The 144,179-nt window shown below is 46.2% G+C and overlaps 2 protein-coding genes across 2 annotated transcripts in view; one reads left to right on the forward strand and one right to left on the reverse strand.

The window, feature by feature from the left end:
* The window catches only part of C1GALT1C1 (C1GALT1 specific chaperone 1), a 4,928-nt gene extending 2,485 nt beyond the window's left edge, over positions 1 to 2,443 (reverse strand). Inside the window, exon 1 of the mRNA XM_088478206.1 lies at positions 2,276 to 2,443. The gene's annotated coding sequence lies outside the window, so the exon portion shown is untranslated. The remainder of the gene's footprint in view (positions 1 to 2,275) is intronic.
* Positions 2,444 to 43,336: 40,893 nt separating this feature from the next.
* On the forward strand, positions 43,337 to 105,345 carry LAS1L (LAS1 like ribosome biogenesis factor). Its single transcript, XM_088478209.1, has 13 exons — positions 43,337 to 43,559; positions 54,396 to 54,521; positions 64,717 to 64,786; positions 66,149 to 66,230; positions 66,642 to 66,803; positions 83,571 to 83,617; positions 87,631 to 87,737; positions 89,312 to 89,400; positions 92,991 to 93,197; positions 94,252 to 94,399; positions 94,540 to 94,898; positions 102,879 to 103,029; positions 104,995 to 105,345. The coding sequence occupies exons 1-13, from the start codon at positions 43,429 to 43,431 to the stop codon at positions 105,080 to 105,082; spliced, it is 1,767 nt and encodes a 588-aa protein (XP_088334335.1). The 5' UTR covers positions 43,337 to 43,428; the 3' UTR covers positions 105,083 to 105,345.
* The last annotated feature ends 38,834 nt before the right edge of the window (positions 105,346 to 144,179 follow it).

A 144,179-nucleotide genomic window follows, 5' to 3' on the forward strand; every position in this document is an offset into this window, starting at 1 on the left:
AGGCAATACACAGGCTAGCAATAGATCTAATGACGGAGTGTATTCAGGAATGAGGGCATCTTTTTCTCCCCTTTGTTACCTATATCAAGTGTACTTCCAATAGACAACCAACGCCCCTCAGGTTAAAAATAACTGCAGCCTCCAGCAGCGGAAGGGACAAACACAGCAAAAAGAAGATAAACCTGTTCCACAGAATAAGTGTTTTATTTTTCCAACTTGGTATACAGACCTACATATAACTGTATATAAAAGATTTTGTGGTGGGAAAGGAAACAAACATTTTCTACTTCAAGAGAAATGCTGTCTTTTGCAACCATTAACCCCACACATAATATCATATACCGCTGTTATTTCTGATACAATATACCACCATTTTAAATGTGGTTTGTTATTTTGAAAAATGTATTAGGTAAATTCCTGAGAGGAGCACAAAATACACATAAGAGTCTGGTTGTCAGGAGCAATAGACAAACAACTTATAGTACAACATATGTTGCCTTGTATCTAATAGTTAGGATATTGCGTTACTGAAAATGAGCACATACTTTAGCGAGGCTAATCTTTGTTTTAGATGGTGACCAAAGCATAAATGTACACTTTAAAGGACCCTAAATGACAAAGGTCCCAAAACAAATTAGTGTGGTATAACTGGCAAACAGGGGACCCCAATTATGAGTTTCTATCCACTTGTGCTGCATGTAAGAAAGTGGGGTCTATGCATTAATAAGCGCGGTCCTGCAGGTTACAGCCCCGGCTTTTTGGAAGAGTCTCACATTTGTAAAAGACTCCTCTGGGAAATCTGACACTGTACATGCACAGTGTCAGATCTGTAACCGGACGCAGGCTGTGATGCTTTGCTGTTCAGAGTTCTGCACATAGTTAGCCTTTTATAGGAGATTTCTGTGAGGTCTCCTGTATTAGTACAGTGCAGTGATACATAGAATTATGCAAAAACTACAGTTTCTGCATAAGTTTATGAAAAACCGGCTTCATAAATAGGCCCCAGCCTATCTGGTATGCAAGATTATCAAGTAGGACAACATCATCCTTGTTAGCAAAAAAAAAAAAAAAAAAAAAAAGAAGAAGGCTATGGTTTAAAAGATCAACTGTTGAGCTGGGCAGGAGATATTACACACACACTACGATTGTCACAATGAGAATTCTACACAGATCAACCCAAATACAAAAAGTAGTGATATAATAATAATAATATAGTAGGGTATGCAAAACAGGTTGGGTATGGGATGCCAGCACTCAGGGTCCCAGCGGTCAGAATCCAAACGCCGGTATCCAGACAGGGTTAGGATACAGATACCTGTTGGTCAGTATCCTAACACAGCCTAAACCTAACCCTCCCCCTAGTGCAGTGGTTTCCAAACTGTGCGCCGTGGCACCCTAGATTTCCTCTGGACACTTGCAGGTGTGCCTCAGGTTGGTGGTCCAGCACCAAATCAGATTTTTTGTAGTCAATGTAGTGTAAATATGTGGACAAACAGAAGCTCCACCATCACATAACTGACCCTAAGGATGACAGGTAAGCACAATTTACTTCACTACATTTTCTTCTGAATTCCACTATGAAACATTTTTGGCTTAGGGGTGCCGTGAAAACAGTGCTGATACACTAGGGCGCCGTGATTGAAAAAAAGTTTGGGAACCACTGCCCTAATGCCTAACCCACCCCCCAATCCCACTACTTACCATCAGGATGCCAGTGCCAGGATTCTAACAGGTGTCAGGATTCTGGCGCTGGCATTCTAAGCGCTGGAATTCTAAACGCCAGCATCCCGCACACCAGGATTATGACCGCATCCCTGCAAAACAGCCCCTTTCCATAAACCTTAACCCAGAAACTATATAGGAGATCAGACACATTGTTCACAAGTCTATTCTAGATAGACTGACTGGTGGATTTTTTTTTTTTTTTAATTAAAACTGAAAATTTAACACACAAAGTGCAAAAAAAGAAAGAGGTAAAGTATTCATTCAGCAGCAGGATCACCAGTCACCCAAAAGCTGTTGGATACACATTGCAAGAGCGGTAGTGGATAGATCCCCTGGTAGCAGGCACAGGGGCACTGAGCACAATTAGAAGTGAATGGCACTCACATAGAATAATTAGTGCACCAGGCAGGCTCCCAGTGCTTGTGACGTAGCCTGATGTAACTAACCCCTAACTAAGATATTTAATACTCTATTTAAAAAACAATCGGTAGAGGAACGATCCTAAAGCCACATTATAACTCCGACCCCCCCCCCCCAGCCTGCTGCTCACCGTCCTCCTGCTCCCGCAGCCGAGACTGTTTGGAGATCAGCTGCCAGATCCAACGTCCCCTGTCTCTACGGTCTGGAGCTGCCGGATTTTGTACTTCCGCCTTTTCACGCAGGTGATATTTGGTCACGTGTCCTGTAGTGACGTGTCTCTGTGCTGCCTAACCCGCAAGTTGTGGGCGCCATGTTTGGTCCTGGCACATGCATTTGTTTGTTTCTTGTATTATCGCTGCATGAGTCCGTTACACTCTTTCTTTCTCTCCTTTTGGGGCCCATATATCATTAACTATTTGCGACATATTCTCCGAAAAACGTTTTCGGGGGATATCCGCAAATATTTAGTATCCCTGCAATGTAGTATAGAAATGTGGTACCCGGTTACCCCTAATGCTAGAAAGGGTCACCTCACAGTTTTTTTTTTTTTATAATTATAAAATTGTAGGGCCCTGTGGATGTGCTGCAGGCCTGGTATTTTTTTTTTTTTTTTAATATATACATATTGGGCAGTTAGGTTGGTCCCCATTAAATCCTGTGGCAGCAGGTAAATTAACTCTGACTGTCATCCTGACTGTTGCTGAGCCTGTGCTGACGGCAGAATACCCCTGTTCCCACCAGCAACACCCTTCAGCCTGGGAAAATCCCCTTTGTTCATTGGAGGTCAGGGATGTAGGGCAGAAGAGTTTGGGGCTGTCATCCCTGGGGGCCGAGATCCAGTGAAAAGCAGAGGCGGACTCTGTGGCTGCTGGTCATATAAAAAAAAAGGCCAGCAGCTGAAGAGAGGGGTCTTCACACATGGGAATAAAGCAGTGCAGCAAGGCTGCTATGTAGCTGTGACTAGAGCATACTGGCCCACCCTCCCAATTCGGCCAGGAGCCTCCCGAAAATAGAGTGCCGCTCCCGGCCCCCCGGATAGACAGACGAGCCTCCCAGCCCCCGGCGACCCACCCCCCTCGGTTCCATGATAAACTCCGGCAGCAGAGGGACCAGTGGCAGTTACTCAATTCTCACTGAATTGCGTCATCGTGGCCCCACCCCCTGCTAAACATTGTCGTTAACCCCCTTTTGCCACGAACCCCCCACCCCTATTGTGAAAGACCGACAGCTCTCTCCCGGAAAGAGGGAGCTAAAAGTCGGTAAGTATGGACTAGTCATGTGTTACCTCTCAGGGCAAGCGGTGGGGGTGTCCCATCTAGTGAATGTGTGCATCCGGAGCAGAACTCGCAGGAAGTCATTGGCTGTGGCAGAGGTCGGAGTGCTACTGCAGTGAAAGCATCCCGGTGCGAACAGCCGACGCAAAGACCCTGCGACAATGGTGTAACTAGGGTATTTGGTGCTCAAGACAAGATGAATAATGGAGCCCACACCTATGTGTGCGCGCCGTAGGCGTGTGCTCCGAAATATGGGCATTGTCAAATGCCACACACCCTTTTCTCGTCACTCTTGGAACATCCCTTTCCATTCCATATGCACCTTAATGCCCCAAGTAGTAGTGCCCCTCTTGCAATGCCCACTGTAGTAGTGCCCCTTATGCAATGTCCCCAGTAGCATTTATCCCATGTAGTAGTGCCCTTTATACAGTGCTCCCAGTAGTGCCCTTATACAGTGCCCCTATACAGTGCCCCCAGTAGTGCACCCTTATACAGAGCCCCCTATGCAGTGCCCCCTGTAGTGGTCCCCCTTATGCAGGCCCCCAGTAGTGCCCTTTATACAGTGCCCCCAGTAGTGCTCCTCCCTATTCAGTTCCCCCGGCCAGTAGTGCATAACACACACACATACATACACAAAACACTGACTTACCTGAGTCCCCGCTCCTGCAGTCATGGCGTCTCTTCCATCGCCCACTGCAGGAGCTGGAAGGCGGAGCTCATGACTGAGCTCCAGCCCAGCTCTGGCTGGTGGTGAAGCAGCAAATGAGAGTCTGACTCTCATTGGCTGCTGAAACACACACATCGCTGCAGGGTAGTACTACCCAGCGCTGGTGGCTGTGTGTGTTTGTTAGTGTAGTGTGTACCGCACTACACTGACTAACTAGGGCAGACCTCTACAATGGCCAGTGCCCCATGATTCCTACTGCTAGAACAACGGTTAACATACCTTTAACTACAATATTAAACAAGATGGCTGCTGCCTTAGACACGCACTTATTTACTTTAGAGGGAGAGGGAAGGCCTTATCCTGTCTAGGCTTGAGGCCATTCGACAAATACGGTCTTTGGCAACTCACAACTATACTAATACTGAATATCATCTTAAACATTTCTATACACTCTTAATTGCAATAAAAGTAATAGTGAAATACATAAGCATGCAAATATTCGTGAATTGCTGAAGAGACATGTACATCCACATATCTCTGTGTTATCATGGCTAAACAGGGTAATCCGGAAATGCTGTAACAGTTGCTGAAAACTCAGGTGCAGGCTGGAGTAGGTAATTGTGAATCTACAGGTTCAGGAAGGAATCGGTAGGTTTGGGAACTTCAGGTTCAGGGAGGAGTGGGTAGGTAGAAGGAACAGGACTTGATCCACAGCAGGAAGCAAGGCAGGGTAGCATGGTGCAGGTTTGCAGGGAACCAGGGACCAAAAAGGCGCTAGGGCAAGCACCGGAGCACAAGACTAAGGTCAGGAGCGCAGGAACTCTCTCATAGCAGACGCTGTGAAACACGTTGCACTGGCCACTACAGGGAGCTCTAAACCCACTTAAGTACCCAGCAGCAGAGCGTGAGTGGCTGGAGAGATCACCTGACGCATCAGGATAGGCCCACTATGTCACATGACCTGAGGCAAGACGGCCGCTCCCATGTACCTGTGATGCCAAGACTGCGCTAGACTTACCCTTGCCAGGATGGCCCAAAGCTGGCAGAGCCCCGCACACACCCAATGCCAGTCTCCACACGCCAGTTCCCTCCCTGGAAGGACCGCACCACAGCGCCCCCAACGGTAAGGACCACAACCTCCACGCCACAAAACCCTGGTCGTAACACTACAACACCGTGGAGAACCCTGCACTTGTGTTATTATGCATCTTTCAGGTTACTTCTAAACACAAGAGTAATCTAATATATATACATATATTATATATATATATATATATATATATATATATATATATATATATATATAAATTAATCCACAGACTTCAGGAAGTGCAAATGACTTTCAATTTAAGAGCCATTATAAATTCCTCATTATCACCATAACTATCAATATAAAATACTTACACTCACACATAAAGCTTTTAACCAAACCACACCAACATACATCTCATCACTTATCTCAAAACATCTTCCAACCCAACATCTCCACTCTGCAGAAGATCTGAGTCTCTCATTCCCACGCATTACTTGTTCCCATGCACGGTTACAGGATTTTTGGGGGGCTGCACCCACCCTGTGGAATGCCCTCCCATGCACAATAAGACTCTCCACTAGTTTCCAAACATTCAAGCATTCTCTGAAAACTCACCTCTTCAGACAAGCTTATCAAATTCCAGGACCGCCCACATAACCTTTTATAGCTTCCCTATCTAACTCCCTTCTTATAGTAAACACCTATCATATCTTCTCTTTCTTCAATTTAACATCCTCCTAACCCTAGGCCAAGTTTCCAGTGTGTTTAAGTATAGCCTCGACTTTTCCATGATCCATTGAAAATCCCTGGGACGCGATGGTATACCCCAGAAAAGAATCCTGAGTGATGTCAAATTCACATTTTTCCAACTTGGAACAGTTGGTTCTCCCGCAATATTTGGAGCACCTGACATACCTGGTGATGATGTTGATCCAGTGAATGAGAGTAAAAAAAAAAAAATGAGGATGTCGTCCAGATATACGACCACGAACACCCCAAAAACTCCAGAAGAAAGTCATTTATCAGGACCTGAAAAACATTTGGGGCATTGGATAAGTCAAACGGCATGACTAGATACTCGTAGTGTCCGGAGTGAGTACTGAAGGCCGTTTTCCACTCATATCCACTCTTGATTCGAATCAGGTTGTATGCCCCTCGGAGGTCAATCTTGGAGAAGACATTAGCCTGACACAGTTGATTAAACAGTACCGGAATGAGAGGTAACGCATATGAATTTTTTACTGTAATGTTGTTGATTCCTCTGTAGTTAATACAGGGATAAAGAGATCCATCCTTCTTACCCACGAAGAAAAAAAAAAACACAGCTCCCAATGGTAATTTTGAGGATTGGATGAATCCTTTAGCCAAGGCATCCTCAATGTACTGTATCATAGCTTTGTCCTCCGGTATAGAACGAGAATACAACCGGCCTTTGGGTAATTTGGCGTCTGGAATCAAATAGATCTTACGATTGTGCCATCAATGTGGAGGAAGAACAGCCTCAAATTTTTTGGAGAAAATAGTGTAATCCTGGTACTGAAGTGGAATGGCTAGAGATGTCTCAGCAACCGTAGCAAGTACGGACCGAACAGGCATGGTCAAACAACGACAGGTCTGACTCCATATGATTATCTCACCAGATTGCCATTCAATCACGGGATTATATTCCCTAAACCATGGAAAACCAAGAACGACTGGAGCCAAGGGACAATGAAGGAGATAAAAAGAAAGTCTCAGAGTGTAAGGAACCCACCGATAAACGGAGAGGTGTCTTAAACTTCGCATGACCTGATGAAATCAAACCTCCGTCTAGACCACAAATACGAATTTCTTGTTCCAAGGGGACAGCTGGTACTCCGAGTGCGAAAGAAAAGAAATCCATAAAATTGCTTGCTGCCCCGCTATCCAGGAAGGCTGACATAGACAAAGTGGAATTAGCGAGCTGGATGACAAAAATAGAAATTTTGGAGGAAATGGACGCCAGGCCTAAGTGTAAATCCTCCCGAACACAAAGGCCTTGTCTTTTACTGGTCTGAGCGGACAGTTATTCACCGTGTGCCCCTTGTCAGCGCAGTACATACAGAGGCCAAGAGACAGTCTTCTGCATCTCTCTACTGACGATAGGCGAGAGGCGCCAATCTGCATAGGTTCTTCTGTGACAGAGGATGGAACCCAAGCAGGAGAATGAGGCGATCTGATGGGAAGATCTTGTTCACGTTTGCGTTCCCAGTACCACCAGTCAATCCTAATGGCTTGTTGCATGAGGTCATCCAAGGACTCAGAAGATGAATGTTGGACAAGGATGTTCTTGATGACCTCAGAAAGACCAAGACAATATTGGCTACATAAAGCCGGGTCGTTCCAACCGGAGTCAATTGCCCATCTGTGGAACTCCAATGTGTAATCCTCTGTTGCCTTCTGGCCCTGTTTGAGAGCACATAAATTTGGACTCGGCCAAAGCAGCACGGTCTGGGTAGTCATACAATAGGCCCAAGGCCGTAGAGAAATCCTCCACTGACTGTAATGCCGTGTGAGTAGAAGGCAGTCCGAAGGCCCAAGTCTGTGGGTCCCCCTGAAGGAGAGAGATTACCAGTCCAAATTTTTGCAACGGTGTCCCTGAAGAGGCTGGACGAAGTCAGAAATAGAGCTTGTAACTTTCACGAAAGTTTAAAAACTGTCGGCGATCCCCAGAAAACAGATCTAGAACCTAAGATGAATTTACCAGATGAGGAGCACAGGAGAACGGTTCTCTTTAACTCGTATAGTGAGTTCCTGGACTTTCTGGGTAAGAGTTTGGATCTGGGCTGCAAGCATCTGAGCAAGATTCTGTCCCTGCTCCATGACAGCAGAAGTTATAAGTCCGACACGACTCTTTCTGTATCTATATCCTATTGTACCAACTATGTTAAGAATTCCAATGCCTATTCCATGTGAGACCACAAGAAGCCAGCTAGCGAGATCTTCCACCAGTAACAACCGCCCATTGTACCCTTATAACTAGGATACGTTCACCGGTACTTAGGTGGCCGCCTGTACTTATGCTCGAGGTAGTAGCGGCTCACATGGAGATACGAGGGATTTCAATAGGTAAAAATGTACAGTTAGGACTGACACAGTGCAGATAGTGCAGCAATAGTCGTTAGAGTACTGTTTGGATTTTCATTGACTTGGGAGCCGATGTTGCGGCTATAGCCATGAGAGTACAGTTTGGTTTTGAAGAACAGATGGCAGTACGGGGGCTGCTTGGTGCAGTTGGAAGCCGTATGGAGATAGCTGAGCAGATGGCAGCACAGGGGCTGCTTGATGCGGCTAGGACACTGAATGAGGATAGCTGAACAGAAGGCAGCCCGGAGGCTGCTAGGTGCGGGTAGGAAGCCGAATAGGTGTTCATATCAACAGGAGAACAGGAACAACCTGACTATGCAGCCAGGCCGAGGGAACTCACAGACACTCTATAGTCGGCAAAGCTGCAATTGTCCAGTGAGTATAAATAGGCTGAAGTCCCAATCAGGTTTGCACTTGTGGAATACACATCACTTCCTGAGCTGTGCCGATCACCTAACAACGGGGCGAACTGGAGTAACCCTGTCCTGCCTGGGCATACTGTCAGAAAGTGTCAAGTACTGACCGTGACTTGTAACACATCTATTTTCTAAAAAGCTTATCTTGGGGCCCTTCTTTTTCTTTGTCTGTGCTGATCAGTGAAGATTCAAAAGAAATTTAATTATCACTGGACACAATTCATGGGAACATGAATTATGCAAATTTGATCATAAATGCACATAAGTCATACTGTAATCATTAATGTGTTGTGATGTTTGTAGGAAATATTTAATTGAGACTATTTGCTTCACTTATTAAGTAGTGATGAGCTGCTTTACGTACACTCTAATGTCAAAAAGTGTTTACTTTAAATCAGGTGTGGGGAACTTTTCTTCTGCCGAGGGCCATTCTGATATATATATAACATTATTCGCAGGCCCGGTGCAGGCCATGCTCCCTGGGGTGCCCTGGAGAGGGGGACCCTTTATGGGGCGGTCCACAACTCCCCAGGGATCCACGGCTTGGGCTGACTAGCCACCAGGGGTGATGCTAGGGGTGACCCTACACATTGTTTTCCCCCTGTATTTCCTGAACCAGGACCGGCTCAGAACCTAGTGCTGGTTGCTCTTAATACAGGGGACCCCTACGTCATTTGTCCCCTGTATTTAACACAACCAGTACTTGATCGGGGATGGTTGTTCCTTTTGGGGTGGGGGGGGCGGCATGCTTCTTTTTTCTTTAAATATACTTTTATTCATGTGTAGGGGTCTTAAGAAGCAGTTCAGGGCTGGGGCTATCAGCGCCAGTGAACCTGTCTACCACTGCTGAACCTGTGACCTGCCACTGCTCCCACACTGCTGCCCCTGTGCACTGCCCCACTGCCCTGCATGCCTGCAGCCTGCCCCCTCAGCAGTCTATCCCTGTGCACCTCTGAAACATCTCCTGTGTGCTGTCCCCTCCACCACCAGCGCTAGTGTACCATTTGGTTGCCCTTCTCCCCTGCAGGTGGCCAGGTTTGCTACTCCCATCCCTGATGGTTAATAAATTATAAAAACGAAATGAAATTCCATAGACAAAAAACCTTATGGTTTCACATGTCCCATTAAGGCTTCTTAGACATGATCTGAAATTACACAAAACCTACTGAATTTGTGCCACTCAAACTTAAAAAAACAATGAAATTCTGATCATTAAGGCTGACGCCTTAATGGACGTGTTCCTTGCGCAATACAGATATGGTATGCCATCACACCCTGTGGTTAACGCAGATTCAGCACTCACAGAGTGAGATTGCTGTCACTCACAAAATGGTGGAGCTGCTAATTCACAGACTTGTGTGCTCATTGGAATACACAGTGGAAGAACACAGGTATTTTATAACAAACTTCATAATCATATCATAAGGTTATAGTGTAGCAGGCTAACAGCAGTGTTCAGAATATAAATCTATACACAGTTATCCTGCTCGGCTCTGCTCAGTGCTCACCAGTGCCACCCTTACACACAGACAGCACAGCAGTGCTCAGTGCTGCTGGCCTCAGCGTCCGTATGGACTGGGTCCTCTCGGGGCGGCTCCTCTTAATGCAGAGGGAGAGACAGGCGCTCTCATTCCCGCCAGGAGACCTGTGTCAGGTTTGGATTATTTTTTGAACCCGGGGTGGATGCAGGAGAAGAAACTGGAACAGGTTTGCAGTATTGAAATGCAGCAGGGTTACTAGGACTATTATCATTTATGAAATGGTGATGGATATATAAACTGGCAGAAATAAACAAGCCCAAGTGATATGTGGCTGAAAACAAATGTCTGGCAGGAAAACAAAGTCCAATTAGTGAGGCTGGAAACAGGTGTCAGGCAGAGAAAACAAAGTCCAATGTAGGTGTGACTGAGGAACAGAGGGCCTGATTCAGAGCCGCTCGTATGCGGCCGCTCGTTTGCTCCGAGCGATGTTCGCACATCTGCGCATGTGTATGGGTTTTAGTACGCATGCGCGAACCAGTCAGTGCGGTCGAAAATCATGTGCTCGCAAAATAGCGAATGCCTGCTAATTTGAGTGACCGAATGAGGCGTTTGTGGGCGGTAACAGGGGAAGGTGCTTGTGAACGGGGAGTGGAGATCCGAACGCAGGCGTGCCAAACGGTCAAAACGGGCATTTTAAGGGTGTGCATAATTAACAAAGCAGCGTCATTGACCACGTCACTTGGTTGTCTTTTAGCCTGAACTGCTCGCATGATTGCGGTAGGAAAATCCAACCACAAGCACTGCGAGCATTTCAAACGCCTTTCGATGTACTCGATTAATCAAATAAATAGCGGAGATGACGTAGGATGCGAGCTGCCAGGGGGCGTTTTTTCCAAAATAGTGAGCGCATGTTTCGTTCACTCGTTCAGACATAGAGGAGTCAACAGACCGCAAAGAGCGAGTGCTTAATTTAAATAGCCAGCCCCTTTTTATGAACGAGCATCCGCAAATAGCGTCCGGCTCTGAATCAGGTCCAGAGGTCTGAAGTACTGGAGTGGGTTCTGAGTCCTGAGAGCTGGAGGGTTCACAAACCATGGGGTGAGTAACGGGGTATAGCAGGGTAGATGCAGGTATCCGGGAACAGCCTGTGATGGAGACAGAGAAGGAGACTGAGCACTGTTGGGACTGCAAATATCACACCGAGCTAAGGAGCACCGAGAACGCACACAGCTTGCGCTGTGTATACGTTGCACTGGCAACTAGAGGGCATGCTGAACACCCTTAAGTACCATGGGAAAGTGCACGATAGGCTGCTGAGAGTAAACACAAGATGCTCCAACCTGATTGGCTTATTCAGGACACATGCCCAAAACCAAGATGGTGGCGCCCAGCAATTCCCAGCGTGGCAGCACTGCCTAATACGCTCGCAATCGGCCGATTGTTACGTTCTGTGTATGCATCGCAGCGCGTGTGCACAAACCGCCCACTGCAATTGGGATTGCGACCCATCGCAGAGTGATTGACAGGAAGAGGCGTTTGTGGGTGGTGACGGGGGTGTGGTCGGCGAAACGCAGGTGTGCCAGTGCGTTTGAACGCCGTTGCATGGGCGTGCATAAATTATCCACTGCAATGCCGTACGCAGCCTGATAGCATGTGATGAAATTATCAATTTCTGAGTAAGGTCAGAGTTTGTGCAAGTGTATGTGAGGATGTGATGGTACCGATGTTTTCAAAGTCTTGCTAAGTATTACGAATGTGTGTAAGGTAAAGTGGGCGTCCTTATGTAGTGCTGTGGCTGCATTGCGATTGCAATGATTAGCATACTATCGCAGTTGAACTGCGTGCGTAATCGCTATTGCATTTGCAGTTGCATTCCGTAATGAATTAGGCCCATAGACACAATTATGAGATATTAAAGTGCCTTCACCATCAAAAATCTGCCCTCCCAGCACCTCATCAATAAATTCATCTCATACTGTTAAATGACAATCCCTTACCATTAGATTATTAGATCACACACCCCCATCGATATTACTATACGAGCCCTCCTTCTCCACCTTTCTTTCTACACTACACACACATCCACCTCCATACATTCTCCCTCCTGCTGGTTCTCTCCACCACGTATCCCCTCCCCCGAGGCCTGGTTCTCTCCAATTACAAGATCTGTGAAATTTATAGCAAACAAATACAGCTATATATAGACTGTACAGCACTACACAACACAACCTGGGCAAACATACATTTACACACTTTAGACAGGGCCTCGCTAATTCACTTGGTGGTGGTGGGGAAACTTGGGCTATCTTTTTTTGGGGGGTTATCACAACATCCAGTTGTCCAGTTACACTAGGGGCCTAATATTTAGCTGTGTCACACTTCATGATATAAAGATGCTGCATACTATTTTTGTGTGTGCAGACAGCACTCGTAGTGGTTTAAGATTATTCTTGGTCCTAAGCTGAAAGCTCAAAATGGGCAATGAATGACTCCAGACCTATTTCGTGCTTGTTACGATGACTCAAAATAAATGTGCACTGTAATAAAAATACTAAGTGCAACACAATTTGTTTGCTTTAACTTATCCACAGGACCTCTGCTTGTTACCATTTTTTTCTACACTACCTGTTCCTATTGTAAGTTTGTAACCACCTTTTTATTTTCAGATTTCTGGACTAAACCCAAATGGGTAACAAGTAACAACCCTATCCGTTAGGAATATTAGTTACAGTGTAAACCACTCCTTCTCTTTCCATTCCAACACTGGATATCTGTACCCCTCCATATTTTCCAAGACCACTGAAATATTCCCATGATTTCTACATCTCTGTAATAGCTTTACCAATCCCAGTCTACTGTAATTACCCTAGTGCTGCACTCCCCCATCACACTGTAAGGCCCCCATCTCTCCCAAGTGAATACAATGTTTACACTGCTCACTGGCACGAATGGTGTCTGTGAGTTACCTGTCTCAGGTGATGAGTGGGATTCAACGGAGACCGGCATGACTGGAACCACAGATGACATAGATAGCTCTATTGCAAGATTTATGTAGCAGTGAGAACTGCCTTTGATGATGAATGACAGGAACTTGGAGGAACCGGACTGGCACCGGCAGGAAGACTTGTTGAGTTGAACTGGTGAACTTGGAACTTGACTCTGGACTGGAATAACGTGACAATGGCTGAAGGGAAACCATGAGTGCTGAGACAAGGGCTAAACAGGGTAATCCGGAAATGCTGTGACAAAGGCTGGAACTCAGGTGCAGGCTGGATTGGGTTCAGGAAGGAATGGGTAGGTCTGGGAATTTTAGGTTCAGGGAGGGAGTAGGTAGGTAAAAGGAGCAGGAGTTGATCCACAGCAGGAAGCAAGGCAGGGTGACACGATGCAGGTTTACAGGGTGCCAGGGACCAACCAGGATATATATACCCTGGGTCTGGCTGCAATTGGTGGATATGGACAGGTGGTCTGGCAGTAGCATTCTGAATGGTGGAAGGCATAACATGCATAGGGAGTATTCATCTCTGCAGCACTGAGTCAGAACTACACCTGTGATTCCAATCAGGGCTAGCAGTGTTCACAGACAGGGAAGGACCCAGGTGAAATAATCACTGTGGAAGGAATGCATAGAGAAGTGCTGCAGCAGCATGATCAGAATAGATCCTCCAGGCAAATTACACATACAGACCCATGGAGACAGCTGGCAGTGGTAAGTCAACAGGCAAAAGGTGAAAACTAGACAGGTTCGTGACACTCACAGAACAGTTATATCCTCATCTAGTCATCCCTACCCGCTGTATGCCACCTCCCTACACTGCGCAAATCCCACTGTAAAATCCTCAAATTCCACAAAAATATCCCCACCTCTCAATGCCCACTAATATCCCAATCTATTAAACCTACTAGAAAAATCCCACAGTTATTTCCAGTCCATCCCATTCAAGCCACCTTTACAGTGGGATAATACCTGCACCCCTCCACACCACCGTAATAACCTCACTTCTTTCAACCCCTCCACTCCCCCACACCACTGTAATAACTCCACCCCTCCCAGCCCAGTATAATATGTGCACCCCTCTCAGCCCAATATAATATCAGCAGCCCTCATAGCCCAGTATAATGTCTGCACCCCTCCCAGCCTAGTATAATCCATGGCGTAACTAGGGGGGGCTCGAGCAGGGCATGTGCCCTGGGTGCCGTGGCAGGCCCAGCAGAGGGGGGTGCCGCAGCCAGGGCAGTGTATCCGGAAGTTGACATTATACAAGTAACGTCTGCCAGCAATGTAGCGTCCTGCTCTGTGAGTCCCGGGCCGGAATCTCCTCTCTGCGTCTGATCACATTTCCTCTCCTGCAGTCATAGTCACAAATACAAATTACCTGTCACTTCATCCTTTGCAGTCAGACAGCTTCCCTTTTACGAGGGAAGATTGACATCTAACTATATCATACTACTTCACATTCTTAATATTCTAAAATACAGTAGTCGTTAGGATTTGAACATAGAACCTTCACGCTTTGCAGTCAGTCACCTTACCAATGGAGCCACCTGCTACTATAGTGAAAGCCTGTGAATTCTAACTATGTCAAGCTACTACACATTCTTATTAATCTAAAATACAGTCATACCTGGGATTCAAACTGGAATGGAAAGGAATGTTCCCAGAGTGCCGAGAGTGGTCACACCCCTTGTGGCATGTGACCACGCCAATTTTTTTTCCACGCATGCCGGTGGTGCCATATTTCAGCTTGCCCTGGGCACCAAATAACCTAGTTACACCACTGCCACCCCTCCAAGCCTAGTATAATTCCTGCACCCCTCCACACCCCCAGACCACTGTAATAACCCCACCCTCCCAGCATATTTGCACTCCTCTAAGCCCAATATAATATCAGCACCCATCCTAGTCCAGTATAATGTCCGCACCCCTCCACACTAGTGTAATAACCCCACCCCTCCCAGCCTAGTATAATCCCACTCCCCCAGACCACTCTATTAACCCCACCCCTCCCAGCCCAGTATAATGCCTGCAACCCTCCACACCACCGACCACTGTAATTACCTCACTCCTCTCAGCCCAGTGTAATGCCCACACCCCTCCACTCTCCCACACCGCTGTATTAAGCCCACCCCTCACAGCCCAGTATCATATTTGCACACCTCTAAGCCCAATATAATATCAGCACCCCGCCTAGTCCAGTACAATGTTTGCGCCCCTCCAGACCACACTATAATAACCCCACCCCTGCAAGCCTAGTATAATCCCGCAACCCTCCACACCCCAAACCACTGTAATAATTCCAACCCTCCGAGCATAGTATTATTCCCACACCCCCAGACCACTGTATTAACCCCACCCTTCCCAGCCTAGTATAATGCGTGCAACCCTCCACACCCCCAGACCACTATAATAACCCCATCCCTTCCAGTCCAGTATAATATTTGCATCCCTCTCAACCCAATATAATATCAGCACCCCTCCTAGCCCAGTATAATGTCCGCACCCCTCTACACTCCCCAAATACTGTAATATAACCAACTGCAAAAAATACAATATTTCAAAATATATGAGGGGAACTGTCAGGCTACATTCAATTAAATGTTTTTATTCATATTGAGTGTCTCCCAATTCATATTGAGATTCTCCTTATTGCTCTTTACCAGTCATAACCGGAAAGTCCTGTTTTGCAAGGATTTACTGTATGCATTGGAGTACTGTACTACATATTCATTAACTGATAGCAGCAGTCTTGACTTGTGCATTGTATGACAGTCACAGAATCATCGCAGATAGGACAGAACTAACTTTTAGGTGTTTGCTATGCCACTTAGGGGGGAATTCATTTAGCCGCAGTACTTTACAGCCAGCTAATTGCTCCCCCGGGCCAATTCAATTAGGCCCCAAAATTCGGAACTCATTGGGGACATGACCAAATTGCGGGAGCTGTGGTCGTGCCCCCTTAGAAAAAAACTGGCCATGCTGAGGAGGGCTCTGTGAGCACCTCAGCCAAGGGCAGATCCGGGGGAGGGGGGGCATGATCAGTGCAACACCAAACCCCCCCCTGTGCAGCGGCAGCTCAGCACAGGGTAGCATGTGCTGGGCTGTTGACATGAGGCTGGCACCATCAGAGATTTTTTTTTCACCAGCCCGGAGGCAGGTGAAACAAAACACCCGATAAGTGTCGTTTTTTGCGGCCATGATCGCGAAAACACATGGATCCGGAAACTTATGCCGGATCCTATGTGCTTTCACTCGACAAACGGGAATTTTTTGTGCAACATAAACGGAGGGTAATTGAATTGCCTGAAAAAAAGAATTGCAGTAAAGTTCTGTTTTTACCGCACGAAAAATTATCGTGGCCAATTGAATTCCCCCCTTAGTATGCCAGGTCTGTCCTTCCTGTGTGTAACTCATCTGATGTGCGCCTTCTGCTCGGCTCCTCCCAATCACTGACGCTGTGTGTTATTAATTTATATCTATGGAATATGAAGACTCGGTAAAGAGTGACATTGAGGATCCAGGCCAGAAGCCAGCGCAGTGCGTAGCTGGTTAAGGTATATTTTGAGGGTGGACAGTCAGCGGAGGCGCCTTTGCACAGTAAAGGGCGGGGCTGAGTCAGTGATCAGTCTGACTCTGGATGAAAGTCTGATCAGACCACTATGAAGGGAATTCAAGTAGCCACTTCTGGAGATTATGGGGTCTATTTATCAAGCAGTGAAAAGTGTGGAGCAGTGAATCAGTGGAGAAGTTGCCCATAGCAACCAATCAGTTTTCAAGTAGCATTTATCAAGTATAGTCTATAAAATAATCGGTAGGAGCTGATTAGTTGCTATGGGCAACTTCTCCACTGGTCCACGTCTCCACACTTTTCACTGCTTGATAAATAGACCACTATGAGTGCATAGATGTAAGTGTTTGCAGTGTCACGTGGGAGGTTTGTGTATATTCTGGAAATGTGTTTTTATCCATACACAGCAGGAGTTTTTGTACATTTTGGGCCATAATAATAGTCACAGGCAATGCTGACGCTCACCGAGTCTAGAGATTATTTGCTACTGCAGGTGTGTTCAAATGCCTAAACACTGTTACAGCGTTTCTATTACACAGTGTATACGCACAGAGGCACAGTTGTGATTCAGACTCGCAGTGTCAGAAAAGGGATTGGAAATGTGCTTGGTGGTGACTGTGAGGTGACTATTTTGGCTGTATCACCAGAGATGGTGCTGGTGAGCAGCAGATTCTGTGTGTGGCAGGAGAGATCCACCCACACAGAGTACAAAAGCATTGTGGGATGATGTGTAATGGCTCCCATATGACCAGAACCCAGGTGAGGCTGCTGGTGGACACAGTCAGACAGTCCAGGTGGGGCTGCCGTGTGAGTGAAGCAGACCAGGTGGTCAGGATCATACCTGCAAGGAGGCAGGCAGATCCATATACCTCTGGCACTGTCCTTGTGAGAGGCGGCAGCCAACAAGCTGAGAAAACTATACAAGGCCAGGAGGCCAGTGTCTAGTCCTGCATGTGGCAGGAAGGACCACAAATCTCAGAGACTGTGAGAGACTTTCATGCAGATTAGCTGCTTCTATAGAGAGGGTTCAAGAAGTGAGCTAGTGCCCTAAGAAAGGGCTAGGTTGTTTATTATTTTATTTCTGTTTCCTGATTTCCATGCTGAAGTAAAGCACAATTTTCATTTGTTTTACTGGAATGCCATGTGTGGACTCTAATTCTGCATCTAATCACTGCACCACTAACACCAATCTACCAAGCTAATATGTCACGGCTACAGACACTTGAGACTCCTGGGAAGAGTCAGGTTTGCTAGGTAGTATGAACTGAGGTGGTTTTAGGAATGACCTTTTCATGAAATATCACTAGCACGAAATAAATTCAAGAACAAAAACTGTACGGCACAGTTCCACATTAAATCTCAACAACACAAAGTTCATGACATGCACTAACAGGTGCAGGGGTATGCCCCTGTGAGAAACAAAGTTCGAAGTACACACTGAACTGGTGTGGGGTGAAACCCCGAGTCCAACACGAGGCTAGGGCCTCAGGATAGAATGGAGGTCAATAACAGGGTTGAGCCCTGTAGCGTGACTGAGGTCCGGAACAGGGTTGAGCCCTGAGATGTAACAAGATCCGGAACGAGGTTAAGCCCTGAGACGTAATGAAGATCCGGAACAGGGTTGAGCCCTGAGACGTGATGAGGGTAAGTATACTGACTTTAAACCTCTATACGCTCCTGTCTATACCTTCTATAACCTGCCTATACCTTCTAAAATTGACACTATTTGCGCACGCAGTCATACAGTAAAATAAAAGCCTTCAGACCTTGAAAATGTGTTTCCAAAGCACAAAGTATATTATTCAACATAAAAACAGTAGGTTACACGCTGTGATCTAAAGACAATTTAGCGCAAAGAAATTATACAGACCCAAGGTACAGTTATACATACGCACGCACACTGGGACCAGTTACCGGCATCCATAAGAAACCTCCATCAACAGCATCAGCATGAAGACTCCAGATTGGAGTCTGTAAGCACATTTATACCCTTACAGGGATAAGCAATAAAATAGAAAAGTTTGGCATGGTTTCATTGGTTCCCAGTGGGGGTGCATCTGTTACAGGATATTTAACAGGTTGATTCAAATGGACACAGGTCAGCCTCCGACATCCTATTGTCTCCTCTATTCCCCCCTGCATGCAAATCTAAGCTGTTAATTTTACAAAGTACATTTTAGTGTTTTAACTCTCTACTGTTCATAAGTTGAGAATGCAGGTTGCGATCTTCTCACCGATGATACCGGAAAGCTGTTGAGAAAGAGTCGATCAGTACAACACCAAACACTGTTTGCTTATCATGTACTAAACCTTAGATACCAAATAATCTTTTATTTCACAACATTAACAATAAATGAATAAACCCTGGATATTACATTTTGAAGCTATGGAACCTTTTACGTGAGTGTGCAGTGTGTAAGTATTATGGGTTTGGGAAAAGACACTAGTTAACTTGTGGCAGATGCGTATGCATGAAGCTAATAAACAGCGTTCACATGCAGGATATCATGCATTCGCTAATGTGCATTATGTTAACAGCACAACTGTGCGTAATGTGCGGTGTTTATGCATGTGAGTCTATTTATGATGGATTTAATATATATATATATATATATATATATATATATATGACTACAATTAAATATGTTAATGGACAGGAGCAAAGCGAGGAGGCTGGAAAATCCACACAAAAAAAATAAAAAAATAGAAAAAATCTAATAACAAGGTGCAGTGTCATGTGTGTCCCCGGGCAGACTCCCTGGAGAAAACCATGACACCTGTATAAAATAAAAAAAACATGATCAAGTGACTTATCACATAAGGCTAATTACCATAAGTGTACCACATGTTACAGGTGACCAATATAAAAATCCTAGATATTAACCACCCCCTATTTAGGGTCTCTCTAATGACAAAATGGCCATAACATCATGATAAATAGCATTATATAATAAAATTATAAAAAACAATGTAAACCCAAGTTGTCATTTAAGCCCCGAGGATGTAAGGTGCCAAGGCTAAATATCCAGTGTGCCTCACACTGTAGTAGCCTGTGTGAACGATCACTCCCTCTACGTAAGGGCGGAACATGATCTATTAGAATGTAGCGAAGGGTAGATATATTGTGGCCAGCCTGTGAAAAGTGTCTGGCCACCGGCTGGTCACTAGTCCCCAAACTAATAGCCGCCCGTATAGCAGAGCGGTGCAACGCTATGCGGTCCCTCAAAGTCCTATCTGTCTTCCCTACGTAGCCAAGGCCGCAGGGACAAGTAATGAGGTAAACCACATATTTTGTGGTGCAGCTCAATCTGTATCTTATGCTAGAACGTTTGCCGCTCAGAGGATTCGCAAAAGAGTCACCTGTTAACAAATACCTGCAGGTTAAACAGTTGAGGCATTTGAAACAACCATTTTTTTTGCCTTAGAAAATGTCCACTCTCATTTTTGTTTCTACCACTGCCAATATCGGTTTTCACAACCCAATCATAAATGTTTTTACCACGTGTATAACATGACATGATCATCGTAGCTACAAGATTCAAATCAGGGTCATTCTGTAAAATAGGCCAGTGTTTTTTTGATACTGAATCAATCATAGGGCTAAGGGTGTTATAATGATTAACCCAAGGGATACGTTTGCTTTGTTGCAAGGTTAAATTAGGACCCAAAAGAACATCATGAGACACAGACATGGCCCTATGTTTAGAATTCAATAGAGAATCTCTATCATACCCACGTGCCAGAAATTTGTCAATCATCTCATCAATTGCATTATTAAGTTTACATATAACATCAAATGCGACTGTTACCTTTCTTGATGTAGAAATTTGTCACCAGAATGGGAAAATCAGTACATCCCTTTACAGTAAACCGACTGATAGAAATTCATTACTACATGTAGATAGCTTCCATCCGAAATCTCTCAAGTTCGGTTTGCCGTACTCAATTTTTACGTGCCATACGCATTTGTAATAACATTGAGGTAGCTGGCGTAAAAATTTATGAGATGATTGACAAATTTCTGGCACGTGGGTATGATAGAGATTCTCTATTGAATGCTAAACATAGGGCCATGTCTGTGTCTCATGATGTTCTTTTGGGTCCTAAGTTAACCTTGCAACAAAGTAAACGTATCCCTTGGGTTAATCATTATAACACCTTTAGCCCTATGATTGATTCAGTATCAAAAAAACACTGGCCTATTTTACAGAATGACCCTGATTTGAATCTTGTAGATACGATGATCATGTCATGTTATACACGTGGTAAAAACATTTATGATTGGGTTGTGAAAACCGATATTTGCAGTGGTAGAAACAAAAATGAGAATGAACATTTTCTAAGGCAAAAAAATGGTTGTTTCAAATGCCTCAACTGTTTAACCTGCAGGTATTTGTTAACAGGTGACTCTTTTGCGAATCCTCTGGGCGGCAAACGTTATAGCATAAGCTACACCTGTCCACATGTGGGGTCTCTCCATTTACATGCAAAAACACCCACAGTTCCTGGTGTATTGTCTTTTCTAATTACTTTTCTCAGGAAGCTGTTTTTTTCTAGTTGTTTTGGTATTTTTCTATGCAAGGTTGTACCCAGAATGGGCTTGTCATGGTATCTAAAAGGATTACCAAAAACATTGCCTCCTGTACTTAGCTCGTGAGTTGTAACTTAAAATGGCGCTTGACGGCCATTCGCAAAATGGCGTCATGCAGATTCTTATTTTTAAGATGGAGTCTGGTTTCCATTCGCAAGATGGCGTTACTCCATGCAAATTTTCCACTGATTCTGTCTCAGCCACTTATCCAAGGGTCCTGAACATGGTTGAGCCCTGAGACGTGATGAGGGACCGGTACGTGGTCGAGCCCTGAGACGTGATGAGGGTCCGGAGCTTGGGTTGAGCCCTGAGACGTGGTGGAGATCCAGAACAGGGTTGAGCCCTGCGGTAGGAAGAAGATCCGGAACAGGGTTGAACCCTGTGGCAGAATGAAGGTCCGGAGCAGGGTTGAGCCCTGCGGCGTAATGAAGGTCTGGGGCAGGGTTGAGCCCTGCGGTGTAATGGGGTTCCGGTAAGGATAGACTAACGGTGCAGTTGACAACTGTAGAAAAAATAACCACAGTGTCTGTATGAGTCAATAATAACAAGTAAACCAAATGGTGTAGCGTAGAATGGAATAGTAGTAATAGAGCAGGATAACAATGGAAAGACAATGGCAATGCTGAGCTCTGTAGTGCAGCTGATAACCTGTATCAGAACTTGAACCGGAACACGAGCAGGAATGTAGCGAGGTCCACAGCATACACCAGACACAGCGGGGATCTGGCAGGAGTCCAAGGAAAACCCGAAAGTAACGTTGCACAGACAATGAGGCATAGTTAGTAACAGGCTTTATACTAGAGGTCTGTGTTCCATAGGAAGTTCAGAACATGTGACCCAAATAGAATCAGGTTTGGAATAATAAGCAATTAAGGAATCCAACAACCTGATGACACCTAAGAAACAGATGATCACTTTAACTCTCTGCACACAGCATGTGATGAACGCCAGCAACCAGGATAGATCCTCCAATGACCACAATGGAACTTCGGCAAGTGTAGCTTATCTTTATGTACTGAAATAGTCAAAGTCCTGACATAATAACCCAAGTTATCACACTATTCAGATGCACGGAGATGGTCTGTCTTATGGATGTGTTATGGGAGTGTTGCAGGCTTGCTGCTGAAGTGGTTGTGTACACAGACGCTTAATTATTCACATAGGAGGCCATAGACAGATGGAAAATCTGCACCTACTATAGGGCTGGTGCAAGTTTCAATGGTGCAATGGATGGTGGCGTCTAAAGGTGCACCGAGCGGTATTACAGCATCTATATACATTCAAAGTGGGTGTCTGTCCATGTACATTCAGCTACACAGATGTACACCAGGGGAAGGGCTGATACTAGCATTAGCATATGGTCGCAGGCGCAACTACGGCAAAAGACACTAAATCAGTTGTAGTAGCGTGCAACACAGAATAAGGCCACTTTATATATGGGGTAAAATGCTAGTTCTCAGTTAAGGATACTCATAGACAGCAAGCAATCTATTGGTGGCTGGGTGTGGTATGGTGCTGATGGGCTTTAAGCATACAAGCCAACTCTCCCCGATTGTCAGGGAGACTTCCTGAATTAGTAGCAATCTCCCTGACTCCCTGAATAGTCTATCAATCTCCCTGATTGCACCATACCCCCATTATGAAGCTGTTATATTTTTTTAACAAATGAACAGATATACAGTAATTTCCCTGAATTGGTTATAAGGCTCATAGATTATCCCCAGGGCCGGCGCTACCCGCACAGCAGATCCTGCACTGCCGGGAGGCACAAGGCTGGAGAGGCGCTCTCCCTGTCAGTTCTTGCTGCTGAGTCAGTTGTTGCTGCTGCCGATTGCAGCTGCACCTATCATACAGTATAACAGGCAACGGCACCCTACTGTAGAAGTGCGGCTGTTCGTAGGCTGGGCCGGAGGCAGAGTACCCCCCCTCAGGCCAGTACAATGTAGCTTCAAGTGAGGGGTGAAGGATCTGTGACCGATGGCCGGGTGACCGTACTTTTTTTACATCCTGGGTCCTCTTTACAGCTGCCAGCGCCTGCTCAGTCTGTGGTTCTTCCCCTCCTTGCCTGAGACCCGAGTCTCCACCCCCTCCTATCCTCTACCTGGTCACTACCCTGGTCTCTGACTGAATTATACTGAATCTCCTGTCCCTTCACCTGGAGTCTCCGCCCCCTCCTATCCACTACCCTGTCTGTCACCACTATGACTAGGGCCGTATCTATAATGTGTGCGGGGAATATGGGGCGGGGGGGCCCGCACCGCACACCCTGCACACATAATACTACTTACCTCTCCGGAGTCCCACATCGGCGCGGGAGTCCGTTGCTGTAAAACGACTGGAAAAAGGCAGCGGTGGCCATTTTCCCATCGTTTGCGCAGTACAGGGAAAATGGCCGCCGCACCCATTTTCCTGGTGACCTGTGCATACACTATAGACTCTGGGTGCACTCTAGTGCCCAGAGTCTATAACTCCGGCGCTGGCCACGCACAGCTCAGTGCACTGCCGGCCGCCGGGAAGAGAGGAGGGGGCCCATGTCGGAGACTGCACATGGGCCCCCTCCTCTCTAGAAATGCCCCTGACTCTGACTCTGTTCTATTCAATCTATTCACCTCCTGTCCTAGTCAAGTCCCCACCCCCTCATCTAACCTGTCTGACTATTCTAATCTACTCCCTCCTGGCTAAGACCACGCCCCTTGCCTGAGACCCAGCCCTCTCATACACCCTGTTTGACTTCTAACCTACTCCCTCCTGTCCCTTGCCAAGACCCCACTCCTGGCCCTGAGTCTCCTCCCCTTTCCTAGTCTATCTTGTCTCAGTCTGAATTATTTTCCTGTACCCTGGCCTAGGGATGGCCATTAATGGTGTAACCATTGATGGTAAAATAGCAAGTAACCATCGATGGTTACAAACTTTTCACTGGATGACCATAAATGGTTTTATCAACCGATGGTCATCCCTGTCTTTTGACTGACTGGCCCATAGGCCAATCAGAACATGGGGGTGGGATTTGCAGTGCCATGGGGCGGAGCTATGCTCCATGTCCTGACACTTGGTAAAAAAACAAAAAAACATTCGGTTATGCTTTTACATCAATGGAGGGAAACCATCTGGTTCTCCCCCATCAATGTAATAAACATTCAACATCGGCCATAAACCATCGATGATTTTAATCATCAATGGTCGATGGCTATCCCTACCCTGGCCTGGAGCTCCGCAGGGACCAGACACATACTCCTTCTGGTATGTGCTAGTGGAGGTGTGAACATGTTTAAATGTTATGGGGAGGGGTGTATTTGTTTTTACTTGGGGGGGGCAGTTAATACTGTCACTGCTACCCTCTCTACTTTATCTGGCGGTCACTGTTACGCTCTATGCATTACATAGCGGTCACTGCTATGCTTTCTACTTTATCTGGCGGTCACTGTTACGCTCTATGCATTACCTAGCGGTCACTGCTATGCTTTCTACTTTATCTGGCGATCACTGTTATGCTTTATGCATTATCTGGCGGTCACTGTTACGCTTTATGCATCATCTGTCGGTCACTGCAATGTTCCCTGCATTATCTGGTGGTCACTGCGATGTTCTCTGCATTATATGGTGGCCACTGCGATGTTCCCTGTATTATCTGACAGTCACTTCATTAAAAATGCTACTTTATTTGCTGCAAAATGCTAAATGGTTTCTGTCATGTTGGTAGATGGAATAATAATGCAGCTGTCATTATGTTATATTTTGTATGTGTTACTGATACAAATGTTCCTGGTAGTTTGTGTTACTGTAGGTAGCAGCCATTCCACCAGGTGCAGAGTAGGTGGAGGTCATGTTCTTATAGAAGATACAAATGGAGACTATCCCCCCTTTACCGATTTGCAACCTATTTTACTGATAATGAAAGAAGCTTTCTAGGGGTGTAAGTGGAGGTCTATAAGCCCCAGTAAAACTCTACTAGACTGGCCACCAAACACCCTGCTCCCACATTTTTATTACCAATGTTACCTAAATGTCCTCCTGTATTGTTTTGATACATTTATTCTAAGTATTTTTATTTGGTAATCTAGACACCATGGGCAACAAATATGTAATTGGTAGGAAAGGCTGCAATGTGGTAATATAATTAGATCACATGACTGAAAGCGCGTGTCACATGATTTGCTTAAATTCTGCGCTAGAATGACGCCCCATTAACATCTGAGCCCCTGTTACATGTGTATAATGGGCACTACTACTGTGGCATTATGTGTATAAGGGGCACTACTGTGTATTGTAACATGAATAAGGGGCACTACTGTGTGTCATAACGTGAATAAGGGGCACTACTGTGTGTCATAACGTGAATAAGGGGCACTACTGTGTGTCATAACGTGAATAAGGGATACCACTATGTGGTGTAATGTGAATCGGGTACTACGTGCGGTGTAATGTGAATAAGTTTGAGCTACTGTGTAGCCTAATTTGAATTGGGGGTCCTCAGGGGCGTATCTATGATGGGTGCAGGGTGCACAAGGGCACACCCTGCACCCATATTATTTAATACTTACCTCTCCGAGGTCCCGCGTCAGGTGTCTCAGCCCTGCACAAAAAGCTGTAAAATGGTCACCGTAGCCATTTTCCCAGCGATTTGCGCATGCGCAGTAGACTCTGGGCACACTCTAGTGCCCAGAGTCTACTGATGCTGCGGTCGGCAGTGAGACTTGTCAGTCTGCTGCCGGCCACTGGGGAGAGAGGAGGGGGCCCCTGACGGGGAATGAACACGGGCCCCCTCCTCTCTTAAAATGCCCCTGGGGGTCCTTATGTCTTGTCAAGCCCCTTACTCGTGAGACCACACCTCGTTGGGGCACACTGTCCCTTTATAGAATATGGGTGGGAGGGCGCAAATTTATAATTTGCACGGAACACCCTAGCACCTGCCCTGATCATCCCTATAACTACATGCATTTTCTGAAAAGTATCAGTGTGTTTTCAGCAACATGTAAATCTTAATAAGTGCTTTGGGGCTCATTTACATTTGGATGTAAATCAGTTTTATAACACGCTGGATGTAGCAGTACATGCCCACTTTACTGCCGCGTTCATAAGTGTTGATTTCACACTCTCGCTGAACTGCTTTATCAAAACTAGGCAAGTATGGCTTTATAAAAAAAATATATATATATTAACGCACTGGGACATACATGCAATCAATATGAATATAACATATTTTAATAGTAAGCAAAAAAAAAAGTAATAAATGAATACCATAGAAATATTATAATCACAAAGAATCAATAATAAACGCCAAAAAAAATGTGATAATAATGATAGTGATATTGAAACTAAAAACTGGTAAATAAATGATGGTTCGTGATGAAATTGAAATGTTCAGAATAAAAGTCAGAGAGTACTGTGTCCCGAATGCATAATAAGATCTTATTGAATAGATAAGAGAAAGTGCACAAGCAACAACTGTATCCAAGAAATAATAATAAAACAATAGTACTTGCAAGTATGTAACAGTGTATCCACTGCTTCCTGATGAATGGATCTGTGCTGCTCGCCGAAAACCGCAAGCAACGGAAGGGAGATATGTATCCACGTGGACATGAGCCGCTGGATCTCACTGCGTCAGTATAACTCTCCACCAGGCTCCACAAAGCAGGATAAATGTAGAATACCTCAGTGGTTGAATGACCGGCGTGTGGGGTGTAGGCGTCCGGCTATAATGCGGCTTGGAGGTTCCCTATCCGGCTCCACAAGTGAGTGGCTGCAACACTGGGTGTTTCGGCACTTGCAACTTGATGATGGGAGCATTCTCACCACGTGTATGGGTGATAGCGCGGCCGTGACTTTCAAAGAATATCCCTCGCAAGAGAGCAGGAAAAGCAGTTCAACTAGTACTCCGGTACATCAGCACATCTCAGACCGTGGGCAGCAATGCTTTTCGTCCCTATCCTGGGACTTTTTCAAGCTTAATGCCCATGGTACAAATCCCTCTCTTTAAATAGGGGCGGTAATAAATCCAATTAATCCCTAATTGGAATCAACATATCCTAATTGTATCCAAATTAGAGAGTCAGAGACAGAATCCTTTGTTAAGTATTATTATATAAATTCTCATGGTCATTTATAATACACAGTAATATCCATAGGATGTACAAGGTACATGTATACATGTATGTGCATAAACATATATACACATACATGCATATATACATATGCGCACATAGCAGTAAGAGTTATAAAACATATATAGCATTCAATACAATACCCGGTGAATAAGAATAAAATTGATTAATAAACATTACTAGATAAATCTCATTAAGGAGCATCAATCAACATCTAGGATATCTAAAATATACCATTGATAATACCTATCTCTATAACTAGTCCAAATTAATATCCAAAAAATACTAAATTTAATATACAAGAAAAAATTATATACAGTAAATCAGTGAATTTAATAAAATAAATAATGACTGAGATAATGAATCCTTTGCCTTTTGATAGGACACAAAGTGGCGGAGGGCAATCCCTGCTGAAGAGAGACTGATGGCTACCCTGAGGTACCTGGCTACAGGAAGGTCACTGGAACACCTGAAGTTTGGGACCCTCCTCTCCCCTCAGTTCTTGGGCGTCATCATTACAGAGATCTGCAAGGCTATTGTTAAGTGCTGTAGTACCAGTATTGCAAGGTTAGAAAAAAAACACACTACACATTTGTTTCTTGTAAAAGAAAAAAAGTTTTTTTTTTCTTTTTTTAAACTCTTTATATAACTGTGTTGACAGCCAATAAGGCTGCATTAACAAGACTGTGCCAACAACACTGCACTGTATTAAATAACATTTTATTTGTGTATGTTTTGTTATTTTAACTATGTTGTCAGCCAATAAGGCTGCATAAACAAGACTGTGCCAACAACACTGCACAGTATTATATAACATTTTATTTGTTGTTTTTTTTAACTGTGTGTTGTCAGCCAATAAGGCTGCATAAACAAAACTGTGCCAACAACACTGCACAGTATTAAATAACATTTTTTTTTTTAATATATAAATTTTACATTATGTATATAAAATGTAGAAAACAACATTATCACCAAATTTTATCCATCTCTATAGGTAGGCTGCTGTAAGTTATACGGTGGGTCAGATGCCAGTTTGAACAGGCCAATACACACATGGCACAAGTACAGATTGTGGCCCTGGCTTCCATCAATCTGTACTTACGCCATGTGTGTAGTGACCGTGTCCAAACAGCATCATCACCACCGTGGCACAAGTACAGATTGTGGCCCAGGCTTCCATCAATCTGTACTTGCGCCATGTGTGTAGTGACCTTGTCCAAACAGCGTAATCACCACCGTATACCGTACGGCAGCACCTATTGGGAGTGATAACATTTGGTGGTAGTACAGGCAACAATAATAAAAAAAATACCTAAAAATTACGAGTAATGGGGCAAATCTTCCTCTGCCTCCAGCAGAGCACTATAAATGGTCTGGCTTGTGGGTGGGGTACTGGGTGGGGGAGTAACCTCCCACTGGGCTGGGGGGGGGCCTCACATATGCGGTTGTGGCAGGCAAATATAGAAGTGGGTCTGCAATGTAAGTTGAGGCATGTAAATTGCTATTGAGTGACCTATTAATAGCTCATACACGAGCCTGTGGAAATTTTTTGGGTCATCCATTTTTTGCATTCTACTGTTAATATGCGCTATGAAATCGTCGGTCATCCAGCGGTTTCGGAAGGATGCATTCAGCTTTTTGCAGAAATATGTCCTCCTGTTCTGAGTACTGCTGCTGCTTTTTCCCGTTTTTTTTTTCTTTCGTTGGGGAGGTGCGGAACATGATGGAGGGGTTGACTGCTTGTTGGCACTGGGGACGAATTTTCCACCTCGCTGTCCGCGATTAAACTTAGGTCCAGCATGGAGGACATATCAGGCTCTTGGGTGGGACTCTATATAGGAAAAAAAATGGAGAAAAAATATTATAGTCATGTTTTAACCCATTTTTTTACTATTTTTCTAGTTTCCAAACACTGTGAAGCATCCTCTGCTGCTCCTCTACCTCCTCACAGTAATACATGAGGAGTCCTGGCTCAAGCTACCCAGGTTTATTCACACCTCCCAAGTCTCCTCTTCAGCCTCCCACATCTGTTCCAGCCCAAACCAACCCTCAGACATGACAGTTTGTACTGGCCCTATGGATCCAGCCGAGAATTGGGCACAAGCTCCTGGGTTTACAACTGGTCTTGTTGCTCACCTAGAACACCAAGAGGCGGTACAGTTCCCCCAAGAACTGACTAACTGGCTGGATAATATCCAATCCACTCTGAGAGGCTCAGGAGCTGCCACTTCATCCATTCTGATTTCTCAAGTTCCAATCTCCTTAGTGGCACCTCGTCTGCACATTCCTACTCCTGCAAAATTTGATGGGAACCCCAGAAATTGCAGGGGGTTTCTAAATCAATGTGAAATACAGTTTGATATCTTCCTATTATCTGGATCTGCCTTAGACCCTGCTTCACCCATATGGGAAAGATCGGATCCCATCCTAACATCTTACAAGGTATTCGTCACGGCATTCTGCCGAATCTTCGACGAGCCTATGAGAGTGTCATCTGCACCTTCAGACCTTCTATGGCTATGCCAGGGTACAAATTCTGTAGGCCAGTATCTGGTGCAGTTTCAAATACTGGCATCAGAATTCTCTTGGAATGATGGAGCAATTTATGCAGCCTTCTGGAACGGCTTATCCAACAAAATTAAAGATGTTCTTGTTACTCGTGATCTCCCGTACAAGTTAGATGACTTGATCTCCTTGTGCACCAAGTTGGACTTTCGTTTTAAAAAATGTGCTATTGAGAGAGGAAGATTCATTCATCCTAATCCTCAAGCGACAGTCTTGCCTCAGTCAGTTTCTCCTCCCAAAGAGGAACCGGTGCAAATCAACCGTATCTCAGGAAGAATGCAGAAGGCAATAGTCTGAGAATATATAAATCAAACATCAGTGGAGCGCTTTTTCCTCATAAGGGATCTCAGTGATTACACAGCAGCTGACATATAGAGGAAACTGCCAAATACCTCTTCACCAAAATAGAACTAAACAAAAATGTATATGTCTGCGCTTGTGTACACAAATTAATCAAATGGATAATTGATAAAATATGACATTTATTTAAACATGTAAACTAGAACTGCAGTTCCTGAATAAAAATAAAATTGAGCAAAATACAATGGGACAAGGTATTAATGCATAAAATACATATGGTATGCTAATATTCATGTATATAGATGTCCATAAAGAGCATTTGAAAATCAGTGAATAAATTTGGACCCCTAGTTGTGGAAGGGGGAAAAAAAAGGGGGAAAAAAAGGTGTCAGCGGAGTGTCTGTGAATGTAAAGCACTCACCGCTTCCCCGTTGGCTACCTGAGGGGAATGCCAAGTAAGTCCCATAGAGCTTCTAATTAGGGGTGAGCGGGTTCGGATTTCTGAAATCCGAACCCCCCCGAGCCCCCCCGATCCGAGTCCGATCCGAGTCAGGCTCGACTTTTCCCGCCTGACTCGGATTCTGAAATCGAGGCAAAACGTCATCTTCCCGCCTTCCGAGTCTCGCGGGTTTTGGATCCTATATAAGGTACCCACGTCGGCGCCATTTTCTCACTCGGCTGTGGACAGTGAAGAGGGAGGGTGGGAGTTAGGGCTGTGTAGTGTAGTGTAGTGTAGTGCTGCTGTTGTCCACTACTTCAAAGTCCATAGGGGCTGGCTGTGTTGTGCTGTGCTGCTGTTGTTAATAGGGGCTGTGTCCACTACTTCAAAGTCCATAGGGGCTGGCTGGACTGTGTTGTGCAGTCAGTTCTCCATAGGGGCTGTGTCCACTCCAAAGTCCTGTGCAGTGTCCCAGTCCTAAAGAGGTGCTGTAGTGTTGTCCAGGGGGTGCTCTGTCCATCAGGGGTGCTCCCCCCAAGTGCTAAAAATATAATATATTTTCTGTGTTTGTGAATTGTGTGCGCAGTAGCCGCACGTGCATCAACAAAGTAGTGCCAAGCGTGCGCCTGTGTCATAAGTAAAGGGCCGGCTGGCTTGACCGTTAAAGGGTGCTGTAACCCCCGAAAGTACACTCCAGTCCAAACCAAAAAAAAATTATTTTCTGTGTTTGTGAATTGTGTGCGCAGTAGCCGCACGTGCATCAACAAAGTAGTGCCAAGCGTGCGCCTGTGTCATAAGTAAAGGGCCAGCTGGCTTGACCGTTAAGGGTGCTGTAACCCCCGAAAGTACACTCCAGTCCAAACCAAAAAAAAAATTATTTTCTGTGTTTGTGAATTGTGTGCGCAGTAGCCGCACGTGCATCAACAAAGTAGTGCCAAGCGTGCGCCTGTGTCATAAGTAAAGGGCCGGCTGGCTTGACCGTTAAGGGTGCTGTAACCCCCGAAAGTACACTCCAGTCCAAACCAAAAAAAAAATTATTTTCTGTGTTTGTGAATTGTGTGCGCAGTAGCCGCACGTGCATCAACACAGTAGTGCCAAGCGTGCGCCTGTGTCATAAGTAAAGGGCCGGCTGGCTTGACCGTTAAGGGTGCTGTAACCCCCGAAAGTACACTCCAGTCCAAACCAAAAAAAAAATTATTTTCTGTGTTTGTGAATTGTGTGCGCAGTAGCCGCACGTGCATCAACAAAGTAGTGGCAAGCGTGCGCCTGTGTCATAAGTAAAGGGCCGGCTGGCTTGACCGTTAAAGGGTGCTGTAACCCCCGAAAGTACACTCCAGTCCAAACCAAAAAAAAATTATTTTCTGTGTTTGTGAATTGTGTGCGCAGTAGCCGCACGTGCATCAACAAAGTAGTGCCAAGCGTGCGCCTGTGTCATAAGTAAAGGGCCGGCTGGCTTGACCGTTAAAGGGTGCTGTAACCCCCAAAGTACACTCCAGTCCAAACCAAAAAAAAAATTATTTTCTGTGTTTGTGAATTGTGTGCGCAGTAGCCGCACGTGCATCAACAAAGTAGTGCCAAGCGTGCGCCTGTGTCATAAGTAAAGGGCCGGCTGGCTTGACCGTTAAAGGGTGCTGTAACCCCCGAAAGTACACTCCAGTCCAAACCAAAAAAAAATTATTTTCTGTGTTTGTGAATTGTGTGCGCAGTAGCCGCACGTGCATCAACAAAGTAGTGCCAAGCGTGCGCCTGTGTCATAAGTAAAGGGCCGGCTGGCTTGACCGTTAAGGGTGCTGTAACCCCCGAAAGTACACTCCAGTCCAAACCAAAAAAAAAATTATTTTCTGTGTTTGTGAATTGTGTGCGCAGTAGCCGCACGTGCATCAACAAAGTAGTGCCAAGCGTGCGCCTGTGTCATAAGTAAAGGGCCGGCTGGCTTGACCGTTAAAGGGTGCTGTAACCCCCAAAAGTACACTCCAGTCCAAACCAAAAAAAAATTATTTTCTGTGTTTGTGAATTGTGTGCGCAGTAGCCGCACGTGCATCAACAAAGTAGTGCCAAGCGTGCGCCTGTGTCATAAGTAAAGGGCCGGCTGGCTTGACCGTTAAGGGTGCTGTAACCCCCGAAAGTACACTCCAGTCCAAACCAAAAAAAAAATTATTTTCTGTGTTTGTGAATTGTGTGCGCAGTAGCCGCACGTGCATCAACAAAGTAGTGCCAAGCGTGCGCCTGTGTCATAAGTAAAGGGCCGGCTGGCTTGACCGTTAAAGGGTGCTGTAACCCCCGAAAGTACACTCCAGTCCAAACCAAAAAAAAATTATTTTCTGTGTTTGTGAATTGTGTGCGCAGTAGCCGCACGTGCATCAACAAAGTAGTGCCAAGCGTGCGCCTGTGTCATAAGTAAAGGGCCGGCTGGCTTGACCGTTAAAGGGTGCTGTAACCCACAAAGTACACTCCAGTCCAAACCCAAAAAAAAATTATTTTCTGTGTTTAGCCGCACGTATATATCAAATCGATATAACATAAATGGAGGACCAAACTTTCTCCGATAAAAATAAAATAGAGAAAGATCAAGAACCACTTCCTCCTAGTGCTGAAGCTGCTGCCACTAGTCATGACATAGACGATAACATGCCATCAACGTCGTCTGCCAAGGCCGATGCCCAATGTCATAGTAGAGGGCACATACAATCCCAAATGGCAAAGTTCAGGAAAATGACCTTGAAAAAGACATTTAAATCAGCTGAAGAGAAACGTAAACTTGCCAATATGCCATTTACGACACGGAGTGGCAAGGAACGGCTAAGGTCGATCCCTAGTATGTTCATGACTAGTGGTTCAGCTTCACAAGACGATGGAAGCCCTCCTCCCACTAAAAAAATCAAAAGAGTTAAGCTGGCAAAAGCACAGCGAAGAACTGTGCTTTCTAAGAAGATATCACAAATCCCCAAGGAGAGTCCAAGTGTGGTGGTGGTTGCGATGCCTGACCTTCCCAGCACTGGACGGGAAGAGGTGGCTCTTTCCACCATTTGCACGCCCCCTGCAAGTGCTGAAAGGAGCACCCACAGTCCACTTGCTGATATGCAAATTGAAGATGTCACTGTTGAAGTACAACAGGATGAGGATACTGGTGTAGCTGGCGCTGAGGAGGAAGTTGGCGAGGAGGATTCTGATGGTGATGTGGTTTGTTTAAATCAGGCTCCGGGGGAGACAGTTGTTGTCCGTGGGATGAAAAAGCCCATCACGGTCATGCCTGGGCAGAAGACCAAACATTCCACCTCTTTGGTCTGGCAATATTTCTATCCAAATCCGGACAACAACTGTCTTGCCATATGTACCATATGTAAAGGTGAAATAAGTAGGGGTAGGGACGTCAACCACCTAGGAACATCCTCCCTTATACGGCACCTGCAGCGCGTTCATAAAAAGTTACTGTCAAGTTCAGAAACTTTGGCTAAGACCGTAAGCAGTCCAGGGACACCTAAATCCCGTTGTCCTGTTGTATCCAAGCGCCTGCAAACCACACCGTCAACTCCCTCCTCGTCAATTTCCTCCTTAGTTAGGATCGGAAGTAGTCCTGCAGGCCATGTCACTGGCATGACTGACTCTCCTATCCGGGATTCCTCCGGAGGATCCTGCATTGCTACGCCTACTGCTGCCGCTGCTGCTGTTGCTGCTGCTGGGAGTCGTTCATCATCCCAGAGAGGAAGTAGGAACACCACTACTTTTACTAAACAATTGACCCTCCAACAGTCCTTAGCGAGGAGGATGAAGTACGACAGCAGTCATCCTGAAGCAAAACGTATAACTGAGGCCTTGACTGCTATGTTGGTGTTAGACGTGCGTCCGGTATCCGCCATTAGTGCAGTGGGATTTAGACAATTGATGGAGGTAGTGTGTCCCCGGTTCCAAATCCCGTCTAGATTCCACTTCACTAGGCAGGCGATACCGAGACTGTACAGAAACGTCAGAAAAAGTGTCCTCAGTGTCCTGAAAAATGCCGTTGTACACAATGTCCACTTAACCACGGACATGTGGACAAGTGGAACAGGGCAGACTAAGGACTATATGACTGTGACAGCCCACTGGGTAGATGTATCACCTTACGCAGCAACAGCAGCAGTGTCACCAGTAGCAGCATCTCAGAAATGCCAGCTCGTTACAAGGCAGGCTACGCTGTGTATCACCGGTTTCAGTAAGAGGCACAACGCCGACAACCTCTTAGAGAAACTGAGGGAAATCATCGCCCAGTGGCTTACCCCACTTAGACTCTCCTGGGGATTTGTGATATCTGACAACGCCACCAATATTGTGCGGGCATTACATCTGGGCAAATTCCAGCACGTCCCATGTTTTGCTCACACAATAAACTTGGTGGTGCAGAATTTTCTGAAAAGCGACAGGGGCGTGCAGGAGACGCTTTGGGTGGCCCGAAAAATTTCTGGCCACTTTCGCCATTCAGCGACTGCGTGCCGAAGACTGGAGCGCCAGCAAACACTCTTGAACCTGCCCCGCCATCACCTGAAGCAAGAGGTTGTGACGCGGTGGAACTCAACCCTCTATATGCTTCAGAGGATGGAGGAGCAGCAAAAGGCCATACAAGCCTATACATCCACCTATGACATAGGCAAAGGAGGGGGTATGCACCTGACTCAAGCGCAGTGGAGAATGATTTCCGTGTTGTGCAAGGTTCTCCAGCCCTTCGAACTTGCCACACGTGAAGTCAGTTCAGACACTGCCAGCTTGAGTCAGGTCATTCCCCTCATCAGGCTTTTGCAGAAGCAGCTGGAGAAAGTGAAGGAGGAGCTAAGACGGAGCGATTCCGCTCGGCATGTGGGACTTGTGGATGAAGCCCTTCATTCGCTTTGCCAGGATTCCAGGGTGGTCAATCTGTTGAAATCAGACCACTACGTTTTGGCCACCGTGCTCGATCCTAGGTTTAAAGCCTATGTGGTGTCTCTCTTTCCGGCCGACACAAGCCTGCAGAGGTGCAAAGACCTGCTGGTGAACACACTGTCAGCTGAAGCGGAACGTGACACGTCAACGGCTCCTTCTTCATTTTCTCCTGCAACTGGGGCTGCCAGGAAAAAACTTAGGTATCCTAAGCAACCCGCTGGCGGTGATGCAGGGCAGGCAGGACCAAGTTTGGACATCTGGTCCGGACTGAAGGACCTGGCAACAATTTCTGACATGTCTACTGTCACTGCATATGATACTGTCACCATTGACAGAATGGTGGAGGATTACATCGGTGACAGCATCCAAGTAGGCATGGCAGACAGTCCATACCTGTACTGGCAGGAAAAAGAGGCAATTTGGAGGCCCCTGTACAAACTGGCTCTATTTTACCTGAGTTGCCCCCCCTCCAGTGTGTACTCCGAAAGAGTGTTTAGTGCAGCCGGGAACCTTGTCAGCGAAAGGCGTAGGAGGTTGCTTCCACAGAATGTGGAGAAGATGATGTTCATCAAAATGAATTATCAGCTCTTCCAGGGAGACCAGCCTCCAGAAGGTACAGAGGGACCTGTGGTGGTGGATTCAAGTGGGGACGAGTTAATACTTTGTGAGGATGAGGATGTACACACTGAAGAGGGTGAGGAATCGGTGGATGAGGAGGATGAGGATGACATCTTGCCTCCATAGAGCCAGTTTGTGCAGGGACACATTAATTGCCAGCTTGTTTTGTGGGGGCCCAAACGAACCAATCATTTCAGCCACAGTTGTGTGGCAGACCCTGGCGCTGAAATGATTGGTTTGTTAAAGTGTGCATGTCCTGTTTATACAACATAAGGGTGGGTGGGAGGGCCCAAGGACAATTCCATCTTGCACCTCTTTTTTTTCTTTGCATTATGTACAGTTTGGGGCCTAGTTTTTCAAACTGCCATCCTGTCTGCCACTGCAGTTTCACGCCTAGATGGGTCACGTGTTTGTGCCGCCCACTCGTGTCGCTTAGCATAGTCATCCAGCTACCTCGGTGCAACGTTTTGGACATAAAAACACTATTGTGAGGTGTGAGGTGTTCAGAATAGACTGGAAATGAGTGGAAATTAAGGTTATTGAGGTTAATAATAGCATAGGAGCAGAAAAACCTACAAATTCTGTGATTTTAGCTGTTTTTATGCTTTTTTTAAAAAAAATACAGATCCAAAACACAAAACCCAGAACCCAAAACACGGAAGGGTGGTTTTGGCAAAACCAATCCAGATCCAAAACACGAAGAAAGATCCAGATCCAAAAGCAAAACACAAAACACGAAAAGTGGCCGGTGCACACCCCTACTTCTAATAGATGTATGAAGCAGCTGATAAAAAGTAGCAATATGTTACTCCAATAAAGGGACTGTAATCTACAACTGCATTGCTTCCTGGACAAAATTGGAGACCGCATCAGCTTTTCATCATGTATTACTGTGAGGAGGTAGAGGAGCAGCAGGGGATGCTTCACGGTGTTTGGAAACTAGAAAAATAGTAAAAAAATGGGTTAAAACATGACTATAATATTTTTTCTCCATTTTTTTTCCTATATAGAGGCCCACCCAAGAGCCTGATATGTCCTCCATGCTGGACCTAAGTTTAATCGCGGACAGCGAGGTGGAAAATTCGTCCCCAGTGCCAACAAGGGACTGTAATCTACAACTGCATTTGTTCCTGGACAAAATTTGAGACCGCATCAGCTTTTCATTAAGCCTCCAGCAGCCACTATCAGCAGCCCCACCGCACTATCCATCTCCTGTAATAGGAGCCTGCCGGAGCAGACGGATTTCCAGGGTGCCTGTGCTGACGGCGTGTGGCACTGCACGTATATACAGATTGGAGTGCAGCAGCACGTGTCCCCCATTGCAGCGGACAACGCGGATCCAACCACCGGAGCTCCTTGTCCCATTGAGGAATCGATCCACGGCAAGTAGCCATCCCTTTATTGGAGTAACATATTGCTACTTTTTATCAGCTGCTTCATACATCTATTAGAAGCTCTATGGGACTTACTTGGCATTCCCCTCAGGTAGCCAACGGGGAAGCAGTGAGTGCTTTACATTCACAGACACTCCGCTGACAACTTTTTTTCCCCCTTTTTTTTCCCCCTTCCACAACTGGGGGTCCAAATTTATTCATTGATTTTCAAATGCTCTTTATGGACATCTATATACATGAATATTATCATACCATATGTATTTTATGCATTAATACCTTGTCCCATTGTATTTTGCTGAGTTTTATTTTTATTCAGTAACTGCAGTTCTAGTTTACATGTTTAAATAAATGTCATATTTTATCAATTATCCATTTGATTAATTTGTGTACAATAGTCTGAGAATATCTGTCTGTACTGTGCTGCTCCTTCTCATCAGCTCAACAATTGTCCCAAGCATCCGGGATACTCCCGCTCCTAACTCGGCAAGAAGAGGCTAAGGACCTCATTCAGAGTCGCTCGTAAGCAGCAGTACGCTCGTTCCGAGCGATGTTCACCCATCTGCGCATGCGTACGGTTTATAATACGCATGCGCGAACCAGTCAGTGCGGCCGAAAATCGTTTGTTCGCTATATAGCGAATGCCTGCTATTTTGAGTGACAGGATGAGGCATATGTGGGTGGTAACAGGGGAAGGTGCTTGAAAACGGGGAGTGAAAATCAGAACGCAGGCGTGCTTAAAGGTCAAAACGGGCGTTTTATGGGTGTGCATAATTAATACAGCGTCATTGACCACGTCACTTGGTTGTTTTATAGTCAAAACTGCTCGCAATATAGTGGTAGGAAAAACCAGCCACAAGAATAGCGAGCAGTTCATACGCTGTTCGATGTACTCGATTAATCTAATAAATAGCGGACATGACGGATGCGAGCGGCCAGGGGGCGTATTTTTCAAATAAACGACCGCATGTTTTGTTCGCTCGTTCAGACATAGAGGCGTCAACAGACCGCAAAGAGCGAACGGTTCATTTGAATAGCCACCCCCTTTTTCTGAACGAGCGAGCGCTAATAGCGTCCGGCTCTGAATCAGGCCCAAAGTTAGGAGTGGTTCATTCCTCTCCAAAGAAAACAGATTGCATTCTCTCAGGTTCTCTTCAAGTGGCCAAGCCTTCAAGCAAGTCTCTGCGCTGTTGGATTTAGACGCAGCTGGTAACTTCACATTTGAATTGGTCCAGTGATGGGCATTACCAACCGAGAGTCTTCTACATCCTATTTACCTCACAGCTGTTAATGGAAGCCTCATCCTAGGGGGTACAATTACATTTCAGACTCAACCGCTGCGAGTCAAGATTGGTGCTCTGCACTTTGAAGTTTTCTTGTCATGCCCAGGGCCTCTCATTCCATAGTTCTGGGCTTGCCATGCTTCCGTCTGCATAATCCTCAAATTGACTGGAGAACCTCACAAATTACTGCTTGGGGATCTTCCTGCTTCAGTTCTTGCCTCCAAAAAGTTCTTCAAGTATGCTCTGCAGTACCGTCTCATCCTGATGCTCCATCCACCTGATGTTTTCAGTAAAGCTGGTGTCTCCTCACCGTGAATGGGATTGTCCAATTGAATTAATCCCTGGGAAATCTCCTCCCAGAGAGTGAACTTATCCACTATCACTCCCAGAAACAAAGGCCATGACTGACTATATCCAAGAGAATTTGGAAAAAGGGTTCATCTGACCTTCCACCTCTCCCGCTGGTGCAGGCTTCTCTTTCGTCAAAAAAAAGGATGGAGGTCTGCGCCCCTGCATTGACTACAGAGTACTGAATGACATCACCATTAAAAACCGCTATCCTCCCCCTTTGATCATAGAGCTTTTTGACCGAGTCAGTAGAGCCATCACCTGTATCAAATTGGACTTGCGAGGAGCATATAATCTCATACAAATTCAGGAAGGAGACGAGTGGAAGACCGCATTTAACACCCGCAACAGTCACTACGAGTACCTCGTTATGCCATTCGGTCTTAGCAATCTTTATCGTCCATACGTGCCCGCGCATTGCAGGTCGTTAAAGGCACTGAAAAATGCATGATATGAACGATAACGATATGATCGATATCGTTTTTGTTCATATCATGCATTTTTATCGTAACATGTATACGCACCATAAAATACAAGATTGCAGCAAAATTATACAGTATATAAGAACTGGAACACATGGAATCTCCTAAATCTAAGATTGCGCTATTGTTAAACTAAATAAACCAATGTAATCATGGGTCCCTTTTTTGCCATGAATATTGCAATATTTTTTCAAATGTGGGTAAGGTATCTCACAGGTATGTCTCAGAGGATAATACCCACAGTAGTAATCGCATATCATTGCTATATATACAAAATAAAGGCAACTCACAGGTATGTCTCAGAGAATAATACCCAAAATAGTAATCACATGTCATTACTATACACATAATATAAAGGAAACTGTGTAGGTGAATACATTGGTTGAATGAGTAAAACAAACAGCTGGTGCCCAATTGCTAGCAGCAAAACATACAGGCACAATGACAGATGTGTCCATTAGCATAGCATCTTCCATTACTCCATCATCATTCACTTCTCTTTCACCATGGTCTTGCTACATCACCACGAAGCCCTGCACCCTCCCTTTTCTCCAAGTCACCTCTCCTCTCCTCCGCCCATACGACACTAAGGGCCCATTTATCAAAGATCATTTGAGGTAAATTCCCCGAAAACACCTATTTTCGGGGGTTTACCTCAAATACTTAGTATCTGACGAATGTATGAAGGAGGGATTGCAGCAGGTATCTCCGATACCTGCTGCAATCCCTCCATTGCCGCCGGCAGCCGCCTCCCCCATAGGTTTCTATGGGGGATGCGATGCTGCCAAATGTATCAATATCGGGAATGCTTCGCATTCCCGATATTGACCCCAGCAGCTAACGCCATCTGCAGATAGCGTTAGCCGCTGTGTCCTATGGGCGCTTACCGCATTTGAGCCGGCGGAGGGATCTTCCAGATCCCTCCGCCGGCAATGGGCGCCGCTCATGTGCAGTCCGCGGGACTGCGCATGCGCAGCAGCCCGAAATGCGCTCCGGCCACATCGCAGGGACGGGCTCTTTTCGGAGCCCCTCTCCGTGCATGTGCAGGGTCATACATTCGGCCAGTATGATCGCATTTTGCAATGCGATCATGGGCGGTACTGCATGCCCTGATCGCATTGCAAAATGCGATCCTTAATAAATGGGCCCCTAAACCTCCACCTTGCCCATAATGTGCTGTCATCCTTCCTCATTGAGAAGCCCACCACATACCCACACTCTCCTCATCCCCCTGCTCCAAATCAGTCTCACCTCCTCACTACATCAACCCTAATAATCTCATTCTCCTCTCTCCTATACCCTCTGGAAAGCCATGACAGCTTCATCTCCAGCTCCCCGAATCTTCTTGCCATCACCAAATACTGGATTTACCCATCTGACACCAGTTCTCCTGCAGCCAGGCCCGCTGAGAGCCGCGGCGGGCCCGGGTAATAGGGGGCGTGGCCTAATAACAGGAGGTGTGGCCATGCCCCCTTCCCCCCAAAAAATAAAGATTTGCAGAGCCACTAAGCGGCGCTGCGCGCTGGGGAGGGGGGCGCTCTGAGCCCCCTCAGCCCTGCTCAAAGCCAGGGGGGCTGCGATCAGTGTGATCGCTCCCCCCCACAGGCATAGGAGACTGCTGTGGCTGCTGCTCAGCAGCCACGAGCAGTGTCCACTGCAGCTCAGCACACGCTGTGTGCTGGGCTGCTGTGAGGGAGGGGGAGCGGCGCCGGACCCGGGCCCCCGCCGGGCCCCTCAGGAAGCCCGGGCCCCGGTAATCTGTACCCGCCCCCCCCCTCTCGGCGCAGCTATCTCCTTTGGGGGCCTCACATTCTCTCACACACCCTGGCCTGAGGGTTGCCATGGTGGTGTTGGGGTCTGTCTATGCTCTAGTCGCTCCTACCAACTCTTGCCTTCTGAACCCTCCACATGGTTGCCGATATTCTGGCTGCCCCTTCCGGGAGGGAGCAGCCGGATCGGCATGGCATGGGGGCGTGACCAGCACAAGGGGGAGGGGCCGGACAGCTTACTGTCATTTGTGGGCGGAGCGGGGGGCAGGGCCATGCGATCACATCATTTAGGACCTGCCCCCGCAACACAATGCCAATATTACAGGCATTGCGAAGCAGGGGGCGGGGCCAAAATGAAGCGATTCATCATGAATCGCATCACCGCCCCCCCACTGCAGGGGTTTCTCAGGTTACTTCGGGAGGGGTGCCGGGAGTGGCACCCAATTTTCTGGATGGCCCCCGGACGAATCGGGAGGGTAGGAAAGCAAGACCCTCCCTTTCATTCTTTCCATTCGAGGCTCATGCTATTCGCCTCTTCTAACCTGTTCATTTTCGAGTGGCTGCTTTTTTTGTCCCCTTGGCCTTTGCTCCATATTCCTTGATAACTTTGCTTTCTAGCTCCTAATCTTCAAATGGGCTCTTACACCCATTTCTTCCTCAAAGCTTTCCAGCGCTCATTCTAACCCACTACTCCATGCTCCTTCCCCACTATCTTGCCCATCGGTGTCACCCCTGTTTGTCTGCCCCTCCTCTTTAGAATGTAAGCTCTCACTAGGGGAAACAGTCGGGAAGCTGACGGATGGAATCCAGACCGCCGGATTCCCGACTGTCTAATCCCGGCAAGTGTCTAATGACAGGCGTCGAAACCCCGGCGCCTTTCAGACCTACAACGGGAGCGCGACACCCGGCTTACTGATCGAAGGTAAGCCGGGCGCGGACAGCTGTGGGGGGGGGGAGGGTTAGGTTTAGTGCTCCTGGGGGGGACTTAGGGTTAGGCACCCCCCCGGGAGGTTAGGGTTAGGCTAGGGGAAGGGAGGGTTAGGGTTATGCACACCCCGGGGGGATGTTAGGCACCCCCCGGGGGAATTAGGTTTAGGCGGCGGGGAAGGAGGGGTTAGGTTTAGGCACTTAGAGGGGGGATTAGGGTTATGCGGCCGGCGGTAAATCATACCGATCCCCTCACTAGCAGGGCCTCATCCCTCACATGCTTCTCCTTGTCTTACTTATACTTTCATTTACTCCTAACTCCTCACAATGGCACCTAACACTTGGTTGCTGAAATCCTGCTACTTATTTGTGCTATGCAGCAATGTTTATAAACCATGTCCTTGTCCTGCATTGTTTGTACTGTTAATAACCGTTTTTCTTGTGTACTCATTTGTTTATGTACTTTGTAAGGCGCTGCGGAACCCTTGTAGCACCATATAAAGTACAATAATGATAATAAAGAATACATACATGTTGCCAGTCATCGACTGTCAATGTGTATATATGTGGATTTAATGTACAAATAAAGTGTAATTTTACCACTAACAAATTTAATTTGATTTGATTAATAAAACAGAGAAAGTAGCATCACATTAATTACTATAGGAATGACAATGCAGTTTTGATAATTATATTAAGGTAATGTTGTACTTAAATGCAAATCATTAGATTCCAAATAATGGTACAATGACAGCATAGCCTTGCTGTTTGTATAATAGTTAGGCACATTTTGGGCTTATGTGAAAGATTTCTTCTGACAATCAGGAGAGCACTGAGCAATGAGTAAAAAGTTGCGGATAGTTCCACTTCAGTAGATGTACCCTGACGCTATGAGTAAAAGGCGCAGCTGCGGCTAGGAACTAGACATTCCCTCTCTTGTTCCTGATCGGCGGTGTTAGAGGTTGCATTTTACTAGAACAAAGGCGATCGCTGATTGGCTGAAGCCCGATCTGTACCGGCGCTGCCTGGAGATGGCGGGCACCCGGTTGGTAGTGGCCTGGGTCAGCAAAGCGGAGTGGGAGCAGGTCCTGGAGTATCTGTACAGCCGGGACTGCAAGCTGCAGAGGAACGCGCTGCACCAGATCTCGGCCTGGAAGAGCAGGTGACGCACAGAGTGGGATATGGCTCTGATTTGCTGGTGCTGTGAAGGGTTATGGCTGTCATATTAAAGCGATGTATCGGGGCTGTGATGGGATATAGCTGTCACGTGTCAGGGCATTTTCGGTAGCTGTTATGTGGGTTAGGTCTAGAATATGGAGCTGCAAAGGATGTCACACCTACGTGACCCGCGATCAAAGGGGAAGGGGCAAGGATCAGAACGGGGCCAAAAGTGTGCACTTGTGGGCTCGCTACAAATGTATTCCCCCCTCTATGCCCATGTGGATGGTAACGCTGGAGCGGTCCGGTGCTCCTGCAGTGGTCACGTGGTTGCAACGGGATGCAGCCAGGAAGCTGACGGTCGAAATGCCGACCGCCGGCTTCCCGACTGTCAAATCCCGCAGGGTACTAATGTCAGGCATCGAAATCCCAACGCCTGTCAATATACCTATGCCGGGAGCCTGACGCCCGGCATACCGAACGAAGGTAAGCTGGGCGGTGGGTGCGGACACCGGGGGGAAGGGTTAGGCTAGGGGCTCCAGGGGGGGCTTAGGTTTAGTCACCCCCCTGGGAGGCTTAGGTTCAGGCTGCGGGGAAGGGGGGGGTTAGGTTTAGGCACCCCTAGGGGAGTGTTAGGGGGGGGGAGAGGGTTAGTAATAGTTAAAAAACGTACCTGCCGGGATCTTCTGTTGCCGTTCTTCGAACCGATCCCGTTTTCATACCGATCCCGGTTGCAGCGTCAGTGAGGTCTTTTCTCCATGTAGGCTCTTGCAGCAACCCTGTTATGTGCCGGCCAGGGCTCTGAGGGCATGTGGCTGTCACGATACGGCCGGGCTCTGAGGGCATGTGGCTGTGAGGGCGCGTAGCTGTCACAAGCCGGGGCATGTGGTTCTTATATGCTTGGGGCTCCCTGTTCTGCACTCATATACTGTAGCTTTCTGCCAAATATTCGGTGAAGGGCATTAGAGAATTAATATTTTAGGGGTTTATTAATAATTGCAGCCTGCCTCTGAAAATAAAGATACCTTATCGCTGCAGTTCGCGGCAATGAGGAACCTTTATTCGCCGGAATGTATGATCTTAGTGTGTGAGGGCATGTGCCGTAACTGTGAGGGCATATTGTGGTCATGTGCCGACCAGGGCTCTGAGGGCATGTGGCTGTCGCGTGCCAGGGCTGTGAGGGTGCGTGGCTGTCACGTGAGTGTGACGGCATGTGGCTCTTATGTCCTGGGGCTCCCTGTGCTGTACTTATCTAGCTCTATGCTAAACGTTGATAAAGGGCACTAGGGAATTAACATTTTGGGGATGTATTTATTAATAATTGCGCTCTGCCCCTATAAATAAAGATCCTTTATTGCGATCACTTTATGTTCTGGTTCAGGCCTCCATTACTTTGCTGAGCCTGCGATGACGTCTAACAGCATCGGGGAGGGATCCGAACCAGAAACTTGTGGAATATAGCCCAATAGGCTACAGTGGCTTATGCGTTAGCTGTTGGAGCCAAGCTCTAGAATGCTTTGCAAAACTTGGTAAATCCAACATTTTAGCAGCCCCCATAAAAAAACTATGCGGTTGGAAATCAAGGGACTGCAGCACATATTGAAGATTTTTGCCACAGTTCATTATTGTTGCATTCAGAGGATCCTTAATGTTTGCGAGAACCCCCTGAAAAATCTGCAAAAATTCTTTAATAAATATGGCTGTATGTACTGTGGCTGTATAAATACTGCAGAAATGTAGATGGCAATATAAGGAGTGCAGAGACGATGCAAAATTAAGTCGTTTTTTTGGTCTTATTCTGGCAAATGGCTATAAACCTACAGCATTCATGGTCCTCATATAATTGAAAAAAAAAGGTTATTTGCAGTTGCACTAAAACGAGCAAGACAATAAGTGTGTGACTTCTGTGATAATATAGCCATATAATACTGTTTTCATGTGTTTTAAATGCTACAGTGGTCCACTGATTGCCAGTTATGTTGGTGACTGAAAATCATTTTACTTTACGTAGCTATTTGTCTGTTTATAAGTAATTGCTTGAGTTATAGTTTGCCAACATTTGTACCAACCTATAACTTAAGGAGCATACACACACAATGATTTTTTTGAACGATTATCGATAACGATATCGCTTATCGTTCAATCGTTAAAAAAATCGTTTACTTTCTGAGTTAAAACAATGAACGATTATCATTCATGCACGTTCACGTTTTTCATTAAGGGAATATGCAAAAATCGTTTGTAGTTCAAAAAAATCGTTCATTACACTTTAAAAATCTGACAGAAAATCGTTCATAACAAAATCATTGTGTGTGTGTATATGCAGCTTTAATGGTACAATGGTTAGCACTGCTGCCTCACAATGATGGGGATCATAGTTTCAGTTTTGACAAGGTTTTATCCCACATTCCAAAGAAATACTGGTTTGGCCTCTGTAGTGTGTGTCTAGGGGATGCAGTTAAGACAGCTGGGATGCCATCTGCTGGAACCGGAATCCCGATTGCCGACAGCACACCAGCACTGGAGTCCTGACATGACTGGGGATGTCGGTAGATTGTAACCACCGGGGGAGGTTAGACACTAAGGGGGGAGGGTTAGGTTTAGGCACTTACCGGGAGGGTTAGGGTGCAGGGTAGGGAAGGTTAGTATGAGGGTGCAGGACAGGAGGGTTAGGGGGTAAATAGGACAGGGAAACATTACTCACCGTTCTCCTGTCAGGATTTGAACCATCTGGATCGCAGTGTACTGACAGCCGGCATCCTGTCCATCGGTATTTCATACCGATTCCCTCTCTAGTACGATATTTAGTTTGGAAACTGCTTAGATGCATGGACTGATGTTAATTAAATATTTTCTGTAATGTTTAGGTGCTATATAAATAACAACAACAACAATAATAATAATGCATCCATAATCCTTGCTATAGTTTCTTGCTCCTACATCTCAGTAAATTTTTGGCGTTTATGAAAACGTCTCCATGTGACTTCTCCAGATAGTTGCAGGGACATTTGCGTATGTTGGCTGGATATGGTGAGTTGCCATTATTTCTGCTTATGCTTCTTTACATCAATGTTAATCTCTGTCATCCATGGGGGGGGGTGGGCGGGTGGACACTGGAACAGAGGGTATAGGTGGAGCTGGCACAAGCTAACTGTTTAGCCAGATCCAACATGGCCTGGGAAAGGTTGGATGCCCACGCTCGCTCCCTCAGGTGGTCCACTACAAGGGAAACAGTTCGCTGTGCCCCCATGGAGCACCACACACAAAAGCCTCTTGTGTTCGATTTACATAGATATACTGTGTGTGGAGGAAGGGGGAGAGAGAGAATTTTTAGTTATATAAATCGGGTAAATATTTGTAGAAACTACACAAAAGGACCTAACTAAATTAGAATGTTATAAGCCAGTGGTTCTCAAACTGGGCCTGATTCAGACCCGTTCGCAAGCAGCTGCTCACTTGTACGCGGCCGATGTTATGCATTTGCGTATGCATCGCAGTGCGCGAACTAGTTTGAGCGATCGGGAAGTGCTCGCCCGCCCAGCAAAGACAGCCAGGTGGAATGAGTGACAGGAGAGGCCTTTTTTTGGATGGTAACAGGGATAGGCCAGTAGTAACGGGGGAGTGGAGGTGCGAACGCATGCATGCCTGAGTGTTTCAATGCAGTTTCAGAGGCATGCATAATTAACAGGCAGTGTCAGAGAACATATCACCAGGTTGATTTTTACACAGAACTGCTCGCAGTGCTTGCGGTAGGGTACTGTCATTCACAAGCGCTGTGGTCTGTTCCGATGGTTCCCGATGCACCGATGGTTGTATATACTTCCCGGAGATGACGTTCGCTAGTGGATGGCTAAAGACAGGCTGGTGGGCGTCTATGAACACAAAGTGATCGCTCGCCCAGACATAGTGGGCGTGCTTATGTCTTCCCGTGCGATCGCCTGCCTTGACGTCACTTAGCTGAATTTGCATATGCTGGGAGTGTGTTGCCGCATCTAGCGAACGGGTCTGAATCAGGCCCTCTGTCCTCAGTACCCCACACAGTTCACATTTTTTAAGTCACCCAGTAGCTGCACAGGTGTATTCATTATTCACTGATACATTTTAAAAGATCCTTCGGTGGAGCTAAAGATTTCACTTACAATTCTGTGAGGAGATCTGGAAAACATGCACTGTTTGGGGTCCTGAGGACCAAGTTTGAGAACCTGTGGTATAGGTTATCTAACATATATTCATTCAACAGCAAACGCAAAGGAGAAAATGCAAGTTCTCAATAAAATAGTATATGTCAATTCCAACTACACTAGCACACTGATGGTGAAATGGGGAAGCAAAACTAATATCTGACACCGGCTGTGTGAGGCAGAGGTAGTATCCCTCTCTGAGGCAGCTGTACAGCAATAGTAAAATGGCTGACCAGCGTCTGTAAGGAGAGAGGGAGCCTTTGGCGGGTAGCCTAGGAATGGGAATGCTCCAAAGGTTGGGGGAGGAGGTAATCGGGCGAGTGCTTCTCCCCCATGGCTGTCTCCAAGTACTTGCTGCCGTTATAAACTGCGTCCTCATTCCAAATGATGTTCCTGTTGGTCCTCTGAGCCATCCTCTCCCGCTTAGTGTCCCAGCTACCCACGTGCAGGGAGTCACTGACTAGCAGCCGGAGCAGAGGAAAGCAGGTATATCTCAGGGCCTGGCCGATGTCACCATAGAAAGCAACTGGCTGTTGCAGGCAGGGGGTGGGGTATAGGGGAGGTGGAGTATGCGCTGCTTCATATATTAACTCTTTGGTGCCAAGACTTCAGCTCCACCTATACCCACAGTTAGTGTCCCCCATGGACTCCGAGAAAAGGATTTAACAGGTAAGAACCAAAATCACATTTCTTCTTTGGGTTCCATAGGGTCCACAGAAATTACCTTGGGATGTAGCTGGAGTGATCCAGGCACCAAACAGTCAACAAGCTTTAGCTCCCAGGATTCACTGGGCCCTCCTCCATACATACCCCGCCCCTAGCTACAGGAAGTCAGTTTTTTGCTGTTGGTGCAGGAGCACCATGCGTCAGTGGGACTGCAGGAACAGTCCCCAAACATATTTTTTCTTTTTTTTTTTTCTTTGAGTGACAGCGCGTTGCTGATGGAGGAGAGACCTGAAGCAGCTTAGCATCTATATAGACGCTCGTGCCGCCGCACCGTCTTCCCCCGCCGGGCCGCAACTCGAGTGTCAGGCTAGTACTTTCGGCGGGCCTAACCAGCCCAGGACTGCAACCGGAAAATATCGGGGATGGCATGTAAGGGGTTCCCTGTGGCCGCTGACGGCGGGGACCGGGTGTAGCAGTCCGTGCCTCTGGCGGTAAGAGACCTGTCGGAGGACGCTGTTGTGCAGGGCCATGTGGAAACTGTCTCCGGCACTAGACCACCGGGACATGAGGAATCCTGACAGCCAGGGGCTTGATGGAGGCCATGTCAGTGTGCCCGGTGGATCCATACAACATGAGGGGAGGTACGCTATCCCCTGGCGGCCCCTCCCCCGACATGGATACTTGTTCAGTTGTAAGACTTCCCGCCTCCTGGTTGCTCCTCCCAGCCTCCCTCTATATGAGTCGGCCTGAGACCACTCTCAGGTGCTCTCGGTGGCTAGGTTCTCAGGAGGCTGGCTTGGTCTCCCATTATACCTCTCTCTACGGTGTTCAGGTCATACAGAGCTCAGTATACTACCAGGCCTGTGCTGGTGTCATGTATGGCTATATGGTAGTGACTAAAAGAGCTTGGTGCAATGGTTATATATCTCCATCTCTCTCAAACTATGTATCTATGTGCATCGCATGTGACTATTTTGACATCTGTGTGTTATGCTGCCTTTATCTGAATAACTGTCAGTCATAATCTATCACTGCTGTTTTCCCTCATTTAACCCTCTGTGGCAGGCGTGTATGTTGGGTGTGAAACATTGTCACATTTGTACTAAGACTTTGCATATCAATAGAGATCTTAGTATGTCCAAAGAAACTGAAAGACAGGTGGCTAAGGCTCCTGTGCTGGTATCATGTATGGCCTGTGAAGCGGGGTTGTCCCCACAGGATTTGATACATGACGGGTTATGTGGCCGCTGTGTCAAGGAGTCTCCACATCAATCAAATTTACCAGCTTCTGGGCAGGAACCCCCCTGGGCTTCCTTTTCCCAGATTATAGCACAGGTTGCGGAGAGATTGGCAGCCCCTGGGCCAGCTGCAATGATGGGCCCCTCTCGGCATTTGCAACCTGCTATGTTTCCCCCCCCCCCCCCCCCGATGCATCAGTCCTGGTTGGCATGTATGCTAATTCAAGTCAGAATGTGGCTTCGTCGTTAGCAGCTTTTCAGCAGCCTAAACAGACTATTAGGCCGGTACAGCCAAAGTCCAGAAGGAGGTCGGCTTCACACACCATTCAGCCTTCAGATTCTGGTACATCTTCTGACGACGGGGGGGGGGGGGGGGGGATACACAGGGTTCCTCTCAGGAATCATCCTCAGACAAGGAAGACCATTTTCTAGCTGCAGATGTCCCTTATCTAATTAGGGCAGTCAAGGCTGTGCTAAACATTGACTAGAAGGAGCCAGTGCAAAGAAAGGCTCCAGGGTTTAAACACCAGAGTTTCCCAAGTCTGAGCACCTTTTGGATCTCATGGGAAGCATGGAAATTGCCAGATAGGAAGTTCCGTATTACAAGGAAGGTGGAAGCCTTTTACCCCTTTCCAGTGGATCAATGCACCAAATGGGAGGTTCCTTTGTCAGTGGACACACATGTGGCACATCTAGTTAAGAGTGCCACATTGCCTATACCTTCTGCTTCCTCGCTTAATTGTCCCACAGATAGGAAACTTGAAACTTGTCTTAAAGCAATATTTTCTCTGTCTGGTGCGGTTACCCGACCGGCCATGGCTACAGCTTGGGTCTCTAAGGCCATTGCGGAATGGATGAAGACACTGGAAATTTCTCTTCTAGAAGCTTCCAGGGAACAGCGGATATCCATCTCTTATGTTAAGGAAGCAGCGTCCTACTTGGGAGAGGCAGCTTTAGATGCAGGGATATTATCCTCCAAAGCATCAGCGGTTTCAGTGGAGAGCCCTCTGGCTGAGGAATTGGTCCAAGAGAGCTCTGGAATCCCTTCCGTTCTCAGGAGCAGTTTGTTTGGCACTGAGTTGGACAAGATTGTGGCTACAGTGGCAGCCTCTAAAACGGCTGGTCTACCTTCGGCATCCACTGTTAAACCTAAGCGGTCAGCCTTTTGGTCCTTACGGCCGCAAGGAAAAGCAAGAGGTCAGTCTTCCGCCAGAGCCAATGCTTATAAGAAGCCACAGTCTATGAAGTCTTGGCCAAACAGATGTCCGGCTGTCAGGTCAGACGTCAAGCCTGCAGCTTGATGGGACGGGCCTCCCTCTGGGGGATCCCTGGGTGGGAGGCCGACTTCTTCAATATTCAGATGCCTGGTGTCTTACAACAACGGATGCCTGGGTTCGGGAGGTGGTCTCCCAGGGATACGTACTTACGTTCTGGAGAAGTCCCCCACAAAAGTTTTTCAGCACAACTCCAGCAGCGGGTTTTGTGAAAGCCTTGGCCCTCCAGTAGGCTATACACTCCCTACTGATATCGAGGGTTATAACCCCGGTTCCAGTGAATCAACGGGGAAAGGGATATTACTCAAATCTCTTTTTGACTCAGAAACCCAACTGGTCTCACAGGCCTATTCTAAACCTAAAAGGTCTCAACATGTTTATCAAGGTGCCCAGGTTTCGCATGGAAACTCTGCGGTCGATTGTGTTGGCCGTGGAGCCAGGGGATTTTATGGTATCCTTCGATATCCAAGATGCATACCTTCATGTGCCAATTGCACAATCCCACCAGCAATTCCTGCGGTTCGCAGTCTTACAGGAGCATTTCCAATTTCAGGCACTGCCTTTTGGATTTTCAACGGCCCCTCGGGTGTTTACCAAGGTTGTGGCGGTAATAACGGCCTGCGTCAGGGAATCAGGATTCTGACGTATCAGGACGACCTGCTGATATTGGCTCAGTCGTCACAAGAGTTACAGCGTCATCTCAGACTGACGGATATCGTGTCTACACAGACATGGGTGGATTGTAAATTGGAAAAAGTAATCGCTTCTTCCAGTACAGCAGATGGTGCATCTAGGGGCAAGGTTGGATTCTCTGGCACAAAGGATTTATCTGCCAGAGGACAAGATTGCGGCTCTTCAGCTGAAGATACGTAAGCTTCTTTTCAGCCGATCAGTATCAATCCATGCAGCAATGCAAGTCCTAGGTTCCATGGTGTCGACTTTCGACATGGTGGAGTACGCCCAGTTCCACTCCAGACCATTGCAGAGGTTAATCCTTTCTCACTGGAGAGGGGAGTACCACCTAATAAAGGCACAAACAGTCTCTCGCCAGAAGTGCGACTGTCTCTGTCTTGGTGGTTGCAGAAGGGTCGTCTCAACAAAGGTCGCCCATTCTGGATTCCAGATTGGGTTCTCATCACAACCGATGCCAGCCTCCGAGGATGGGGTGCAGTGACAGGTCGGCACACTTTTCAGGGAAAGTGGACGGCAAGAGAAAGTCTTCTGTCTATAAATGTCCTGGAACTAAGGGCAGTATTCAGAGCGCTTGTTCAGCCTCAGGAAATATTAAAGGACAGGCTTGTCCAGGTACAATCGGACAACGCCACCGCAGTAGCCTACCTAAACCATCGGAGGCACGCGGAGCCAGGCTGCCATGTCGGAAGTGTCAAATATTCTGGTCTGGGCAGAATGTCACCTCCCAGCAATATCGGCAGTGTTCATACCAGGAGGCCTAAATTGGGAAGCGGACTTCCTAAGTCGGCAAGATATACATACCGGGAAATGGGCTCTTCATCCTCAGGTATTTCAGAACCTAATGGACAGATGGAGTCTTCCAGAGGTAGACCTCATGGCCTCAAGGCACAACCACAGGGTTCCCAGGGACGGGTCCAGGACCAGGGATCCTGTGGCCGAATTTGTGTACGCTCTGGCAGTAAGGTGGAATTTCAGACTGGCATATCTGTTTCCTCTGTTTTCCCTTGCTCCCAGGGTCATCAGGAAGGTCAAGCAGGAAAGCAGTACAGCAATACTGGTAGCTCCTTGGCCCAGACACCATTGGTTCATCGACCTGCAGAGTCTCTCCATAGACACTCCGTGGCCTCTTCCTCCAAGGCAGGACCTGTTAATACAGGGTTCCTGCCTGTATCCGGACCTTCCTCGGCCGTCTTTGACGGCATGGCTCTTGAGGCCTCCGTCTTAAAGGCAAAAGGTTTTTCCGATTCTGTAATACAGACAATGTTGAGGGCACGGAAACCTTCCTCTGCCCGCTTTTATTACAGAATTTGGCACTCATTTTTTCAGTGATGTGAACTGAGGCAGTATGACCCTATGTTTACGGTCTCGCGAGTGCTTTCTTTTCTTCAAGCCGGGTTAGACAGAGGTCTCCGTCTGGCTACTTTGAGGGTGCAGGCCTCTGTTTGGTTTCAGAGAAGGGTTGCCACCTTGTCTGATGTAAGAATATTTTTTTTCAGGGTGTTCTGTGGGTTCAGCCTCCCCTTGTTCCCCCAGTGGCCCCATGGGATTTGACATTGGTGCTCAGGGCTTTACAGGCGACTCCATTTGAACACGTGAAATCAGTAGACCTGAAGTGGTTGACAGTGAAGACAGTTTTCCTTCTAGCTATTGCTTCGGCCCGCAGGGTCTCTGATTTAGCAGCCTTATTTTCGCTCTCCTTTTTGAATATTTCATCAGAATAGGGCTGTTCTTCGTACCAGGGCCGGCTACCTTCCTAAGGTGGTATCTCTGTTTAGTATGAATGAAGAAATTGTGGTTCCGGCTTTGCAAGCTTCTGGCCTTTCGGCTGGTGAAGCATCATTGGATGTTGTCCGGGCTCTACATATCTATGTAGACTGCACTAGCTCCATTAGAAAGACAGATTCTTTATTTGTGTTGTATGGCTGTCCTAAGCAAGGCTTGCCAGCTAATAAAGACTTTGGCCAGATGGTTGCGAATGACAATTTCTCAAGCTTACACACAAGCTAATCTTGTACCGGACACGTTATACGAGATCTGTGGGACCATCGTGGGCGGTGTGACGGGGTGCCTCTGCTGAACAGATTTGCAAGGCAGCCACGTGGTCTTCCATCCACACCTTTGTCAAATTTTGTGCGTTTGACACATTTGCTTCTCAGGATGCTTCCTTTGGGCGTAGGATTCTCATTTCTACTGAGACACAGGAGCGTCCCCACCCCTAGGAGGAACTGCTTTGGTTCATCCCAAGGTAATTTCTGTGGACCTTATGGAACCCAAAGAATAAAATAAGAGTTATGGTACAACATACCTTTTTGTTAACTCTTTCTTTGAGGTCCATACGGTCCACAGAGCACCCACCCTAACGCACCTGTTGTTGTTGGGAAATTCTTTTCTGTTGTATTTCTGATTCCCTCTTCTTACAGAGTGTGTCTGGAATGCAAGGGTACTTCCTTCCTTTTCAATTTTTCTTTCCTGCTTGGGCTTGATAACAAACTGACTTCCTGTAGCCAGGGGTGGGGTATGTATGGAGGAGGACCCAGTGCATCCTGGGAGCTAAAGCTTGTTGACTGGTGCCTGGATCACTCCAGCTACATCCCAAAGTAATTTCTGTGGACCCTATGGACCTCGAAGAAAAAGAGTTAACAAAGGCATGTTATACCATAACTCTTATTTTTTCCATTCGACATTATTCTGTTGCTAGTGTGGTTCTCCTGCCTCCGTGATAACCTGAAATGTGCTGAATAGTATCCTTCAACTAAATTGCATGTTCCATTCTTCCTACATGTTACAGGTATGGGAACAGCATGCCACTTGCTGTAGAATGCACTGCTGACCTTGTGCGATGCAAAATTCTCGACATGAGCAGTGGGATGGGAGAACAAGAACTTGCCTTACTGTATGGATTAGCCCTTGTCAGGTTAGTAATGTCTTGCTTTATTGTTTGTTGTTCTATATATTTAACTACTCATACTCCAGCAATTTACCTATCCACTACACTTTATTTCTGACTTCCCTAAAAACATTTTGAACTTTAATAAACCATATTAAGAATAAATATATATTTATCACCCAGCTGTCTCGACTAGGCTTCTGAAATCAAGTGAAATGTCATCAGGAAAATGGTGTAAACTATTATATATACCACTTACTGTATTTCTGGATCAAATAGTTATGTAGAAAACCCAAGAGGTGAAAAAATGGGTTTGTGTATTTACCTTACAAATAGACCTTTATATGTCTTACTCAGTTTGGTTCAGTGATGCGTGTTTACATTATGGAGACCATACATATACCTAGCCTCAGTACCACATGCAGTGCGAGAGACTCCAGGTCCTCTGCAACTTGGCTTGTGCTCAGTATCTTTTTCGCATGAACAAACCGCTTCATGAGACTGCACTGATTAATTTGATATGTAACCCTTTTTTCTCTGTGCGTCTCAGGCATGTCAGCCTTATCTATCTTGGCCAGAAGGGCGTTTTGGTTGCAATCCTGGAAGGCAGACTAAGGAGTCTAAAAAGACCTTGGAAGCCATTCCTTTAATAGGCCATTCCTTATTTGGGCCAGAACTGGAACGCATAATTATGCAGGCAACTGGAGTTGAGTCAGTTTCTCCCGACCCAGTCCTACCCTAGAACTCCTAGGTATCGGCCCTTTCAATACTCTGGTAGGTTCCGGCCTCCATTCACCAGAGGTGCGACAGGAGGTCACAGAGTGGATCAATTCAGAGGGCGAGTGGCCATGGGGTCACGCCGTCCAGGCTTCCGTAGAAGTGTCCCAATGAATTCTGTCAGGAGGATCCCAGTTCCACCTGCATAGGGGCTCGTCTTCTTTTACTCCAGGATATCTGGTTCCGGTCAAATACAGGCCTTTGGATCAGAGGGGTACTCTGATATATACGCAATTTGGAGGGTCCTCGTCCCCATAGTTTTTTGTTATTTTTCTTGAAACTCCTCTTCCTCGGGATCAACTCAGGAGAAGGGCATTGATGGGGACAATTCACACTTTTATTGTAAGGAGTTGTGATCCCAGTTCAGGTACACCAGCAGGGTCTAGGTTTTTATTAAAATCCATTTATTTAAAAAAAAAAAAATAGATGGTTCTGTTCATTCCATCTTGAATTTAAAAAAACTCAACCCACACTCAAAAGTGCGCAGTCTTTATGACCCGTAATTGCTCCTATGGAAGGGGGAGAAATTCTTGACAATTTGGGAACGAGATCACTAACTAATGCGTTTGCAGTAGATTCCCCTTCATTTTCAATTTCAGTCTTTGCCCTTTGGGCTTTCTACCGTGCCAAGGCTATTTACCAAAATCATTGCATCTATGGTGGCTCTACTACGTCAGGGAATTGTTGTAATTCACTACTTAGACGACCTGCTGCTCAAAGCTTCATCAGCAGATCTACTCAGTGCTCACTTGCAGGTTATTATGGCAACTCTGGAATTCCACAGATGGGTCCTTAACGTGCCAAAGTCCAATTTGGTCCCAGCTCGGAGGATGCTATTTCTGGGATTTCTCTACGACTCCTTGGGGGCGATTCAGTTCAGCGGGATTTGAATAGCGCCGGCAAGTTAGTCCCGGACGACTATTACAAGTTAAGTCTGAGAATGCGGTTCTCGTGACTTAAGTGGTGGCCGCGAGACTGTTAGCACCGCTATGCTGAAAAACAGCCTCGTGGCTGGCACTTTAGTTGGATTTCTCCTCAAGAGGGTGCAAGATGAAATCATTTAGTCGACCTAACAGCGCGGTGTATTGAATAGCTCCGCAACCAACTTCCCGGTGCTAATCAACTCCCGCTGAATTGAATTGCCCCCGTTGTGTCAGAGTGGTAGTTTCTGTAAAGGAACAAGATCAGAGAAGTGTAGTGCCTGGTATGAGTACCTTTGTCTTCACAGGGTGTCCCTTCTGTGCTGCATTCAGCTACTGGAAAAGATGGAAGCTGCTTTCGAGGAGGATCCTTATGGGGTGCAGTGACTCTAGGATTCCACTTCCAGGGGGTTTGGTCACTGGAAGAGAGAAAGCTCTCTATAAATGTGCCAGAACTACAAGCTGCTTTTTTTTTTTCCATGTTCTGATCCAGGCGTTTGGAGGGTAGCTTTTTTTTTGGCAATATCCTCGGCTCGCAGGATTTCTGAGTTGGCAGCGTCGTCAGCCAGCTCCCCCCTGTTAATTTTCCATGCGGACTGGGTGGTCCTCCAAACTTGACTGTCCTTTATTCCGAAGGTGGTTTCACATTTTCACCTGAATCAGGAATTTGTTCCAGTCTTGCATCCATCTGATCCAAGGAGTGCCCTCTGGTTTATGGATGTGATACAAGCACTCCGTATATATGTAGACAGGACTGCTGCTTTGCTAAAGACAGACTGTCTTAGTGCATTACGACGCTCATAAGAGGCTGGCCAGCGTTAAAGCATTCCATTGCTCATTGAATTACTGCAACCATAAAGCAGGCTTATATAGCTGTGGGTGAGTCTATTTCGGATCCCATTTGGGCACAATCGACTCGGCCCGTGAGTGCTTCTTGGGGAGTTTGACAGGGTGCCTCAGTTGTACAGCTGTGCAAGATGGCTACTTGGTCCTCGATCCTTGGTAAACATACATTTGATCACTTTCACACATTTGTGGCCAAGGATGCGGGTTTTGTGTACAGCGCTGCCAGTGCTTCATCCCCTTCCTCTTGAGACTTGCTTTGGAAAGTCCCAGTGTCAGAGGAATGGATTTTACAGTAGGTGTTCCCCAGATTAGGATGAAGAGGATTTTCTGAGTTTCCTCCATGGTGTGTGATGTGATTTAGGTGTTATTTATTTTCTTCACTATTTTTGTCCTTTTGGTATTGCTAGTCAGATAACTGAGGAGCTAAGGGAGGGGGAGTTTTTTAGTGCTTACTCCTCGGCCTCCCCCCTCATCCCAGCGTCAGTGTTCACCAGATTAGACTAGTCACTAGGGAATTGATTTTACAATAGGAAGATCCACTTTCTTCTTAAGGGTCCATAGGGCTCCACAGGGAGACAATTGGGGTGTAGGTGGTACCTGGAGGACCAGACAGCAACAGCAAAACTTTTTAATCCCAGGATGCTCTGGTCCTTCCCCCTATACCCCGTCCACAGCCTGAGGGCACTTCAGTTTCGTTCAGTGTCTGGCAAGGAACTGGACCATCATTATAACAGGGGCTGCCTTATGCAGCCCAAGTTTGTTTTTTTTTTTGTTTTTTTGGTTATTTAATTTTTATTTCTACCAGAAGGGTGAGCAGCATCAGACTGTCCTCCGGACGTCTATGCTGCCACCCCATCACCGCTCCACAGCGCCGTGACACAAAGCCTGCGCTAGGTACTCCCGTCGAGGATACGAGTGGGACTAGCTAGCAGGCTCCCCAGACTGCAGCCCGGAATCCAAGAGACAGGTAAGGCGGAACCCTGTTCGCTGGGACCTGTGTATTACTGCAGTCTTGCCTCCGGGCTCAGGAGACAGACCGGAGGCGTTGATGTGGATACTGGATCGCCCACTACTCCACTAGACCACTGGGGTATTAACATACTGGCGCAGAGGTATAATATTAAGAACCCATGGTTAATGTCAGCCAGGGGATAAGGTGCTCTCCCTGCAGCCCCTCCCCCAGCTCTGGGCGCCATTCCACTGTGCTCCTGGTGTTCCCTGGGCTGCTCCTCCCTCACCTTCTGCCACCTCAGAGACGTGCGGCAAGCAGTCTCCAGGAATTGCTGGGTCCAGTCTCCCTGTATACCTCTCCCAAGGGCCATGTTATACAGCGCTTTATCTTACCATCCACTGCGGTCTATGTAGTTGATAATGGTGCCCACTGCAGACATGTAATGTTCTTTTCTGATTTGTATGTGACTTGTGCTAGCGCTAATCTCCGTTTTTCTTCTTTGGGGTCCATAGGGATCCACAGGGATACCATGGGGATATTATGGTTGGAGAAACCAGGCACCAAATAGTTAAAGCTTCAGCTCCCAGGATGCCTCAGGTCCTCCTCCATAGGACTTCAGTTGTTCGTTTGGTGTAGCAGGATAAAGACGCACCTTTGTAACGGGACTGCCTGAGCAGTCCTAAGGTTTTATTTTTATGCTTTTGGGTTGGCAGTACCAAGCATCTGAATTAAGATCTATGTACTGCGACTCCATCTACCTCCACCAGTAACTGGGCTGGTGATTCCGATGGGTCGCGGCTGAGCTTGCTACCGGCTATGTTGCGACCCAGAATTCAAACTGGACACACGGAGATGTCAGGTAAGGCGATGATTCGCTTACAGGGAATCTCCCGTGGCAGTCCTAGTTACTGGTGTCGGAGAAGCGCCAGAAGTCGCTGCAGTCAGGGCCCAGGATTGTCCGCATCCTCACTACACAACCAGGGCCTTATCATCTGATGCCAGGGATCGGCAGCAAACGTTTCTGCTACCACGAGGCCAGTGTACCCGGCTGGTTAACGCAGCTTAGGGGAGGTAGGCGCTCCCCCGGCAGCTTCTACCCAGACGCAGTCCCTACGAAGGGTTTCGCTCATCTGGGTTGCTCCGGCCACTCTCCATGTGTATTTGAGACGCTCACGGTCCACGCCCAGTGCGCTCTGTAGCTGTTGGTCTCAGGAGGGTTATACAGACCTATATCCTACCAGCCACTGTGGTCTCTGTAGTTGATAATAGTGCCCATTGCAGACATGTAATATTATTTTCTGATTTGTATGTGACTTGTGCTAGCGCTAATCTCCGTTTTTCTATACTGTCAGTTATAACTATCCCTTTTTTCTGCTATACCCTGTCATACTAAGGTATAGAGGGTCATTGTACATACTTCAGCCCGCGTTGCACACTACATTGTGCCATATCTAACGCTGTTGCACACTACCTTGTGCTATATATAGCGCTCCAGGGGGCCACCGGTAGCCCTGTTGCACATTACCTAGTGGTGTTGCATACTACATAGTGATATATATGTGTGTGTGTGTGTGTGTGTGTATGCGCTGTTTCATATTATATTGGGTCATATACAGCGCGACTGCACACTACATTGTGCCATATTTCACATACTGCAGGGTGTTCACTGCACTGTATCATTACTATGGCTGGCAGAGGAAAAAATAGCAAACAGCCTCAGGATCCTGCTCGTCGGGCTTAGCCCCAGAGGACTTCATTCAGGATGGGCTTTGCGCTAATTGTTACACAGCCCCAGGTCTCTCAGCCCCGCTGTCTCTCCCTCAGGACCCACCCTGGGTGACTTTTTCACAGATGCTGGCAAAAATTATGGAACAGAGAGCGGTCCCCGTAGTGGCTCCCCCTGTGGGATGGCCACAGAAGGTACTTCCTGCAAATCCTTTGCCTCCCCCATGGGTAGACACGCTGTCTACCTCAGTACAGAGTTTGGCTACTACCTCTACAGCCTTGCAGCAAATGCTACAAAGGGAAAAACCTTTACCTACTAAACCCCTCTAAATGTGCTCTGTTATCCTCCCAGTCCACTCAGTTATCTGATTCTGACATATCATCTGGGGAGGCAGAAGACGCAGACCTCTTACTCTGACTCCGTCTCCGGAGAAGCGGAGCCGCCCTCTAAGCTATATATACTGTACCTGCTCTTGTCAGAGCTGTAAAATCAATTTTACAAATAGATGATGATAAACGACCAAAAGGTAGTTTTACCAGAGTTCCCTCAATCAGACCAGCCATCTGTCCACATGAGTGAAGCATGGAATATGCTTGGTAAAAGGTTTCAAATTCCAAAACTGTTCAGTTCCTTTTACCCTCTTCCAGCTACTGATTGCACTAAATGGGAAGTTCCCCCGCCTGTGGATTCTCACGTAACACGCTTGGTTCAAAATGCCACGTTACCCATTCATACTTCTACCTAACCTCCTTGAAGGAGACTACCGATGGACGTATAGAAGCTTGTCCTAAATCTATTTACTCTCTTACAGAAGCTATTACTCGTCCTGCTAGGGCTACGGCTTGGGTGGTGAAAGCCATTGAGAGTTGGACAGAGGCCCTAGAAGAAACACTTCCCCTTGATGCTTCAAGGGAGCAGCTCTCCTATGTATCTCACATTAGGGATGCAGCCCCCTACTTAGGTGAGGCAGTTATGGATACGGCTCTCCTGGCCTCCAGGATATCTGACACTTTCGTAGTGGCCCGCTGTATCGTCTGGCTCCATTCCTGGAAAGCCGAATCGGGACTCAAAATGAGCTCTGGAGTCTCTCCCTTATTCGGGAGGCATTCTATTTGGTCCAGCGCTAGATAAAATTGTGACTACTTTGGCAGCTTCCAAGACGGCGGTCCTGCCCTCTACCTATAATACAAAACCTAGGACGTCATCCTTTCGCCCTCCAGGCAAAGGGTCAGTCCTTTCCATGGGAACAGACATCAGCCAAGGCCTCTAAACCTAGGGTCAAACAGGTCTGGGCTAATAGACATCCACCTGCCAAGTCTGCGGACAAGCCTGCAGCCTGACGGGGCCGGCCTCTCCCTGGGTGGGAGGCAGATTTCAATCCGCCCAGGTTTGGTATCAAACCATGTCAGATACTTGGGTAAGGGAAGTGGTCTCCCACGGATATGCCCTCTCCTTCCTGAGGCAATCCACCAAGACCCTGCTGCTCCAAAGTCATTCAGTTTTTACTGAATTCAGGAGTAATAATTTTGGTTCCCCTCCTCACAATGGGGCAAGGGCTATTTATTCCACCTTTTTCTTAGTTCAGAAGCCCAATGGGTCTCATCGGCCTATCCTCCAATCTCAAATCGGTGCCCAAGTTTCGTATGGAAACTCTTCGTTCTATTATCCTAGCAATGGAGCCTGGAGATTTTATGGTATCCCTGGACATTTAGGACGCTTGCCTACATGTACCTATAGCTCCTTCTCATCAACCATACCTCCGGTTTGCTATACTACAGCAACATTACCAATTTCAGGCTCTTGGCCTCTCAATGGCCCCTAAGGTCTTTACCAAGATCATGGCATTTATGGCGTCCTCTCTTTGTCGTCAAGGGATCAGGCTGCTCCCATACTTGGACGATCTTTTGCTGTCGGCAAGCTCCCCAGAGACTCTTCAATGCCCTCTGTGGGTAACCAATACCTTTCTACAAATGCACGGTAGGCTGGTCAACTGGAAAAGTCTTCCCTGACACCCTCTCAAAGGATTGTACATTTGGGAGCCCTCCTGGACGCTCTAATTCAGAGAATCTTGAATCTTCCCCCCCATGGACGCAAGCCTCCGAAGGTGGGGCGCAGTAACCGGCCAACACTCCTTCCATTGCCAATTGGTCCCCAGTCCAGGCAATGTTGCCAATCGACATCTTGGAACTTCGAGCCATCTACAGAGCTTTCGCTCTGGCTCAGAACATTCTTAAAAACAGGCCAGTACAAGTCAAGTCTGACAACGCCACGGCTGTGGCCTACCTCAGTCATCAAGGTGACACACAAAGTCAGTCAGCAATGACAGAAGTGTCCTGCATTCTCACATGGGCTGAATGCAATCTCCCAGCCTTCTCTGCAGTGTTCATTCCTGGGATTCCCAATTGGGAAGCGGATTTCCTCAGCCGTCACGACGTGCATGCAGGAGAATGGTCTCTACATCCAGAAGTCTTTCAGCTTCTTGTGGACAAATGGGGTCTTTCAGAAGTGGATCTCATGGCCTCAAGACACAACAACAAACTTCCAGTTTATGGAGCAAGAACAAAGGACCCCCGACACTGCCTTCATAGATGGCTTGTTAGTGACATGGACCTTCCAGTTGGCATATTTCTTCCCTCCAATATCCCTGCTTCCTCGAGTGCTTCGGAAATTCAGACAGGAGGGATGCATAGTCCTGTTAATAGCTCCGGCTTGGCCCAGATGTCATTGGTACTTCGATCTTCTAAGACTCCCTATAGATGTTCCTCTTCAACTTTTCTCTCCAAGTAGACCTGTTGTCTCGGTGTCCCTGTCTACATCCGGACTTAGCCCGCCTGTCTGTCTTTAACTAACTGCTTGGCCCTTGAGACATCCCCCCTAAAGGCTAATGGATTCTCCAGCTCTGTGGTCCAGACCATGCTCCGAACACGTAAACCGGCCTCAGCCAGGATTTACCACATAATTTGGCATTCATATTTCCATTGGTGTGCTCCACGAAACTATGACCCTCAGGTCTTTAAAGTTTCTCCAATTCTTGCCTTTCTTCAGGCTGGACTGGATCTAGTCTTCCGCCTAGCATCTCTCAAAGTGCAAGTTTCTGTTTTGTATATCTGGTTTCAGGGCAAGATTGCTTCTATACTGAATGTCCACACCTTCATGCAAGGTGTTCTACGGATACAACCTCCCTTTGTCCCTCGTGTGGCTCCATGGGATATGTCAGTGGTGCTCAAAGCACTACAAGAACCTCCATTTTTGAACCTCTGGAATCGGTGAATATCAAATGGCTCACTGCGAAGACTTTCATCTGGCCATAGCATCTGCCCGTAGGGTATAGGATTTAGGGGCGCTTTCATTCCATTCCCACCCCCCCTCTCCCCTTTTTGATATTTCATCAGGATAGGGCTGTTCTTCGAACGTGCCCAGGCTTCCTTCTCAAGGTGGTCTCTCACTTCCACCTGAATGCGGAAATTGTGGTTCCGACCTTTTAATTCACCAGACCTCTGGGCAGGTGAGGCATCTTTGGATGTGGGGCGTGCTCTAAAGATCTACGTGGACCGTACTACTTCCATCAGGAAATCTGACTCCTTCTTTGTGGTATATGGATTCCATAAGAAGGGATGGCCAGCTAACAGACAGACTCTGGCCAGATGGATTCGCATGACTATCTTGCAGGTTTACACGCAGATAGGCCTAACTGTGCTGACTACAGTCTCTGCTCATTCTACTCACTCTGTGGGTCCCTTGTGGGCAGCCCGGCGTGGCGCCTCAGCTGAACAGCTATGCAAGACGACCACCTGGTCTTCTGTCAACACCTTTCTTAGCTTTTATGCCTTTGATACATTTGCCTCTCAGGATGCTTACTTTGGGCGTAGGGTTCTCCTATCAGCGCAGGAGCTTCCCCGTCCTTGAAACACTGCTTTGGGACCTCCCCAATGTCTCCCTGTGGAGCCCTATGGGCCCTGAAGAAAAAATTAGTTCTGGTAAAACTTATCTTTAACTCTTTCTTCGAAGTCCATAGGGTCCACAGGGCACCCACCCTGACGCACCTGGCTTCAATGGGTTTCTTCTCTTGGTCACTTGTTTCCTTCTCTGTGTGAGAGTGTGATTCTTCAGTGTACCAGTCTTCCTTCTCTCCTCTCCTGTCCTGCTCCTGCCTTGGGGTTGTTAACAAAACTGAAGCGCCCTCACGCTGTGGGCAGGGTATAGGGGGAAGGACCGGAGCATCCTGGGATTGAAAAGCTTTGCTGTTGGTATCCTGACCTCCAGGTCCCACCTACACCCAGTGTCTCCCTGTCGACCCTATAGACTTCAAAGAAAGAGCGTTAACAAAGGTAAGTTTTACCATAACTCTCATTTTCTTTGTCTGGTATCTTGTGATGCCGAAACTAGTATGGACTGCAAAAACAAGGCTTTTCATCTTTAGTAGGACATTCCCCTTATAGCGCTCAAAGAGAAGGTGTGGACCCTGGGAGTTCAGTACTCTCTTTGGCATTTATCCACAGCACTGTTCCACCAGGAAAACAATAAATAATGTACTGGAACCCAGGGAGAAATAAAGTAGTAATAGATGGGTACACACTTAAACGACAGATTGATCAGTTGACCTATCCACCGTATGAGCGGGAGCTTTGTAAGCTATACACCCTTACCGATTGGCCGCTGGATATGTCTTTTTTAATTTTGCCTGTCCAGTTGTGATGTCAGTGTCTGCAGTCCATGCTGCCAGCGTACGGGCGGGTCGCACATACACACAACCATATACACCGATCTTTTGGATAACGCAAAGATTCTGCTTTATGTGCTAAATTCTATGGGTTTTCCCATGTATTAAGACCTAGAAAGTACGTGGGGATGCAGAGCTTAATTGAATAGCGCAAGGCTGGTAAACCCAGTGGCTACTTGAATCTGCCCCTAAAAGTCTGATCTAGTCTGTTACATTATTGAAAGTTTGACCTACTTTATCTTTAATATAATAATATATCCTTTGTTATCTTTCTAATACAGATTTGTTAACATAATCACAGAACCAAAGCAGAAAACATTAGCCATTCCTTTGAGACGTCTGGCTAATGAGGTAAGTGACCAATACAGCCCAGCTATTGTAACGCAAGCACCAATATCGTATTATGATGGCTTCACTTGTTTTTTAACCTATCATTAATTTATAGCAAAACGTGTGTTACTTCAAAGTTCAAACTTGGTTTTGCAGAAATGTTTTGTATGGCTTTTTTGATTCATACGTGTGGGTAGGGCATGTGAGATCACAGTGGCTGTAGTGACTACAGGCTCAACTTTTTGATTTATCTTCGTTCCCATTTGGACAGTGTCCTAAAGATGTGGGAGAAGGTTGAGCTGTTTGTAATAGTATAGAGATGATGATTTATTTTTGACATACAGTATGTATTGGAATGTCAGGTTTACTGACTGGATTTTAATTTTGGGGTGGAGATGTTTTTGAAATAAAATTTGAAATGTCAGAGCTAGATATTCTCCCTGTAAGGGGCAGATCCATTTGTGTGCAGAAGCCTTTTAACGGCAAAAGGCAGATTCTGCTCACAGCCTCTAGAGGTGTGAACTGAGGGCCTGATTCGGAGACGTACGCTAACCCGATGGTTGGCACACATCTCTGATTGTTGGATGACTGTGCAGGCATAGGATGTGTACTGCACATGTGCAGCCCTCCATCTGCGAGTCCGGACTGTCAGGCTGTGGCGCTTGCGGACCGGGAGCATTCCTGGCAATTGTATCTGGAAACGGGGGCGTTTTCCGGGAAGGTTGAGGCTAGTGTCTGTGTAGGTGGACATAGATTATCTGGTCTCGCAAGTGGCCAGGTTCAGCCATGCCAAGTAAGTCTCCGCTTACGCTGCCTGGCCAAAGGGGCAACCTTCGTGACCGATGGTTACAATGGTGTTCCGAGGTAACGTCTATAGATGCTGCACTCTGATCCCTCAGATGCAGCAAGAAGGTGTCTTATTTCCTCCAGGCACCACCTGCTGCATTTACATTTTGTTGGAGAGTATTGCACAGCCACTTCTATGCAGCTCTGCAATACTGTCTATCTTTCAATCGGGCCCAGAATATGCCTACTGTAACTAGTAGATAAATGAGCAAAGGCAGGTTGCTTGTTTTGAATCTGCCTCTAATGTTTAAATTGGGATAAAAGTCTAGTACATTATGTTGGATCACTGAGAAGTATGTTGTTAATTTGCATTAACTCGATGTGTTTCTGGATTTTCAATTGTTGGCCAGCTGTATCCGCATCCCTATTTATTTTTTGTCCAGCCCTGTATTTAGTGGGTTCATCGTCTTCTGGAGCTAAAAAATAAATATGCTTTAGATATGTATCTAATTATTTTTTTTTTATCACAACAAAGAGCTGTGTGGGTAAGTGTTTATTATGTCTTCTCAACAATTTCTCTTTTTGTTATGGTCTCAGCTTAAGATTCCTGAGTGGGTGGTAAATCTACGTCACAGTGCCACTCATGGGAAGATGCCCAAATTGAATATGTGCAGAAAAGGTGAGCATCCCTGAGTCTAGATAAGAATCTTCATTTGTTGATGGTTTTGGTTTAAACCGTATTTGATTGTACATGTGTGAATTCATTATCCGCTCATTTTCATAGACGCACTGAATTGCCACAAATTCAGGCTTGGGCTTCATTGTGTACTAGCAGGAATAGCGATAATTTCCCAGAACTTGCTGATATCATGCAGCTTTGTCTTATTTTCATTCTGAAAGTGCTCCCAAGTTGTCTTGGTGTTTTAGATGGGCAGGATAGACCACTTTACCATTGAAAACTAGATTTACTTCTGAGTAGGTTATTAAAATAAAATAAACCACATTTTATTTTTCTTTGTTGGCATACGGAGGCACTTGGCCAGGACAATCATTCACCTTTTCATTAGGCATGCCCTCTCTTTCTGCTCAGGTTGGGATTTTGTGATGGAATGGCTCAGACGTGAGTATTGGTCCCGTCAGCTGGGTAAATCCTCAAACCCTCATTGGGTGTCTGCAGATGATGATTCGGAAGACTCTGAAGATGTTCTTCCCACACTCTCATTAAAAGAACAGAAACGACAAATCCTTTCTGGTGAGTAAAATCCTGTAACTCATTTTTGCACATTTTATATTTAAATACGTTTAAAAGTTAGCAATATCAGAACCATTAATTAGTAATTAAATAGCAGTCTAACAATACATCAGATATTTATAGAGGGATGTAATCGGCATCCCGATGGTTAGGCTGCGGGAGGGGAGGCTGAGGGTTAGGCTGCGGGAGGGGAGGCTTGGGGTTAGGCTGCGGGAGGGGAGGCTTGGGGTTAGGCTGCGGGAGGGGAGGCTTGGGGTTAGGCTGCGGGAGGGGAGGCTTGGGGTTAGGCTGCGGGAGGGGAGGCTTGGGGTTAGGCTGCGGGATGGGAGGCTTGGGGTTAGGCTGCGGGAGGGGAGGCTTGGGGTTAAGGTACATACGAAATTCTATCGGGATGCTGCTGTCAGTATTCTGAAAGTTTATTGTTAAAATACTTTCTACTTCAGGGTCCATAGGGTATCCACAGGATACCTTGGGGGGGGGGGGGTGGGGGTATAGGTGTGACGTCAGTCGCTGGGCACCATAGAGTTAAGCTTTTCAGCCTCCCAGGATGCACTAGGGTCCCCCTCCTATACCCCGAGCCAAGGCACCTCAGTTTAGTTTGGTGCCCGGCCGGCGTCGGGTGCACCTGTCGGAGTGGGGGCTAGAAGAGCCCCTGAAGCTTTCTTCAGTGCAGCTGTGGCTGCACATCTGGATGTACAGCATGGACAGTCAGTCCTGACGTCCATGCTGTCTTCCCTACACCCCCGCCGGTACCAGAACGCCGGTACCGATCCGGGGATGCTGGTGAGCATCTGGGGTCACAGCTAGCGGTGACCCCAGATGTTCCGGACCATGGCCGGATCCAAGGGGGACAAAGGTAAGCAGCGGGGTCCCGCGGTAGGACCATGTGACCAGCGGGGACCCAAGTCCCCAGGCAGGGGGCTCCCTGGGGACTGGCTGCAGCGTGGAGCCAGGCGACCAACCTGCGCTTTCCACTACCCCCTGGGACAGCGGACCGCAGCAGAGCGGTAGCGCTGCGGCGTCCCAGGGGTTAAATGCATGCCAGGGGAGCGCGCCTTCCCTGTCTCACAGCCGGCGCCTCCCCCGCTGCACACAGCCCTCTCTGCATGCTGCCGACTGGTCCTGTGGCAGCGCTCCTCCCCCAGGCCAGCCTCCTCTCTGCTCCTCGGCGGCCATCTTCTCCAGAACGCATGGTGAACGCTGCTGGAAGCGCTGGACGGAAGCATCGTGGTCTGGGTCCCCCCGCATACCTCTCCTCCGCTGTGGCTCAGGTCTGTGTATGCAGCGCTGTGTCCTACCAGGCCCTGTGTCTGTGTAGTTGAGTGATCAGCGCTGTTAGTGCAGGAATTGTTATTTCTCTGCATTGTATGTGACTGTGCTAGCGCTGCCTGTAACTTTTCTTCTCTAAACTGTCAGCTTTATTACTGTCCCTGTTCTTTCTGCTAAAGCCCTTGCGGTGCGGTGCTGCAGGGTGGTCTCTCGCCTATTTAATACTTAATTGGTGAGAGAGGTCACATACGTGGTGCCATCATGTCTGAAAGTGATTTTCCCCTCCGGCTACAGTGTACCACGTGCAAAGTACCGTTAGCGGAGGGGGAGGGTAGCGCGGAGGGCCTTTGCCGGCAGTGTTTGTCCATGGCGCGGCCTATTACGGTTACAGCACCGGTACAGGAGCCGCCCTGGGCTTGTTTCGCTCAGGCGTTAACAGCTTTAGTGGGCCAGTTAGCTCCGCAGCCTGCGTTTACTCCGATGGGTTTGTCCCAGCAGTCTGTGGTGTCGTCACCCATGCAGGGATTCCCACGACAATTGGTGGTACCCCACAGTCTCCCTATTTCCCCGCTCCCGGGTTCTCAGGAGCCAGCGTGGGTTAACTCCCTGACGAGTTCTGTACAGCACTTGTCGGATGTGTTGCAAGGGGAGTCTGTGATGCGGCCTCATAAAAGGCCGGTGGCATCTCTGTCCGCTCCTTATGAGGATGACGAAGGGACGTCTGATGATGGGGAGATTCTGGATCCTTACGATCAGGAACCTCTCCATACTAAGGACGCTGATGCTAAGTCCAAAGTATATATTCCTGGACTTATCCGGGCGGTCCGCACAGCCTTGGTGATTGAGGACGAAGTTCCCCCAGCGGCTAAATCTAAGTATGCCATTTTCAAAGATGTGAAGGGCGATGCCACAGTCTTTCCTCTTTCGGGTCAGTTGGTGGACCATTTAGAGGAGGCGTGGAAACAACCTGGCAAAAGATACCAGCCGCAGAGACTCCTGGCGGTGGCTTATCCGTTCGCGGATAATTATTTTGCTAAGTGGGAATCCCCTCCACAGGTGGATTCTCACGTGACCCGTCTTGTCCGTAGTGCCACATTGCCGATGCCATCCATGTCCTCCCTTGATGCTACGGACCGCAAGGTAGAAATCTGCCTGAAGTCCGCTTATTCCCTTGCAGGGGGGGCAGCACGGCCGGCTATGGCCATTTGCTGGGTTGCCAGAGCGATGGAGCGCTGGGCGGATTCATTAGAGGCTTCTTTTGAATCCGACTGTCCGGCCGAACAGGCGGAGTTGATTGGCAATCTCCGTGATTCGGCCACCTACATCAACGAGGCAGCTCTAGACATTAGTACTCTGGTGTCTAGAATTTCTTCAGCAGCGGTAGCTGCTCGTCGCACCTTGTGGCTGCGATCCTGGAAGGCGGACGCAGATTCCAAGAAAGGTCTGGAAGCGTTGCCGTTTACCGGAGAAGTTCTCTTCGGTCCGGATCTGGATAAGATTGTGGCCACGCTGGCGGCAGCCAAATCTGCTTGTCTCCCGTCGGCCGCTACTCCTTCTGGTTCTGGACCATCGTCCTTTCGGTCATCTAGGGCCCAGGGCAGGCCCAAACCACAGTCGTTTCCTCGACAGGCTGGCCCTAAGAAATCGGTCAAGCCCCGGAAGCAGGCATGGAGTACCAGACGTCCGGCCCGCAAGCCAGATGACAAGCCTGCGGCCTGACGGTGCGGGCCTCCCTTTGGGGGATCCCAGGGTGGGAGGCCGCCTGCTACAGTTCGCCCAGTGTTGGTCGACCACTACGACAGACACTTGGGTTCTGGAGGTGGTTTCCCACGGATACGCCCTCTCCTTCCGGCACAGACCCCCGGCTCGATTCTTCACCACGGGTCTACCATCAGACCGGAACAAGGCTACGGAGCTGCGGAAGGTATTGCACACTATGCTCCAGGCTGGAGTTATAGTGCCTGTTCCATTCTCCCAGAGGGGCCAGGGTTTCTATTCAAATCTATTTTTGGTACAGAAACCCAATGGGTCATATCGTCCGATTCTCAACCTCAAAGCACTCAACAAGTCTTTGCGGGTCCCGAAGTTTCGGATGGAGACCCTACGGTCCATCATTCTAGCGCTGGAACCTGGGGACTACATGGTGTCATTGGACATACAGGACGCTTACCTGCATGTCCCTATTCTTTTGCGCCATCAACAGTTCCTCAGGTTTGCAATCCGCAGCGACCACTTCCAGTTTCGGGCGTTACCTTTTGGCCTGGCAACAGCACCACGTGTTTTCACCAAGGTGATGGCGGTCATGGCGGCTTCTCTGCGGCTGCAGGGAGTCCGCATGTTGCCGTATTTGGACGACCTGTTATTGGTGGCAGGATCTCCAGAGCTCCTGTTACGCCACTTGGACCTGACCATTGCACTGCTGCAACGGCACGGCTGGCTAATCAACTGGCAGAAGTCCACTCTAATCCCGTCTCGGAGGATTCTGCATCTTGGAGCCTTATTGGACTCGGGACAGCAAAGGATCTTCGTGACGGAGGACAAGATCTCTGCTTTACAGTCAAGGGTGCGCAGTTGTCGGCACAGCCGCCGGGTGTCCTTACACTCGGCGATGAGGTTACTGGGCTCCATGGTGGAATACGCCCAGTTTCACTCCAGACCTCTGCAGCACCTGATCCTGTCCAAGTGGAACGGGCTGCCTCAGTCTCTGAAGTCCCGGACGATTGTGCTCACCCCGGAGGTTCGCCTGTCCCTTGCGTGGTGGTTACAGACGACCCACCTCAACAAGGGACGTCCGTTCTGGGTTCCAAATTGGGTTCTGTTGACAACGGACGCCAGTCTTCGGGGCTGGGGAGCAGTTTCGGGTCCACACTTGTTCCAGGGCAGGTGGACGCCGACAGAAGCGGAGCTTCCAATAAATATCTTGGAACTCCGTGCGGTCTTCAATGCTCTCCAGCAGGCACAGCGGTTTCTCCAGGGTCGCCCGGTGCAGGTCCAGTCGGACAACGCTACCACCGTGGCCTACATAAACAGGCAAGGAGGAACTCTCAGTCGGGCGGCTCTCGTAGAGGTCTCTCGGATCCTGGTTTGGGCGGAGCGCAATCTTCCGGCCATATCAGCGGTCTTCATCCCGGGAGTGCTAAATTGGGAGGCGGACTTTCTAAGTCGCCAGGACGTTCATCCGGGGGAATGGTCCCTGCACCCGGACGTTTTTCAACTACTGGTGGACAGCTGGGGTCTTCCAGAAATCGACCTCATGGCGTCCCGGCACAACAACAAGTTGCCGGTGTACGGGTCTCGCACAAGAGACGAAGGGGCGTCTCTGGTGGATGCTCTGTCCGTCCGGTGGACGTTCCGGTTCGCATACCTGTTCCCTCCGGTCTCCCTTCTTCCACGGGTAATCCGGAAATTCAAACAGGAAGGAGGGTCGCTCCTGTTGATAGCTCCTGCGTGGCCCAGACGGCACTGGTTCTCAGACCTTCAGGGTCTGTCCGTGGACAGTCCTCTGCGGTTGCCGCTACGACCGGACCTTCTGTCTCAGGGTCCTTGCCTTCACCCGGACCTGACTCGGCTGTCTTTGACGGCGTGGCTGTTGAGACAGCCATGCTGAGGTCCCGGGGGTTTTCCAGCTCTGTGGTGCGTACCATGTTACGAGCTCGGAAACCGTCTTCCGCGAGGATATACCATCGCGTGTGGCATACGTTCTTCCAGTGGTGTCGACCGAGAGGTTATGCACCGCGGGAGTTTCGTCTGTCTCGGATTCTCGCCTTCCTGCAAGCGGGACTAGATCATGGGCTTCGCCTTGCTTCTTTGAAGGTACAGGTTTCGGCCCTATCTGTCTGGTTTCACCGTAGGATTGCTACAATCCCGGATGTGCGCACCTTTATGCAGGGTGTTCTCCGCATTCAGCCGCCCTTTGTTCCACCTGTGGCGCCTTGGGATTTGGCTGTGGTCCTGAGGGCTCTCCAAGGACCGCCGTTTGAACCACTGGGCTCAGTGGATCTTAAATGGCTAACAGCTAAGACTGTTTTCCTTCTGGCCATTGCTTCGGCCAGACGTGTTTCTGAGTTAGGGGCTCTTTCTTGTAGACCCCCTTTCTTGGTTTTTTATGGGAACAGGGCAGTGCTCCGCACTCGGCCCGAGTTTCTTCCCAAAGTTGTTTCCCAGTTTCATGTTAACGAGGAAATAGTTGTTCCGGCCTTTAACTCACCGGGTCTATCCGTGGGTGAGGCCTCTTTGGATGTTGTGCGGGCCTTAAGGACTTATGTTGACCGCACTTCTTCGTTTAGGAAGTCGGACGCTTTGTTTGTCCTCTATGGCTTCCGTAAAAAGGGTTGGCCTGCTTCAAAGCAAACTTTGGCAGCCTGGATCCGTATGGCTATTTCTGAAGCTTATCTTCATGAAGGCCTACCGGTCCCTCCTTCTCTGAAGGCTCATTCCACTAGATCTGTGGGTCCTTCGTGGGCAGCTCGACGTGGTGCCTCGGCAGTTCAGATCTGCAAGGCTGCTACGTGGTCCTCTGTCCATACCTTCGTGAGGTATTACAGGTTTGACACCTTCGCCTCTCAGGATGCTTCCTTCGGGCGGCGGATTCTCCTTTCTGCACAGGAGCGTCCCCACCCTTAAAGGATACTGCTTTGGGACATCCCCAAGGTATCCTGTGGATACCCTATGGACCCTGAAGTAGAAAATATGAGATATGGTAAGAACTTACCCTTGTTATCTCTATTTCTACGAAGTCCATAGGGTTCCACAGGACTCCCGCCCTGTCGCACCTGTGCTGCAGATGGGCTTGGCTCTGGTCACCGGTTTTCCGTCTCCCTCTGGTGAGAATGTGATTCTTGTATGTGTCCAGATCTTTTTTTCTCTCTCTTCCTTCTCCTCCTCCGGCCTATGGCTTGATAACTAACTGAGGTGCCTTGGCTCGGGGGCGGGGTATAGGAGGGGGACCCTAGTGCATCCTGGGAGGCTGAAAAGCTTAACTCTATGGTGCCCAGCGACTGACGTCACACCTATACCCCCCCCCCCCCAAGGTATCCTGTGGAACCCTATGGACTTCGTAGAAATAGAGATAACAAGGGTAAGTTCTTACCATATCTCATATTTTTTTCTTTAAAAGTGATTACAGAATGTGCATAAAGCATCCTTAATAGTACATGCTGACTCCTGGTTTTCATAAATACCAAGTGTTAAGTTCCCATACTTTGCTGGAGAAAATGCTCAGCAGCTCTCTCATTACATGGGAAACACTCGTAAAATATTTGTGGGTTATTTGTTTGTGGGTAAATAACAACATGGGGTACCCGGAATCTGTATGTGTGACCGCCGGACCTAAGTCTGGCGGTTCAAATCCCGACGCCGGAAGACTGGCAACAGCAGATCCTGACAGGTAAGGTTTTTTTTATTTTATTTAATGTATTTTTTTTTTTTTTTCTCCACTAACCCTAACACTCCTTTTAGGGGTGCCTAACCTTAACCTCCCCCAACAATTGCCTAACCTAACCCTCCCAGGGGGGTGGCTAACCTTAAGTCGTCGTCCTGCCCCTAACCTAACCCTCTCCCCATGCTGGGATTTTACAGTTAGGAAACAGGCGGTCGGCATGTCGACCGCCGACTTCCTGACTACATACCGGTGTATTCACTCCCGTAGTCTGCACTTGACAAGCTATGCCCTGATCAGTCCATCTCATTTTATTTAGTAATGCTAAGTTTGGCTGCAAATGTACAAATGTTTGCATTTACTCAGATTGTAATGGTGTGTCCTATTTTCCCTAGTTCTGGATACTGAATTAAGGCTTCTGTCTGGAAGAGAGTACCAATCTTCATATTGGTAAATTGAGGTATGCTGTGTGACTGTATGATATACATACAATGGCAGGGAACATTATATCTCACAAACATCGCTAATTGCCTATCACACCCCATAGGAGGAAAATTAGCGGTGTTTGGTTACTGTCACACTCCAATGTCATCAGCCAACCACTGCGGCAGTACATTGCTGATAATTTAATCCCCCCCAATGATCACCCCAATACCTATGTTTTCAGACCCAGTCACATCTGCAAAGGACAGGGACTATTTGCCACTATTTTCTAACCCAGCTCTACCCCATTTGGTGTAGCTGAAATGTGGTCATGCAAACTTGTGTCAAGATAAAGAACCACCTGTAGTTACTGAGTAACTTATAGAAAATTGATTGAAGACTGCGCTCTGATACATGGGGGTGTGTTTGGGTGGAGATGAGGTTCGTGTGGAAAAGAGTGGTCGGTGGGGAGAGGTGGTCTGTGCGTAGCTTTCCTTAGAGGTGTCCGGTTTCTAGCATATGAAGGTGAGATCAGGCAGTGCTGCACAAGAGAGGATGGTGGAAGGTAAGGAGGGGGGGTGTGGTTGGGTTGAGGGCAGCAGCCCAGAGATGGGGTGGTTCTGTCTGGTGCTGATAAAGTGGTGTGCAGGTATTATGTAGCAGTTACGTGAATGAAGACTGAAACCGTGTGTACAGGGTGAACAGATGTTTAATAACCGTACACAAAGTGAGACACAATGCTCGAGGATACTGCGGGCCCGAAACTCAAACCCTGCGTATGGTGATGGTGATAACGGCAATCATGCGATTAGCTGGTGGGCTTGCGGTTAACCCATTTCGGTACAGTCCAGTGCTAGAGGCGGCGTCCTGCTTCGACTTGGTGGTTGAGGGAATTAGTTGCTTGTGCCTCGTGTCCTCGTCACTAGGGCAAAGGCACTCAGTGCTGAAACGTGTTGGACCAGTGCTTTGTCCCACTCCTCTGAGATAAAGGCGTAACTGATAGCTCTATCATTTCTTGTGATAGCCATGTGATTTTGTTTAAGTTGGTTGTTTTAGCTTCTGGAACATATTGAGGATTGGATAGAGTGTAGATCATTGTAGAAGGGAGTGAAGGAAGCTGTATTTTACTAGTCAATGTCTCCATATGTCCTTATGTCCCACATTTAGCTGACAAGTGTGCTGTTGCATTTGTTTGCATCCTACCACATCTATAGCCCTGAACAGAAGAACAGATGTCAAATGCATGTTTAGTCTGGGAATCATCAATAAGTCTGATTACTTTTGTGAAGTCCTTTTTCCTAGCTTTTGATGGAATTGACAACCTCACTCAGGGGCCGATTCAGAGGTGGATGCGATGTCTGTCGGACGCAGTTGTGCGTTTTTATGTCGCTGCGTAAGCGTCACAGCCGCACTGTGATTGATTAGCGATTGCAAACGCAGAGAGGATGTATTCATAAAGTGAGTGACCGGTAGTGACCGTTTGGGGGCAGGTATTGGGGTGGCTAAAAAAATGCAGGGGTGTCGCCAGCATTTCAGGGTGTGTCCTAGTCTGCCACTGCAAATTCATTCGCAGTTGGACTTGCCCCGGCGTCTTATGGAGCGTACACACGGTCAGATTTGTCAGACTTGTCAGATTTGTCAGATGAACGATTGAACGATTAAACGATCTGAACGATTTGACCAAAGTTTTGAACGATTGAACGATTTTTGACTGCATTAAAATGAATGGAATCGTCCAAGTCTGACTGCAAACCCATCAGATGTCAGATATCGTTATCTGACAAACGGGAACGCGCATCGTTGATCGTCCATCGTTCAGGCATGTCAGATATGAACGATTTTCCTTCAGATATGAACGACTGAACGATTTTTAAATCGTTATCGTCCATATCTGAAGAAAAAATCTGATCGTGTGTATGCACCATAAGTTGATACAGTCTGAAACCCCCATAGGGTTGCTCATAAATTTGATGGTACGACCAATGTTCCTGATGTTGCCACTTTTGTACATAAGCGGCAGATCTGAGGCGCTGGCGGTGGGCGTCTCTGTACATAGGGCAGTGGCTGAGACATTGGCACAAGTTTGCTGCGTCCGTAATTGCAGTCCATCTATGAAGCAGACCCTCTGCTTGGTTCATGTTCCTCCTTATTTCTAGGGGCAATTTTTGTTTTTTTATTTATAAAAGGAAAGCGGCGCAATAGATGACATCAGAGATGCAAATACCATCATTTCCTTTTTGTTTTCTATCATTTAGAAAAAAATAGGATCAGGAAAGGAGAGGGATAAAAGAGGAGAGGACAGGTACATAGCGGGCTCTCTTTTCAAATAACAGTTCTTATGTCCCACACACTAAACATTGTAGAGAGCTGGAACTACACATCGTGCATAGGGCCTGATTCAGATTTTTACACAAACCAGATGGTTTACATATGTCTCCAGTGATCGCACTGAGCAAAAACATGTGTGGGTCCCAGGAACTACTTACTTTTAAAAAGTTGGGGGTCTCCTCACATTATGGGGGGTTAGGGCAGGCAACAGTTGGGACAGTGCAGGGGGCAGGTAAGCGTTTGGGTAGAGGGGGTTAAGAACAAGCAGCAGTTGGGATAGAGCTGGGGTTAAAGGCAGGGAGAAGTTGGGATAGAGGTAGAGGGGAATAAGGGCAGGCAGTGCTGGGCTTAGGGAGGGGGCAAGGGTAGATACCAGCTGGTGCACTACTGGGGGGGCAAGGAGAAGGTTAGCGGGAGATGGTAGTGGGGTGGGGGCAAGAGTAGATAGCAGCTGGGGCAGTACTGGGAGTAAGGAGGAGGTTAGGGGTATGCAGTGCTGGAGGTAGGGAGGGAATAAGGGTAGATTGCAGCTTAAAGTACTAGTAGCAGCTGGCCCATTGTGCTCTTCTCCCCGTCCGTCCCTCTTCACTGTTAGCAGCAGCCGCAGGAAGTTAACCTCAGTCACGCCACGGCACCAAAGAGCCACTCACTGTCCCACAGCACCCCTCACCCACCACAGTACCAAACCCCCACCCACTACCCACTGTGACTTAGTAGAATCCTCATGTTAGTGCACCCGTGCTAGAGACAGTCTTCTGCAGCCTCCTGCACACTGTAGTACACCTCATAGTAGGGGATGTCTTCACGCCGGGTCAGGGAGCTGCAGTATATCACTGTAGTGCCATTGCAGCCGCTGCATGCTAAGTGATGTCCCAAAGAGGTTCACTCCTGGCTCAACCGCCGCTTTTTACAGCCTGCAGCCAGGCCAAGATAAATCAGTCTTAATTGACAGTCAGGGATTGGCTGCAGCGGAGTATGTCCCCAGGGACCCACCCATTTTGAAAAAGTGAGTCCTCTGTCCTCAAAATCGGATAAAATAGTGCGTATTTGCGATCATTGTAACGCCGATGTTAGACAATCTGCATGCGCAGGATCTGTACTGTGCCTGTGTAGATCTGTGTCTGCAACAACAGTCTCCGTGACCCCTAAGCAGCAGCCATTGGTAGGCTGTGAAAGGACGATGACGGCCAGTGTTTCAGAAAATGGGTGTGTCGGCCATGTTTTCTAGTCGTGCCGAGGCCAGTGGCTGCGTCCTTGGATGCAGCTTCACTGGCCCCGAAGCGTGAAATACAAGGCCATGCTGCGTAACTCGAGGGTTACTCAGATGACTGATTTTCACACAGATGATCCGATGCTGCACCTTCGGACGCAGCAGCAGATCACAAAAGCCAGCAGTGGGCGTCTTTCTACTACAGGCGCCAACTGCTGCTTTTACATATTTTCACTCTGCGCAGCTGCTGAGTGAACTACGTAATACTCTGAATCAGGGCCACAGTTAGTAGACCCTTCACTACTGGTTCTTGATGTCATTGGGGCTCTAGGCCAGTGAAGCGGATGGGGAATTACAATGTCCAGGACCCTTTAGTCATCTGTGCCTTTTCATTATCTGCCATCATTAGCTAGCCTCTGTGCTGGTTTGAGAAGATCAGTGTTCCACCCTAGTAGGGACAATGTTGGTTGTATTGACTGCAGGCTGTGTGACAAGCCAATAGATATACACTGTGTGAGAAGAGAAATATCTCTTCTATTGGCTATTTGCTTATTGTGTATTATAGTTAAGTGGCAGTGTGCACAGTGCTGGAGGAGGGACTGCAGTGGGAAACTTGAAAGCAGTGTAAGACAGAATTCTGTGCCAGTACAGGTCCCTTATGCTGGGCATACACTATACAAGATTCTGGGCTATTGGTGGATCATCCAGATAATTGTACTGTGTGTGAGTGCAAAAACTAGCCCGAAAATATCGATAAGTCCTACATGCCGAATTGTCCATCCGATACAATATTTTGAAGTTACAATTCGGCCGCATCAGGCAATATATGAGCTGCTGCTTACCTGTCATTTCCCCTGTTCTTTCATGGGGCAGGAATGGGGAAATGTCTCCTCCCCAGGGGAGGAGGGCAGAGATTATGGTCATACACCGTGACAAATCTTGGTGTATGGCCATATCATTGGCTGGGGGTCAAGCTGTCGGTTAATGTGTGTTTCAGACCGACAGACATTTTACCTGTCTGTGTATGCCCAGTAATAATAATAATTTCCTTGATTTTTAAACTGGTGAAAAGTGCATTTCACATGAGTCTCTTCCAGTTCCCACCCGTAGGTAAAAGAACTATGTGAGCCCTGACAAATGTCCTAATCTGAACCACTCCACTCCTGCATAATAGCTTGTGGGGTATTTTGTAATTGGCTTGGGTCCACATTCTCTGATAGACCTTTTACCCCTTAGTAATTGAGTCTCCCCCATGTTTTTTGAGATCACCTATTCACCTTGCAGTTTGTATTTGGCATCTGCTTGTACCTGAGCTCTTCTATTTAGGTCTCTCGCTGTGTCATGCAGTATTCATTTCATTTATCCACTTCAGTCCATTCAGCCAGTTTAAAACCTAATCCTCAGTTCCTGTATAAATGCTGCTATCTGCTGTGGAAGACTGTAATAATAATCCTTAGTATTGAGGAAAGTCAGATGTTGCATAAATGCTGTATTCTTGCTGTGCCCAGATCTTTCTCTTTCTTCCCCATCTTTAGGCTACTTCCCAGAGTCCAGTAGCTATTCTTGTTCTGGTGAGGACATTGTCTTGGATGTGCCCTGGGTATAAGAGTCTGCACCCTATGGTAAAGAAACTGGTTTGATATGTATCTTGGTGGTTTCTGGGTACTCTCTTCTGCTTTCCCTGTGCAGGTGTCTACTCATTTTGGCCCATAATACTGATTTGCAGGTGCTATTATCCCTGTGCTGAGTATGTGAAAAGTGCACACTACTCAAGCAATAAGGCCCCAGCCACAACTCCAGCTTTTGCCCTTCTACTCCACGGGAGGGTTCTGTCCTCCCTGAGCTCGCCTTAGGACAGCTGCATTACGGTTTGACAGGTGTAGACAGCCTCTTCTGAGTTCAGCTTGGGGTTCTCTTCTTTCCCTCTCCGTAGATTTTATTAAGTTATATTTTTATTTTATTTTTTTTGTTTGTTTTGTTTTTTGGAAAGGTTTGCATACGTCTACCTGTAGGTGTTAGATAGTGGTGATGGGTAGTGATAAGTAGTGTGATTTTAGATCTTTTCTTATACTTGAGGTGTTTGTTTAAATCCTTGCTTAGTTTTCCCTTGTAGTGAGTGGATTGTATGTAGGTGGCTGTTTAAGTTGTTGTATTGGTTTTGTTTGGGGATTAATATTATGGAATAATGTCTACAGGTGCCTATCCATTAGGTGACCTGAAGGTCTGAACGTCTAGCACAACAGCGTTCACTGAACGTCCTTCAGTTAAGGAGCCCGACCTCCTATCTCTGAACATGCCGAACCCGACGAGCGTTGCCAGGTTGACTTGCATGTTCAGTAGTCAGGATCGGCAAGGACCCAACGTGCACGTGCAACGCTGCTCCTTGCCGGCTATCCATTACCCGACTTTGTGAACAGTGCGACCAAAACCTCCTGGTTTTGGTCGGATTGTTCACAAAGTCGGGTAATGGATATTCCCCTGACCTTTGTTTTCTTTTGTGATTGATTATGTATTTATTTCCATTTTTTATATATATTTTATATATTGCAAGTTTCAATAAAATGAAGCATATCCATATTGTGTTGTTTTTTTGTCTTTTCTTTTTCCCCTTCTAAATGATATCCAGTGGTTTTATCCAAGAAGACTGTTTCATCCTCTTGCCTGGCTAATTCTAAAACCCCCACATGAAATATTCAATATGCTGTCCTCCAGCTGTTGTGGAACTACACATCCCAACATGCCCTGCCACAGTATTGCTATTAGGGCATGCTAAAACTGTGGCAAAACATGCTGGTATGTGTAGTTCCACAAACAGCTGGAGCACCGTATGTTGAGTACCCCTGGCTTAGACCCTCATTTTGTATCTGTTTTTATTCGGTCTGTCTGACTATGGGGGAGATGTATCAAAGCAGAATTGCGGTAAATCCTCTGACAATTGCATTGGTGGTTCTCATTAAGCATCCCCAGTATGTAATAACCGGGATCAGCAACAGATATCGGCTACATCTGCAGCAGTGTCTCTATTTTGTTTCTTATTCGGAGACTATATAATGTCTGGAGACTAGCAAAAGTGTTCAGCGTGTGAGACCAACTACTACTCTTCCTAAGGCATTGCTTTAAAATAAGTGAACCACTCTTAACCATAAGAAAAACTGAACTTGAATAGTTCATGTAATCCCCTGCTATATAAGACACATCTTTTTACATATTATACTGTAGTTTAGTTTTCACTAGGTATATACATATTTTTTACTTTTCACTTGGTTGTCATTCTACTCTGATCAAATAACGTGGTTACTGAAGTTTAATAAATAACCACTGGGTGGCATCCTAGAGCTGCTGCAATGTGTGTAAAATCTTTGTAGGGAAAAGCTCTGTAGGTATTGGTGCACTAAGATCTTTTGAATTCCATGTGTAAAGTTACCATTTGGTTAACATAGAATATGGGGTAAGCGCTTCAAGACTTTAGCTGCCTGAATTCCCTAGGTTTAACACCCAAATACCAGAGAAGTAATAAAGAATAAATGGTAAAAGTGGAGCATAGACAGTAACAATGGCCAAAGGACACGTGTACTTCCCTCGGTTTAGCCGATGAGGAAAGACGTGATCAGTCTCAATGTATAAGCCAGTCCCGAGTTCAAATGATTTTCCCTCTCACACTCCAGGCTTTTTTACGAGACACTCATAGTGCAGCTTGTCTCAAAACCCATATCTTTTATCCATCCGAAGTATGTATGTGTGTGTGTGTGTGTATATATGTATATATGTATGTGTATATATGTATGTGTATATATATGTATATGTATAAGTATATGTGTGTGTGTGTGTGTGTGTATGTATATATATATATAATTTTTTATATTGATATTTTCCAATGTTTAACTTTTTATATTGGGGCTTCCTTGGCATTGTATCCCACACACAGATTGTTCTGACAACTAACAGCAATAGGAACTGGAACATTTTGATGAAGCAGAAATATCCCTCTAAAACTTGTGAGTTGAGAGTGAGGGATATACATTAGTTATTAGGATTGACCAAACAGCGAAAGCAAGCAGACAGTAATGTGCAAGGGGTATTATATCCGTAATAAAGGGGACACTGTGGCTATGGAGAGTGTACTTAATCATTATGTATTGGTAAAGGAAAAGGATTTTGGCAGGAAGAAAAATGAGAATATTTTGCTGTGATGAGACCATAGTGTGCAAATCTTCTCCACTCCCTATTCCCCACTCTCTCCTCTTCTACAAGCATCAGAAGGTGCATCTGGGACTCCACCACTGTCCTCTACGCTGTGCTGCAACCTCAGGTAGTAGGGTAGACTGCACTTGGCAACATGTTGTGTTGTGCAGACTTGTGGTGCTGAGGTGAGTATACCTAATCCGAACCCCAAAATCGTGTAGAGATTGATTATTAAAATGCCTACAAATGGATATCTTTCTTTGGTTAAATGTATTAACTATTTGACATTGGTGGTAATGTGTGGACCACCTGAAGCTTATGGGGTCATTCCTTGTGACCCATAAAGTGTATTAGGTTGCTGTTCAATTGATTTTACATTTTATTGATTTACATTGTCAGACGGTTGTGTATCCAAACTTACTGGGGCAACAGACCTAAAACAATGTGATTTGCTTAAAGACATGACTAACGCAGGGACTGAAGACACAGATTGTCATTATTTCATTTATACACAATGTTTATTTAAAATGCATATTCCTCAGTTGCTTAAACAATTAGGAATTATTAACTTTTCTGTTGCTTTCTGGAATAAAAAGAAAACATTTTATATAATAATTGTCCTAAACATTCTGTCTGCAGCCTGTAGGCTTGTATCCATTTAGCTTGAACAGTTAATAGGAAGAAGTTTCCCATTCCTTTCCTATTCCCTGCAGTGGAACCTAGCCGACACACCGGACCATGGTTCTTTTTTGGCACAGTTTCAGTTCTGTTATCTACAAAACTGGTAACCCTTATTGCTACATAGAAACTGTTCATGCTAGATCTGGTTTCCAGCTTCAAAAAGAGCAGTCAAATACATGGAGATCACTGCAGAATCCATATTAATATAGACCATCTGATTATATCAGTCTCTCTGGTGGAAGCACCTTTTGGGGTTTTTGTGGGTTATTTTATACGGAATCTGTATGATTTACCGCCGGACCCATGCCTGGCGATTGGATCCCAACAGCGGCATCCCGGCAGAGGAGGAAATCCCGATTGTGAAAGGTAAGTATATACTAACCTATTTCTACCACCTAACCCTCCCTTAGGGGTGCCTAACCCCCCCCCCCATCCCAGTGCCTAAACCTAACCCCCCCTTCCCCGCCGCCTAAACCTAAGTCCCCCAGGGGAACCCTAAACCCCCGCGGCTATTCGTGCTCTGTGCCCGGCGTCCCTTCGATCGGGATTCCGGGCTCCCGGCGTATGTCTAATGGCAGGCGTCGGCATGTAGACGCCTGTCTTTAGACCCTTGCCGGGATATGACAGTCAGGAAGCCGGCTGTCGGGATTAGGTCCGTCCGCTTCCCGACTGCATACCTTTTATACTGAGTTATTCCCGTCTGCTGTGTGGGTGAAGGAGTATCCGTCTAAATGGTGAGTGTGCAGTTATATGCAAACATGTATGTCAGGCGTGTGTACATGTATCCAGAGAGCATTTCTACAAAGTAATTTGGTAGAATATACAGTATGATCTAATGTTCTTAAATGGTATACAAGATGAGTGTCCATCAATTATAATACAAAGATGGACAACAAAGGGGACGGGAAATACCATTAGTCTTTCTAATCATGATCCCTGTGATTTCTTCCATGACTAAAACCTAACTCATGATACCTATGAAGTAACCAAGGCTGTGAAACATTTCCACAGGCAACCGTCTTGCTAGCTGCTCTGTCAGGACACTACCTTCTGCCTGTTGGAACTAGACTTTTTTCTTTACTTTAGTATGTCTGGTTCATTGTCATTAATAGGAGGATATTTGTTTTCCATGGGGAATTTCCCTTTCTGCCACTTCTGCAATGAAATGTATGTTCTGTTTACACTGTATCATGCTTTATTCACAGGAAATTGCAGGTTATAAGGAAACTGATAACATTAATTCTCACTGCAGCCCTTTTTTATATTATCTAGCATTAAATATTTTGTTTCCTCACAGTGAAACTTCGGGAGACTTTGGGATCCTATACAAGTGAACAATTCAAGGTACTATATCTTCTAGTGCACATTTCCTTAACCCTACCCGTGAGTACATTGAGCATCAGAACAGATTTATCCATGTCTCAGAGCCACTGTCAGACACCATATATTCATAACACTGTAAGAGGAGTTTATACAGCAGTTTTTATAGGGTCTGATGATGTAAATGAAATACAGAACCGTTATATTGGATCATTTATATCCCATTTCCCCACCTCCATCCTGCTGATTACATTAGGAATCGCATGTATTCTGATAAATCAGGATATTACAAAGTAACACGCATTATACCAGGGCCACTTTCCATAAATCACTGGTTTTGAAAGCTACTGTTATATGAAATTAGAAAAAGGAAGTAAAGCAACCATTTGAAAGTATTAATATCAACCTTTTGCATGTATGGTGCTTGCACCTGCTGCGGAGCTTCTGCCCATGCCCACTATCACTGGTCACCTGCCAGGTGTGCGAAAGGGCCTGAGGGGCAGTAGAGAAGGGCACTGAATGGGCAAGAGACACAGGAGGGAATAGAGAGAGAAAAAAACCACAGGCAATGCTGGGGACAGCCGCTAGTATGAAATACATGGTTACAACTAGAGATTACTTAGATTACCATGAATGGCGTTAATACTAGACAAGTGTGTACACCGTTATCTAATTGTTGCTGATGACTGAATAAAGCTGCACACTCTAATGGGATTGGAGCCTTTGATGTTTTTGTATAATTATAACTACAGATTACATAAAGTTTATCGGTAGACTGCGTATCGTAAAGCACATGCGGCAACTTTGATTACCGATGTAGCTCACAGGGATGGTTTATTCGCAAAGTGATTGACAGGCAGCGACCGTTTGTGGGTGGCAATGGCACTGGGACTAAGATAAAGGTGTCATGCAACAGTGTTCAGGGAATGTCTCAGCCTGCAACTGCAATCCTGTATGCAGTAAAAATGATTCCGGTGTCTCCGTTCATGCGGCCATTCTGTGTGACCATTGGGGGTTACTCAGAAGGCCGATTATCCACTGATCTGCGAAATCGCTTGGATTTGCAAAACCACCGGTGGACGTCTCAATACAAATCCAGGCAGCTGTGACATTTGCACATTTTTGAATAGGGGCTGTGCACAAATTTGCAGTAGCGGTGGCTTTAGTGTCAATCTGTAAATCAGACCCAATGTCAGCCCTAATGCTGATGGGGAACGTGGCAGAGTATGGAAGTCGGCTGTTCCTGTTGGTAGCTGGAGTATTACAGAGAAGTGGTAACAGTAAGCCTCTTATTCACTGTGATATGCTCTATTCGCATTGATTTCTGGTTGTGCTGTCATTTTATAAAGATTTTTATTTTAATAAAGCGTAAAAAAAATCCTGCTCCACAGCAAATGTAATGTACACTATGTACCCAAAAGTGATTGGACACTGACAGCAAATAGATCAACAAGTTTTTATTGATGTCAGTACTTTGTAGTAATCACTGCATGTGGAGAACCTACAGACGCCCTTCTGCCATTCCCACCTTGAGTACAGGGACACTTAAAAAATATTTTTGTATACATACACACACTCACTTTCTGGATAGCAAAACTATTCAGCCCCCCCAAAACTCTGTATAACTGATAACACACACAGATTGTTCCAGTGGTGTTTTTTTTTTTTATTTTACGAATCAGTGGGCTCTTAAAGTAGATGTTTAACTCGTAATTCATGGTGTCTAAAAATATTTGCTTGCATAACTATTCAACCCCTGTGCTGTGAAAGCTCTATTATTACACAGAATATTGCTCTAACACGTGACTTTTGAATCACTTTTTTACCTTTTTGAATCCTTAAATAAGGTCAGCTTTTATGGATAAAACCCCCGTAATAATAAAAATGGCATTAGTCATACTCCGCATCTGAAGGAAAGCTGTAAATTTAAGAGCGTTCTAAGAAAATTAAAGCTAATGTTTATAGACCTGCACAAGATAGGAAAAGGCTACATAATATTATCCAAGCGCTTGGTTATCTTGGTTGGGTAATGTGAGAACTGTTGGATATATTTGTGAAGAAATGGCAGCAGCATCATAGCACCCAAGCACTGCCTAGACCAGGCCCTCAAAACTCAGTCAGAGAGGCCATCTATAACTTGGAGCTCTGCATACAACTGGCCGGTATGGGAGGGTGGCTGGAAAGAAGCCAATTCTTAAGGAAAAATGCAGCAAAGCAGTTTGGAGTTTGACAGAAAACCTTAGCGACCCATCTTAAATGTGGGATAAGGTTTTGTGGTCAGATGGGACAAAAATGTAGCTTTTTGACCCCCAATTCAAAACACTGTGTGGCACACGCTTAACTTTGTCCATTCCTCCGTAAACACTAAGTATGGGGGTGGCAACATCATATTGTGGGGATGATTTTACTCAGTGGGGCATCTTCTTAAAATTGAAGCATCAGTGGATGGTGAAAAGTACAGTGAGATACTGCAACCAGCTTCAGTCTGCTAGAAAAGCCTGGGAAAAAGTTCACCTTTCAGCAGGACAATGATCCCAGGCACAAGGCCAAAGCAAGACTGGTTTTTCTTCTACAATGACCAAGTTAAAGTCCAGATCACCCCTAAAGCTGCATACACACACGATAATGAACGATTTTAGTAAAAGATTTTCTACCTTGAAAAAATGAACTAAAATCGTTTACTAAAATCGTTCATTTAAATGTAATGAACGATTTTTATGAACTACAAACGATTTTTGCATATTAACTTAATGAAAACCGTTGAGTTGACAAGTCTGACTGAACTACAAACGTGAACGCGCATGAACAATAATCGTTCATCGTTTGACTCAGAAAGTGAACGATTTTTTCAAACGATTATCGTTAAACTATATCGTTTAACGATAATCCGTCAAAAAATCATTGTGTGTGTATGCACCTTTAGAGCTGTTATTGCAGCAACAGGTGGTTCCACCAATTACTGCACGGGTGGATAACTTATGTAAGCAGTATTTTACATTGTTTTTATCTTAAATAAAAAATAAAAAAAAATGCAGGCAATTAATGGATTATGAGTTATAAAATTGTTTGCATTAGAAGTACTGTCTGGAGCAATCTGTGTAACTGTCATTTTGTAATACAGACACGTCTGACTTTTTAGGGGGCTCAAAATGCGTGTCCAGATATATAAATTTTTCTGCCTGACTTTACTTTATTTAAAAAAAAAAAAAGAAGGGTCTTTTGACTTGTAAATGTATCCAGTTAATATTGAAGACTTAAAATCGTACAGTGTGAGACTGAATAGAATGTGGGTGTTTCACAACCCTCGTGACAATAGATCAGATTATGTAGGTGTTTATAATACGTCTCACACACTGAAGCTACTAGTGAATAGTAATAATGTCACATTGCTGAGTACGGAGCTTAGTTCCATACAAAGCAAACATGTAATGCAGCCTCTGCAAATTTTCAAGGAAACTAGTCCAGGATCACTTTTGTTTTAGAATTAGGGACTTTCTTAGTACTCACTAAATCTAAAACCTAAACGGTAACTAAGCAACTTCATAATGCCATACAGAATCTATGCTGGGCCTGATTGCAATATAAATCCTGTCTGCCACCAGAAATCCCAAGCATACACCCAACAATAGTTTTTGCTTTTAAATGGCTCAGTCTCTGTGGTGTGTGACTCAGTGTGGGGGAGTATTTATCTGTCTTTACTTTGCAGTTTATTCTTCTTGTTGCACTCTTCCAAAATGGAACAAAAACAAGTCAGTGTACAACATTTTACTCATACTTGGCTCACTCACCAACAATCCCACAATACCGCATAATAGAAAAATAAAAAGACAAAAATAAAATTTTGCAATTAAATCCTGGAGAGGTTTCAGTATAAAAAAATGTTTCTCTAGTTATTGTAGATACAACTGTAGAGCTACTAGTATTACCAGCAGATGTAATAGAGAACTGCTGCTGTGTTAGCCCTATACTAGCGCATTAGACTGATGTGTTGTCATTTACATATGAACAATTGTGTTTTTTTTTCTTATTTTCATCAGATTTTTGAAGATCTTCAGAATGATACTAAATCAAAGAAACCGTGGAACTCCACCGCTAACCTAGAGTGGATCACAGCACAGGCCAAAGAGCTAGTGTTGCAAACCGGGTACTGGGTTTCATATTTTGCTTAATGCATACTGAATCCAATTGCTGTGTATTCTGGAGTAGTGGATCAATGTGCAGCCTCAAGTGTGTGTATGTATGTATGTATGTATATATATAATTATATAGTGTGTGTGTGTGTATATATATATCTGTATCGATGTTGAAAGATATTGAAAATCCTATGGCAGCATATACTGAACAATATATACGTTTAGCTTAAGCAGCCATTTTTGACATGGTAGCTAAGTTAGTACAGATAGGCACTACATCACATCACTTTTGGTTACTCTTTATTAACTCAGCTCTGAGAAACTGAAACCTGCTTCTGCGCATAATGGTCAGGTCTCCACAGGTTGATGACCTAGAGAACTTTGAATACAGTGACCATTGCAAACGCTGATTGGGTGCATGACCGGCCTGTAGATGTATGGTCATAGTTGTCCATCACTGTTTAATTCCAATTAACACTCTTGTCACAATCATCGCATTACTTTTTGTTTAAATCATTAGTAACTGGGTCTTTAATTTTGTCCAGTATGTTTCTCCAACGATGCAAAATTAGGGAGTGAAGCAAGAAGTTTCCTCAGTCATGTCTCCTGGTGCATGTCTGGATGTTTATTAATTTGTTTGTTTTTCTTTAAATGTATTTAATTTGTAATGTTATAGCAGTAACAGCCGCCCTTCTGTAATATACCCATGTATCCACATCAGACTTATACAGTTACCAGATGTGTTTGCTTTCCACTCTGTATGAGAAGATTACTCCACTTGTCGTAGCCAAGGATAAAGGAACTATGAGCCCGATTCCATGTTGGACACAGCAGTGATTCTAACTTATGCTAATGCAGCAGGGGGTGTCTGGCGTAAAATAGACTCCTCCTGCATGCTTGTGTGTTCCACAGCTGTGTCCTCGGACGCAGCCATCAGATCACTTGCATGAGCACCTGCGTAACCCTCAGGTTACTCAGATGGCTGCCTCACATCTGTAGCTGGTGCCAGGAAATCTGTGTCGAAAAAGCAGATCATGGCGAACACCCCCCCCCCCACCCCACCCCCGCCTTATTTTTAGGAACATAGCCGTCCCTGTCCCAAAACGTCCGCAGCCTATCAATCAGACTGCGACTTAGGGGAGGGGGGCTTGCTGGCATTGCCCCCTAACATTAGGTGTATGTACAAGTCTGAATTAGGCCCTATCTGTTTCAGAAATACTGAAACCACTGGCCTATCTCACAATAAAGGGTTTGGTTAACAAATAGTCTTCTATTTGGTCCACCCAAATTTTCCATTTTCATATATTATGTTGGGTGCGGTATATTAGATTGATGGTGACCATGTTGACATTTATAATGTGGGTGGCATGCACGGGTCAACATATTCTTCATGACAGGGCATGAAGTGGCAGGCTTCACACACACACACACACAATCATTTAGTATACGGTTTAGCTATGATGCAAGAGGTATGTAAGTATGTGTTTTTGTTCCTGATGTTGTAGAAATGTGTGTCGAATGCTGTGTTTTTGTGCATTTTAGCCTAAGAAACATGAGGTCTGATACATTTTTATTTCTTTTTAAGCTCACAGACTTCAGTTGAGATCCTCCTAGAGGAAGGCTTCATTATACCTACAGGAAAACAGCTAGCGACCTTGAATATAGAGCCAAAAGGTAAATTTTTGGTATCTCCACAATATATTTAGTATTTTTACATTATTAGCTCAACAGCTCTTCTTAAACTTTCATCTGTAATTCCTTCCTGCAACGTACTAATGCCCCCATTGTCCTGCTGGCTTTGCCTCTTTCCACTCCCAGATAAACAAATGAGCAGACTGTTCTAAACCTCTGAGCTCTCCAATGAGTAGCATATTACAAACGCATGGCTTTGGGATGATGGTGACACAATTGAGAGACTCAAATGCTGAACTGACTGCAATAAAGGCATTGAATTTCAATTATTTAATTATTCATAAAGTGCAATCATGTTTTATACATAGCACTATACAGAGAATAGTCATTTAAGTCAGTCCCTGTCATTATGGAGCTTACACTCTAGAGAACAAACAGTAATCAGATGCCAAGGAGTAAATTTACTAAAGTGAGAGTTTTTAGAAGTGGAGATGTTGTTTCCCATAGCAACCAATCAGATTCTAGCTGTTCTCTTTTAGAAGGTGCTAGATAAATGTTAGGTAGAATCTAATTGGTTGCTATGTGTAACATTTTTGTAACTTTTTTGTAACTCTAAATATTGCAATTTAGCCTTGGAGGTAAATCTTTAAAGAAAATGCATCTTCTAGACAAACTGGTCTTGTGTGTATAATATGGATAGATAGATTGTCCCTTTAAATCCAGTGAGAGAAACTGATGTAGATGCAGCGGTTTTGAAAAGCACTGCTTAGTAAATCTTCCCCTTGCTCAGATCCGTTGGTGAATCACCGTGTTAAAGATAATTCCCAGAAGTAATGTACCCCGGATAGGAGCTGCTTGTGTGCATTCTGTCAGGGGAGGAGTGCTTTGAGACTCTCCCAAGATTCCCTTATAGGTATTCAATTAATAAGCCGAAGAAAAAGCAAAAACCTTTTGTACATTGATGAGCTCCAATTGGTGCAGAAGTATGTTATTTGTCTCCACGTTAGCTAATATCGTGTTTTAGAATACCCAAAGGGTAAAGTGCTGACTTAGCTTGTAAATTCTAATTTCCAGAAATGTATTCTAAATCTGCATTTTTATTACGTTGAAAGACTGTCTTGAAACACACCTGACTCTGTGCTTCCTCTTTTGGAATTCTGTTTCTAATCACATGATTCGTGGGTTTAGTGACATCACGCCAAATACATCTTTACTTCTTTTTCTCAGTCACATGAAGTTGCTGTAAATAGTAACGAGACCACAGCCACTCACTAGGTCTTAGCAGTGTGGAGACAGCTAGGGAACTTCTCCCCAACTAAGAGTACTTTTCACTTTTACTGCTCGTTTATTTATTTTTTCTTATAGTGTCTTGAGTACTATTGCAGAAAATCACTATATAAATAAGTTTTACAGTAGTTATTAACTTTTTTTTTAAAGCATTATTTGTTACAGTAACTCAGCCCCTTTTAAAGTTTGTGCTGTTGCTTAACCACTTTATTTATTCTTTATTCCCCCCTCCAAAATTCAATATAATAAAAAAAATAATAATAATAAATATATATATATATATATATATATATATATATATATATATATATATATATATATATATATATATATATATATACATATTTTTATTAAACATCTTATTGGAAAAAAAAATGCAGAGAGCGGCAGAGCGTGTGTGAGGGTGGACTGATAATCTGTCCTTCCTGCTACAGCTGATCTCTGCACCTGCAGAAAGCAGCCAAATAGTGCTTGGAGGGCCCTCTTCGCACTATTGATCCTAGGCGCATGCGCTCAAGAATGTCATTTGCACTTCATTTTGGGGCTTGATTTTGGCAGGGATGACGACTGACACCGGCCGCCACATTATTCCCGGGGGATAGGCGGAGTGGCCGCATTTGATGTGACCTTGTCAGCTGAAGCTCTTCTGGCTGCTGTCGCATCACATGCAACAACGCCAGTTAAGGGGTTAATTATGTTCAATCAGAATAATTTTTATTGTCCAAGTATACAAATATATATATATATATATATATATATATATATATATATATATATATATATATATATATATATATATATATAGGTTTAGTCTCCCATATCCAAAATGCTTGGGACCAGGGGTGTTTTGGATATATCGGAGTATTCCGTATTATGGAATATTTGCTTAGATTTGGGTCCCTTTCCCAAGATGCTTTTATGTTCTATATACACCTTATACACACAGCCTGCAGGTCATTTTATACAATATTTTCAATAATTTTGTGGCTCAAACAAAGTTTGTGTACATAAAATTAATTTGTTTCATATACACCTTAACACAAAGCCTGAAGGTAATTGTATACAATATTTATAGTAATTTGTGCTTTAAATGAGGTTAATGTACATTGAACCATCAAAAAGCAAAGGTTTCACTATCACAGTCATGCTAAAAAATTTCTGTATTTCGGAATATTTGGATATGAGAGACTCAACCTGTACAAGGAATTTGACTCTGGTAACTACTGGCCAAGTACTCACTTAACACATCAAGCATACAGACACAATATACAAAACCATAAAAAATATACACAATAAAAACCTTTTAAATAGACCAATTTCACAATAATGACATGATATTTGTAGTTAGGAATTTAACAGTGAAATTGCCTGCGGAAAAAAGCTTTTGAGGTGCCTAGTGGTCTTAACACGACTTGATCTATATCGCCTTCCCGATGGGAGCAGTTGAAACAGATCATGACAAGGATGAGCTTCATCCGCCACGATATTACCAGACTGCTGCCTAGCCCTAGACAAGTATAACTCCTGAATAGAAGGAAGTTCAGCTCCATTTATCCTTTCCGCAATCCTTACTACTCTCTGTAGTCTGGCCTTATCTCGTTCACTGGCTGCACAAAACCACACAAATATCCAGGTACATAGGACAGACTCTATTCTTGCCGAATAAAAAAATGAGTCGCAATTCCCTTGAGAGGTCAAATTTCCTGAGCTGCCATAGGAAATACAACCTCTGATGTGCCCTCTTGACAATAGTGTCAACATTTTTCTCCAATTTCAAATCTCTGGAGATTATAGAACCCAAGAATTTGAAAGAATCCACCACCGATACAATAATGTCAGCTATAATCAATGGAGATGCACTGACAGTGTTTTCTAAAATAGATAATCATCTCAACTCTCTTGGACAGGTTTAGCTCTAAATTATTCTGGCTGCACCACTGTGCCAACCAGTCCACCTCTTTTATAAGCGGACTCATCCCCGTCTTTAATCGGTCAGATGACTGTAGTGTTATCTGCAAATTTCAGGAGTTTGACCAATGGATCCCCAGAGGTGCAGTCATTTGTATAAAGGGAGAAAAGCAGGGCTGTGTATTAGCAACTTCTAAAAATATGGTACTCATTGGTGCAATTAATGACTTGGGATAATGGTAAACATTGCTTCATATGGCTTAGAGCAGTTTGAAATAGAACAGTGCCACATAGAAGCTGTACTGGATACCAAAGACCAGTCCCAGGCACTTTTCTGTTTTACAATGTATGCATTTTAAATGATAGAGTTCACATGTTAGGTATTCTTGCCATTGGTGCCTTATCCTTATTTCTGAAACCTCCTCTGCCACATTCAGACCAAGGTGAAGATTTTCACCTCCCCCAGACCCTATTGCGTTTCTGGCAGCCACTACTGAAGGTCTTGCACTCCTCAGCATTCACTCAGGAGCTATTGGAGAAAATGTTTGCAGGTCTGGGACTGAGCAAGGAGTGTGACACAGAAGCCAGGGAACACTATCTCTCCTGCTGGATTTCTGAAATTTTGACAGCCAATTACAGCGCAGGTGGGTGTGAAACATTTAACTTTTTGGATTTTTTGCAACCAGTAAAATTGGGTAGGGCACAGTCTCATGAATATATGCTCAGGCCACACAGTGGCTGCATATAGGGTGCCTTTGATACAGCTGCACTACCTAGAAAAGTTTGCCATTCTCTGACACTAGTAAATATTTCCCTGTCCAGTCTGTCGATTTCCCCTATTAAATTTGTATATTGTTCCCCTGCTTACTCGCCCTTCCATGGGGTGAATGTCCCGATTTCACCTCTCTACCTTGGGTATGCTATCTTTTTTGCATTTTTTTTTTTTTCCTGCACTTGTGAGGTGATTCCTTACCAGACATCACAGAACACAGGCCGATATCACACGTTTAAGGAGTGAAATATCTGTAGTTGTCCACCCAGTGTATGACTTACTGATTCCACATTTGCTATAAATATACTCAAGACATGGTCCCCATCCATCTTTTCTCTTCTCCTAGTATATAGTTACATATTAATATGTGCTGCAGACTTTCCCCAGGTTCCCAGTTATCCAATTCTCTTACAATAAGGGGCAAAACTCACTTTTGTATATTTCTTGATCTCTGTCCCTGATTTGAAGTGGATGGAGATAGAAGAATATTCTGTTGCTAAACAGACATTCAGAACATTCGCAGAGTATTTCCAGAGTGGAATGGGCTGATCTTCTGGAAGGCAGTGACCTGCCCACTAGTGTGCAAATAAATGTGAGCAGGGTGATGGGGACAACAGGACGTTCCCAGACTTGGGGGTATATTTACAAAGTAGCCTCTTTCAAAGCCGCAGGGTTTAGAAGGGCAGTAATAGATGCTAAACACTCCTAGTTTTACATTTAATATTCTTGCCCTTTAAAATGCCACAGCCAGAGTCACCGACAAGCCACTTGGTAAAAACACAAAAAAACAAAACCCTTGGAGTTGACAGAGCTTCCCTAATCAGCAGAGTAGTAGACTCTTCCATCAACTTAATGTTGGCAACTGTTCCAGAAATACATTTAAGACCACAGAGTTCATGCTTCTAACTTACATTTCTTTCAATCAGAAAAGAAATCCATGGTACCTTCACGCTCCCAGATAACTGTGAAGAGCAGGTGGAAGCTATTTGCTCACAGTGTATCTTTTCAATGGAAAAAGTTGATGCTGAAGTGCCTTGAGTATCCAAGCTGGGCCACCCCGCACCTCCTGAAGCTGTAAGGCCTGTTTGTTTTACACACTAAAATACTTCCAGGTGTTACTGTTCAATTCATGCATTGCCGTCCCCTTATATTAGGAGAGAATATAATTGTTACCCATGTTATACGTGAGCTGTATTATTTGCCCTTTTCATCAGGATCTTTTCATTCATGAGGACTCGCTTGCCGGTCACCTCTCAGGAGAAGTTGCTGTGCCTTTGCTCTATCTACATCCAGGATGACGGCACCGATGTCTTTTTAGACGATGGTGATCGGTCTATCTACACTGTCGAGAGTTTGCAGTTGAAAATACAGCGGGTGTCAAAAGCTAGAGGCTATGATCGCTGGAGGAGCACAGTACGTGAGGAGGAAGAGGACGAGAATATGAGTGAGCAATCAGACGATGAGGAGATGATCACAGAGTCCAACGAGGAGGAATACATTCAGAAGATCAATCTGAAAACTGCATCGGAGGGAAGAGCGGCATTAGAGGGCTCTGCATGGGGAGTCAGTTCAGGTATCGCTTTCCTTAGTCTATGATGAACGGCAAGTGGAATCCATCTAGAATGATTTCAGTGCTCTCATTGTTTTGGTGTTTTTTTATACAATACACTATATAGTAAGTTGAATTTAATATTCTTAAAGAGGCTTTATTTTGTATATGGCTCCCTTTCCAACAACAGACTTTCATTTCAGGGTGTGTAACCCCTCTTAGGCTGCCTGATGGGAAGCGAGTTGAGCACTGTCCAAACAAATAGTGGCACTTCCTAGCAAAAAGACCCCCACCAAATAATATATTGGTGCATGGGAAGTGGGCTGTGCTGTTATGTAACATATTTTAAGTGCAGGAATAAAATGTGAAATGCAATGGCTGGAAAGGCACAATTACTGTGTTTATTTTAATGCACTTTCTACTTCAGGGTCCATAGGGTATCCACAGGATACCTTGGGGTATAGGAGATGACGTCAGGCATCGGGCACTATAGAGTTAAGTTAAGTTTTCAGTCCTCCCAGGATGCACTAGGTCCCCCTCCTATACCCAGCCCCCGGGCCAAGGCACCTCAGTTTAGTTTGGTGCCCGGCCGGAGTCGGGTGCACCTGTTGGAGTGGGGGCTAGAAGAGCCCCTGAAGCTTTTTCTTCATGCAGCTGTGGCTGCACATCTGGATGAACAGCATGGACAGTCAGTCCTGACGTCCATGCTGTCTTCCCTACACCCCGCCGGTACCAGAACGCCGGTACTGATCCGGGGATGCTGGTGGGCGTCTGGGGTCACAGCTAGCGGTGACCCCAGATGCTCCGGACCATGGCCGGATTCAAGGGGGACAGAGGTAAGCAGCGGGGTCCCGCGGTGGGTCCCCGCTGATCACATGGTCCTAAGTCCCCAGGCAGGGGGCTCCCTGGGGACTGGCTGCAGCGTGGAGCCAGGCGACCAACCTGCGCTTCCACTACCCCCTGGGACAGCGGACCGCAGCAGAGCGGTAGCGCTGCGGCGTCCCAGGGGTTAAATGCATGCCAGGGGAGCGTGCCTTCCCTGTCTCACAGCCGGCGCCTCCCCCGCTGCACACAGCCCTCTCTGCACTGTGCTGACTGGTCCTGTGTCAGCGCTCCTCCCCCAGGCCAGCTTCTCTCTGCTCCTCGGCGGCCATCTTCTCTGCAACGCATGGTGAACGCTGCTGGAAGTCTGGAAGGAAGCATCGTGGTCTGGGTCCCCCCGCATACCTCTCCTCCGCTGTGGCTCAGGTCTGTGTATGCAGCGCTGTGTCCTACCAGGCCCTGTGTCTGTGTAGTTGAGTGATCAGCGCTGTTAGTGCAGGAATTGTTATTTCTCTGCATTGTATGTGACTGTGCTAGCGCTGCCTGTAACTTTTCTTCTCTAAACTGTCAGCTTTATTACTGTCCCTGTTCTTTCTGCTAAAGCCCTTGCGGTGCGGTGCTGCAGGGTGGTCTCTCGCCTATTTAATACTTAATTGGTGAGAGAGGTCACATACGTGGTGCCATCATGTCTGAAAGTGATTTTCCCCTCCGGCTACAGTGTACCACGTGCAAAGTACCGTTAGCGGAGGGGGAGGGTAGCGCGGAGGGCCTTTGCCGGCAGTGTTTGTCCATGGCGCGGCCTATTACGGTTACAGCACCGGTACAGGAGCCGCCCTGGGCTTGTTTCGCTCAGGCGTTAACAGCTTTAGTGGGCCAGTTAGCTCCGCAGCCCGCGTTTACTCCGATGGGTTTGTCCCAGCAGTCTGTGGTGTCGTCACCCATGCAGGGGTTCCCACGACAATTGGTGGTACCCCACAGTCTCCCTATTTCCCCGCTCCCGGGTTCTCAGGAGCCAGCGTGGGTTAACTCCCTGACGAGTTCTGTACAGCACTTGTCGGATGTGTTGCAAGGGGAGTCTGTGATGCGGCCTCATAAAAGGCCGGTGGCGTCTCTGTCCGCTCCTTATGAGGATGACGAAGGGACGTCTGATGATGGGGAGATTCTGGATCCTTACGATCAGGAACCTCTCCATACTAAGGACGCTGATGCTAAGTCCAAAGTATATATTCCTGGACTTATTCGGGCGGTCCGCACAGCCTTGGTGATTGAGGACGAAGTTCCCCCAGCGGCTAAATCTAAGTATGCCTTTTTCAAAGATGTGAAGGGCGATGCCACAGTCTTTCCTCTTTCGGGTCAGTTGGTGGACCATTTAGAGGAGGCGTGGAAACAACCTGGCAAAAGATACCAGCCGCAGAGACGCCTGGCGGTGGCTTATCCGTTCGCGGATAATTATTTTGCTAAGTGGGAATCCCCTCCACAGGTGGATTCTCACGTGACCCGTCTTGTCCGTAGTGCCACATTGCCGATGCCATCCATGTCCTCCCTTAAGGATGCTACGGACCGCAAGGTAGAAATCTGCCTGAAGTCCGCTTATTCCCTTGCAGGGGGGGCAGCACGGCCGGCTATGGCCATTTGCTGGGTTGCCAGAGCGATGGAGCGCTGGGCGGATTCATTAGAGGCTTCTTTTGAATCCGGCCGAACAGGCGGAGTTGATTGGCAATCTCCGTGATTCGGCCACCTACATCAACGAGGCGGCTCTAGACATTAGTACTCTGGTGTCTAGAATTTCTTCAGCAGGGGTAGCTGCTCGTCGCACCTTGTGGCTGCGATCCTGGAAGGCGGACGCAGATTCTAAGAAAGGTCTGGAAGCGTTGCCGTTTACCGGAGAAGTTCTCTTCGGTCCGGATCTGGATAAGATTGTGGCCACGCTGGCGGCAGCCAAATCTGCTTGTCTCCCGTCGGCCGCTGCTCCTTCTGGTTCTGGACCATCATCCTTTCGGTCATCTAGGGCCCAGGGAAGGCCCAAACCACAGTCGTTTCCTCGACAGGCTGGCCCTAAGAAATCGGTCAAGCCCCGGAAACAGGCATGGAGTACCAGACGTCCGGCCCCCAAGCCAGATGACAAGCCTGCGGCCTGACGGTCCGGGTCTCCCCTTGGGGGATCCCAGGGTGGGAGGCCGCCTGCTGCAGTTCTCCCGGTGTTGGTCGTTCACTACGACAGACACTTGGGTTCTGGAGGTGGTCTCCCACGGGTACGCCCTCTCCTTCCGGCACAGACCCCCGGCTCGATTCTTCACCACGGGTCTACCATCAGACCGGAACAAGGCTACGGAGCTGCGGAAGGTATTGCACACTATGCTCCAGGCTGGAGTTATAGTGCCTGTTCCATTCTCCCAGAGGGGCCAGGGTTTCTATTCAAATCTATTTTTGGTACAGAAACCCAATGGGTCATATCGTCCGATTCTCAACCTCAAAGCACTCAACAAGTCTTTGCGGGTCCCGAAGTTTCGGATGGAGACCCTACGGTCCATCATTCTGGCGCTGGAACCTGGGGACTACATGGTGTCATTGGACATACAGGACGCTTACCTGCATGTCCCTATTCTTTTGCGCCATCAAGAGTTCCTTCGGTTTGCAATCCGCAGCGACCACTTCCAGTTTCGGGCGTTACCTTTTGGCCTGGCGACAGCACCACGTGTTTTCACCAAGGTGATGGCGGTCATGGCGGCTTCTCTGCGGCTGCAAGGAGTCCGCATGTTGCCGTACTTGGACGACCTGTTATTGGTGGCAGGATCTCCAGAGCTCCTGTTACACCGCTTGGACCTGACCATTGCACTGCTGCAACGGCACGGCTGGCTAATCAACTGGCAGAAGTCCACTCTAATCCCGTCTCGGAGGATTCTGCATCTTTGAGCCTTATTGGACTCGGGACAGCAAAGGATCTTCGTGACGGAGGACAAGATCTCTGCTTTACAGTTAAGGGTGCGCAGTTGTCTGCACAGCCGCCGGGTGTCCTTACACTCGGCGATGAGGTTACTGGGCTCCTTGGTGTCGGTGTTCGACATGGTGGAATACGCCCAGTTTCACTCCAGACCTCTGCAGCACCTGATCCTGTCCAAGTGGAACGGGCTGCCTCAGTCTCTGAAGTTCCAGACGATTGTGCTCACCCCGGAGGTTCGCCTGTCCCTTGCGTGGTGGTTAAAGACGACCCACCTCAACAAGGGACGTCCGTTCTGGGTTCCAAATTGGGTCCTGTTGACAACGGACGCCAGTCTTCGGGGCTGGGGAGCAGTTTCGGGTCCACACTTGTTCCAGGGCAGGTGGACGCCGACAGAAGCGGAGTTTCCAATAAATATCTTGGAACTCCGTGCGGTCTTCAATGCTCTCCTGCAGGCACAGCGGTTTCTCCGGGGTCACCCGGTGCAGGTCCAGTCGGACAATGCTACCACCGTGGCCTACATAAACAGGCAAGGAGGAACTCGCAGTCGGGCGGCTCTCGTAGAGGTCTCTCGGATCCTGGTTTGGGCGGAGCGCAATCTTCCGGCCATATCAGCGGTCTTCATCCCGGGAGTGCTAAATTGGGAGGCGGACTTTCTAAGTCGCCAGGACGTTCATCCAGGGGAATGGTCCCTGCACCCGGACGTTTTTCAACTACTGGTGGACAGGTGGGGTCTTCCAGAAATCGACCTCATGGCGTCCCGGCACAACAACAAGTTGCCGGTGTACGGGTCTCGCACAAGAGACGAAGGGGCGTCTCTGGTGGATGCTCTGTCCGTCCGGTGGACGTTCAGGTTCGCATACCTGTTCCCTCCGGTCTCCCTTCTTCCACGGGTGATCCGGAAATTCAAACAGGAAGGAGGGACGCTCCTGTTGATAGCTCCCGCGTGGCCCAGACGGCACTGGTTCTCAGACCTTCAGGGTCTGTCCGTGGACAGTCCTCTGCGGTTGCCGCTACGACCGGACCTTCTGTCTCAGGGTCCTTGTCTTCACCCGGACCTGACTCGGCTGTCTTTGGCGGCGTGGCTGTTGAGACGGCCATGCTGAGGTCCCGGGGGTTTTCCAGCTCTGTGGTGCGTACCATGTTACGAGCTCGGAAACCGTCTTCCGCGAGGATATACCATCGCGTGTGGCATACGTTCTTCCAGTGGTGTCGACCGAGAGGTTATGCACCGCGGGAGTTTCGTCTGTCTCGGATTCTCGCCTTCCTGCAAGCGGGACTAGATCATGGGCTTCGCCTTGCTTCTTTGAAGGTACAGGTTTCGGCCCTATCTGTCTGGTTTCACCGTAGGATTGCTACAGTCCCGGTTGTGCGCACCTTTATGCAAGGTGTTCTCCGTATTCAGCCGCCCTTTGTTCCACCTGTGGCGCCTTGGGATTTGGCTGTGGTCCTGAGGGCTCTCCAAGGACCGCCGTTTGAACCACTGGGCTCAGTGGATATTGAATGGCTAACAGCTAAGACTGTTTTCCTTCTGGCCGTTGCTTCAGCCAGACGTGTTTCTGAGTTAGGGGCTCTTTCTTGTAGACCCCCTTTCTTGGTTTTTCATGGGAACAGGGCAGTGCTCCGCACTCGGCCCGAGTTTCTTCCCAAAGTTGTTTCCCAGTTTCATGTTAACGAGGAAATAGTTGTTCCGGCCTTTAACTCACCGGGTCTTTCCGTGGGTGAGGCCTCTTTGGATGTTGTGCGGGCCTTAAGGACTTATGTTGACCGCACTTCTTCGTTTAGGAAGTAGGACACTTTGTTGTCCTCTATGGCTTCTGTAAAAAGGGTTGGCCTGCTTCAAAGCAAACTTTGGCAGCCTGGATCCGTATGGCTATTTCTGAAGCTTATCTTCATGAAGGCCTACCGGTCCCTCCTTCTCTGAAGGCTCATTCCACTAGGTCTGTGGGTCCTTCGTGGGCAGCTCGACGTGGTGCCTCGGCAGTTCAGATCTGCAAGGCTGCTACGTGGTCTTCTGTCGATACCTTCGTGAGGTATTACAGGTTTGACACCTTCGCCTCTCAGGATGCTTCCTTCGGGCGGCGGATTCTCCTTTCTGCACAGGAGCGTCCCCACCCTTAAAGGATACTGCTTTGGGACATCCCCAAGGTATCCTGTGGATACCCTATGGACCCTGAAGTAGAAAATATGAGAGATGGTAAGAACTTACCCTTGTTATCTCTATTTCTACGAAGTCCATAGGGTTCCACAGGACTCCCGCCCTGTCGCACCTGTGCTGCAGATGGGCTTTGCTCTGGTCACCGGTTTTCCGTCTCCCTCTGGTGAGAATGTGATTCTTGTATGTGTCCAGATCTTTGTTCTCTCTCTTCCTTCTCCTCCTCCGGCCTATGGCTTGGTAACTAACTGAGGTGCCTTGGCCCGGGGGCGGGGTATAGGAGGGGGACCTAGTGCATCCTGGGAGGCTGAAAGCTTAACTCTTTGGTGCCCTGCGACTGACGTCACACCTATACCCCAAGGTATCCTGTGGAACCCTATGGACTTCGTAGAAATAGAGATAACAAGGGTAAGTTCTTACCATATCTCATATTTTTTATCTCTTAACCGAGAATGCTTAATTTGACCATTGTCTTTATCATAAGAGTTTGAGCTAGATCTATACACCTATTACAGAACTGGCCACTCTGAAAGGTAGCAACTTATCAACTGCATTACTGATGTAAGACACGAAAAAACTGATTAGAATGCGGATTGTTTTGCAGAACAAGTGGCATGGTCACTGGTTCTTCCATTGTTCTCTATACAAAGCGGTAGGGCTTATTTTCTATAAGGGGTCACATGGAAACCATTAATATTTTGGGCACAAAGTATTTTTACAGTTCAGTATTGAAATATTGTGCCTCAATGGCAGAGTTGGGCTGACCTATATAGACTTAAAATAAACTAACACGTAAGTGTAATAATAATATTTTTTTGTCCTTTTGTTTCCATCCTCTGCCCTGGAAGCTGTAGTCTGAGATCTCTTACCGTGAGCTATTGTGTTGTATCCCGGCTATTCCTGTTCCTTCCCACTGCATCTGTAGGAAGATCCTGGAGGACCTTGTATAGTCCCTGTAATAGACAGTGTATAAAACACCCTTACAGTTATCATTTTAGCTAGTTGTAAAACTATTCTTTTTACTGAAGATATTTCTCTTCTCCATTTGTGCTGGGTGTAAAAAAATCTGCATACTGCTATGTACAGGATGAACAATGGGCACACTGAGTTTTGCATGTGCTTGACCAGTCAGGATTCAGATTAATGAGGAAGTTGAGTAAATCTATAAAACAACAACATTTTGTACAATATATCTGGAGATAAATATATTTTTTCATGTCCTCCCCTCTTGTTTTGTCCTGGTATTCGCGTTCCCAGAAATGCATTAGAGTTGAATTGGAAATTTCAGCTTCTAGGAAGGGGGCTGAGAGAAAAGTAGACTTGCGGTGTGTCATAAAAGACTAGAGATCCTGCTAGCCAGTGAGGCTGGAGAATGACTCTTATTGGTATGCAGTCAGGAAGCCAGCAGTCAAAATGCTGTGCAATCCCAACAGGGGACAAATGATAGGCGTTGAAATCCCGGTGCTTATCGCTACGCCAGGAGCCTGGCATACCGAACGAAGGTAAGCTGGCCGGCAGGCACGGACAGCCGCAGGGGGTAGGGTTAGGTTAGGAGATCCCGGGGGAAACTTAGGGTTAGGCACCCCCCAACCCCCCCTCCAGGAGGGTTAGGCTAGGGGGAGGGGGGGTTAGAGTTAGGCTAGGGGATAGGGAGGTTAGGTTTAGGCTGCGGGGACGGGAGGGATAGGTTTAGGCACCCCTAGGGGTGGGTTAGGGGGGAGGAGAGGGTTAGGTTAGTTAGTGTACTTACAGATGAGGGTTTTCAGTGGTGCCGGTCTTTCGGCTTCGGGATTTCAACTGCTGGACTTAGGTCCGGCGGTCATTCATACCGATCACCTCTTATTTCAGATCTATCAGACAGGTTGCACAGTCCTCACCAACTGCTCATTTATCTAAACCTTAAACCATTATGTGAGGAAAGCACCAGAAGAAAGGTATGCAGTAGTAGGGCCTTGTATTCAGGATGTACAATTCATTTAGTTTTCTGAGAACTACATGACAGGTCAGATTTACAGTAAATGTGTCTGATAAAAACTGTTGTATTTGTCAGTGTTTGTGTATTGTGATAACAATTCCTTTCTTTCTGCAGAATTTGTGAAGTGGGGCGAGTATCCATTAGGGGTAGTACCTGGGCAGACTGAGGACCCTGGCTGTCTCCTAATTGACAGTTACTCCATGATGTCGGTGCTAGAACAGCAGGACTCTGAAGCTCGGAGAAATGGACACAGAATACAGATGAGGTGAGAAGCACATATTTCTGCACATTCACCAACGTATTTAGTAACTTCTATTTCTGCTATTAATGTTTGTAAAATCTAATGTCAGTACAAAAAAAAAGCTTATTGTTAGATTTTAAATGAGTTGTAACTTGTGTTTATGTCTAACTGTTAATGAGGTCCTATGGGCATACAGCCAGTGGTTTCTCGGTTTCAGTCAAACGGGCGATAATTGTTTTCTGGGTGCCCAACAAAGCAATTCAATTGTTGCCGAGTGTGCACGTCCAAAAGCACAGAGTTTAGCCACGTATAGCAGCTAATCCCGTCTAATGGCCTGGTCTGGGCGCCCAAACAGCAGACTTATCGCACATTCTGCTCGCCACCTCAGGAGGCTGCGAGCAAAAATGTCTAACCGCGCATATGCACGCCAACGCAGCAGCAATTCAGTGTTCCATCGAGTGCTCATTAGTTCAGGTGCCCTATAAAACAATTGCTTCACCCCCCAAATCAGTGCTCAAGTAAATCAGAAGGATAGAGCAGAGGGCACTATGGAGGCTTATCACACTTCTATCAACTAATAATCAAAAACATCCTCCGCTTGTAGACGGCCGCTACCAAAGAGAGGAGCTGACCCTCAATAAAAAAGGGATGCACTGCATGTTTATTAACATATTTGACACTTATTACATATCCAATTCTTATGATTACGCCACAAAAATAGGGCCTGAGCTGAGATGAACGCCTTGCTACGGGTGGATCCGTCCTAAGGGCCATACTATAGTCTCCTCATGTGCTGGGTATGAGAGTTTGGTTATTGAAAATGTGGAGGACAGGGTGAACCTGGGATGCCAACATGCTGATAATGTGATTTTAACAGTGTCTTCTTAATTTCAGACATGATGGTAAAGCAGACATTGTAAAATGCTTTAAATCAGATTATTAGCATGTCAGCATTCCAGGTTCGACCTCACCCTGTCCATGTTTTTGTTTCAATTGTGGAACTGGCCATTAATTGCCTCCAGATCGCTCTGATCATTGTCCTCCTTCCTGTAATCACTGTAACATGGAGCTTGTAGTAGGGGCAGGAGTGAGGTGGGTTACATGCATAATAAGGGCCCCACCTAAGTGATTGTAGGAAACACCAGTAATGACAGCATAGAAGCTGCTGTGCTCACACAATAGATGAAATAGTATAGCATTACTGACTGACACTGTAAATGTTGTATCACCTTATCAGGCCTTGTTGGATACATGACTCAAAAAGGAATTTCTTTTTATAAAGGCTCTGTATATATTATAAAGAGCTGTACACCGTTTTGTTTATAGGTTGTGCAGTGTGATCCCAAATGAGGATAGTGTCATGTGAAGAGTTTGTCAGCTGCTGTTATAGCGTTAGGGATTGCAGCCTCTAATGTTGTTAGAGGTTCTCTCACCAGCGGGTTTTACTTCACTGATCTACTCTCCATCATTTCTGGCAGTCATTTTCCCAGGCATAGGAAATGCGTCTGTAATACAGAATGATTGTCTGCTTTGATTTATGGAGGTAGTAGAAGATTGGTCATGTATAGCTGTGTACCTGTAAAGACATTTCCTATAGAGAGAAAATGTTCTTTAGTTCATACATCTGCTGACCTGTCTCCTGGACTGCAGTAAGGGAGGGTGACTGTTCTGTGCCTGCTGTAGTGCTGCTAATGAATGGTACAGATGCATTTACCAAGAGCGTGGGCTGTAAATATCCTGTTTCTCGGTAGGCAGAAATTGAAATTTAGTCAGGCCTGGATCAGGTCAGCAAAGTGCGAGGGGAGAAGGGGGAGTTACAGTACTTAACCCATTGTTAGAGAAGGGAACTATAGTCCCAGGAGCAGCCAGAGCTTTATCTGTTACATGTGTTTCTTACCCAGTAACCACATTAACCGTCTTCCTTTAATATTGGCTTCAGCTTACTAAGGAGCGTAAGAACACTTACATACTATGTACATGTATTTGCAGCTCTCCTGCTGTCACCACAATGTCTGACCATATGTTCTGGAGTCCAGCTGAACTGAATCGCATAAAAGCGGGAGTGCGGCTGTTCTGAAGACTGACCTTCTCTGCTGCTGGTATACTCGTCTGGGATAAATCCTATCTGCTCAAGGGGAAGGCCATACTGTGACTGGACTGTGCAAGGAAACTTCTGTGGACTCTAATTAGAGGGATGAAACATTTGTGTGTTCTTTTTTGGGGGTGGGGTATTGGTTTGGGGTGGTCCTTCCTGGGTATTTCCTCTTGGTAATTCTTTTTATATGTTAAATGAAAGGATGTTTTCTAAACTGTCTTCAACCTTAATTATTTTCGTGTCTAGTATATCCATGGGATTTTTTTTTTCATCATTGTGCAGCCCACTTGGGCAAGTGTGTGTCCCACTCCCTCCTGTTATCACTGCATTGGTGGTTGTTAGACCTAGTAATTATGAATTGATACTGCATGGACTCTAACATCCACACATTGTATTGTAACACACAAAGCCAGGGAGGCTTAGCCAACTGGGATTCCACTGACCTTGGTTCAGGAGTCCTACGAGGTATGTAAGAAGATCCGATAAGGAGCAGTACAGCTGTGGAAATAATCTAAAGAATCAAATTTAAAGTAGTGAAACAGCTGGAACAGAAATCTATTCTAAGAGGATGACTGAGTCTGACATTACTGACCATCACATTCTGTGCCTGTTGCTCTATACCAGGGTTTCCCAAACTCTGTCCTCAAGGCACCCTAATGGGTCCAGGTTTAAGGATAGCCATACTTGTGCACAGGTTGTATAATCAAACTGACTGAGGCACTAATTTAGTCAGTGCGTGATGTACGTACAGAGAACAAATCTATGCAGCACAAGGGTTGTTCCATACAATCCATGGAAAGGACTATACTTCATTGGTCTAGAGCAGTGGTGGCGTACCCTGGCACTCCAGCTGCTGTGGGACTGCATATCCCAGCATGCCCTGACAGTTTAACATTCCCTAATAGCAAAACTCTGGCAGTGCATGCTGGGATATGTAGTCCACAGCAGCTGGAGTGCCCAGGTTTGCCACCACTGATCTAGTGTGTATGCAGTATTTGCATTAGATGGTGGCATATGCAGGATTTTATCAGAGCTTGGGGGTTATTTTATCTGATCAGAACAGAAAATATACCTACTTTCTATATGATCCAGATGGACACCTTAAGTCAGTAGAACATCATTTCTTCTTCAGGGTGCATAGGGCCCCACATGGAGACATTAGGGTGTAGGTGGGACCTGGAGGACCAGACAGCAAAGCTTTTCAATCCCTGGATGCTTCGGTCTTTCCCCCTATACTACGTCCACGGACTGAGGGCACTTCAGTTTTGTTGGTGTCGGCAGGAGCTGGACCACCATTATAACAGTGAGCTGTATTAAGCAGCCCAAGCTTTACTTTTATGCTTTTATTTACTTTAAATTTTTTTTACAAAGGGGTGAGCAGCACCAAACTCTCCTCCGGATATCTGTACTGCCGCCCGATCACCCTTCTGCGGCGCCGTGACACCAAGCCTGTGCTAGGTTCTCGGGGCTCCGAAGGGGACTAGATAGCAGCCTCCCCGGACACGTGACTGCAGCCCGGAATCCAAGGGACAGGTAAGGCGGAACCCCGTTTGTGGGGACCTGCGTCTTAGTGGAGTCTTACCTCTGGTCCCCCACTACACCACTAAACGGGCATAAGGTTACTGGTACAGAGGCATATTTTAAAGGCCAGGGGACCCAGTGGTTAACATCAGCCAGGGGATAAGGTACCCTCTCTGCAGCCCCTCCCCCAGCTCAGGGCGCCTTCCACTGCGGTCTTGGCATTCCCTGAGTTGCTCCTCCCTCCCCTGCTTCCTCAGAGATGCGCGGCAGCCATTTTAGACAAGCAGGTCTCCGGGAAACGCTGGGTCCAGTCTCCCTGTATCCACGGGCCAGGTTATACAGCGCTATATCCTACCAGCCGCTGTGGACTGTAGTAATTTTTAGTGCCCATTACAGACATGTAATATTTTTGCTCTGCGTTTGTATGTGACTTATGCTAGCGCTAATCTCTACTTTCTATACTGTCAGTTATACCTCTCCCTTATTTTTCTACTATACCCTGACATACTAAGGTATTTGGGGGTTCCTTGTAACTCACATCTGCTATATAACAGAGCACTATCGCATACTATATACAGTGGTTGCACACTACACTGTGCCATATATAGCGCGTTTGCACACTACATTGTGCCATATTACACCTACTGCAAGGCATTAATTGCACTGTATCATACTGTGTTCTATTATGCTTTCCTCTGCCAGCCATAGCCACAAGAATAATGAGCAGCCTGATGCTAGTCCTCCTACGCTGGTGTCTTGTAAGTCCTGCTCTGCAGGCTTCGCTACAGAGGACCTCATTCAGGATGGTATCTGTATTGTTACACAGCCCCAGGCCCATCAGCCCTGGTGTCTCTCCCTCAGGGCCTACCCTGGGCTGTCTTTTCACAAATGCTGGCAAAACTTGCGGACCAAGTAGCGGTTCCCGTGGTAGCTCCCCCTATGGGATGTCCACAGCTGGTACTCCTGGCAAATCCTCTGCCTCCCCCCCCATGAATAGACGTACTGTCTACCTCGGTACAGAGTTTGGCTAATGCATCTATGGTTTTTCAGCAAATAAACCTTTACCTATTAAACGTACTATATCTTCCCAATCCACAGTTATCTGATTCTGAGATATCATCTGGGGAGACAGAAGATGCAGATCTCTCTCCCTCTGACTCCGTCTCAGGAGAAGAGGAGCTACCCTTTAAACTAAATATACCTGCTCTTGTGAGAGCTGTTAAAGAATGAACCTGCTCATAAGAAAAAACATGCACTTTTTATGCGACAAAAGGTTGTTTTACCAGAGGTCCCTCACTCTGACCAGCTATCTGATCACGTGAGTGAAGCTTGGAATATGCCCGTTAAAAGGTTTCAAATTCCAAAACTGTTTAGTTCCTTTTACCCGCTTCCAGCTACTGATTGTACTAAATGGGAAGTTTCCACAACAGTGGATTCTCATGTAATACGTCTGCTTATAAATGCCACCTTACCAATTCATACTGCAACTTCCTTGAAGGAGACATATAGAAGCTTGTCCATAAATCTATATACTCTCATACTGGAGCTGTTTCTCGTCCTGCTAGGGCTACAGCCTGGGTGGCAAAAGCCATTGAGAGCTGGGTAGAGGCCCTAGAAGAGACTTTTCCCCATGATGCTTCGAGGGAACAGCTGTCCTACATATCTCACATTAGAGATGCAGCCTCCTACTTAGTGAAGCAGTTATGGCTACTGCTCTCCTGGCCTCCAGGATATCTGCCAATTTGGTAGTGGCCCGACGTATCCCTTGGCTACGTTCCTGGAAAACAGTTTCAAAATGGGCTCTAGAGTCTCTGCCTTATGCAGAGATGTCCTATTTGGTCCAGAATTAGATAAAATTGTGACTACTTTGGCGTCTAGCAAGACTGCGTTCCTGCCCTCTGCATATAATACAAAGCCATGGACATCATGCCTTTGCCCTCAAGGCAAAGCCAAGGGTCAGTCCTTTATGGACATCAGCGAAGGCCTCCAAGCCTAGAGCCAAACAAGCCTGGGCTACTAGACTTCCACCTGGCAAGTCTGAGGACAAGCCTGCAGCCTGACGAGGCGGGCCTCTGCCTGGGGGCTCCCAGGGTGGGAGGCCCACTTCTTCAATTCACCCAAGCTTGGCATCAAACCACATCAGATGCCTGGGTCAGAGAAGTGGTCTCCCACGTATACGCCTTCTTCCTGAGGCGACCCCCCCCCCCCCCCCCCCAACAGGTCTTTTGCAGAGGATGTCCATCGGACTGAACCAGGGCCCTGCTGCTCCAAAAAGCCATTCAGTCCTTACTGAATTCAGCAGTAATAATTCAGGTCCTCTCCTCACAACGGGGCAAGGGCTATTATTCTACACTTTTTTCTTAGTTCAGAAACCCAATGGGTCTCAGCGGCCTATCCTCAACCTCAAGTCTCTGAACAAGTTTATCAGGGTGCCCAGGTTTTATATGGAAACCCTCTGTTCTATTATCCTAGCTATGGATAACTATGACATGTTTCCAGGGTGGTGCTGGACTGGTATACAGAAAATTCGGTAGCTCAGAGTCCAGATCTTAACCCCATTGAAAACCTCTGGGACAAATTGGAGAGACAGGTGCGTTCTAGGCTGACTCGATCTTCTTCAGTGTCACAGTTGGTCACTGTACTTTAAGGCGGAATGGCAAAACATACTGCATGCTGTTATCCAGAAACTTGTGGACAGTTTGTCAAGAATGGTGTCTGCAGTAATCACTGCATGTGGTGGGCCTAAAAAGTACTGACATCAATAAAATCTCGTTGATCTATTTGCTGTCACTGACCACTTTTGTCTACATAGTGTAGTTCAGAGGTTCCCAAACTCTGTCCTAAAGGCACCCTAACAGTTCAGGTTTTAAGGATATCAATGGTTGAGCACAGATATTTAGTACCTCAGGCTTTTGAGTTAACTAAGTTGCCTGTGTCCAAGTATGGTTATCCTTAAAACTTGGACCTTTAGGGTGCCTTGAGGACAGAGTTTGGGAACCTCTGGTGTATTTGTTCTTGTCCCACCCAGGCTGAAGCCAGGACTTTGTCTCCATACCTCAAGATGAGTTTTTTCAATTAATAGAGGAGGAGACATATTTGGAAAATAAGCAACGAGAACTAAAGGATGAGCAGAGAACAAGGACAAATGGTGGTAAGTGAGTTAATGGACAGCATAAATCTTCATTCTTTTTATACAGTATATCTTTTTTATTTCTTACATTTTTATTGGGGGAAGGGGGCAGCTTTAACCCTACTTGCAGCTGTCTGTCTATGATGATGAACCAAATGATACATGTGACAGATGGCTCTTAGGGCCTGATTCAGAGCCGAACGCTCGCTCTGAATCAGGGCCCTCCTCCATGAAAATGGAGCGTCCTCCTGGACGCTCGCATAGCTGTGGGTGACCACCCACAGCTTATGCGAGCATCCATGATGATGGTCAAGACCATCGCGACCATCGGGCTTGCGACGGAGACCCTGCGGTAGGGTCTCGCTGCCGCAAGCCCTGGAGTGATTTTGGCTCTATCAGAGCCAATATCACTCCGACTGACATCACTAGTGATGTCAGTGGGGCCGGCTTCAGATGGTAGGCGTTCCCATGCGAACGCCTCCGTCTGGCAGCCACGCCCCCGGCACGCCCACCAAAGGGGGCGTGCTGTCAATCAACATCGACAGCACGCCCCCTTTGGCGCGAGACCCGGAGCGACGGAGAGCCCGTCGCTATCCGGGTCTCGCGCATGCGCACGACTGAGCTCCCTCCGTCGTGCGCATGCGCAGTGGGGCAACATCGACCCGCTTGCGAGCGTCCTGCGCTCGCGAGCGGGTCTGAATGACCCCCTTAGTTTGTTTGCTACATAATAGTTCTAAATTTTAAATTAGACCGAGCACAACCTAAACTGCATAGTGTGAACTTTTACCAGCAAAATCGGAATCCGCCTATTATTTATTTATATATATATATATATATATATATATATATATATATATATATAAGATGCGTGCCTTGTGACAGTGTCACATTCCTGCAGCCCAATTATCAAAGGACATCATGTATGGCCAGGATTCTAGATCAGTATGAGGGGGCAGGGATTAAGCCAGATTTATGATTTCTACATTGTCCTTGGCATGTCTGATCATTTCATTTTCTGACACCCCTGGAAGGTATACAGTGTCCTCCTTCCACTTCTTGCGCAAAGCAGTGGGATTGTAACCCATTGTTGGTGGTCTTGTCTTCAGGATTTAAAGCAATACTATTTAAATGCAATGCATGACTTATTTTGCAGTTAATATTATTGTCATTGTCACCTGGTTATATTACCAGTCTCCTCATCTGAGGAAGGCAGGGGTCAGATGAAAATTATGTTGGATGCAAACTTAAATAGTCAAGAATCCAGATGTCCCTTTCAGTTGGATTGCCCATTGGGAAAAGCGATGACTGCAAGGCTATATCTACATTTCATAATAATTGCTGTTACCCGTACGGCTGATGTAAATCACAAAGGAGTATCTGGGTATGTGTTACGTTGGCTGCATCATTGGCTATTCCTACAGGAGCAGTATAGAGCTAAAACCTGCCACCGAAAAAACCTAAGTACACCGATTTTTGGTAAGCCCCTACAAAAAGGTATTTGTTAGGTAACTGGTTTTCATTTTACTTTCTCCATTGTTTTAGTACTCTGTAGAAGGAAAATGGCAAATTACTGATAATTCCTTTTCTCCTAAAACTCTGTGGCAAACCTTACATTTGGTTATTACCCTTTTAAATAAGGTAGAGACAGATCTCTACAAAAAAAAACAACATACATGGCCATGGATGGTATGTAATGTAGCTCCTCTTCCCCTGTGGCTATGAGTGACTGACGAAGCTGTCTCTGAAAAATAAAACCTTGAATCAACATAGGGGGGGAATTGCCATTGAGTATTTAGATGAAAAAAAAAATATTGGTAATTTATCATTTGCTGTTATCCCCTTTCAATACTCCATGGCAGTCATTACAAGGGCACATATCATGCAATACAATTGTGTGGTGCAAAAAATTAAGCTGCATGATCAAATATTTAAGTGACTTTTTTGTCCTGGTGTAAAAACAATTTCTCTAAAAAAAATTTGCTTTCTTCTATTTCTACCCATTTGTGTCTGCTTTGTTAACGCTGGTATTGTCACCAGTACTTTTGTATTGGCTCTTGGAAGGCATTGCCAGGCCAAAAGGCAGACCAGTGAATTAGAAGATTTATTTCTGAACCAGATTCGGAAGGCCCGTGGCATTGTGCAGTCCTGTGCATTTGCTAAAGCACAGGTCCGCAAACTCTCTTTCCTCAGGACCCCAACAGTGCATGTTTTCCAGGTCTCACAGAATCACAAGTGAAATAATTAGTTCCCCCAGTGGAACTTTTAAATTGTGTCAGTGAGTAATGAATACACCTGTGCACCTGCTGAGTGACCTATAAAATGTGAACTGTGTCGTGTCCTAAGGACAAGTTTTTAGAACAGAGGTTCTCAAACTCAGAGTGGGGGGCCGTGCCCCCACTAAACAATGAGTGGGGGGCCGGGCCCACTTGAAGGCTTAATCCAGCTTTGATTTGTTCCATAATCCAGAACCTGGGAAATGTCATTTACAGAGCTGCTTATTTAACTTGAAGGTAAAAACATCTTGAAGCTCTATTATACTGTCCCTTTCCTGATGGTCAGGAGAACAGAATTCACTGACTCCATTCAAAATTGTCTGGGATTGACAAATTTGTTGACTATCCTCTGTTCCAGATTAGTGCATAAATCTACTAAAGTTTTCTTGACATGGAATAGTCAAGAATAAAAAATGTTATCCTTCTGATCTGATGAAAGTAGGACAATTGCTCTTTCTTTGTTTAAAGCTCATTGCATCGTCCCATCTGCTGTTCTGCACATGAAGCATGTAAACAGCACATTGTGCGATCATTCGCCGGATCGTGCAGTGTGTACGGTGCATGCGATGTGTCATTACATAGCATTGCACAGTCTCTGGGTCGCATATTGTATAGTGCGTACCCAGTTTAAGGCTTGTAGGTCACTAGTTATTCAAAGTTAGCAGGAGTCCTGGATTGTATAAAGACATTTCCTTTTGGATACTGATGGAAATCTATCCATTTCTTATAATGTCTAAAACTCGTCGTACTTTAATAAATTGTGACCTTATGTCTGCATACTGGACCTGATTCAGAGCTGTATGCTATTCAGATGTTTACGAGTTGAGTGATCATCAGTAAATAGCACATGTGTCAAGGACCATTACTGTAGTTGCTTTCAGCAACTATTTACTCGCAGTGTGATTGTCATTCGCGGAACGTTTGGAGGAGGTACCAGAATGGCAGCAAAGTATACAGACATGTCGCGACGGGGACGTCTCACCCTGCAACTGCGAGCCCGTGCACAAGGAATATGGCTTCAGCACTCCACTCCCACGTCCATACTGTGGGACCATAGACATACCCAGGACTGCAATAATGGAATGAGCTGCGACCGATGCTGCATATTTGTACGCAGATGCTTTGATTTGCAAGACCACACACAGATGGGCGTCTCAATACATCTCCCGGCTACATATTTCCGAAGTGCAGCTGTGAACAAATAGACAATGACAGCAAAAAAGTACAACTCTGAATCATGCCCACTGAGCAATTTTGCACCATACTGGTGTTGGGAGGGATTGATTTGGACAAAAATAATTTTGGGGTCTTTTTGATTTTGCCTTTCGCTCACTCTTGTAAGCTGAAAAGGGCTGTCTAGGCAAAGATGGAACATTCTGCCTATTGTATTGCCTTTCTGGTTTATAAATCCTTGCATTGCTGATGTGATGATACTTACACCTATGCTTCTGGACAACCAATTCCATTTCCTTCCAGAGGATTTCAGTATCATAGAATCGCGAGAAGTAGAAGAGTCTCTTCAAAGGGGAGGTTGGCCAAGCTATTCTTAGACTGGGTTTCAGCTGCCTGGAGTCATAACCAGTTGGCTTTTTTGCCCATTGATTTTGATGCCATATATATTACTGAAGAAGCTTCACACACTAATTCTATTACTCCTTGTATGTTTCCTGTATAGTTAACAGCTTGTTGCCTGTTTACTTTCTCTACGCTATTTGCCTGGAGGGCATATACCCAAAATCTTAGACCTCTTTCCACTGTGGATATGGCGAAGCTGGATTTCAATGTGGTTCCTGAAACAATAGGAAGCTTTTTGAAAGTTCATTCCATCGTCCTATCCATGGGATCTCTAAGAGGATTCATATCTTCAAAAGGAATTGTAGCTCATGCTGGTGATTGCTGTATAAGCCGCTTAGGTATGAGGGATTCCCTTGTGCCTACTTCCTGGTAGCATCTCTGACCCCATTCCCATTGAATAAAGACACAACACAATATAGCTGGCGGAAGAAGATCCAATTTATTTAACACTTCCATAAAGTTGGTGGCCCAGGAAAAGCAATTGCAAACATACTATTCAATTTGGTAATTGGGGTGGGTACTCCTACCCACCCCCTCACAGGTGGGCCCATCCGAGCCCACCCAGCTCCAACGGACTGGGTTCTCCAGTCCTATTCAACGGACTGGGTTCTCCAATCCTATTGACCCGTGAAGCCAAGACTTCCTCAGTCACACCTCCCTCACTAGTGGGGTGACTGTCCGAGTTTGGGCCTAGTGCCCCCATTATGGTCAGCTTGGGAGGAGCCTTCACGCTCACCATCCAACAAAAGGGGGCCGTGACACCACCAGCAGCACTGCTGCCCCCATTGGCAAGGTGTCATACCCTGACACAGGTGTCTTCTGGCCGTCATGAGGCAATCCATTCCAGGAAACATGCCTAATCACTACACGGCCCCAGAGGACATATCCTCCCATCATGTCATTGACAATGTACCTTGATTATCTTAAGTTTGCAATTGCGTTTCCCTGGACGCCCAACTGCCAAAAAAGAAACATTTTAGGTGTTAGTGGGAAGGGAGGGTGAGAACATTTCTTAGAAAGAGAGAGCATCTTCCTCTGTCATTTGCTTTTTTTTTTATCTTGATTCCTCCCATACTGGACCTCCTCTCTCTTGTGAGTTATTCCAACCTTGTATGGTCTGTGCCATGTCCCAGTCCCCTCTGTTCTAGCATCTGGCACATTTACCTGCAACAAAGTCTATTCATCTAACTAGCCCCAATTTATATCCCCAATACCACATCGCTTATCTACATCGCGTCCAGAATGCGGACGCTGCTTCCGTATTTCCTTTAGGAACCCTACATAATTTCAGTATCTCTTTACCACTAAAATCATACTTCTAGTCACTTAGGGGCATATCTACTAAAGGTTGATTTTAATATATATTGTCATTGGTTTTAAATCTATCAATGACTGTGTTTCTGGGGCTAAATCACACATTTACTAACATATATATATATTTTTTTAAGTATTAGTAAATGTGCGCTTTATCCCTGGAACCACAACATCGATGTTGATCGATTTTGCATTGATTAAAATCAACCTTTAGTAAATATGCCCCTTAGGATTGTACTGATGTTTCTGCCTGTTCCCATTATTTATGGATTTAGCAGAGCCCATGGCTGATAAATCGTGGGAGTTCTGTATCGTAGTGTGCAGCAATACAAAATGCAACTGCTTAACCACTAAGGATAAATAGACCCCTAAGTATTTTGCTACTTGCTGTGCTGCACAAAAAAGGGATCTTTTTTCTGTTGTGAATACTACTGTTACATTAATTTTGATGGATTTATACAGGTTTTTAAGCTAAAATTTACACATTACTCAGATTACATTTTATACAGTAGGTGATTCTTCAGATTCATCACTAGAGGAGTCTTCCACTGTCCCTGAGGAATCCCTTTCTGAGTGACCATTTCTATCTTTTGCATCCATACTTATTCTTTTTACTCTGTCTAACATACAGCTCTTCCTTAGCGATGGGATTGGTATGAAATACCGCCGGACGCGGTTCCAATCCCGATACTGGAAGACCGGCAGTGAAGATCCTGACAGGTAAGTATTCTACCTATTCACTAACCCCCCCCCCTTGCTAATCCTCCCTTAGGGTGGCCTAACCCTAACCTCCGGGATTAGACAGTTGGGAAGCCGACGGCATTTTGACAGTCTGCTTCCTGACTGCATCCCTTAGCGACAAAGGACCTCACTCAAAGATGGACGTTATTGGCACCACCTCTGCCTCTTTGATGCAGTGGTTATGCAAAAGTTTGCAAAAGCCGCAGGAGGTATCTTGTTTAAAAAGACACCCGCTGCCGGCTTCTGTGATCCGCTGCTGTGTCTGAAGACACAGCATCAGCTCATTGCAAACATCAGGCAGGCATTGGCCATCTGAGTAACCCTAAGATTACTCAGAATGGCTGCCACATCTCTGCTGCCAATGCCAGTAAATCTGTGTTGGAAGATGCAGTCACTGGCGCAGTAGCAACATACCTCTGTTTGGTGCAATGATCCCCAGATATCCCCACACTGGAGCGAGCCGCAGTGTCTAATCGGTTTCATGCTGTCAGATAAAATGTCAGGCAGGAATTTTATCTGAGTGTTTTACCAGCTTTAGATCTGTGGAGACTCAGCTTATAAAGATAAACCTTTTTTTCATGGAATTTCTTCCATCCTCAGTGCTATAGAAGGAAAGTTACTGACATAAACAGTCTTAGACAATACATACAGTCACATTGCAATATCACCGCTTCCTTGGACTCTGCAATACGGGACAATCATTTAAGGTCTACATGCCTACCAATTGGCCTCTCGACACCCCACAGGACCTTTATGAATGTACTGGTAGTCGTGATGGTGGATCTTAGGCCGCGTATCCACTCGCTGATATAATGAACGATATTGTTATTGTTCAGTCGTTCATTATTTCGGCCAGTGGATATGCCATCAACAACCAGCGATGTGCGCTGCCAATGGTCGTTGACGACGGCACTCATCGCCTGAACCTGCTGTCCAGCCTGACGATATCGTCAAGTTGTGCAGGTTCGGGGATGAGGGAGGGAGCCGGCACTGAACGATATTGTGAATGATATTATTCCGCATGTGTGCTCAGTGTCGTTAAGGACATAGAGCACACCACTGCCGGGGACACACTACACAATATCGCTCATGGAGAGATATCGCGTAGTGGATATGTGGCATTAGGAAGCAAGCAATTGGAGGATGACCTTGTCTAGATGATATTTTAATAATCGCAAAAAAAAAAAAAACAATGCCCATAGCAGGATACTCAAAGGGCTAAATTTACTCAGCATCGCTTTTGCAAAACTGCCTTTTTTGATGGTCCTCAACAGATTTGTAAACCCAGCATGCAACTCACCAGTTTAAAAGATGATTTATTTATTTTTTACATCTGAAGAATAGAAATTACCAATTAATCAATTGACTGTTTTTTTTCCATGATGTGGGCATCATTTATATAGCCATACAAGAATTAATGTTATTTGCCTCATTTTTCAATAAGTAATGATAACCCTCATTATAAGTGCATCACTTCACCTTTTATATGTATGGCCAGATAGATGTAGTAACAGATTTTTCAACCAACACACACTGCAGGGGGTTTTGCTGGGTGGTTTCCATTTATACCCCTTTTACAACGGAGCTAAAACCCGGGTAGCTCCTTGGTGTAAAAGGGGAGAGGGTTGGATCGCTGGGTCGAGTGACCCAGCGATCCAACCCAGGTAACTTGCAGGGAGTAACCCGTGAACCCCTGCAGTGTGAATGGCACGCTCCGGGTCCCCATGACCTGGAGCATGCCGCATGCCGGCCGATTGATCCGGCTTCAGTGGTGCTTGGAGATGACGTCATCTCCGTGTGTCCACTTAAACGCCGGAAAAGCCGGGTCTATGCAGACCCGACTCCAGTGTGAACGGCGCCGATTTGGGAATGTCCTGGGTTGGTGCCGGCTAAATTCCGGGTCTCATCCGGATTGGAACCCTGTTCCAACTCCGAGTCAGACCCGGAATTTACAGTCAGGTGCATAAATATTGGGACATTGACAAAATTTTCATATTTTGGCCTCTATTCACCACCACAATGGCTTTGAAATTAAACAAACACGATGTGCTTTAACTGCAGAGTTTCAGATTTAATTTGAGGGTAATTACATCCAAATCAGGTGAACAGTGTAGGAATTACAACGGTTTCTATATGTGCCTCCCACTTTTTAAGGGGCCAAAAGTAATGGGACTATCAACTCAAAAGCTATTTCATGGACAGTGTGGGCTATTCCCTCGTTATTTCATTATCAATTTAGCAGGTAAAAGGTCTGGAGTTGATTCTAGGTGTGACATTTGCATTTGGATCTCATATTGAGAGTCGACAGCTGACTGTAGGTGTAAAAGTGGTATTAGTAACTAGAAGTGATCTCTTTCCTGGAGGAACATGGTTGGATGGTAAATGCCAGCAAATGTCCCCTTATTCCTTTTTAACCAGCTGTAGGTTCTGGAAATCCAGAGAAAGACTTAGGAGTGTATTTACTAACATTCTATTTTAAAATTGATGTTGAGTTTCTGGGGCTAAATCACACATTTACTGACAGACAGATTTTGATTTAGTTTTTTAAGTTTTAGTAAATGTGTGATTTAGCCCCAGAAACAAAACATCGATGTTGATCGATTTTAAATCTATTAAAATCGACCTTTAGTAAATATACCCTTTAGAGAGAGACAGCATCAATATAACAATAGAGAATCTACAAGACTCAGCAGTGGTCTTATCAGATACAGGGCCTGATTCAGCAAGGAAAGCACAGGAGAGAACGCACGCACGCACGCACTTGGGCAATGTTTTTGCTATGCGTATGCATCACCCTGTCGAAAGTGATTGACAGGTAGTGCCGTATGTGGGTGGTGATGAGGGGTGGTCAGGCGAACGCAGGCGTTATAATGCCATTATAGGGACGTACATAATTAAGGCAGTGCGGCGGCATACGCAGCCATACTGTAAGCTGTACACAGGAAGCTGCCAAAATCCTGCTGGAGGTCAGGTCAACCACTATTATGCTAATGGGTCCGATGGTTCTCGATGTTTACGCTATCTTGTGTACTGATCAGGCTGTGTGTAAAGGGAGATGGGCGGCATAGTATGGGACTGGGTGTCTGCATCTTGTCCAGTGTATGCATTGATTAGCATATCCTCACAGCGGATGGGTGCGTGCGTCTGCATTCGTGCGTTCCTTGCTGAATCAGGCCCACAGTCTCTGCATTGATTTTGGATGAGGGAATGTCTCATACACTCAGGAATGGACAAGTTGGCATATGAGAGATCTGCAACTAAAAGTATTCAAACAAATGGATCTCTGAATCAACCTCTGGACAGATGCAGAATACCACAAAGTATTTGGACTGGTGGCAAGATTAGACTTTGGCAGAAAGGAGAGTTCCCCCTCTTTGAACCAGATGCACTGTGGGCCTGATTCAGCAAGGAACGTTAATACGCGCGCATCGGTCAGTTATTGCGTTCTGCGTATGCATTGCAGTGCGGGAACTGGCAATTGCGACCCAAACTGCGATTGCAGAGGCTACGCAGACCCAGAGCAGAGTGATTGACAGAGAGTGCCGTTTGTGGGTGTTGATGGGGGTGGTTGGGCGAACGCAGGCGTGCTAGTGCATTCAACGCCGTTGCAGGGACGTGCAGCAATTATCCACTGCGATGACCTATGGAGTGTGAGGTCTCATAGCGTGCATGGCTTTTAGTAATTCCTGAGTAAGGTATGAGCTTGTGCAATTGCTGCGTATGGGCCCGATGTTACCGGTCTTTTAGCTCTGCTAAAAAGTCCCATTGCAAACTAAACATGCTAGGAGAATAATAGCAGGCGATAGCAATGAGTGTGATTGTATGCACAGATTAGCAATGAGAACATTTGGTTACATATGTGTTAAAGCAGAGGTACTCTTGTATTGCCTACTTTAAAATAATAGTTTAAAAAAATTATGAAATAGTTTAATAGAAAATGTTTTTTTTTATTTTAAGTTATATTTTTGTTAAACTTTTAATCACGTCATTACTATTATTTTGTATTTTAAACATGTTTTTTTTCATTTAATTACTTTACATGTATACCTTCATTGTCTTATTCAAAGTCTGATTGTTTACAAACTATGTTTTATATGTGGTTAAAATGTAGTGTGTTATAATGTATTGCAGCAGACATGTATACCCAGAACAAATTGTAGAAAACACTTTTATATAATAGTTTGGTTTTTTTTACATTTATTTGCTAAGGGTAAAAAAACAGACATATCAGAGGTTTTTGTTATTTTTTATTATATTTTACTTAAAAAAAGTAAATAATTAATTTACAATAATGAAAACTGTAAAAAAAAAAAGTTAATCAAATTACTGCAATTAACATTGTTGCATTTCTGGAAGAATTTGGAAGGAGACACACTTGCAGATGTGTGATGGTGCTGATTCTGCTACTGTGGCTGCACCAAATGTCCCTATTCCACTTCCTCCAACAAAATAATTCCATCCAAATGTGCCTGGCACAGAGCCGGCCCTAGGCATATTAAGCTAATGCCTAGGGGCGACTTGAATGCTTAGGGGCATTCAAGGCTCTGCCGCTGCCTCCCACACGCCGCTGCCACGATCGGAGCTCCGCTCCGACCTGGCAGCGCACCTGTTAGCCGGTCAGGTGACTTTGACCGGTCAGAATGAGCTTCTGTACAGAAGCTCATTCCGACCCGGTCCCCATTATTTAAATGGTTGGAGTCGGAGCAGGCCTGCTTTGGCTGCTTCGGCTCCACCAACATAACAGCCACCCGCCGCGGCCCGGCCCCTTGTTATGGCACGGCGCGCGCGACGTCATGCGCTCCGTGTCATAACGGGTCCGGGCTGCTGGAAGGAGAGGATCGAGAGGAGCCGCGGAGAAGAAGCAGCTAAGGTGAGTGGCGGCTCTTAGGCTGAGACACGCACTGGGTCTGGGGAGGGGGGGGGAGGCAGAGACACGCACTGGGTCTGGGGAGGAGGGGGAAGGCTGAGACACGCACTGGGGTTGGGGAGGGGGGGGGGAAGGCTGAGACACGCACTGGGGTTGGGGAGGGGGGGAAGGCTGAGACACACACTGGGGCTGGGGAGGGGGGGGAAGGCTGAGACGCACTGGGGTTGGGGAGGGGGGGGGGGGAAGGCTGAGACACACTCGAGCTTGTGGGGAGAAAGAGGCTGACACGCTGGGGCTGGGAAACATGCTGGAGGGGAGAATGATGCTGACACAGTGGGGGAATGGTGCAGAGAGAGACACTGGGTCTAAGGGAATGGGGCTGAGACACACACACTAGGTCTGGGGGAATGGGGCTGGTGGAACTGCAAGGTCGGGTATATATAAATAATAAAATGAATACATGCTAGGGGGCCATCAGCCAAAATTTTGCCTAGGGCACCGAATTGGCTAGGGCTGGCTCTGGTCTGGCACAACGTAATCAGACCCAATATGTGACAAGATACCAGTACCAGGTCATTGAAAAAACAGAGGTGCAATATTGTCCAGATTTCATGGAAAGATCTGTATGTAAATTGTTAAAAAAGTTAATTCTGGGTACTGACACTTTGTAGCAGACACAGGAGCAGAATAATGCTGGTTCCAAGTGGACCATTGGGTACCCTACCCAGAGCTGGTTTGTGGCTGGGCAGGGCACTGGCGTATTTCCCTAAGAATTGAGGTTTGCTCCCGCATGCTGGTCTGGATGGCTGCAGTCTGTCTTTCCACTGCCACCCTAAGGCCATTGATGACTTTGGCCAGGGTGGCAGTGATGGATGGGGGTGACGCAGATATAGGTTGTGTCTCCCACACCCACACCCAACTGCAGCCTTTGTCGATAGACTGACAGACCCACAGACCGACTGATAGACCAAAAAAGAAACAATTACCAGACTCTGCATATGCGGCATCAGTGGCATGCACTACCAGGTATTCTAAGTGGCCATCTGCTAACAACCTCCGTTCTAGGGTGCCCAAAATTTGGAGATCTTCTCAGGTCAACGCCAAGATCTTAGGCAGGGGACCTACTGGCCCTTTTGCATGCTCAATCAGTTGGCTACGAATGTCACTCCATCTAAATATATGACGAGACAAATGTTATTTTCTTCAGGGTCCATAGGGATCCACAGGGATACCATGGGGATATTTTGGTTGGAGAGATCCAGGCACCAGTTAAAGCTTCAGCTCCCAGGATGCCTCGGGTCCTCCTCCATACCCCGCCCCTAGCCATAGGCCTTCAGTTGTTCGTTTGGTGCGGCAGGATCAAGACGCACCTTTGTAACAAGGGACTGCTCTGGCAGTCCTAAGCTTTTATTTTATGTTTTATTTTATGTTTTTGGGTTGGCAGTACTGAGCGACTGAATTAAGACGCATATACTGCGACTCCATCTACCTCCGCTGGGCTGCAACACAAGTAACTGGGCTGGTGATTTCAGCGGGTCGTGGCTGAGCTTGCTAGCAGAATGTTGCGACCTGGACTGAAACCGGACGCACGGAGATGTCAGGTAAGGCAGTTCCTCGCTTACAGGGAATTGCACGCGGCAGTCCTTGCTTCTGGTGTCAGAGACGCACCAGAAGCCACTGTAATCAGGGCCCGGGATTGTCTGCGTCCTAACTACACCATCGGGGCCTTAGCGTCTGACGCCGGGGATCAGCAATTGACGCTTCTGCTGCCACGTGGCCAGCGTACCCGGCTGGTTAACGCAGCTTTGGGGAGGTAGGCGCTCCCTCGGAAGCTCCGACCGAGATGCAGTTTTGCGCATCTGAGTTGCTCAGTTTACACTCCACATGTATAAGAGATACACAAGTGCGCTGCTGTAGCTGTTGGTCTCAGGACAGGGTCAGATTAACAATGAGGCGGGTAGAGCTGCAGATCCAGACCTGCCCATGAAAATAGCCCCTCAGGATCTACTGGAGAGACTGGCAGTGTTGACAGGAATAAAATAATACCCTGTCACATGCTACCCGCAGCCATCAGAGACCCTGCCCATTCAAATCGACCCTCTTCCCCCTCCTTTCCTGAGTTTTTACAACCAGTCCGGTATTACTCTAGAAAACAGTCCATCTCCCCAAGTCCATCTGTTGACCTTTCCATCCAGACCAGTACAGTAGCTGTCTGCACCATTTCAGGGCCCATGGTGTAAGTAGGCTGCATCAGTGGGAACCTCTGCACACTGACACATTAGAGAAGACTGCTCAGTACCTCAGGACAGGCTGTGTTGTCCCAAGGAATCTTTATATCATGGCACCGAGACCAGCAGCGCCTCCTCCACCATGCCCCGCCTCCTCCTGTGCAGCTACTCCCCTGCTGTGGCGGTTTGTCAGTCATGCCTGTTTGGTGATGGAGCGCCAAATGTGCAGCCTGCAAACCCCCTCAATTTTGACTGACAGGTAAAGACGCGGCGGGATGTACTAAATGGAAAATGTGATAAAAATCCCATTTATGAGGCTCCTTCCCAGCATGCCCCGCAGCTGCCCCGTCACTGCGCATGTGCAGATGGACTCCCAGGTCATAAACCCGGAAGTCCAGGGTGTAGCGCTGAGCGCAAAGGACAGCTTTTATCGGTAGAGCTGTCCTTAGCGGTACTGATTGCGTATGTTAGTACATATACGTTCAGTAAGGATGCGGTGACTGGAGGGATGTACGCAAGGTTAGTACATCCCGCCCAAGACAGGGATGGAGCTGTGAGAGACCTGTGTGGATATGGAAGCAGTTCACCCTGTGTGTACTCACCAACAGGTTGAGTGTGACTTGTGTCTGCACTTGTTGCTGGTAACCTTACAGAGGTGCTGCTAGCATTGTGTGCAGTAGCATTGTGTACTACACACATTTTATATTTATTAACAATATTTTCATAATGAAATGTTAGTAAATTGATGTCTGAGCAGTCCAGCGAACAAGGAGGCTCAGAAACTGCATATGTTACAGTTCACAACTCAGGTCCCAGTCACTGGTGCACTTTGAGTGTACGTGTAATAGGTGCATATTTGTAAAAGTATATTTGTGGGTGTTCTTGGAAGGTACCCGCAACTATTAAGGATCCCCAGGATGTAAGAAGGACTGCTGTATGAGATATCTCCAATATCTGCCGTAGACCACAAAGCAACCCCCATAGGTTTTTATGGGGGCTGCTTATTTGTGGAATTGTTTGGTCCCGCTGTCTAATGCCAACTTGAAGTGGCATTAGCTATATATATTAGAAAAACAAGCAAAGTGGGCGGCACTTGTAGGCTGAATAAAAGACCAGGGAGGAAATCAGTTAGCTGCAGTAATTTACTGTGGACTAATTTAAGCAGCAGGACTATTTAATTAGAGCCGAAGGCAGCCCACAGGCTGCAGTTAGCGAGGTTCCAAAAATAACACGGTTGTGGTACCTGAAACTGGCTAACCCATAGGTCCGGGAATTTATTCTGGATTCTATGGGTTATCTTGTGTCAACACAGTAAATTATCAGTCAAGAAAAAGGGTCTCTACACCCTATTTCACCCTCAGTAAACGACCTCTGCTAATTGAATTCCCCCTCAAGTAGACTAAATAGGTTCCAAGGTTACTTAGGCTTTAAAAAAAAAAAAAAGGACCGAGTGCCACCAACCTTGTTTGTTTTAATTTAGCACATATATTCAGATTTGTACTCAGGAGGGCAGTGGGCACAGTAACCTACATTGTACTTAGAGTACCTGTCCCACGGACTATATAATCTCTATGTATATTGTATATGTGTATTTTTTTCTTTTTTTGCCAGTAAAATATCAGGTGCTACCTCCTTCACATAGCGAATAGGGGAGGGAGATTGATGTGGTTGAAGGTTGGCGCTAGCACTGATCACTCCCCTACATCACAAATTACACAAACCTGGTGCTGGTCACATGTCATAGGGGTCAATCCAATTACATGCGAAGGGTGCGAGTTACCATTGCATCTGTGTTAAAACGCTGGCAACAGACCGGCAGCCCGTACCCTTCGCGGCCCACTCCGAGACCGAATTCGCATAATTTTGCTCAGTGCCCTATGGTGCTGCGAGCACGTTTATTCCAATACAGGCTGCCATCAAGTGGACCTATTGCGGATACTTGCACCTGCGAGTACATTGTATGTAATTGGATTCACCCCTATATACACAGTAGACCTTTCATAAGAATTCGCTCCAGGCCCATGTGGACCTTAACCTGGCACTGTCTCAGGAGGGTTTGGCTCTGTCTCCGTGTATACCTATCTTGTGGTTCAGGTATACAGGGCTCTATATCCTACCATTCCTGGTGTTTGTGTAGTTCACAGGTTCTCAAACTCGGTCCTCAGGACCCCCAAACAGTGCATGTTTTCCATGTCTCCTCACAGAATCACAAGTTAAATACTTAGCTCCACCTGTGAATCTTTAAAATGTGTCAGTGAGTAATGAATACACCTGTGCACTTGCTGGGTGACCTGGAAAACATGACCTGTGTGGGGTCCTGAGGACCGAGTTTGAGAACCACTGGTGTAGTTGATTTAGAGTCCATTGTATTTATATTGCTTATGCATTGTATGTGACTGTTTGCTAGCTGCTGTATTAACACTGTCTTTTATTGCTGTCTGTCAATTATAACTCACTATTTTTTCTCTCCATCCTTTGGGGTGAAGGTTTTTCTTTGAGTACTTCGCATTCATTTGAGATTTTGTGAAAGCTGTCACATAGGGGTATATTCAATTGTGTGCGAGAATAGCAAAAAACCCGCACCTGCGAGGTTTTTCCTGCAGGTGCAGGTTTTTAAAAAAACATGCAGCGGGAGTTTTGTTTTCACGCACCTTCTGAGCAAGCGTGATTTTTCCTACAATCGATGATTTTAGGAAAAAGTCCTGGGACTTGCTCTGACGCCCCCGCGGCACCTCCCTCCCCCCCCTCCCTCCACGGACTAATTAAGCAATTGGAAGTATCCAATTAGATTAATTAGTCCTTAATTACTCACCTTTAGAAGCGCTGTGTTCTGCATCCAGCGTCGGGAGCCGGCTCTTCAGCAGCAGGGTGATTATGTCGGTGTGTGTGTGTGTGAACCCCCGGAATGGGCGCTGGGAGAACTACATTTCCCAGCAGCTCTTGCTCCTCCCAGCAGCCCCCTCTCCAGTAAGAAGAGAGAGGGGAAGCCACTGGGAGCCATGGAGACCCCCTGCTAGGTATTTTTTTTTCCATTTTACGCGGTGCGGGGTTTTCAGAACTGAAAATCCCGCGACCACTATTTTTTTTTAATTGAACACCGCGGGTAGTAGGCGTGCGCATACCCGCGGTATTCCGGAATTGGGTGCGAGATGCGAAAGGTTTTGAACTCGCTAAATCTTGCGCCCAATTGTATATGTCCCATAGTATTGCATTTATTACCTTTATGAACAGGTCTAAAGATTAAGGGAAACAGGGAACCCCCTGTGCTAGTTTCATGTAAATCATGTATGACCTATGTGTACTCCCAGGACGTAAAGGATGGTTTATGTGTTGTCTGTCTAAAGAGCCACCGCACCAGTCCAATTTCCCTGTCTCTGGACAAGAGCCATCTTGGGTATCCTCTTTGTCCCAGGTAATGAAACAATTTGTGGATCGTATGGCTGCTCGCACAATGCCTCCTTGGATGGGGTATCCACAGCATGCTATGTTTGCACCTCCTATGCATCCTTTTTCAAGTGAGAGGTCTTGACCATCGCGACCATTGACATGGCCACTTGCTATAGCTGTGGGTGGTCACCCACAGCTATGCAAGCGGCCAGGAGGCCGTTCTAAAAAAAAAAAAAAAAAGACCGGCCCTGATTCAGAGCGAGCGCTCTGAATCAGGGCCTGAGTTTCCTGTATCAGAATAGCTCACTGAGCTTACGGAAGCATGGGGTAACCCGGATAAACTATTTTATGTGAATAAAAGAATAACATCATTGTACCCTTTCCCAGCTTCTGTATGTACTAAGTGAGAGGTATCTCCTACTGTGGATGCTCATGTAACGCATTTAATCAGAAATGCTACATTGCCTATTCCGTCAGCATCTTCTCTGAAGGATTCCACAGATAAGAAAATTGAAGCACGTCTTAAGGCAATATTTTCATCATCTGGAGCTGTTACTTGTCCAGCTGTGACTGGAGCCTGTATAGCCAAAGCTGTTCAAGAATGTATGGGGGCATTGGAATACTGTCTGTCTACCAGATGCTATCAGAGTACAGAGGATGTATATCTCTAACATATGGGAAGCGGCTTCCTATCTGGGAGAGCTGTGGTAGATGCTGGAATTTTAGCTTCTAAGTATCAGCAGCTTCAATAGTGGCATGCATGGCCCTTTGGTTAAGATCCTGGAAAGCTGATACAGGATCAAAGAAGGCGCTGGAAGTCTTACCTTTCTATGGAAAGGTTCTTTTTGAAGCTGAGTTGGATAAAATGATAGCTACTCTGGCGGCTTCAAAATCAGCGGGTCTGCCATCTACGGCAACTATAAAGTCTAAGCAGGTTTCTTTTCAGTCCTTCCGTCCTCAGGGCTGAACAAGGGAACAGTCTTCCAAACAATAAGGCGACAAACTAAGAGGTCTGGCCCGCCAAAACGTCTAGCTTCTAAATCGGATGACAAACCTTCGACCTGATGGGGCAGGCCTCCTCCTGGGGGATCCCAGGGTGGGGGGGCCGACTTTCAGTTTGCGGATTATTGACATCAAACAACAACCGATGCCTGGGTTGGAGAAGTGGTCTCTCAGGGGTATGTCCTCGCTTTCAGGAGGCATCCTCCCCAGAATTTTTTTTGCACAGATCCTCCATCAGATATGGTCAAGGCCTTGGCCTTTCAGGAAGCCATTCACTCCCTGCTACAGGCAGGGGTAATAATCCCAGTTCCTGTGTCGCAACAGGGATGGGGTTATTATTCAAATCTATTTCTGGTTCAGAAACCAAATGGGTCTTATCGCCCTATACTAAAATCACTCAACACGTTTATCCATGTACCCAAGTTTTAGATAGATACACTCCGATCAATTATTTTGGCAATGGAGCCAGGGGATTACATGGTTTCCCTGGACATTCAGGATGCATATCTGTATGTTCCTATTATACCATCCCATCAACAATATTTACGGTTTGCTGTCCTTCAGCAGCATTACCAATTTCAGGCTCTACCCTTTGGCCTATCTACAGCTCCCCGGGTATTTACCAAAATAATGGAAGTCATGGCAGCCTATCAGGAGTCAGGGAGTCAGAATTCTGCCATATCTGGACGACCTTCTGCAAGGGAGCGCATATGCAATGCTAAATAGCATGTGTGTGCTGCAAGAGAGCACACACGGCAAGATAGCGTTGCCGAAGGGAATGTTAGTAACGCATGCGCACCACCTCCACTCTATGCGGATGGGGGTGAAGGTACAGTCGATCTCAAAAATCATAAAAATGTAACAAGTAACTTGTACCCTCTCCTGAGTAACGATAAGGAACATGTTTATAATGCAGATGATGAACCTGTTTTAATGTCAGCTCTTTCCCACGTTGCCCAAATGTTAAATATGCCATCACAGCAAGTGCAGGTGGCTGGCCCACTAGTACCAGTGATGGAGGTAGCCCCACCAGTGCAGGAAGTATTAGCACCCGCTGTAACAGTAGCGGAGGTTGTTAATACCATACGTAGTAGTAATAGGCTGAACCCTCAACCAGGTAGCAAGGCCAAAGGTAGTGGTGTGGCACGCTTCCATCCCATCCAGACAATAACTTCCCAATGGGTATCCAGATGCAAATGGAATAGTGACCACAAGGGATGTAGCAATGCATTGTCCATGGAAAAAAAGCGTAGCTACATTCCATAATGACAGATTTCCCTGACCCTAGGAAAGAACTAGCAAAGTGCCAGAGATTTGTAAAGGATTTAGGTAATGCTCATGAGCCAACCAACAAAGATTGGCGAGTGGTATTACGGGCATGTCTTCCACACAATACCGACGTGAAAAAGTTTATCATGGCCTGTGTAATGGATGGAGATGGTCCCTTAACTGATGAAGGTAATCAGGACAACATAGCCCGCATTGTCACCCAATTGGACGTTTATTTCCCCGTTGTAGTTAACTGGAGTAACATTTTTACAATTAAGCAGAAAGAGAGTGAGTCTGCAGCAGATTATTGCACCAGAGCGCTGCAGACTATTACCCAATACACAGGTATAGAAGATATAAAAGACAACACACACCACGGGGAAATGACAATCACGGTGCTTATGGATGGTCTTAAAGACACTCTAAAGACCAGGGTTCAGACCTCACTTCCTGGATGGAGGAGAGTTACAGTAGACACACTCAGGGAATCTGTAATTGAACATGATAAAAATATCTTCAGGAAGAGAGAAATGCAGAGCAAGAAACTAATGGCTGTCAGTATTCAAGCTCTGGAAGGAATGCAAATATCACCGCAGCACTCTTATCACACACAGCCACAAAACACCTGTCCCTCACAACCTCCAAACCCATATCCCCATACACAACCACAATCTTTCCACACTCGCCAACCCACAGAACAACAACCTTTCAATACATGTCAACCACAAAGGTGTTATATTTGTAACAAGGTGGGACACATAAGTAGGTTTTGTAAAGCTAGAAAGTGGGAACTGCCAAACCAGGGAACACTGAGATACCCACCGAAGGGGAACCCACAACAATCAGGACAGTTCCAGCAATCACCTGCTCACATTGTAGCAGTAAATGCTTTACTGGAGGAAGACAGTCAGCTCTAGGGGTCAGGTCACACATGTAGTCTACAGCCAGTCAGGTTAACTGGGGATACTAGGGAAGAACCAGTAATGACATTTGATGTAGCTGGTACCAAACATTCTTTTTTTGTAGACACAGGGGCGACCAGATCAGTGTTAAATTCTTCATCCAATTTACAGGTGACCAGCAAGACAGTACCAGCAATGGGTGTAACGGGTAAGGTGCAACATTATCCTTAAAAAAATCTGCAGAGGTTACTATCGGGCCATTGCATACCAGGCATTCCTTTCTCCTGGCAGCAACAGTTCCTACTAATCTTCTGGGAAGGGATTTGTTATGTAAAATGGGATGTGTCATTTATTGTACCCCTGATGGTATAATTTTAGATATCCCAGAGAGAGTTGCACACAAGGTGAGGGATATACTGTACACTCCCCAAAGGTTAATGTTTCATTCTACCCTTCCAGATAACATCTGCTCTACCTGAGATGGATTTTTATCTCAAATATCAGGGTCCCTCTGGACCAAAGATGGACAGGACACTGGATTGATGGCAAATGTAGCTGCCGTAATGATAAATCTAAAAGGTGGTAGGCAAGCTCCAAAAATTCCCCAGTACCCGTTAAAACCAGAAGTAGAAATAGGGTTTTATCCCATAATTGAGCAGTTATTGCAATGGAATTTTAGTCCGTACAGCAAGTGTAGCCAATAGTCACATTTTTCCAGTTAAGAAGGCTGGGGGAGGGGCTATAGATTAGTACAGGACCTTAGAGGGGTTAATAAGGTAGTTGAGAGCCAATTCCCCGTAGTGCCAAACCCAGCTGTCATCCTTATGCAGATTCCACCATCCGCAACCCTCTGTTCTGCCTTCTTCTCTGTCCTTCTTCATCCTGTCAGTACTTATTTGCGTTTACATACAGGGGGGTACAATACACATGGACATGATTGCCCCAGGACTTCATAGACAGCCCCAGTATCTTCTTCCAGGCCTTACACGACTGTTTACAATCTTTTCAACCTGCAAATGGATCTGTTCTAATACAATATGTAGATGATTTATTGTTGTGTTCTGATTAGTTTATGTCATGTTTAAATGATAATAAACTACTGTTGCTTCATCTCTCACAGACAGGACACAAGATTGCTAAGGACAAATTACAGCCATGCCAGATCAGGGTTAAATACTTGGGACAATGTCTAACCCAGGGATTAAGACATCTGACTATTGACAGAATCCAGGCCATACAGATCATGACACTGCCGCAAAACCAACAGCAAATCTGTGCCTTCTTGGAAATGTGTGGATACTGCAGAATGTGGATCCCAGGTTTTTCTATTTTGGCTTTACCATTACAGGACTTAGGGCCTGATTCAGACCCACTCGCGAGCGGCTGTCCGCTCGCAAGTGGGTCGATGTTATGGACTGAGCATGCGCACGACGGAGGGAGCTCCGTCGTGCGCATGCGCCAGACGCGACGAGCGAAGGAAAGTCCTTCGCTCGTTGTGTCCGATCAAAGGGGGCGTGCTGTCAATGTTGATTGACAGCACGCCCCCTTTGGTGGGCGTGCCGGGGGCGTGCCTCCCTGACGGGGGCGTTCCCACGGGAACGCCTCCCGTCAGAAGCCGGCCCACTGACATCACTAGTGATGTCAGTGGGAGTGATTTTGGCTCTGATAGAGCCAAACTCACTCCGGAGCTTGCGGTTGAAAACCTCAACCGCAGGCTCCGGCTCGCAAATTCGCCCCCTGGCCGTTCGCATCATACGTCATCTCCGCTAATTATTAGATCAATCGAGTACATCGAAAGGCGTCTGAACTGCTCGCAGTGCTTGTGGATGGATTTTCCTACCGCAATCATGTGAACAGTTCAGGTTAAGAGACAACCAAGTGACGTGGCCGATGACGCTGCTTTGTTAATTATGCACACCCTTAAAACGCCCGTTTTGACCGTTTGGCACGCCTGCATTCGGATCTCCACTCCCCGTTTTCAAGCACCTTCCCCTGTTACCACCCACAAACGCCTCATCCTGTCACTCAAATTAGCAGGCACTCGCTATTTTGCGAGCGCTCGATTTCCGACCGCAATGACTGGTTGTCGCATGCGCATTGCGACCCATACGCATGCGCAGATGTGCGAACATTGCTCGGAGCGAACGAGCAGCCGCTTACGAGCGGCTCTGAATCAGGCCCTAAGAGCTGATAAAGAACCTATAAATTGTGAACTTTTCCGCACAATTAGGTTAGGTGGAAGACACTTCCAGTAATGGTATACATGTAGTGACACCAAAGAAATGGTTGGTAGGGTACTGTGCCAGGGTTATACAACCAGAAACGTGTATTAGCCAGATGGGAGAACCTGAGAGAGAAACATTTGCTAGGGAAATGTGTTTAATGATTATGATGCATTCTATCCCTTACGTTCTCCCCGATGATGTGTGCTTTATATGTGGAAGAAAAGCATATAAGTGGCTCTCTCCGAGTTCAGAAGGTTTATGTTACCAGAGAAGGGTACTCCCAGCGGTTATGACCCTTACACATGGTGAAATGCTTGGTATTCATAAAAACACACCATCACCATATCTTCACACACAGTATGAACACAGAGACAAAAAAATATGATACCTGGTGATGTACATACAGCCACACAGTTGATTAGCAAAACAACTGACTTTCAAGTTCTAGTAGCATTGGATCCCACCAGGATCACTCGGGGTACTTTAAATTTTAGATACATCCAAGATATTGCTAAATTAATAGATAATATCACCAAGCTGTATGATGTCACATTTAGATATACAGGTAAAGAGTTACAGGCTTATAAGAAAGAACTTGTGCAACATAGGCAAGTGTTAAATTATTTAACTGCTGTCACTGGAGGGTACTGTCTGACCTTAGCCACCTAAGTTGGTGTAAAGTGTTGTACGTACATCACAAATAATACTAGTGACCCCATGGAGGTGATAGATCGGAAGATGGACGAAATTCTGCAGCTGAAATGGGAATTTCGAAAGAACCATAATGCTTCAGTGGCTGAAGTAGAGGAAAAGGTAGAAGAGTGGTTCTCTTGGTTGAACCCTGTAAAATGGTTCTCCGGTCTAGGAGAGTGGGTCCAGGAAATGGTTGCTAGTGTAGGTAAACTCCTGATCCTCATATTGGTTGTCATCTTAGTAATTGGCTTATGTCTAGGGCTGAACTACCACTGTAATGGGATTATGCGAACCCTTTCTATTGTATTGCTCACTCTCTATACGGTATATATTCAGGCGCTCTATGTCCAGTAGTTAGTCATTATATTCTCTCTTTTGACGGAGGCTTCATCTTTGATGCCGGAAATCTGGATCCAGAGCGCCTGCGTATTTATCGACTTTACCTTGTGATTGTATAATCTTTTGCACTAATTGTGTTTAGATCAAGGCGTGTAACTGAATGCTTTTATGTGAATAATAACTTTTTGTGCTTTGGAACCACACTCAAAGTCTGGAAAGCAATTATTTCTTGTGCGACTTGCAACGCTAAATAGCGACTTTAGGGTATAAAGATTATTAGGTATTCATAGTCTGCACTCATATCCTTATGGTAGACAACTTTTGGGGTGCTCCCCCTGGAGCAAAAGACTGATCCAGAAGAGTACAATAAGCAGATAAAAAGGGCACTCACCAGAGCATTTCAACAGGCAAAAGTAGATTTATTGCTTACATGTGTCGACGTTTCGGTCAAACATGACCTTTATCAAGACCACCAACAGGGCAACAATCATGCAAAAAACAGCATATGTCTAGAGCAGCATCACAAACCTCCTTACCTGTGTCCCCTTAAGTAGCCAACATGCCCGTGTGTCACATAGCTACAAACCGACTGACCGGAAATGGAGTGCGTTCCACCATTTGGAACGCATTGGCTCAAAGACCGGAAGAGTACAAATGCCCAGTCACATGTATCTCATGGGGCGGATCCAATAGTCATGGTAACCACTAACAAAATGCAGCACACGCCGCTCAGGGATGCTTTCCCCGGTGTCACCTGTCACACAGTACACAGCGCAACCCACTCCAATCAGTGGGAGACATCGCGCTGCAACTGGGTAGATCATATGTAAGAATTAAACAGTACCATACAGCTTAAGTTATGACCTAAGAGAGGCTTTGGTCGCAAACATACAACAGCCCAAAACAAAAAGTTAAATGCTAGTATGACAATAGGAAATGCAAGCTATCACAGGGGACCCAGGAGCCCAAAGTGGCTAAAATAAACGATAAGTTCATAGCCAATACCAATTATATGGACATATATAAATCACATTATTACATTTTTAACATTTTTTATTTTTAACCTTATACTAAAAAGGGATGGTCATAAAGAAAAATATTGACATCCCCAAACTTTTATACTCTAAAACACCTTATTCATCTACAAAATGTATACCCAATCATATTTAATGGAAAATACATAAACAAAAACTTAAATGGGAGGCCAAGGCAGGTAACTCATCTCAAAAAAAACATTAAGGGGGTTAAACTCCGTTTCCAGAAGAAATATCCATTTGGCCTCAAACTTGCGGAGGCTCAGTTCGCGGTTCCCACCCCTAGGGGTTTTGGGAACCCAGTTGATAATGCGACATTTCAAAGATGCCACCTGGTGGCCTGCTTGTACAAAATGTGTTGCCACCGGTTTATCCAAGCTACCACTGGTGATGGCCTGTCTGATGGAGCAATGGTGATGGGCCATTCTTTCACGAAAGACACGAGTTGTCAGGCCAACATATGCCAAGCCGCATGGGCACATGAGTAAATAAATTACGTGATCCAGCAAACAGTGAAGTTTGTACTTCAATTTAATCGGCCTTCCACTATCATGGTGCGGAAATGCGGGGCCCGTTAGTATTGAACTACAGGTCATGCAATTTGTGCACTTAGAGCACCCAGGTTTGGCAGTCTGGAGCCAGGTCTTGACTGGTCTTGTGGGGCGACTTGTCGGGCACATCAATATTTCTTTCAAGTTGCCCCCTTGACGAAAGGCCATGAGTGGTGGATCGGTAATCTTCCCCTTAAATACCGAGGCCACAACGTGCCAATTTTTTTTCACAGATCTCCGTACTTCCTTGGACATATAGTCAGATTGGCTTACAAAGGTCATCACCAAGAGGGGAAGGAGAGATAAGAAGGAGGATGAACTAACCAAGAAGGTCCAAGACCGAGAGCAGTCAACCAAAGTGAAAAACGAACTACAAGCTGCAGACAAACAAGCTACAGCTTAAAAAAAATCACCAACACTGTAGTAAGAAACAGCGCTGGGAGGGCGTCCAGTGTCCCCTATGGAATCTGAGAAAGGGATTTATCGGTCAGTACCAAAATCCTTTTTTCTCTTTCATCCAAAAGGAGACACTGGAGCATATACGGTGGGTATGTCTCAAAGCTGACCTCCCTGGGTGGGAAGGCACTGAGAATCTGAAAAAGCCTGCAACCCACATGAACTATAACAATGTATGGAAAAAGAAAATGAACTGGACAGTCACATGACAAGCTGACAAGCACCAGTACTTCCCTGGACAACCCCTGTAAATCATTCCGAAATGCAGAGTGTAACAGAGTGCACCAACAAAAATTGTTATAACATGGAAATACGAGAACAAGACTCACGAAACCTGAACCACATCCAGAGAAAAACCCCAAGAATGAGCAACCTGTAAGGCCGAATCCACCAGCTACAAAAAGCGTTCAATGATTAGAATAAAAGTGTAAGGGAGGAGAGGGAGTGAATAAGTTCCAGCCCTGAACCTATGTAGCAAAGAACCAACTGTCGACCAGGACCCCGAGGGACGACCACGTATAGCAGGATCGCAACCCATGCAATTGGAGGAATCAAACAGTTATAATGTAAGAATCACCATGAGGTTGAGATTTCAGAAACAGTAAGCACCAAGAGACTAAAGAACTCCCTGCAGCAGGTTAGCAGATCAGGTAGCAGGACAACCGATACCGGTTGGCATCAGGCATCAGTTTGCACCTACAACAAGTACAGGAAAAAAAACAGTAACCACTGGCGCCTTGAGGAAGATAAAAACCGGTACAGCAGGAAGAAGCACATGAGAACCATGGCGTGCAACACCGAGCAGCAGAAGACTTCCATGTGATGGAAGCGTGCCAACCACACCGGCCCAAGCCTGGTAGATAACAAGAATGAGCTCTATAGACAAGAACTAGCCATCACAGCAACAGTGTAGAGTCACCTGCGAGAATAAAAAAAAATAAAAAACCACAAGGTCTAGGCCCGACTTGGAACCGTGATAGGAATCAGAAGACCTGTGCCACAGACCTCGAAGAGGACGTATAAACATTGGACCCCCTGGCAAGGATCACAAGTGTACTATAAAAAAAATCCTATCTTCAAGGGGAACCAAGAAGACTACAACAAGGCACAGAACAACCAGTCAGGTATCAATGAAATTCCGCAAGGGTGATGTAAGGTCACTAAGAAACTGTGAAACCTATGTGATTCCACCTGCGGAGCAGAGTAGACTGTAGCAGAACCCAGAAAAATATTAAATATATTCTAGGGTACGTCTATTTAATATTTGTAAACAGCACACCAGAGGACAACTAAGGTAACCAGGAGAGGTAAGTTAGTATAAAACGAAAACGCAAAGACTGACTCTCCCTCCTATGTCTTTCTGGTAGACTGGGAACAAATCAACTAATCGCAGACACCTAGAAGCAGTACTGCTCTGAAGTTCTTTCCTGCTCTACCACCAGGATGATTGAGTCTGGCACATTGACGAGGCAAATTAATGTTGCCCTAGGAGAGGCCCAAAATCACCTCCTCGGAATTGCACAAGGATGCCATCTAATAACTGTACTGTGCACTGATCAATGCGCCATTGGAGCACAACAAGTTGACTCTATAAACGTATAGTCTACTAAAACAGAGGAATAGCGCCTCTAACATAAGATATGTAAAAGCAGAGTGCTAGCAAGGTAACTCCCAACAACCGGTACCTCTAGTGTGAACTTCACACTGGTAATGCGGCAGTCTGTAACCAACCACAGAGTACGATGCCCAATGTGGAAGCTTCCCCGAAGGTTGTAATAATAGTCTATCTACAAATGCACTCCTTCTAGAAAACTTGGAGAAGCCGGGAAGGACCCTGGATCTCAACACTCAAGCATGCGCTCTACACTGATTCACCTGCTTTATGTGCATTGTACTGCAATGTGGGCTCCCGAACAGGGTGAAGCATTGTGCTCCGGCACCTGGAATTCCCAGATGGCCTGCCATCTCAGTACTAACCAGAGAGCGCCCTGCCATGTGTGCGTTATGCACAGAAGTTTGGTACATTGTTAAAGGACTCAAGTGTCTGCCTCGGAATGGAATGAGGAACCACTTACCTGTGAGCCGCCAGAAAACGCTTGGTCGCGCAGAAAATGTTTACTGACCCGTGGTCCACGTTGCAGACACCAGAAACCTCAGGTATGTAGAGTACCAACGACATCCGTAAGAGGTCGAGGTCTTTACGTTTTATATCCTAGACTTTAGTCTGGAGCAGCTTCAGTGGGAGACGCCCTGTGTACAAAACTTAGCAGAGACATGTGTGATTACTCTGAGGGACCATACACTATACCTCACAGAATCACTGCAGCGCCAAACCAGAAAATCCTCCTAAACTCCTATGGGAGGAAAATAACTCTTAGGTTAAGGAACATGGATTAGGGTGCAGACCCAGCTAACAGCCCAGTATACCAAGGGTGTTCTAATGAGATGTACTTATATAGATATATATATATATATATATATACACACATATATATACATACAGACATAGAAAAAGAAAACAAAAACACAGCAAGGCGGACTTAACCCAACTACTAGCCAAGCTCCATAGCGAGGTTAGCAGTACAATAAATGTGGTCTCTGCCTCCCAAGAAGGATCTCGTAACATTATTATACTAACACCTTGTACGTTTAAACACTTGTTACACCTTGGTTGGATAATAGGGAGGGATATGATTAAAAACATTATACTTATAGTGTATCATCTCTAATGGGTCTGAATACTGTAATAAATTATGTTAAGAATGCCTATCACTCCAGTAAGAATAGATAGAGCTAGAATACCAGCCGGTCGAACTCATGAAAAACTGAAGTCCAGCAGTGAAGACTTAGAAGCCCAAGCCATAATTAAGGACCCATATCTAGCATGGCAGAGCCTATGTACGTTGGCGCTGCAATCCTGATGGTAAGTAGTGGGGTTAGGGGGAGGGTTAGAGATGGACGGGAGAGATGAGGGTGTGGGTGAGAGGTGACGCAGGGAGATGATGGTGTGGCTGAGAGGTGACACAGGGAGATGATGGTGTGGCTGAGAGGTGACGCAGGGAGATGATGTGGCTGAGTGGTGACGCAGGGAGATGATGGTGTGGCTGAGAGGTGACACAGGGAGATAATGTGCTGAGATGATGCAGGGAGATGATGATGTGGCTGAGAGGTGACACAGGGAGATGATGGCGTGGCTGAGAGGTGACACAGGGAGATGATGGCGTGGCTGAGAGGTGACACAGGGAGATGATGTGCTGAGATGATGCAGGGAGATGATGATGTGGCTGAGAGGTGACACAGGGAGATGATGGCGTGGCTGAGAGGTGACGCAGGGAGATGATGGTGTAGCTGTGAGGTGATGCAGGGAGATGATGGTGTAGCTGAGAGGTGATGCAGGGAGATGATGGTGTGGTTGAGAGAAGATGCAGGGGAAAGATGATGGTGTGGCTGAGAGATGATGCAGGGGAGAGATGATGGTGTGGTTGAGAGAAGATGCAGGGGAGAGATGATGGTGTGGCTGAGATGACAGGGGAAAGATGATGGTGTGGCTGAGAGATGATGCAGGGGAGAGATGATGGTGTGGCTAAGAGATGATGCAGAGGAGAGATGATGGTGTGGCTGAGATGATGGCGGGCTGAGAGATGACAAGGTGGAGATGATGGTGTGCTGAGATGACACAATGATGGTGTGGCTGAGATACAATGCAGGGGAGAAATGATGGTGTGCTGAAAGACGACGCAGGGAGATGATGGTGTGGCTGAGAGATGACACGGGGGAAATGGTGTGCTGAGAAATTATGCAGGGGAGGAAATGATGGTGTGCTGAGACGATGCAGGGAGATGATGGTGTGGCTGAGAGACGACACGGGGGAAATGATGGTGTGCTGAGATGACGCAGGGGGGACATGATGGTGTGACCTAGAGATGATGCAGGGAGGAGAGGATGGTGTGGCTGGGAGATGATGCAGGGAGATGATGTGCTGATACGAGGCAGGGAGATGATGCTGTGGCTGAGAGGTGATGCAGTGTAGCTGAGAGGTCACGCAGGGAGATGATGGTGTAGCTGAGAGGTGACACAGGGAGATGATGGTGTGCCTGAGAGGTGATGCAGGGAGATGATGGTGTGGTTGAGAGAAGATGCAGGGGAGAGATGATGGTGTGGCTGAGAGGTGATGTAGGGAGATGATGGTGTGGCTGAGAGGTGATGCAGGGAGATGATGGTGTGGCTGAGAGGTAATGCATGGAGATGATGGTGTGGCTGAGAGGTGACACAGGGAGATGATGGTGTGGCTGAGAGGTGACACAGGGAGATGGTGTGGCTGAGAGGTGATGCAGGGGAGAGATGATGGTGTGGCTGAGGTGACGCAGGGGGGAAATGGTGTGCTGTGATGTAGGGGGAAATGATGGTGTGACCGAGAGGTGATGCAGGGAGGAGAGGATGGTGTGGCTGAGAGGTGATGCAGGGAGATGATGGTGTGGCTGAGAGGTGACACAGGGAGATGATGGTGTGGCTGAGAGGCGATGCAGGGAGATGATGTAGCTGAGGTGACACAGGGAGATGATGGTGTGGCTGAGAGGTGACACAGGGAGATGATGGTGTGGCTGAGAGGTGATGCAGGGAGATGATGTGGTTGAGAGGTGAAGCAGGGTGATGATGGTGTGGCTGAGAGGTGACGCAGGGTGATGATGGTGTGGCCGAGAGGTGACGCAGGGAGATGGTGTGGTTGAGAGAAGATGCAGGGGAGATATGATGGTGTGGCTGAAATGACACAGGGGAGAAATGGTGTGGCTGAGAGATGATGCAGGGGAGAGATGATGGTGTGGCTGAGATGACACAGGGGAGAGATGATCGTGTGGCCAAGAGATGATGCAGGGGAGAGATGATGGTGTGGCTGAGATGATGCAGAGAGATGATGGCGGGCTGAGAGATGACACAGGGTGGAGATGATGGTGTGGCTGAGATACAATGCTGGGGAGAAATGATGGTGTGCTAAGAGATGATGCAGGGGGAAAATGATGGTATGCTGAGAAATGACGCAGGGAAGGAAATGATGATGTGGTGAGATGACGCAGGGAGATGATGGTGTGGCTGAGATGACATATGGGGGAAATGATGGTGTGCTGAGAAATGACGCAGGGGAGGAAATGGTGTACTGAGAAATGACGCAGGGGAGGAAATGATGGTGTGCTGAGAGATGACGCAGGGAGATGATGGTGTGGCTGAGGCGACACAGGGGGGAAATGGTGTGCTGAGATGACGCAGGGGGGACATGATGGTGTGACCTAGAGATGACGCAGGGAGGAGAGGATGGTGTGGCTGGGAGATGATGCAGGGAGATGATGATGTGCTGAGACGACGCAGGGAGGAAATGATGGTGTGGCTGAGAGATGCAGGAGGGAGATGGTGTGGCTAAGCGATGCAGTGGGGCAGGAAGTGGACAGGGGGCACAAGTCTGGTTGATCTGCTGTTGTAAGATGATGACCTTGGCAATATTCCTACACAAACAGGTAACTTCCGGACCATGTGATATCCTACATGAATAGTGAATACCAACTGAAGACGCCATCTGCTCAGGGAGGATAAATGTCTCCAGGAGGTTCCCCATTGTGAGAAACCACCATAAAAGGTAAGGTGCATATGGAATGGAAAGGAATGTTCCCAGAGTGATGAGAAATGGGTGGCGTGTCATGTTGGCACATCCCATTTTTCAGTGGCCATGCACTTTTTTTGCGCATGCACTTTCAGTGCGCGCACATAGTTGGGGGGCGCTAAACACCCTAGTTATGCCTCCGATTCCAATGTTAATATTAGGATGGTTAGTATTGCAGTCAGCATCTATAGATAATAGATAAGCTGCAAAGGGTCTGATTCAGAGATGGACGTTAATGCGATCACAGCTGCGATTCCACACGGAAAGCAGCTGCAAAAATATGATTCCAAAGAGCACCTGAGCATAAGGACTCCCACTTCTGCCTTCTCGCTTGCGTATGATGTTGCTTACCTGCGTGAATACTGGTAACATTGACGTACATCGAGCAGCCATCTTGCCCTTATGGCAGGTCTGAGCTGCCGCAGATTTGACCAAATAATTGTACTTGCGCGACCGATCCAGCAATATCAGTTGGGCATGCTGAGTCGTCCAGCATGTCCGTTGCAATATTTTAGAGTTTACAATTGGCTGCATTGGGCAGTGTATGCCATGCCACGGCCTACTGACAGACATTTCCCGTTACTTTACAGGATAGTAATGGGGAAAAGTGTCCTCCCCAGGTGAGAAACAGGGAAATGTCTTCTCACGGTCACAGTGAGTTGGAGGTGGCTGAGGTCAGACTATCAGGTTGTGCTATTGAAGACTGTCATATTGGGTTCCTTAGAAGCATTTACATGCTGAAACTTTTCAGGTATGCTCAAATAATCAGCGTGGTCATATTTATCAAGAGGGTGGCAGAAATCCTAATGGAGATCTTTCCTCATTTACATTTTTATGATGACATTTATCACTATTCCAAATGCAGCAATTTGGGCATCTGATGAAAATCAGAATTCTACATATTGCCAAGCAATAATATTTGAAAGAAACGTTTTAATGTCATCAGCTCAAAAGCAGATTTATACAGCTTGGCCATAAAATTCCCTTTGTAACAAATATTACTACAGTATGTATAACAGCCCTGGAGGAGCCTCTAGTTGCTTTTAGGGGGGCTAAGATGTCTCCTAAATATTCATCCTTACACTACTTGTCTTGGCTGGAGATATGGTCCATGGTGCTCTAAATTTTGTCTGCACCATATTTGTGGAAGAACTTCTACAGGAAGGATCTTTCGGAATAGGGTGCCCACAGTGAAATGAAATTACAACGCCATAAACCTTTTATTGGAGACTGGATTGTAAAAATATGTTTTACCATCAACATTCAGCTATACTTCCTTTACTTAACTAAATTAAATGGAGGAGCCCCTCTAATGGAAATTCTACTGTTTGCCCAATACTATAGAAAATTATGGTCTATTTCACTACAATATATTACTTCGTATTATCTTAATTGTTTTGTATCATTGCTGACATTTAAATCTTTGCCAAATTATTGAATATGATCAACTGCTATAGTAATGTAGTCACCCCCCCCTCACAAAAAAAAAACCATACACACACAAAATAAGACACACACTGCAATGCCTTGCAAACACTTTTTCTTTTATTAACGTCCAAGTTTTTGTCATTACGACTTACATTATATTTGGGTTCACAAAACTAAACCCAAAGAGGTTTTATAAAATGTAACTTACAATTACGCTGTAACGTTTCATTCTAAACATAGTTATGACCATAGAACAAAAATAGTACTGTGCAGGTCAACACAACTATTACATGAGATTTCAGAGCAGCATGATACAATATGTGAAAAAGATCACTCTAGTGGTGTAGTGTTCACTGAGAAATAACTGCGAAAGGATGCACAAGTAGGTAAGGTTGTACGGAGTATACATGTTACGGCCGAGAATAAATAACACCCATTGCCCACGCAGTGGATGCAGCAGTTTCCTGATTTGAGCTAATTTTCATGTGAATGCACTTTATCAGTTCACTAGGAACTAATGACATCACTGAGGCACTAAATCACATGGCCAGATACCCATTAGGTACTGCTTCCTGGTGAACTGGTAGGCTGCACTGTCATGAAGATTGGGTGGGCCCACAAATAATTGCTTTCACTCTGTGATGGGCACGCTTTCTGTAATGTGAGCATGCAGGAGATGGTCATTGCTGATGTTCCTGACAGCTCATTGGGACAGATGTATGAAGCTCTGGAAAGTGATGAAGTTTAGAGTGATATATACGACCACCCAATCATGTGACAGTCTGTGTTTGAAAAATTACAGTTGGGAGCGGAGTGGTTGGTCGTTTATCACTTCTCAGAGCTTCATACATCTGCCCCATTGTGCCATTTGTACTGCAGTAATACCACTTATATATAACTGATAAATGTCTACAGTCTGCAAACTCCAGCCAATTTCAACTCATGACCAATAATCTCAAAATAACTTGTATTAATGTAATCTGGATTTTTCCTAATCAAAATAGTTTGAGGTGTTTGTGCATTTGATATAGAAAGTAACAAGTAATGGAAATACTTTGATATCATGTGCTTAAATATTTATTAAAGGCAATTTTCATTTTATTCACATTTTGTAATCATATATGTTTGACTATGTTGTACATAGTTTTAACTGCATACATAAGGTAATAAATTATTCATAAACTTCAAAAGCTTTTGTTGTGCAAACAATCTTCATGGTCTTCTAATAAATTGTTCAATAACAGTCTAAAGGTGCATATCCACTATACGACTAAAGAACGATAACGACATCGTTTATTATACTGTGCAGTGGATAATGTGCCCACATTGAACAATATGTCATTCAGCACAGGCACCCCCCCTCAGCCCCGAACATGCACAACCTGACGATATCGGCAGGTTGGGCAGTATGTTCAGGCGGGAGCGCGCATCGCTGGTCGTTGCCGACATTAACTGCACGATTAATGAACAATAATGATGTCGTTATCGTTCAATCATCCATTTATAGATCGTGTAGTGGATATGCACCTTTAGTAAGATATGTTGTTTGATTTTAGAAAATATATGGGTTATGTTTAATATCATAGCTGGCTGCCAGCGTGGTCAGTGCAGGATTTGGGCAGGTAGAAAATGACCTACACCTAGCCTATGTGCTGAAGTAGATTGAAACAAAAGTGTAATTCTGGAGGTGTTTAGAAGAAAACACACACACACAAAAGGAATCTGAGCTACCTTTGAGAAAACTTGATGGTCTGCTTTAAAAGTACAGACTAACCTACTGGCCATTGTACACGTTGTCACTGGTGGAAGCAGGACAAAGTAACTACTGCTACTCATCTCACCGGGAGCCGTGGTGGAAACATTAGCAAACATTACGAGGGGAAAATTTCATTCTCCGCAATGGCTGCAAAATATCTATCTCAGAGAATGGTCAGGCGACAGCACATTATGACCAGTAACATTGGTAATTGTCCCCCTCATCCCACAGAGATGCACGGGAAAACTAGCAATGTTTAGTTACTGTATTATACAATGATGTGCGCAGCCAAACATTGTGGATGCACATCGCCAGTATTAAATCTCCCCATTTTTTATAGTTATTTATTTCTCCTGCTTCAACTCTTTTATTAAGTATTTGTCATCTGCATAAAACACTATATAAAAGTGCATGAATGTGGAGATTGGTGTGTTAGGACTGCAGGTTCAGTAGTACAGAACTAATAGTACACATTTCTAGACAAGTACCCTGATTTTCACTGCAATATGAATCAAAACAAACTTGGAAATAAGAAAAGTCGTTACTAAAGAAATGCATATTGCAAACATGTCATTAGGAAACAGGTTACATATTGGAATGACTATTGTACATAGAATTGCTAACAAGAGTCAACATTTCAGAACATCCTATGTGATTAGTACAGACTTGATTCACACTGCTGGGCACAGATGGATCACGTAAACAAATAAAATGGACGTCAAACGTGCCAAAGATTAT

This window comes from Taudactylus pleione, unplaced genomic scaffold, assembly GCF_031769625.1.
Source record: "Taudactylus pleione unplaced genomic scaffold, aTauple2 ptg000211l, whole genome shotgun sequence".
Taxonomy (NCBI): domain Eukaryota; kingdom Metazoa; phylum Chordata; class Amphibia; order Anura; family Myobatrachidae; genus Taudactylus; species Taudactylus pleione.

Coding starts and splice junctions, on each gene's coding strand:
- LAS1L (XM_088478209.1), top strand. CDS start 43,429: ATGGCGGGCACCCGGTTGGTAGTGGCCTGGGTCAGCAAAGCGGAGTGG. Junction 54,522..64,716: donor TATGGATTAGCCCTTGTCAG/GTTAGTAATGTC, acceptor TTTCTAATACAG/ATTTGTTAACATAATCACAG. Junction 87,738..89,311: donor GAGCTAGTGTTGCAAACCGG/GTACTGGGTTTC, acceptor TTTCTTTTTAAG/CTCACAGACTTCAGTTGAGA.